Source organism: Falco rusticolus, chromosome 5, assembly GCF_015220075.1.
Source record: "Falco rusticolus isolate bFalRus1 chromosome 5, bFalRus1.pri, whole genome shotgun sequence".
NCBI classification, from domain to species: Eukaryota; Metazoa; Chordata; class Aves; order Falconiformes; family Falconidae; genus Falco; species Falco rusticolus.
In genome coordinates, this window is record NC_051191.1 from 83,523,280 (window position 1) to 83,656,802 (window position 133,523).

At 47.4% G+C, this 133,523-nt stretch overlaps 4 protein-coding genes across 9 annotated transcripts; 1 reads left to right on the forward strand and 3 right to left on the reverse strand.

Annotated features, from left to right (window-relative positions):
- Positions 1-384: 384 nt before the first annotated feature.
- LOC119148369 (alpha-2-macroglobulin-like protein 1) lies at positions 385-30,010 on the reverse strand. The gene is given in 39 exon segments (XM_037388413.1): positions 385-431; positions 1,607-1,709; positions 1,964-2,032; positions 2,261-2,351; positions 3,083-3,204; positions 4,464-4,679; positions 5,086-5,270; positions 7,566-7,719; positions 8,505-8,579; positions 9,989-10,145; positions 10,243-10,324; positions 11,574-11,750; positions 12,348-12,431; positions 12,739-12,790; positions 12,967-13,088; positions 13,229-13,355; positions 13,561-13,786; positions 13,875-13,995; positions 14,549-14,654; positions 16,220-16,393; positions 17,591-17,737; positions 18,274-18,419; positions 18,881-18,944; positions 19,845-20,078; positions 20,882-21,046; positions 21,786-21,895; positions 23,008-23,080; positions 23,083-23,118; positions 24,363-24,479; positions 24,854-24,905; positions 24,907-24,940; positions 25,524-25,683; positions 26,203-26,223; positions 26,533-26,585; positions 27,275-27,310; positions 27,313-27,415; positions 27,760-27,804; positions 29,046-29,229; positions 29,852-30,010. Coding segments are annotated over 39 exon segments (4,338 nt in total). The 5' UTR covers positions 29,920-30,010.
- Positions 30,011-31,922: 1,912 nt separating this feature from the next.
- On the forward strand, positions 31,923-59,603 carry LOC119148363 (alpha-2-macroglobulin-like protein 1). 6 transcript variants are annotated; one of them, XM_037388399.1, is made up of 36 exons: positions 31,924-32,179; positions 34,362-34,548; positions 34,898-35,060; positions 35,814-35,866; positions 36,159-36,179; positions 37,507-37,660; positions 38,092-38,176; positions 38,730-38,850; positions 39,679-39,796; positions 40,875-40,984; positions 41,345-41,515; positions 42,856-43,080; positions 43,211-43,274; positions 43,807-43,952; positions 44,108-44,257; positions 45,133-45,330; positions 46,021-46,108; positions 46,727-46,892; positions 48,732-48,960; positions 49,309-49,432; positions 49,613-49,734; positions 50,084-50,135; positions 50,521-50,604; positions 51,000-51,176; positions 51,498-51,579; positions 52,195-52,351; positions 53,290-53,364; positions 53,564-53,735; positions 54,168-54,382; positions 54,698-54,913; positions 55,285-55,400; positions 56,078-56,168; positions 56,456-56,524; positions 57,769-57,871; positions 58,563-58,604; positions 59,428-59,603. In XM_037388399.1, the coding sequence occupies exons 1-35, from the start codon at positions 32,082-32,084 to the stop codon at positions 58,601-58,603; spliced, it is 4,443 nt and encodes a 1,480-aa protein (XP_037244296.1). In that variant the 5' UTR covers positions 31,924-32,081; the 3' UTR covers position 58,604; positions 59,428-59,603. The 6 variants fall into 6 exon arrangements, 5 of the variants coding, with proteins under 5 accessions (XP_037244300.1, XP_037244296.1, XP_037244298.1 ...); XM_037388401.1 differs by having other exon boundaries at positions 46,730-46,892; XM_037388402.1 differs by lacking the exons at positions 31,924-32,179; positions 34,898-35,060 and having other exon boundaries at positions 34,460-34,548; positions 36,159-36,236.
- A 1,660-nt stretch (positions 59,604-61,263) lies between these two features.
- Positions 61,264-85,348, reverse strand: LOC119148365 (alpha-2-macroglobulin-like protein 1). Its single transcript, XM_037388406.1, has 34 exons — positions 85,290-85,348; positions 84,340-84,523; positions 83,250-83,409; positions 82,673-82,725; positions 80,676-80,696; positions 80,004-80,163; positions 79,464-79,548; positions 78,044-78,155; positions 76,895-77,009; positions 76,368-76,477; positions 75,704-75,871; positions 74,467-74,572; positions 73,983-74,128; positions 73,544-73,693; positions 73,154-73,306; positions 72,091-72,175; positions 71,169-71,283; positions 70,246-70,471; positions 70,004-70,130; positions 69,299-69,420; positions 68,760-68,814; positions 68,096-68,179; positions 66,884-67,060; positions 66,668-66,749; positions 65,721-65,877; positions 65,406-65,480; positions 64,857-65,019; positions 63,656-63,870; positions 63,302-63,517; positions 63,065-63,189; positions 62,658-62,748; positions 61,847-61,915; positions 61,433-61,535; positions 61,264-61,304 (listed from the first exon to the last, which is right to left on the reverse strand). Exons 1-34 carry the CDS (start codon positions 85,346-85,348, stop codon positions 61,264-61,266), a joined length of 4,110 nt encoding a protein of 1,369 aa, XP_037244303.1.
- A 4,087-nt stretch (positions 85,349-89,435) lies between these two features.
- Positions 89,436-120,431, reverse strand: LOC119148984 (alpha-2-macroglobulin-like protein 1). The gene is given in 39 exon segments (XM_037389790.1): positions 89,436-90,348; positions 90,441-90,543; positions 90,749-90,820; positions 91,252-91,342; positions 91,727-91,851; positions 92,355-92,570; positions 92,740-92,957; positions 93,611-93,773; positions 97,141-97,215; positions 97,433-97,589; positions 97,941-98,022; positions 98,190-98,366; positions 98,740-98,823; positions 99,510-99,564; positions 100,046-100,167; positions 100,453-100,579; positions 100,693-100,918; positions 102,189-102,306; positions 102,764-102,911; positions 103,451-103,567; positions 103,941-104,090; positions 105,061-105,206; positions 105,935-105,998; positions 106,397-106,627; positions 107,003-107,170; positions 107,650-107,759; positions 108,139-108,253; positions 108,589-108,703; positions 109,515-109,599; positions 110,199-110,358; positions 110,910-110,927; positions 111,818-111,870; positions 112,218-112,380; positions 113,423-113,606; positions 118,278-118,376; positions 118,438-118,472; positions 119,863-119,989; positions 120,124-120,188; positions 120,348-120,431. Coding segments are annotated over 39 exon segments (4,689 nt in total). The 3' UTR covers positions 89,436-90,307.
- Positions 120,432-133,523: the final 13,092 nt, after the last annotated feature.

The window sequence follows — 133,523 nt, forward strand, 5'->3', positions numbered from 1 at the left end:
ATTTTTAGGAAGCTATCTAAGAGCCAAGAGATCTTAAGGAATGTGTTGTGCAACATCTTTTTGTCATTGACATAGGCATTTCCAGTTGCTTTCAGATTTGGAATGATGTGAGGACTGCACATGTGAGGAGTGTATGGAAATGGAATAAAAATAGATCCTTTTAACCCTCCACGATATGCTCAGGCCTTGGTCTGCTTTGAGATTGTACCTGGACTAGAAACTGTGCCCACAACTTGTACAGTAGATCTCAAGTCAACCTGCAGTCCAAGAAGGCTATACAGCACATGATGGAATTAAATACAAAGCAGAGGTGGGCTGCTTTGCTTGCTAACCACCAGTCCTCTGCTCTGTTTCAGACATTCCCACCTTGGAAGCCTGTTAACACTAACCTGAACTGCAAGGGAAAACATATTCTCTTGCTGTGCGGTCATCTGTAAAAACAAAAGGGAAAGGATGGTGAGCTACAGAACTGCCTGGTAGGGTAATGCCAAGCTTCTTTCTCTTTAACACAACCATCCCACTACCTTAACTTTTTACTCTTCAGACTGTGCATGCAGGAACAGAAAAACGTCTACAGTCTGCCTCCCCAACATGTCTCCCATACAGCTGTAAAAAAAGACTCTGTTATGCATTGTGATACCTTCTAATGCAAGGGCGTTTTTGAAAATAGAGAACCTTTCAGTAGTGTGTCCTGATAGCATTGCTTTTTTACTGATGATTGGTATTTTCATGTCAGACAACAATTTTTAAATTGTATGTACTGAGGACAAAATTTCTTGTACAGGATGGAATAGCAAAGAGAGAGCATATTAGGTGAAAATATTTAGCTCTGTGAAGGCTGGGTTAAGAAGCCTCCTCCTCTTCTTGACATGGTGTAGAAGGGGGAACAAGAATGGAATTCAGTATACAACATGCGGGCCTGTGGTGCTGCTTTCTAAATCTCCAGTGGCAGTTTTTCCATTTTGTTCTTAAAATCTTTTTTAAAAACAATTCTTAATGTTCCATCTGCTATTTTGGCTCATACTGAGCACGGAATAAGCAGAGAGACTCAGAATGACTCCAAGATCTCTCTTCTGCGTGCTGATAGTTCATTTAGAGCTTTACAGTGTAAGAAATTATTTTCCTACTGTTCTCTGAGACATGGCAGCACCCAATGGATGGTAAGATTATTACACTGTACATGAAAAGCATAGAACTGAATTCTGCCTTCTGGTGGATCAGGGTGGCAGTATGTAACACTGATTTTCAGTAAATGCCTAAGTATTTTCAAGAGAGCTAAGGAGCTGGAGAAGACACGCTAAATTGGCAGAGAAGTTTCCTTTCCACAGAGACATGGCTTGAAGCTAGAGGAAGTCAAAAAACTCAGTCATTTTGAACACATACACACAACATAGTCATAGTGCCAGGCAGTCTCATTTCAAGAACAGAAAAGCAAGTGATTCTGCTACTTGGATGTAGAAGTTTTGTTCAGAGGAAACCCAAGCTTGGAGTTGCAGGAGGAAATGCACTGGAATTAGGGAGATAAGGGAGTAAGGGGCACAGTCAGAATTGTGTCTGAGTAGGGGGTTATGGTAGTTACTCTTTGCCTAGGTCAGTGAATTCTCACCTGGCTTGTAGTAGTCATAGACATGCACAGTTGCTGCTTTCAGGTTCTGCACTTCAACATCTTGTTCCACTGAGATGTTAAACTTCAGAGAAGTTGCACCCAGCTAGAGAGAAGAATAGAAGTGAGCAGAAACACACCGGTCATCTCAAAGTCACCTACATACCAACTTTATTCCCTCTGCATCATAGATTTCTTTCTCTGTCTTTCCAGGTTCTTCCACTCTCTTCCTCTTTTGCCACAATGTTAGCCTGCTTGACACCAGCCTAGAGGTTTGTATTTCTGATCTCTGAAAGTCCCAACACAAAGTGCTGCAGCTGCTAATACTTGAATGGGAAGTTCCCTGTGGTCTTCTCTTACCTCTTCCAAATAGATTGTGGTTTTGTCTGGTTTTATCTCTGTCTTTTTCACCAGGGGTATCTCCTCCAGCTGTATAGGAAGACAGGAGATGAGCTTGGTTAGCATCAGCTCATTGGCCTTCCCTGTGATAGGGGAAACAGCCCGCTATAGCTGCACTTGCTTAGTTTAGTTAGCTTGTAGCAGGGTAAGCAGCTACCATTCTCCAGCAGTTCTTAGATGTTTGGATATTTCTGGCTGAGCTACATCTGGAAAATAGATTTTCATACCTTCAGGGAAGGCCAGAAGAGAAAGTCTTACCGCTTTCACAGAGCTCTTCACAGCAGTGAACCCTGACAGATTCTCCACCTCCACCAGGGCCATGTTACTGGTCTCACGGTCTCCTACATAACTGAAAAAAGGCAGGAGAGGAGCACGTTAGGTGTGGAAGGCATCACAGCATTTCTAGGAGATATAATGAACACTTTCAAACTCTGGCCTTCTCTACAATGATGTGATGGGGCAATGGGACAAAAAATCGCCTCCATCTACTTTCTCAATATGGAGACAGATCGTGCAGCAAATGTGTTATGGTTAATGTGCTATGGCTTCATGCTGCCCTCTCCAATGGGTGAAAGTGATCTTTGACATTACAGGTTGAGAACAGCAATGTTGGCATCGTTCTCTTTCAGGACAGTAGAGTATGGAGAATATGGACGAAGACACTCATCCTAGACAGATGTGGGCAAGTGAAATATGGATAGGGACTGGAGTTTCTGCTGTCTGGTTCCTGTAGAGGTTCACACTGCAGGAGAATGCACCTCTGGGGTTGTTCAGCCCAGGCTGCCAAGTGTTCCCCAAGGTGGGAGCTCTGGCTCTTGGGAACACTGCCATCTCAGTTGTGCTCTGTGAGCTGCTCCATGCTGACTGAGATAGTGGCTGTGGCTCTGCAAGCCACTGCCAGTGCATTCCCATGCTTCTCCAGGCCTTAATTCTCAGTTCACAATCTTTTTGAGATCTATGGAGAAGAAAAGTCTTCCCCTGTGTCTTTGTCTCCACAGACAGATTTTTATGGGGTCGTGGTCATACTACTGGGTCTCCCTCTTCTTTCCACTGAAGAAAAAGCCTCAAGGGATCTCATACCTGATGGACACATGGATGTCAAGCTGTTTCCTGACACCATCACATTCTCTTGGTACTGTTTCCACATCCACGACAAACACCTCTTCTCTTTTTGGTGGTGGGATGTTATAGTACAAAGTGGTCTGGTGGGGGAAAAAAAGTCTCTGTGAAGTGCCCTGGAGCTTCCCTGTATGAGCTAAAGGACTATCTGTGCCTCCAGGTTTTAATGAATTGGTAACCAGTGGCTAACACAGTTGGCCTCAGCTGTGCTTGCTGTTCAGACATGCTGTTTAGCACATAGCATCAGATACATCTGCCAAATGCAACCCTTAGCATGGAGGCTCAGCTTTCTGTGATCCAAGGCCTCATTCAGTACAACATTGTCTCAGCCTTACAGAAAAATAATATTGTGAAGGTGTGAGAAAGTACATTAGCTAAAACCCTGCCCACAAGGAGGAAGGACTGTAACTGTTTACAGTTGACATGATAGTAATTAATTAGTAGTTCTAGGTCTCAAGAGGAAAAATACTGACAAAACAAGTCTAAAACCCTTAAGAAAGAAAGAAAGAGCAAAGAATCAGAAGAGGACAACTCAGCAAGAGGGATGATCACACTCCTCCAAAGAGCATCATGGGCCTATCTTCCTCCACCTGCCTGGTGACTGATTGAACGGCAGCAGGTACTGCATCAGATATCTTATACTTACTGACCATATTCAAGTGTAGCCAAGCAGCATGAGTCCTAGTTACCTCCTACATACATTAACAATAAAATAATTGTGTTCTCTTGTCTATACATGGCTTACAGGTTCTCTGTGAACATCATAAGAGATGGATGGACAGAAATGACCCAGCGAGGGAGGTTTTCACAGGGAGTGACTTGCACCCTTTGCTGCATGAATGGCCCATAAGCAGACCACTATCAAAGCTGCCAGAAAAATAAGATGTATTTTCCTAATGGACCAGTTATGTTGGGATAAGAAGACGTTGGTCCTACAGCACTCCTCATCTCTGCACGTGATAACAACCCAAAGAATATTACGTCAGGGAATATACAGTGCTCAGCTCCTGAAGCCATGACATCAGCAGCATATGTTCGATACAGAAGCAGGTGTTGCGCAGTATCTCATCATTCTTGACTTCATATCTACTGATCTCTTAACAATGACGAGGCTCTGTAGTATGGAACAGCAAAGCTGAGATATATTGGAGAAGATGCCATAGATCATTGCAATAAAACTATGTCAACAGAGTATACCTGAGCTCTTTCAAGCTTGACCAAATTCTGCCTAGAAAGCCAAACCCTACCCAGAATTTGAGGCTATAGTGCCTGCTTAAGAGCCAAACCTCACTTGGATAGTCAGTGGCAAAAGCTGAGAGCTCTATTCCTTGTCTATACTCACCTGTACATAAACACAGCCACTGCCAGTCGCCTGCACTGTGTACATCCCTGGGACTGCAAGGAGAGATGCCTGGTGCAGGACCAGCTTGTTGTTCCTGTGCACATGGAATTCCAATGGAGAAGCCTCCTTGCTTTTCACTGTCACCTTTACGTCTCTGATCTCCTGAGGAATCAGGGCTGCATACTGAGCAAGGGCCTGCAGGCTAACAACTGTGTCCTGAAGGCAAAGAGAGAGTCACATTGCTGTGGAGCCATGCAGTGCAAGATCCAGCACACTAGGTCAGGCACTGCAGAGAGAACCATGCTCCTCATGGCCCTGATTCACACTCCAACACAATCAAGGTCTATGCCACTAAGTGCACAGGTAAGGTCAGTGCTACAGGCAGCAGGATGACTTCTGTAACTGGAAAAGGTGGCTTCTGAGCCCTGATTAGCAGTCCTAGGCCCTGGGTTATCCCAACTACACCACAGAAGTTTCCCCATGGCATTCCTCTTCCCAAGCAGTGCTCATACATGTCTGTCTGCAAGGGGTGGATCTAGAGTGACATGCACATGAGAGATGTGCACATCACTCCAGGCACAATATCTCTCTCCTTTCCTCATGACTTTCCCCGACTTGTTACCTGTGTGGAAGCAAATCCACCAAAGGCATTTCTTTGCCCACTGAGCCAGTGCACAAGCTTGCTCACTGAGGCTTCACTGAGTGCCAAGTCTGACTGGGAGACGTGAGCCAGGAGGATGTAGGCTACTGTCTCAATCACAGAGGAAGAAGATTGTTCACTACTGGAATACGATGTCAGGAGCTCTGCTGATGTGGGGAGAAAAATATGGAAGAGAAGAACAGTAGATTCTTATGAATATCAGCTTCTCCTGCCCTGGTACCCTTCAAGGACTGGCAGTTTCCTGTACACCAACAAAAATGCTATGCCTTTCTGGGGCACCTCAGAGACAGAAGGCAATCTCTCCTGTTATTTTTGTACTCTGAAGAGCCAGGTATCTGTGATAGGCTCCACTTCTTCCTTTGAAAGCACAGAGAGATCCAGGCCCCAAATCCTCAACCAGTTCCTCTAGCAAACAGTTCCCCTAGAAACTGATTGACTCTGAACAGAGGCTTTTTGTTTAAAGTACAGTCCTAGTCTTATCCAGCTTTATATATTCAAAGCTATATCCCCAAGCTACAGCATTTTTCCTGTTTCTGCTTTTACTTAGGACAGTCTAACAGGGCTCTCTGTGCTGAAAACCTCTAGGACTCATTCCTTGTCAGTTGTATCTATTGTACAAGAACTGGTCACTCTTTGAGGGAGAATGGCTGGCAGGCTACCGGGGGAGCAAGACTACCCAACTTATTTTGTTGGCATCCTCACTGTGCAGTGCATAAGCTAGGGCAATTTAAGCCGGAGCTGGGATCCCGCCTGTGGTCCAAGCTCATGAGCACTGAATGCACCTGATTGAATGTTTTTCTGTAGTGATGGTAGGGGACTAACCATAATTCAGCTAAGACTTTAGCTTAATTATGCCAGCGCAGACATCTTCTGCAAGGGTACAAATATGAAAACCTGAAATGCTTTTACATACAAAGTCAGTTTTCAGAACAAACCTTCACTTTTGAAATATGAAGTGCAAATTCACTTGTTTGCTTAAAACCAGCATAAAGACCTTAGAATGTAGGTCAGGGACTCTATTAGGTATTACTTCATTATGTTTATCACAATGGAAGGTTTTTGCACGAGGGGTTTGTGATTTGTTATTTCCAAGGTGGCATAAGCAGAACAATTTTTTCATGAAGTGATAGAAAGTGTCTTGGAGATGCAGCTACAGATGACCTTCAAATTAACCCTGATTCTTTAAAAAGCACCAAACTCCTGTTTGAGATCCAACTGTAATCCTGTTAGTGAGGCTAACAGAATCCCAGCCACCAGGCCATGGAAGGTGTCTCTAGCCAGCAGCAGATAGTTATCTGGGGCAGAGATTCTCCAGCAGGCAAACTGGCTGCAGCTGGTGGCTGCAGTGACATCCGCAGATTCAGCAGGCAGAACACCAACATGTGAGACAATACCTTTCCTTCAAAACTCCATTGCTCTTGCCAAGTCATTCCTAATTATTATCAGTGGAAGCAAGAGCCAAAGAAAACTATCACTTGACCCATAGGCAGTTTGTAGTGCTCCATGCATAGGGTCTTAAGGGGACATTTTCTGAAGTGCTTGGTAACTCAGAAGCATCAGACTGACTGGACATCAGTGAGGATGTGCTCCAGTCACATGTTCCATATGTACTATCTCAGAGGCAGCTCTGAACAAATATTGCACTCGGTGTGTGCAATTCTGCTGCTTCCCTTTTGCTCACTACCCACCCTGTGAAGCCAGCTGGGCAGCTTGAGTGGCTATGCAGTGAACTGAACTCTGCATTGGTAGCTGGTCAGGCTGAAAAATCCTCTCCCCCTTTTTTCTTCTGTTATTTTGCAGTCCCCAATGTAGTTTACCATACTGCCAGATGAACTATTGTGGGGAGTAACTTACTTAAGACAAGTTCTGTAATATTTTTACCAGCTGTTTAACTCAGGTTTATAGGCTCAAGTGTTTTGAAACCCTGACCTGGCATTCTCATTCAGGATAGAAGTCCAGTTATTTCCAAGTTAAAGAGACAAAAGGAAGAACCAAGCTCAGCAGTGCAGCAATAAAGATGCATCCACCCAAGGGCCCTGAGCTGAGTAGAGCAGCAATGGGGAAGCGGTCAAAAGGTTTGAATTCTGCAAGTAAATGCCCTGTCCAGCAACTGAGTAGACATGGTGAAGCAAATTTCCTCTGCAAGATTCTTTTGTATGATGTATGAATTGCTGAAGAACGATGGGAGCACCACAGCTGAAGTGAGTGCTCTGACCACAGAAATTAAGCATGGATCAGTTCTTCTGCTTTTGGTTAGAAATTGTTTCCTGGGTCTGAGAAAACTAGAAACTTTCATAGCTTCAGTTGATTTTTTTGACGCAAAAAACAATCTGAGAATAGTTAAATTGCCAAAACTACAATTAAATCCTACAAATTAAATAAGGCCTTAAACACAGTCATTATCTCTAGAACCCAAAATCTTCTAAACAGCAACAACCTACCAGTTTCCTTCTCTAGCATATCCAGGAGCTGCTCTCTCATCTCCATGTCCTTGTTCAGTGTGAAGACATAAGCCATCAAGGCCTTGACATAAAGGCTTGTCTTATCAAGCGTTACATTTTTGAGGCAATGCAAGGCATTATCCAGCATGGTGTCCTAGAAAGGAATCCAAACCCAGTGAATTTCCTCTGACCAAACAAAAAGTTTTTGTGAAAATCTATACCCAACCCTCAAGCATCCCAGTTACATCCTTGATGTATTTCAGTGCTAGCATCTCTCTCAGGGCTGTAGAATATTAAGTAGAGTGGACACAGCATCACTCGCTGTGGGTTGAAAACAAAGACATGACTGGGCATCTCACTGGGATAGGGCATTGCTAATAAATACACTGAAGAATCCAGCTGTAGGAAGTGTCTGGTAACACACTGGCTCAGAACTGTCAGACCTGCATGCTGTGGGTCTCAGCTCCCAAGGAGATAGGGCATTGTTTTTAGAACTGTACCAGTAAGGCTGGAATATCAGCCCATCGTGGCTAGAACAGTTTACACTTGGCTTGAAGGTCACTGCTTTTGTTTCAGGTCTGAAGGAGGGGGGTACTGCATACCTGAAAGGGGGTCTTTTTTTTTCCTCCTTTAGCTATACTGGTGAGTTTAATAAAAACTATTGCCTTTCCCTGCAAGCCCTGAGCCATTTCCAGAGACAGTTGTTTCCCCTGAGATCAGCTGAGAATGGCAGATGCACTGCTTTGCTATAAATCAGGCCATTTATATAAAAACTCCTTACCAAGTTAAACTTTTCCTGTTGAGCTTATTGTGGACAATGGCGGAACGTGACAGAATCTTTCACCAACTCAAGCTGGGTATCCCTGAAACCACAGACCTGGGGAGGAATGACTCCCTTGGCATGCTCCCAAGCCCTGCAAGAGTTCTGGTGTGACTTACATTCTTTTCCAGCTGGAGCTCCACCAGCGCAGCGGTGATATAGGCTGTGAATGAGACGGTATCATCCACACCACCCTGCAAGTCGCACAGACAGACATCAGAAAGGGACAAACCCAACCATTGCTTGCCCGTCTTTGTATGGCCACTGAAACTGCCTATGGATGCTATATCTAAGACAGTATACGGTACCATGTCTCTGGGTGTTCTTGAACATGTGGGGGCTGAAGGAAAGCACTCCAGGCTCACTTACTGAATATCATGAAACTCTAGTGTTGAAGGCAGCCTCAGAGCCATATTGTACATACATCCTAGGTGTGCCTTCTCATAGAAGGGCATGAAGCAAACTGTTAAGCCATTTGTTTTATTAAATATGTTGCAACTGGACACTTGAACAAAGTTTTCGTGATGTAGGTTTTGCATACATAGAAGCAATACACTTTCGCTTACAATTCAGCTGACTCTGAGAAGCTACAAGTTAACATGGGTAAACAGGCTCGCAAGAGCCTCTTTTCCCATCAGAGGAAATTCATTCTTGGGAAGTTCTGCTTGCATCCTCAGATGTGAGATAAGATTACATCTAAAATAAGGGGGGAAATTTGGGCTGAGACGCTGAGAAGCATCATTGACACTGAGCAGCAGAAACTTTGAATGTAAGGTGTGGAGAAGCAAAATCTATTCCAAAAAGTTCTATTCCAATAGAAAGCCCAAGCTGAGAAAATAGTGAAAGTCAAAAATGAACAGTCTACACATACACTCTGGTTTTATTTTGTACTGCATCCAAATTTTAAGAAAAAAAAGGCTAACCCTTTGCTTCAGTAAAATAGCAGCCTGTTTTCCTTCATAAAACTGCCTTGTATTTAATATGGGCAACTTTGCAATCTGACCTGTCTGGATTATTCTTACCTTTACAAAGACAAGGAACCCAAGTATTGCCATACTGCATGCACACCGTTCGTACCTGAGCATGAGGGCATGTTCACCATGTTTAGTGCATTTCCAGCTACACTGCAGGGATCGTTTTGGGGATGCTGGGCTCCAGGAGCAGTCATATTTTTGTGGAACTGACGGGACAACTGTGTCTTCAGATAATCCCATATTAGAGCACATAGGCAGGCCTATCTAGAGAGTATTGTGCATTGTAAGGCACCAGAAGAGGGAGAATCCAACCAGGGTATTCTAGACAAACACTAAAAAATAAAAATACTTCTCCCTGTGCCTCGAAGTGCCTTGGCCCGACTAGCCCTGGTGCCTTTTGGCTACAGTAAAAATAAAGGAAGCCTAGCAGAGATTAAAACCTCACATAGAGGAAATGCCTGCTGTTTTAGGCCATGCTTTTTCATTCTGCTCTGGGAAGCCGCCTTGCCTGTGCTAGGCTATGGGGACATTGCTTTGTGCTACTGTGTACAGTGGAAGAGCCTGGGGAAGCAACCCTGTGCCCCACATTGGGTTCTTCCCGCTCCCACTGCCATGCCCGGCAGCCATACCTTCAAGTCATTGTTGAAGAGCTTCCCAACGCTCTGGAAGCAGCCACTGGGCAGCTGGTGCTTCTGCAGCCAGTGCAGAGCGCTGCGCACATCATCCTCATTGATGTAAATGTGAGAGCTAGCTTGTCCAAAGGACCTGGCTACAAAAGCTGTCAGCCTGTGAGCAGAGCACAAAGGAATCCCATGTCACAGCCAGTAGCTGAACCAGCAAGGACAATAGCTCTGGGATGACTGTAGCAATTCTGGTCACTCACCATGTGTTGCCCTCATCGTCAGCTTTCCCAAAGGCACTGTAGGAGCCATCATCATGTTTGAAGAGCAGCTGACGCTGGTAACCTACGAAGACAGGTGCCAGGACGTGACTCTCAGTTTGAGGGCCTGCAGCATCTCACACTGTATCCTTGCTGTGGGAAGAAGGCTTCACAGCAAGAGACTTCACCAGATCCTACAGGGAGAGACACTGAGGCAAACCTACCACCCCACCATTCCCCGTGCATCCCACAGCATCACCATGACAAGAAGCAGTTGCACAGCATCATTGAAGCGCACCATGCAGCTGCTCTACATTACTAAAGCCGTTACATGCAAGTACTGTGGGTATCTGCCCTGCTGGTTTGCAGAACGGTGACATGCTCGGCCACCTCACGTCTCCCTGTGCCCCAGGGAACCGTCACGGGCACCTTGCTGTGAATAAAACAAGCTGCAGGAATGAGGAGGAAGGCTTTTCCTAGAGGAGACCAATATGAAACCCTGTATGTTTTTCAGCACTTCTGCTTGCCTCTGGAACTCAAGAAAGCACTAATGGCATGTACAGAGTGACAAGGCCATGCCTTTAAGCTCTGAGGGCAGAACACTGTCCGCATCTGTTTGCTCTTCCTCCACCCTCCACATGGCCTCATTCTTTACCCTCCACCTTGCCTCTCTGCTGCTGCTGTTCTCTTGGGTAGGTCCCTTGCTCCCAAATATCTGTCCTAATTTACAGAACAAGAGAGAGAGGCGGAAGGAGAGGGAGTAAAATCCTATCCATGGAAGGCTGCTGAGTTTGCAGCGTAGCATGATAAGGAGACTGGCAGGCTGAAATGCGAGGCGCATTGCAAAATGAGACTCAGGCACTGGCACTGTATTAAATTCAGATTACACTGGACAGAGCTGACATGCCCCCACAATATGTGTCCTAAAACATGGGGAAACAGCAAGCTACCAAACTCCTATCTATCCCCAAAGGCCACTCCTTATTCTAGCTAATAGCAGCTGATGCCCTGTTTCCACAAGGGAGTTCCGTCTGCCTCGGACTGATAAGGGAACAAAACACAGGCATCACATAATGACGGAAATAATTAATTACCAACTCCCTTCTCAGAAAAGCAGCCTTAGTACCTCAGTAACAGGCAGAGACAGAAGTCTTGCTTCTTCAGAAACATGCTCTTCCTTCCATGAGACATTTCCCTCATTTTCTGTGATACTTTCCTTTGTCACAGCTCCGGCAGTGCTCCCACTCCCGCCCTGCTTCCCACCAGACCAGTGCCCACACTTCTGGTTCATAGCACTTTCATTTTGCAGCAGGAGGAAAAAGAACAGTGTTTACCTGTTCTCAGGAATTTCAGTGCTGTATCTTTAATTTCTGGGTCCAGTTGTTTAGTCTTATTCAGGTACTGGAGTATGAAGATGTTTGGTGCAAACTGAACCATGTTCTGTTCACCACAGCCAAAGGGCATCATTAGCAGCTGGTCTAGGTTTTGAAGTGCTGGGCCCATGATGTCCCCTTAAGTTTGAGGTGGAGGGGCAGGAGGAAAAAAAAAGCACAGACATTCAGCAGTATGAAACAAAGGGACTGCTGCCTTATTTAAGCTTTACTGAGATCCTGAAAAATAGCCAGCCCCTCACTGAATGGAGATGATTAAGATTTCTGCTGACCCCTCTTAGGTTAAGCCAGCACAGAAAGGGTTGCACAGTCATGGTTCTGGGAGGAGGGAGGGAATGCAAAGCTTGAGGGGGTCTCAAGAAAGGTGAAGAGGGCTGTCATTCCTGAGTGGGTATCAAGGAGAGAAAAGAATTACAGAGGCAAACTAGGTGGAAGTCTGCAGGGATGGTTTTGGTTTGCTTAGGTGGATGGCAGTGACAGACTTCACAGGAGATACCCCATCTTGCGCTTTCTTGTCCAGCCGCTTGGGGATCACCCAGGATCATTCCTTATGAGTATTGAAGTATTGAAAAAGATTACTTGATCCACATTTCTGAGGCCAGCATCACATGCCTTACAGTTTATCTCATGAGGAACTAGGTTGATGCATCATTAAGGCCAAAGCATTGGGCAAGCTCTTCCCGCTGGAGACCCAAGAGCAGGGAAAGACTTTCTCACCAATCACAGAGAAAGTGGCTCGGCCAGATCCCTCCAGCACTTCTGCAGGCAAAGTCAGGGAGAACTCTTCAGAGACAGTGTTATCTGTGAAGGCAGAACCCAGAAATTTATCCCATGGAAGAAGTAGAACACACAAGTGTAACACCCCAAGGAGACCCAGGTGAGGCTCAGTGTGACATCGAGTCACAGCAGCTGAGGCTTGCAAACAAAAGCCTCAATGAGGAAACTGCCAGGTAGAAGACAGATGTGACCAAACTACTTGGTTGTTCTCCCAGGTGCCACCAGCGCTTGCTCTCTAACAATTTTCCCCCACGTCTGGGCATTTGCAGTAGCCCTGTCCCTTCCCTCCTGCTCTCATAATCAATAGCAGTCAGGGATTTTTGTCCCATACCTGCAGCACAGAGAAAGGCGTTTTGGGTCTTCTCTTGTAGGACACCTCCTGGCTGCAGATGGAGAAAGAGTAGTTCAGATAGGGAAGGTAGGAAAGGAAGTCACCATACCTCAGCAAGCCTGTCTGCTTCCAAGAAGAAGGGGTTAAACTTCCTCTTAGCATCTTGCTAACTGCCTCAGGGGATAACCCACTGTCCCCAGGTGTTCTCCACCCTGAGGTGTGACTAACCTTCACAAGCAAAGGTTTTATCACTGTGTCTCTCTCTCCTTGCGAAGGTGTCACAGCAATCCTGTTACTACACAGATGGTGTGAATCTTCTGCCACGCTGCTCACGGTGACATTCACTTTGCCTGAAGGGAGCACAGGACCACATTGCTGAACACTTGCAGCAGGCAGCTGGATGTGTGAGCATCCAGAGCAGACATGCAGAGGCAGGCAAATTCCACCCGTCCCTCTGCTAGCTGCCACACATCCCTCTGCTCAGCCTCACCCAGTCTGGTGGCTGTCACATTCCACACGAAGGTTTTTGCTTCATTGGCACAGAGGCAGCTGGTGAACTGGCAGCCTGGGCAGGCATCCACCTTCAGTTCTGGGGTCTCTGTGAGGGTGGTGTGTATCTGAGGTGGTGGGGTGTACAAGCACACATTAGCATACAGTTAGTAACAAGCAGTGCACAAAGGAGCAAATATCACGGATCACGAGTGCGAGGCTGTGCTTTGTGGCTCAGATGTCATTATCTAGGGCTCCTGAGAAGCTCATAGCTTGCATTTGGGCTCAAGTTTCCGCTCTGACAGAGGCTGTGTAATTGGGGGGAATTCTTACCTGGATGCAGTCCTTGAGGTAGTTGAAGACAGTGGCTTTTAGGCTGAAAGTCTCTCCTTGGATCACAGAGTACGGCAGTGACAGATCCACAAAAAAGGGCTGGAAGACCCTAAGAGTGGTCAGAGGTGACAACCCAAAGCCAGTATCAGCAACACAGAAGGTGTTGGCATTCCATTCTGTGATGGTGTCAGGTACAGCAACTTGGAGAGACACTTGCCCGTTGTCCCTACAGCAGGAAGAGAGAACTTGCTTAGAAGCAGTCAGAAGTTTCCAGAGGGGCTCTCAGGGGAAGGCAGGTAGAGGCTGTTACCAACCCAACAGAGACCAAATCCCAAAGCCAGGTCTCTGGGAAAAGTGTCCGTGGTTTTGGCTTCTTCTTGTCATCAGAGTGAGATACAGAACCACCATGGCCACGATAGCCATCATGGCTGACTCCTTGGAAAGCAAGTGATACATCAGAAAACAACATATGTAGCTCCAGGTGAAATTAGTTCTTCAGAGGCAATCTATTCCAAACCTTAAATGCTTCATGACACAGAACAAGATCGTACAGACTTGGCATTTCAGTGAGAATCTGACACACGCTGTGTATTTTGGGGGAACACAGCTTTAAGGAGACAGAGTTGGATAGAGTTTAGCCTGAGGCTCAATCTGACAGATCCAGCAAGTTTGGTCTGGATCCAGGGGGAGACAGCATGCTCAAATGGAGTCGCACTCTTTTTAAATGATCTGTGAAAGTGCTTGCGGAGAGCATACTACATTATCTGTGAAAAGCGCGGAACACGGGGACAGCCAATAAAGCACAGACATTTGAGCTTTTAACTGTGATTTATAAATCAGGTCCACTGAACTGAACACAAGCCTTGCTCCTCTCCTACACCAACAAGAAACACGAAAGGATGGAAGTCGGCTGTCCCAGCTGCAGGCTGGCCAGAACTGTGAGACGAAAGCCCCTTCAGTCAAGGAGAGGGACATGTCCATTCCTTACCAGCAACATTGTCTGTTCCAGAGTACATCTTTTTCTCAAAGCCTGGTAGCATACAGGAAACTGGTTTCTTGATTCTAGTATTGGTTAATATTTTCATGCGCAATTTCTGGGAAAACATTGAAGAGTGCAAATCAATGATAAATAAAAGGGAACCAAGGATGTTGAAAATGTCTGAGAGCAGGTACCGTAACGGGGGAGTGGTGTGGTAGCTGGATCACTTTAAGATGCTGCTTGTTTGCACACATATGCATAAACTTACAGGCTCAGACTCTGGGCAGTGCACAAAGACTGGAAACCAGCTTCTGAGGAACGCTGAGGCCAATTATTGCTTCTCATAGAAGTAAATTTCAACTAGATCTGTCCTTCATGTGCCCGACCCTAACAATGACCCAGAGTCAAATGCCATATATTCCATGAAAAAACTTAAGAGAAAAAGTTCTAAACTTTAGGTCTGCATGATTTTGAATGGAAAGATCTGACTGGCTGTTCACAATCAACTGCACTTACACAAGTTAGTACCAGTCTTGGCTTAGAAAACTGATGGGGAACTTGGTCACAACTTAGTATGGATTCTGTTTTTGTCTGAACAAGACTCAAACTCTCAAGGGCTGTGCTTCACAAGGCAGAAACATTGGACTGAATGCACCCTCATGTGCATGGACTGAGAGGAAGACATCATCACACCAAAAAAACGCATGCAATCCTGTGAGCAATCCTTGCTTTGGTTTAGTGGTCTGCAAGTCACTGAGAAGTCTTCTACTTTCTCAAAGAGCCAAAAGCCTTCATGGAGATCATAGGCCGTCACCCTTTCTGAGGAGGCTGTACATGCCCATGGATTTAGTCATATGTTACAGGACAGTCATCCGTTACAAGATCACTATTAATCAAGGTATAGTGGGATCTCCTTTAACTAGCATCCAATGTAATCTAGGAGTAAGCATCTAGAAGACAGCCCAGTACTGTGCCTTTGGGGGGAAGCAGGGTCTGTATTTGTACGGTAGAGTTCTGTCAGCCTGAGAAGCCCGTGCAACTCACAATCCATTTTGGGTTGCTTTCAGTGTGTTGTTACTTTCTTCTGCTATTTTGAGGTCCTTTTACCTGCATGTATTTATTTAAACATTCTGTCAGAAGCAGCACTTCTTGGGTTCCAGTTAGCAGATGTGTTATTAATCTTTTTCTGGCTATTGGGCTTGTTAGCAGATTAGCTTATTTTGTCATTTGTCTTGACAGTTAGCTATGAAACCAAATTGTGAAGGACTTCCTTTTACTAAAAATTCTTTGAGAAGAAGTAAGAAGAGACTCAATGAAACACAGAGTAAACAACTTTACAAATACAATAATAGCCAAGCAACAATCGGTCAAAATATGGAGAGCTGCTTGGGGTCTTGCTGGGATATCCTTGCCGCTCCCCCTTGGTAGATATGGTAGCCTAAACTAGGTTTGTTCATTTTCACACTGTCTTTTTCTGATCAGGTGGTTTGCACTATGCTTGCTTATAAGTTTAATCTTTCCCCATAGTCCCCAAATGAGTGTGACTACACTGAAGAGCAAGGTACATAGGACTTCTAGCAATGAACATTGGGGCAGCTGAAGTTTGCTAAGACTAAACTCTTGCGGGCATTCTGGAAACTGCTGGCTCAGGAAAAGTTTAGTGGAAGTGTAGACACTCACCTTAAACAGATTAAAGACGTCAGCGTCACTTTGATACCATGGTGCTCCCATCCGAGTCTTTTTGTGGAGACTGGGCTGCTGGGGCAGACAAGGGTATGCCTCAAAGTCTTCCAAGTGATAAGGGAACCCTCGTCCTCCAACTGTAAAGCTGTCATCAAAGAGCTCCTTATACAGCTGCAATGGAAGAAGAGAGGTCTTCATAAGGAACTGGCCAACCAGCATGTGTATGGGTCAAATATTTAGGCTGTAGCCCTCTATAATTCTTTGTAAAGCTTTGCAGTCAAGGAAGTTGGCGCTGCCCAGTTTATACTAAAGAACGTGAATCCCAAGGAGTGAATGCAGGCGAGTAGCTTTTAGTCTGCAAGACGTTCACTTGTGACAGTTCAAGCCTTTTAACTCTAGGATGCAAGATTAGGATAAAAATGCATGATTCAGTCTGAGCAACGCATTGGCACATCTGACTCACACATTTAATGATGACCACTTTATGTATCTGTTAGTAGATGATGCAAGTGCTCTGTGCTAGAACAGGATTCCTGTAAAACGGAACACCAAATCACACTGTGGGTCCCTACCTACTGGTGCAGGAATTCCCCCTGATTTGGTGAGGCTTCTTTGTAACAAACAGTCTGGCCTGCTATAACTTCACTTACAACTTTGCATGAGGATATACATGTGTATTATCTCTGGTATACATTGTCGAATTCTGTTAGGATTTTCAATTCTTGCAGTATTTTTGTTCTAAGTCTTAAATTCATTCCCCTGAAATACCCAGCTGCTTTAGGGTAAGTTCCTTCAACTCTTCTAGATTCTCAGAATGCACCTGGATGCCAACAAAATCCTGACCACTTTTTACTGGCCACTGTCTGCACCGTGTGCTGGACCCTATCGACTTCTGAAGAACTGCTCGGGTGCTCAGCCTGATCTGTCATATGGTTATAAATCAGCAATGTTTGGGGCAGAGGAGTAGGAGGACCCTAGTGGGGAAAACTTCCATTGCAAAGGTTTAGCCTCACTGCCTGGTGGAAGATGGAAATGCGGAGAGACAGGTGGATGTGAGGAAAGCTGCTAAGCACTTTCCCTGCAAGTGGAAAGCACCAGCATCTCTTTGAAGCTGTTCTCCCTGCCTATCCCTGAAGCACCATGCAGCATCCACCACTCTCCAGGCAGAGACCCACAGTGCAGAGCTGATGCACGAGGAACATGACCACCACATAACTGCTCAGAAGAGGCTGAGGAGGGGGAACGCCAGGGCAGCCACCGAACACTGCAGCCATGTTCCTGGTACGGACTATGGGCTTCCTCCTACCAGCGCATGGAGACAGAAAGCAGGCAGACACTACGGGGGTGGTCACGGCAGGCTGCACTCACTGTTTTTGCTGTCAGGGTGTCATTTTTCTTCAGGAGGACACTCTTGTCAACAGCTTGGACAGAGCACAAGGACCCTGGAGCAGCCTTGAGGTTCAGACTGACTTTTGATCCCGGGACTTCCTCCTTGTGTGAGAAGTCCAGCGCTACCTGCAAAAGCAGACAGGGTCAGGGGCTTAGTGGTAGAGAGTGGGACCCTGTGACTCTTAGGTGTCTAGGCAGCAGAGGAAAAGACAGATAATAAAGTAGGGAAAGGGGCTGAGGTGCCAGCAGACCCTTCTAGAAATCCCTTGGGCAGGTTACATGGGCTGCAGTGTGTACAGCCCAGCCAGAATTCCCCTACCACTACACATCCACTTAGGGAGCTAAGCAGGTAGGCTTCTCTTCTTGTTAGGGAGAACATCAGGGACAGTGTGTTCCCGAGTCAGTCACAGGGAACGGGGGGAGAAAACGCAGTTCGGGGGGGGTCTGGTTTACTCCTTGGGAAAGGCTTGCCAGTGCTGGGGAGGGTGGGACTAGGAAGTCAGGGAGGAAGGTTATTAATGTTTCCCAGCCAAAAATACTGGGCATCTGGTTTGGATGTGTATCCAGCTTACACCACTTGGCTGAGGATAAAACAGGACCAGGAACCACAGCAGGCCAGAGCACATCAATGATGCTGTCACACTTCTTGTGTTTCTACTCACCTGGTGTCTAAAGCACTCTTCCACTTGAAATTCTTCCACATCAGCCACCACCTCCCCATCCAAGAAGACTGCATACACTAGAAGCTTGATGTCAGGCAGGAAGTCATTGCCAATAGTCAGAGTCAATGAGAAGGAGCCCTGCAGATCTGCACGAGATAGCAGCAAAGGAGAGAGGGAAAATATTCCATTAAATCAGCTCAATGGGGTAGGACACACAGTAAGAATCAAAAGAGGGAATTTAATAACTTCTACCTGCAAATAAGAACATCTTACACAGTCACCATCACAGATTACCAATAAACCCAGGTTTAGATAAACAGGCAAGCTACACAAATTCTATATCTTCTCCAAAGGTACAAGCTAGCAGCAAAGTCATAAGGTTGGATAATAGACCAATTAGACAAGGCAAGAGAAGGACAATCACCTAGAAGGGCACTGAACTGATATGAGAGGAGATAGTGTTGGTCTGATGAGGTGGACCACCACTAAGAACTCAGTTCAATAGCTCCCGCCTGTGGATAACAATAAAACCTGCAGAGATTGACACTGGAGAGTGGTCACAGTTTTCTGGGGTGTGTTATGAGACACTTCATGCATTTCTACTCACTCTCATGCTGGATAATTGGCACACGCTTCTCTCCACTGGAAAGGATCTTGCCTTTTGATATCACCTGAAGAGCAAAGAGAAGAGCCAGTCAAGGGCCTGAATTCTGACAGTATGAGGAGAGTGCAAGAAGAACAAGAGAAGCAAGAAGGACGTCGGACAGTTGTTGTCACAGAAGCTTCTCTGGCAGAACATGACCCAAGAGCTCTGTAGCAGAGATGGTGATAGTATAGGTGGAAGTGGACTTTCAAGTCGAACCACCTAACCAAGAGGTGTTGGTTAGGCAATGAGAATGACCGCTTGCAAAGCTGGAGGTACATCTGAAGCTAAGAACAGCTGCTCTTAAGCCCCGTTGATCTCTGATGTTCACATTACTAGGGTAGGGTACTGTTTGATCGTATGAATGAGCCCAGCTGAGTAACCAAGACACTCGTAACCTCTCAGCTAGGCTGTAGTCACACTCTTGCTTCGGCCTCGCTTGAAAGTGGACTTCATCAAAACATGATTATATACCTCTGGAGCACACTGAGGGCTTGTGCAATTTCAAGCATTTTCCTTAAATATACAGGCCAGAGGAGGTCAGCTGCCCCAGAGATTGCCTCTTAGTTCACAGACAGATTGCCCCAGGTGGAAATCTAGGACATACCTGCTGGGCAGAAACCAGGCTAGCCCTGCACTGCCACCCATGTGAGCACAGAGAAATGTAGGGTGAATGGCAGGTATCTATCACGTGAGCTTAGGTCAAGGCACCCCTGACAAAGCAAAGCAAAACAAAGCAGCTGGGGGCTAGAAGCAGGTCCAGGAACTGGAGAACAGGAGGAGGTTTGGGCAGAACAGAACTCACAAACTGACTGACTGGCCTTGGAGTAGCTTACCTTCTCCCATGAGTATACATGTGCTGTGTGAAAAGGGTAAAATGCCAGTAAGCATAATCTTGCCCTGAGATTCAGCTGTCTTCTGTGCTCACCAAGTAATAGAAATCAATGTGGCCTGCTTCAGAGCTGACTTTATTCCAGTCAAGGATATAATCCACTTGCACTTCCTGCTCTTGATCACAGGGCATCACATCATCCCTGGCTTTGATCTCAAGGAAACTGTTGCTCTCAGAGTAGAAAGGTTTCAGCCAGTGGAAGCTATCCTCAACTCCTGCATGACTTTCAGAAGAATCTTGCTCATTGTCATTTCCAAGGTTGTAGGTAGCCTTCAGAGCACAAAAACGTGAGTTGGAAAACATCAGGTAACGCAAGGGATCTTACGTACCAAGTCCTGCCCAACCAAAATTAGGGAACATCACCCTAAACAGACTGGGGTCTTGGGGAAAAGCATCTGGAACAGTAGTTCCGTTCTCTGAGAAATGGATGGCAATAGGAGATCGCACTGCTTGGGCATGGATCCCACATCAGCTGCAGGAATGTAGGTAGTGGGCAGGTGGGTGTACTGCCAGGCTGGTAACAACGAGCTCCAAGTGTAGGAACAGAAATTGTGAGAAGCCGCCAAGTGCTTCAAGTGTGGTATTGAAAGGGAGGTCAAGACCAGCTATCTGCCAGGCTGAGCCTGGACAAGCTATGTGCTGCTGCAGGGCAAGGGTAGCCGCTAGAAGTGGAGTTAAACAGAGACAGGTGTCAACTGCCAGTTCTGTTGAGCCACCTCTAACATATCCCAGAGTGGAGAAAGGGGGGACTTCCTACGAGGAGGTATTCAGATTAACAGATGTTTTTAGTGGAGTCAAAGAAGGTGAGGGGGGATACAAAAGATTAGGATCATGCTCTAGCTCAGGACAGCAGACCACCCTTGGTGACCTTTTGGCTGAACTGTTGCAGCACAGACTCCAACTTCCCTGAGGAGATGGCACTGGAGAGTAATTAAAGATGCTTGTACAGATATAACCAAGTGAGATCAGGAGCCAGAGGAACTGAACTCCGAAACCTCACATTTGTTCCACTTTTTTTTTCTTTCCTCAGTCTACCTTCACTTTATCCTCCTTTTTCTGTGGCTGATGCTCACCTTCAGAGAAACCAGCGTGTTGTTCCAGCTGGTGGTATCCAGTGAGAAGTGAGCTTCTCCATTCTCATCTGTGATTAATGACAGGCGTGTCTCCTCATCATTGATGTCAACTACTAGGTAGACTGTTTCATTTCTGAGGGGAGACTTGCCACTGTGGCAGAACAACTGCAGAGAAGGCGAGGAAGGAGTTAATACCTGTTGTGCCACACTCCAAGGCACTGCCAGTGCTTGGTGTTTCTATCACTGGGCTTCCTCAGCCCTTCTAGCTTTCAGACACATTGGAAGGATCCAAATAGAAGTGTGATAAATGCACAAAACCAACAATGTGCATCTGTTTAGGACTAGAAATACGGTGGTAGCGCAGCCAAATAAGACACCTATATTGGAAGAAAAAGGCGCTTTCCTCGGATTCTGAGCTTTTTCTTGGACAATGCTGCAGGATCCTTGACGATCAGAAACAGCCTAATCTCCAGAAATTTGAGTGTTTCTAGCCCCAGTGGGACAGCTGTCCTAGCATCGCTCGGGGGACTTGAGACAGGAGTGACTGCCAGTGAACTGATACACAAGGCTTTAGTGATTTCTGCCAAGCTACCATGTGCATTTGTCCAAAGGGAATGTTATTTCCCTGATGACACCACCCCCATCCCATATGCCTTTTATTGCACAGACTATATTCAGCAGCTACTCCTGGGGAAGTCTCCAGAGACTGCAGCTGGCCAGAATTCCTGTCCAGGAATACACTAGGTTAGGGTGGGGAGAAGAAATTGCTTCTACAGGAGGCTTCACCCATAGCTGCTGGGTAACAGCAGAGCGGCACCTACTTCCCTCAGGACTGCTGCTTTCTGCCTACAGAAGATTCTATCTATGATGTATTCTCAGCAGAGAAGGGATCCATGGGTGTTACCTTCCCTGTGTATGGCAGTCCACATTTGTAGAATGCATGGAGGTTGATAAACTTTATAGACTTAATTCTCGTCACAGTAAGAATTTCAGCTGTATCCATAACCTTTGCTCCTGGGTGGAGAGATGAGAAATCCGTTAAACCCTAGCAGTGCTCTTAGGGAAACAGAAGACAAGAAGATGCTTCAACACTACCTACAATACCTACAACCTCTAGATTTAGGGGACAAATTTTTTTTTTTTTTTTTAGGATATTGTAGAGGAATTAGAGGACAGTATGAAAAATTTATTTGTAAAAAGGTTGTGATGATTGTTAAAAACACAAGGTATGAAATATTAAGAAAAAAAAAGGGGGAACTGTAGAGGAATGAAGCTGTGTTAATTAACTTTGATAATGTACAGCTGTGGGTCAGATGGAGGAGGAGCAGTGTGGTTTGACCTCTGGAGGAAGGAGATACAGCACAGACAGTAGAATCTGACCAACGGTAAAGCCTTGTTGCAGCCGGATAGTTTGTTTGTGCTGCAACAGGATATGACTCCCTCAACCTTTCTAGGCCCTCTGCTTCATGACATGATGCATCATACCTTATAAGTAAACATTTCTCTCCACTGAAGAGACAGAGAAATTAGATGACTGTATAGTTATAGACAGCTACACTGTAGGTGTCTAAAAGTGGCCTGAAAGATGCCATCCAGACAGTTCAAACAACAGACACCTCTATTTGCTAGAGCTAGGTGCGTATTAACACTGATACTGAAACCTACCTCCTTATAGCCAATATTGTGTCAGACTAAAAGGAAGCAGAATATCATTCCTCACAGCTGGAATGTGCATAAGCAGCCCTGCCTCAGGCTTAGGAAAAGAGAAGGCAGGAGACTGCGGGTAGGGACTACCTGTCAGGATGGTGTACTACAATTAGCAAGGACTGCAAGGGCTTGTTGCAGACTTTTCCATGGCTAGCCAGGGCTTTGCAACCTGGCTGAGAAACAACTTGGTGTCCAGGCAATCACGAAAAGTTATATGTGTGCTAGTGGAGATGAGGGGGTGGAGAGGATTAAGAAAATTTGGTAATAATAGCTGGAAGAGGTACTAGAATAGACACTGCCATTGTGGCAGAAGGCACTTGGGAACCCTCAAGGTACTTTTTCACAAGGAATTTGACTGCCACAGAAAGGCCAAAGAAGTTGCCTCCAGGGAGGAGAACACTTCACATGTTTTGCAGTACCTGTTCCATCTTCCACTACTTCTCCTATCGCAATTATGTAGCTGTCAGTCTCACTTAATTCCAGAGTCTCTTGTCTTTATGGTTAAAAGTAGTGCAGCCATCCCTGTTTGTCTGCAGAGAGAGAGATGTGAACAGAGAGAAAGCTAAACTGTTCCATAGCTGCTGGGCAATCCTAAGAAGTATTTCCAATATCTGTGGAACAGATGGAATCTCCAAAAGCTGTAACTGCAGGAAACCCATCATAGATCCTTAGCCAGAGAAGGAAATCAACATGCTTGGATTAAACTGTCTCTGAAAAAGTGGCAGAAAAAAAAAAAGTGTTTCAGGTAAATCACTAAGGGTTAATTATGCTACAGACAAACCAGGAGACTGGATTAAGCCCCAGGTAACCTCCTCCCTGAGACTATATGGTCCTGACGAATAAAGCCTGCCAGTGTGGCTTCTCAGTCATGGCATCTCTGTGATGAGGCCGTGTTAACAAGGGCATCCAGCCAGTTACAGACTGCAAGAGCTTTCCCGAGCATTAAGGCAGAGACAGGGTACAGCCAGCCTGCCAGAGAGGGGAGGTGGACCACGTGTTTCTAGTTGTGCCTGTTAAGTCTCCACAGAACCTTGCAGGGTCTCTTACATGCCCTGTGAGAGGGAGCTGGCGTTCAGCTGTGTTTTGCACTGCTAAGACAGTGCCGCATTCCAGCTGGCAGACACTTTGCTACTGGGTGTGTTTTAAAAGATGGAGGAGATCCAGCTGGATTTTTTATATTCTGGCTTTGTTGCTGACTGGTCTGACATTTAGGAATATTTTCTTGTGCTTTCAGGCTGAAAGAGCTGCCTCTGAAAGCCATGGAAAACAAAACAAGTGTGGAACTTAACCACAAATGTATAATGAATGCAAATGTGCAGAAAGTGTAACCAGCATTGGACATGATCTCAGACAGGACACTAGCAAGCTTAAGGCGATCCGTTAACTGCATGGATACAGCAAGAAACAGGGCATTAAGCCACAGACAATTTGATACTCTGATAGCCTGTTTATTGGTGGGAGTTGTCACAGGACTGACTAGACCAGTGATCTGATACAATAGGATACAGATCCTTGGGAAAGGATCTGTAATTAAATTACTTACACCGAGCTTACACCTTCTCCTGAAACCTTGAGTCAGATATGGGCAGCTAGAGCAGTAATTCAAGCAATAGAGTCACAGGAAGAGGAATCAATAGTCTGATGAGGTCTAGCAAGTGGGAAGACAGCAGACTAAACAGGTGAGTGTACATCAGAGGTGCATCAAGGCAGGTTAAGGGGACAGACATGCATTTTCAGCAGGCTATACTTTCTACTCTTCTATTTGTTCACCTACCCAGTTGTTTTGTTTCCTTATCTCCATATAATTTGTTAAATTGCCTTCCAAGATCTGGGATAATGCGATAAAAGTAATACTTGTTTTCCCTTGAATGGGCTTCCCATAGGTATACCTGTGTCAAAAGGGGAGAAGAAACATTCACCTGAAGACTGGCCAACTTTCAACAGAGATACAGATCCAGGCCACCCCACCCCTCACTGCAGGGAAGTGGAGCCTGCAAGAGCTTTTGTACCTGTTTGCTCAGGAACTCCAGCTTGTCTCTTAAGCTCAGTTTGCATCTCTCTCCGCCCACTACACCCAGCATCCTAAGCCATCCTTCAGCCTCACAATAAATGACCAATGTGCGAGAAGAAGCCATTCCAGAGAGTGATCTGTCTCCCCCAGCCACAGGGCAGTGCACGAAACATCATACTGGAAGGTCGCTTCTCAGCTGTGGACCATCTGAAGGTGATTGTGGAGTGAAGGCCAAGATCACAACAGTATAATATACTCACTGCCACAGCCCTCAGCTGAAACTCCTTATCTGCTGTAGCATAATGGAGGGTGCTCAATCTTTTATTTCAATTTTTTCAACACTGCGTAGAAGAGAGAAAGATAAGGATGGAGGGAAAAACACTGAGTATGGAGTCCAGATGGGGGTAAAGACAGTAACGACCCCAGTTATTCATCACCATGCTGCAATGGGGATTACTCCCTTCAGCCACACCTCCCTCTATTTGCTGCTACAATTGCACGTAGGACTGTTCTCTACTTCAGCTCAGTCAAGCATAAACATTTTAAGTGACACAGGGTTTTGTCCTTACCCACGTCACCGCAACTGAATGGGACTAAGACGTGATGCTGCTTCCTCCTACAGCGGCAGACTGGAGCGAATAGTAAACCTAGCTTAGAAGAGGGCGGCAATGCACAGCAGAAAGTGCTTGTCACAGGTCCCAGTCACAACTAGAATGAGTTGTCAGACCGCAGCCTCTCCTTTGTACCCGTGCAGCTGCAGAAACCTCCAGCCCAGCATGAGATGTGCACAAAGACCCACCAATCCCTGTCCCCAGACTGCTGTTGTCCCAGGGCAAAAAGTCTGATGAACGCGGCTCCATTGCCCTGCTCTCTTCTCCAGCTACCCACACTGATTTTCTCCCACCTCTGTTGTCCAAGTCTCACCGTATTCTTCAACGCTGAAGGTTTTCTGAGCCATGTATGGTTGCACTGAGATGGCGTACTCCCCAAGGGGTGCTTCAGAGGCCAGGGGGAAGGACAGATCCACAATGCCATGTCTTGGCTTTACATTCAGCCACTTAGCAATACCGTTATATTCAGGATCCTATTTGAGGAAGGACATGCAGAGCCACCAAGTCACAGTGGGAACATGGGTACCTGGCAGGTCCAGACATACTCAGGCACAAGAAGGCACTACGAGGATGAGTAGTAGTAGAGAGGATGCCAGATCACCAGCACATATTCCTTCTCCTCCCCTCCAGTATGTTTTACTGAACTTTGGAATTGCAAAGGTTGCCAAGAACAGTAAAGCTACTGGGAAGTGGTAACATCATGGGAAGGAGATGCAGCTGTGCCGCATCTGCTGAGCACTTAGCCTTGTGCTCTGTGCAGACAAGGTGTTGGGCAAAGCTTCATTACTGTCCTGCCTCTGTCTCAGCTATGTGCATCACAGAGGTGCTGGTTTGAATGAAAAACCCAGGCTGACCAGGTAGAAAAGACTTCAGCTGAACCTGAGCCAGAACCAGAAGCTTATGAGGTTACATCTGTGGCACAACTCTGTCCAGGAATGAAAAGGCACAGTAGGAGACAGACATCTCCCTTTGGTCAGTTCTTTGTCACTTACCTGCAGCCATATCTGGGAATACTGTAAAAACAAGAGGAAAAAAAGCTCAGTTTTGTACAGAGCAAAACAGCATTCATGTGAACCAGTATTAATAATGCTGCCTGATGTGAGCCCCTGACCAAAAATTTCTGCCCCACCCAGACCGCACGTTAGGTCTCCTCCTCCTTCTGTACTAGCTTACGCTGCAATCAGTGGATGAGTGGGTTTTCCTCTCAAAGATCATTTGTTCTTATGGTTTAACAGGCATGAAGGGAGATGAGGCTCTTTCATGAGCTCAGTGTATATCATGCTGAGGCTCCTACTTCCAGGAATGCCCAGGGTGATACTCACCTCATTTTCCATGACCTTAAGGTCCTCATTGAGGTTCACAATTCGAAATTTCACTGGAGATACAAAGAAAAGGATAGTAAAGCGGTCTGCCTACAACATGTCCTTGCACAAATCTGCTTCTCCTTTTCTGTGCTCCAATATTCATGTCTCTTTTGTTTACCTCAAAGGTATTCAGGTCTCTCCCAAACAGCCCTCCCCAATATCTCCACCCCAGAGGATTTTGTCTGGGAGGTTTATATGCAGCTGTGGGCTTTAGAAACTTGCTGCCTCTACCTGGGAAGATTACAATGATCTGCTAAACAGTGGGGTTGGTCTGTCTGCAGTTTGTTCATGTTGTGAAGACTGTGGAGTACCTCTGTATTTCTACAGCTTGGAATGTCGCTCCAGGCTTTACTCAAATATTAACAACAGTCTCCGAAAAACAAAAAGAGATTGTCCCATGTCCCGGAGAGTCTTGGCTTTCCTTTTAGGTCTCACTAGAGATACTTAACCAAAACAAGACCCAGGAGCAGCAGGCTGGACATTTGGTGCAGCACAACTCAGAGATGTCACATCTTGACTCACACTGTTCCTGGATGACAGACATCTAAACACAGATGTTCCTGGAACATCTCATAACAGATCTGCTTTCTTTCATCTCCAACAAGCTTAACTTTTTGCACTTGGTGAAATCTTCCCCCCAGATGTGGCTCCTACCTTGACCCTTCCCTCCCCATTCCTTTATGCCACCTTCTTGCCTTACCTGTTTCTCCAGGTTTGTATAAGCCCTTGTCTGTACCAGAATTACATTCTTCTGGGGCATGACCAGAACCTTCTTGCGACCCTCAAAGAGCACATTGTCCCCACTGTGGATCAGGACATGCAAAAAAACCACCTCCTCTGGCTGTCAGGTTAAAAAAAAAACCAAAACAAACAAAAACCTGTCTGAAACTACAGGTAGCTCAAAGGAGAAACAGAGGCATCTCCTACCAAAACCTCTGACTTTCCACTTCTCCCTTCCCCTCCTTTGACTTAGCTGTCTCCCTAGTTATAGTCTTCTTTGTGCTCCCCAGTTTCCTCCTTCTCTTTTCTTTGCCTCTCTTCTTGTCATGTTTGCCACTTTCCACATTTTTCTCCCCTTCACTATCTTTCCCATCCTGCATCTCCAACATTAACATGGCTCAGACACAAGAAAGGCTGAATCCCTCTAGTTTGTAAGAGGATAGGTAGCCAAGAGAGGTGTCTTACGTGTGATGTAGAATCATCTCTTTCCCTGGGAATGAACTCTGGCACCTATGTTGATTGATAAAAGAAAATGGAAAACAAATTCATCAGAGACTTACATCTTAACCCAGATACAAGACATCATCTCACTGTTAAAAAAATCCCTGAACTTCAGAGTCCAAATTCCACCATATGACTGTCTCTAACCAGCTTGTCATTATAGGGAAAAGTAGCCACTGCCTGACTTTTGTACATGAACCTAAGAGCGAACCAACCGACACGTCATTCTCCCACTTCACATAAATGTGAGATTTTTAGGAAACCAAGAAAAAAAATAGGGAAGTGAGATCTGGAGCTGACCAAGACTGTAATGGGAGATGAGTTACCAGGCAAACCCAGGACATCTCAGTATCAGAAGGACCAAGATCACCAGCGGAAAGGCTCTTTTTGCCAACAGCAGATTTCCCTGGCTTTCCAAAGCCAGGACTTGTTCTCTCCTGAGGGCCGGCACCAAACAGTTAATAACTGTCTTTTTGATGCAGGAACCAGAAGTGACTTGTGTTGTGCTGAATCTGCAGGACAATGACAACCAGGGCCTAGGCACAGTGACTTTGTATGGTGCTGAGGAAGACAGAGGCAGTTTGTATACCCTCAGCACCAGACACATCTCCATGGGTCTCCAGAAATGTAACTGAAGGTCCTGTAGTCATGCCCCAGCCTCAGTGTGTCTAATTAAGCTAACTAGAGCAGCAAAGTTGCAGTGACAGGAATTCAAGCCGCCCAAGAAGTGTCCAGACTGCCTAGGTGAAATTCAATTCATTGTGGGTCCAGTGCCATCACCATCCAACACAGCTAAATTAAAGCAAGCTCAATGCAATCAAAGTATGCAGGCTGCAGCTACACTTTGCTATATAGATGCAGCTTTAGAACAGCATAGTCCTCTTGGAGCAGAGGGAAAGCCTTCTGAGGAAACGAGGATGAAAAGAATATATTCCCAAGGCATTGACTTGCACTCTCATATACAAGCATTTTTAGGGACTAAACACTGATTAAACTGAAAGTCAATGTTTCCTAACAGGCCTCAAGTAGGATGAAATGAGCTGTTATGGATCAAAAGAACAGGGTTTTATCCACACAGGAAAGATTCCCCACTTTGCTAGGCTCCAGGACACCGCTGGTTTTTGCCTGGCACTGTTTTTTTGCAACCCACAGCAAGGCAAAGGACACTGCACCCAGAAAAGTACCGGACTCCTGTCTGAAGTGAAGGTGAAAGTATCTGCTGTCAAATCAGCAGCCACAGCTACACTCACCTGGAAGGTGATGCACTGAAAAGTGCCTGGCCTCTCCACATCGTGTTCCACCAGTGTGTGATTCTGAGTTGTCATCTGCAAGGTGACAGCCAGGTGGACATCCTCAGTTAGGGAGCTGAGGTGAATGCAGAGCTTCTCCTTTTGGGAATGGGGAATGACAGCAGGGAACACCACAATATAGTGACTAGAAGAGAGCAGGTGTTTGAAAACAATTCAGAGGCTGAGGTGGGCAAGCCAGAATCCATCTCTGCTGCTTTCATGAAGAGGCAGACCAAGGGTCAGAAGTGTCTGCAGTGGAGGAGCTATAGTGCAGCTCCCTTTCCATACCAAAACGCAGCAACATGCCCAGTGTGGAACTAGAGAGCTCCTGATACCTGTCACCACCTCGCCACCAGCCAGGACACAAGTGCCCATTGTGCAATACTCCAACTGCAAGTACACAGAGCAAGGCTGTGTAAGGAATGAAGCAAAAGACTCAGTGGCTGAAGCGTAAGGCTTCAGTCCTCCCACCAGATTTCACACCCATCAGCACAGGATGAACAGAGGCAAATCCTGTGGCTTCTGCAGCTTTGTGGTGCATGCAGTGCAGTGCCTGGACAAGGAGATACCAGGGTCTTCACCTGCAGTGGTGCTGGACACCCAGTGCTACAACAGGACTCAGCAGGAGCTGCTTCTGCTCAGCCTCCTTAAGAACAAGGCCCCCCCACTGTTCAGCTCTGTGATGCTAAACAGTGCAGCACCAGCACCAGCCTTCAACGACAGTCCTTTCCATCAAGCCCCCCAAAAGCAAAAGGAGATAAGCTCACGGTTCCAGGCTTGCTGCAGCTGCAACTGGGAATAGGGTCAGGGCTAAGAGGAGCACTGGTGCTCCCATTGCTTGGGCTGGGACAGGCAGCTCACAAGATCCACACAGGAGTACAGAATTGCCTGTAACGATGGGCTGGAGCAATCCTAAATACCCTCGTCAGATGCTCCTAAGTCCAAAGCAGGGGGGAGTCAATACATGGAGGTAGTATCTCTTCCAGGCTAATGACATCAGCTAATATTTACTTGCTTCCACCAACAGCAGAGTAAAGGCCACACAGCACAGTTGTCCACCCACATCTACATTGAGATGGTATTCCAAGCCATGGGGTGCCAGAGCACTGTGGGGTGGAGATATGGTGTGGGTGACCTCTAACTGAGGCTAAAGGGGACTTGAGAGAAAAACTCATCTCAGCTGTGGCTGGTTTGGGTCCTGACTGTAGCATCCAATGACAGCCAAAGCTGCACACCAGCTACTGTCCTCAGCTTGTAAAAGCAACTTCAGTACTCTCTCTGTGCATAGAATCAAAGAATCATTTAGGTTGGAAAAGACCTTTGAGATCATAAAGTCCAACTGTTAACTTGGGAGTGTCAAGTCCACCACTAAACCATGTCACCAAGCACCGCATCTATGCTTTTTTTTGTACCTCCAGGGATGGCGATTCCACCACCTCCCTGGGCAGCCTGTTCCAGCACTTGACCACCCTTTCAGTGAAGACATCTTTCCTAATATCCAGTCTAAACCTCCCCTGGCCCAGCTTGAGGCTCTTTCCTCTTGTCCTGTCACTTGTTAGGAGACATTAGTGATTAATTAGCATCATTAGTGATCTTCCCCTCATCCAGTATTTAATCAGAGCTTGGAGTAAAAACCTCTCAATTTACCTCCATTCCCAGTATCACTACCTTTGTCCACCCAACCATCCAGCTATGTCTGGTCCTCCTGGATATAGAACCTTCTCCAGAGCTGCTCCTGCCACCTACTGCCAGCTCCCCTGGTAGTTCCACTGTAAGGCCTTTACAAATAAAGCAACACATATTTTAGCAAATCTCTACTTTGCACACCCACCCCAAGCCAGGTGTTTGGTCTTCTGCCAGCTTTCTCCAGCCATAAGGTAGGTCTACACTGACGCCATCACCCATGTCCTCCAGACTCTCCTCAGGCCCTGAAACCTTTTCCTTCCTTTTCCAGGGTGGCAGCAGTGAAGTGAACAGGGCTTGGGCTTATCTGCCCTGTAGTTATGGCCTCTTTTGAAGGTGGATGTCCTCACCCTGCCCTGGCCCCAGCTGTGTTTTTGCAGAGCATAACCAAAGGTACATAATATAGAATGAATTTGCCATCCACCCACTCTTTGCTCCCAGCTGAAGCAATCCCCTGGATTTACTTTGGCACAGTCCCTGCATGTGTGCTTAGCATCCACTCTCTTAGTGCACAGTCTGATGTAAGAGGAACACACTAGCCTTCAACCTGGCGCTGATATTGCAGATAATCTGCAAGTTTAAAGCACTGTATGTCACTGATCTGGGAGCAGATTTGATTCTCTGAAATCAAAAGGGGTTTGAGTTCAAGTTTAAACTAGCGGGACAAAAAACAATCTGAGTTCTGTCTGATTGCAGAAACACTCCCCGTGGCTCTGCATGTCTGAATGGTCATCAGTTTGGCTGCCCCTGAAGTTAAATGGGGTAAAACAGCTGTGTGTGAAGCTCTGGGCTAGTCTGGTTAGAGGCTGCAGGGCAGGAGTGACATTTCAGTAAGTAAATAGTATGTAAAAAGTTCTCCAGAAGAACCCTGAGGTGAAATCCACTCACATCGCAAAGAATGAATTTGTCCCAGGATGTTTCTAAATAAATCCTGATAAAAACACCTTTAAAAAATTGGGCCCTTGTACCAAATACAGTAAGTGAGCACTCCTACTGCCATCAGCTGTGCTGCATAAGGCAGAGCAAGACACCTCATGGAGAAATCAAATCAACAAGCCTTACAAAGCCTCCAAGCAAGTACGTTCAGTGTGTAAGCAATAAACATTGTCTCCACCCCTTCCACCCGCCCACATCCCAGCCCTAGCCATGCTCAGCATGATTTCCACCTTCTTGGTTTGGAAGCCAAGAGAGAGAACGGTCACCCTGTCAGGGCAGGAGCTGCATAGTCCTTCAGCTCTGGATGAGGGGCAGAGGGAAGAAGGAAGACAGCAGAAGCAGGGGTGAAGCAGGGACAGAAGAGAAGCTAAGCTCTCCATGGAGGGATTCAGCCTGCAATCAGCTATGTGGAACATCGCTTTCCTGTGGGGCAGCTTCCTTCTCCTGCCTAGCACAGCTGGAACACCTGCAACGCTGTAAGAACCTCAGCTACTTTACATACATGCTCTGGTCTGTGGGGAATCCTGGGGGGTGGCGGTGTATGAGAAACAGGACAGGAGTCATAAGACCAGGAATGTTTTTCCAGAACGGTGTAATTTCTCATATTCCTAAGGTTTCATCTGGTTCCCATGCACCCTCCTGACCACGCTACCCCTACTACTTGGCTCTCCCTTTAGTGCCTTTGATGTAGACCATGTGTTTCTGCAAGGACGCAGGCAGAGCAACTCTGCGAGCTTTCTGCATGTGATTAATTGTGACCTGCCAACATCTCACATCTCCTGCTGTGCGGCAGAATAAATTCCCTTTTGGGCTGTGCTTTTGTCCCTAGAGTGAGAGGTCACCACTGAAATCTTCAGCGGACAAAGCTGGGTGCCTTTACAAACCCAGCAAACATGAGCCCAAGGTATCTAATAGGGATAGTCTTTGTGAAGTGGTGTGTTTGCTCTGGCTTGGCTGGCTGCCTGCTCCCTCCATGCATTTCTCAGACCACTGGCACGGACAATTCCCAGCGCCACTTCTCTTCATATACTTTATCACGAATGCAGCTCTTGTTCCAGCAGGTACTGCTGTGATATACTGGCTTGTGAACATGCTCTTGCTTTTTGAAGGCCTTTGCTTTTGCAGCCATGGCATAAGTGCAAGCAGAAACATGGCTGCGCTCGAACAGTAGTTGTTACAGTGGGAAGTATGTCGCTAGGCTGTAGCTGGGTTTCCTCCTGCCATGTGTAGTGTGGCATGCACAAGTCTAGTTTAAAACTCTTTTCCAGCAGGGATACAGCCCCTTCCTCTAGGACATGTTCCATAGGCTGTCACAACTCCCGCTCAAATGATGCTTTTCTGCTACCGGCTTCACGCTGTTATTTTCATAACAAAGCTTTGCTTTGTGGAAATTCTGCTTGCTTCAATAGGCTGCCTGCTGTCTGGCCTATATACCAATATTTTTGTAGATTCATGAGAAAGTAATGCAGCTTGGCTCTTGGGATTCTTGAACGATAGCCTCAGAAATGCTGTCTCGTACTTTTATAGCTCAGAAGGCAAGGGTAAAGGATGAATTGTCAAAGGGGTGTAAGGCAATTTCTAGAGTAAAGGATCACTAGGAGGAAGGTAGGTACAGGAGCTTCAAGCAGTGAGTCTTTAGTGCTCAACCCATTCTTTGGCCCTGTGGCAGGGGCAGGCGCCATGAGTCAGCTTAAGCAGGAAAATGTCATTAGCACCTGTCACCAGATCCCCTTACATTAGCAGCAGACAAGCTAGTCAAGGCAGCTTGGCAGCACTTTTGTGAAACCACTCAAGGCTCCTGGCCAGCAGGACCTTGACTCCCTCTTGCCAGCGTGCTGAGCTCCAGCAAAGACCTGCCAGCAGGTCATGTCCCTGCCTCCTGCTGTTCTGATCTTTCCAGGCCCTGCCCTCCTCCTTCTGCTGCTGCCAAATATGCTGCTGGCTGAACCTGCCCAGAAGCAGTAAGCAGGAGTCAGCGATAAGGGTTTTCAGACCTGCTGGCATGTTGGCTTTTCTGTGTCCTAGTTGCTGCAGTGCAGTGTAAGATGAAAAAGAACGAAACAATAGGAATAGCTGCTTGCTGTTATCCATGGGCGCAGCTATGAGAGTAGCCACAGAAGTGTGAGATTTGGCATAAGACAGCACGGAGGACAGGAGTGTTGTGAGCTGAAGAGAAGGTGCTCATGAGACTGTGTCCGGGACACGATGCTGGGACTCTGGGTCCCATAGACATTGCATTTGTTCTGAGCCCAGAGGCAGCTGGTAGGACAGAAAGACACCAAGCAAACTGATGGTGACAGGTAGTGTGGTTCAAGGCTGAAGTCTCAGGAAACCTGCAATGTAGCCAAGCTCTGCTGCTGGTCCCATGCTGGGTGTCATGGGGAGGTCTCTTCACCTTATTTTGACTTCCAGTTTTGGAAGCAGTGACTGTATAATTTTACATGTGCATGCAGTGTGTAGTGCAGAGTCAGTGTTAAGGGCTGCACTAGCTATAGATGAGAAGAACGTTGTGATCTTGCCCCACTGACAACATGAAAGTGAAGAGACCAGAAGTCTTATTAGGAAGTACCGAAATCCTACAGTCAAAACCTGTCCTCTTAGAAAATCCATTTTACCTGACTTTTTTTTTTTTTTTTCCTTTTCTTTCTTTTTTAATAGAAATTATGCTGTGGCGATACCATCTCAGCTCTACTACCCCTTCTCAGAGACAGTGTGCCTTCAGCTCAGCAGAAAGCAAGCAGTCCCAATCCATGTGACAGTAACCTTGCAAAGTAGAGCTGGGAATGAGACTCTGATCACTCAGTCCATCTCTCAGCTCACCTTCTTTCATTGCACAAGCTTCCAGGTGAGGAAAAAAAAAGGGTTTTTTCAGTATTTTTTTTTGAGTAGGGTGGATAGTGCGTGAGTTCTGCTCTTGCTGGGGAGAAGGACAAAGAATTGTGTCTTCCCATGGGGACGTCTTATTAGGGCACTGAATCTTCTGCTTCAGCCTGTATAGATCTGCCAGTGCCCTTCCTGCTGTGTAGCCCCACTGACATTTTACTCTTCTAGAAAACATTCTTAAAACTACTGTGAGGTCTTTCAGGGCAAGAAGAACTGGAGCAATATAAAAACAGTACCATAATCATTATTCCAGAAGCCTGGGATCCATGAATGTGAACCATCCTGAATGATGGTTGCAACTATATCTGCAGGTCCCTCCTCCTGCTGGAAAACCCAGTGAAGTGGCTTTTATTGTTATCACGGTCCTGGAACCCAACTCAGAGTTTCAGAAGAAACAGAAAGTCCTAATCAAGCATACAGACAAGAAGACTTTTATCCAGACAGACAAGCCAGTGTACAAACCTGGACAGATCGGTATGGACAGAATGCCATGTCTTGTGAGAGAAAGAGCAGTTCTCAGGCCACAAAATATGGGGTAGCCTCTGGTACTTGGAGCAGGGCCTTCTCTGCAAGGGAGATGGGTCACAGGCTTCATCTCCCTTCTAGGCTTTGAGGGATTTAGGGATACCTCTCTCCTATGTAGGCATGGCACATGCTTTCTCCAGTACTAGCAGTACTCAGCATGCCAGTGTGAACACAGCTTATGTGTTTTAGCTGATGTGTGAGAAAAGGTTCAGATACCACTGTATTGTATTCGTGATTGCTCCAGCCAAAGCCATAATAGTTGGTCAGTGCCCTAAATCCCTCCGTCTCCCCCAGACTTCCTCAGATGAGGATCATGGTCCCGCAGACCCCATCACTGCCCTAGCACAGCTCAGATCACCAGCTGTTTGCCCTGTGCTTCTCCACCGTTTCCGCTAGCATGACCTTCACTGCAAGCAAGACTGAGTGCCCCGCTGCAGGTCCAATGTCCAGAAAAATGCTGTTTCTCACCAGCACATCCAGCCTTCCCAGAAACTCCACACCGCCTCTCCTACCACTTGTTTTCTAGCAGGAGGCCAGCTCATAGCAAGGCTTTGACCGTAGGCCCAGGGGCGGATGGCTTTGGCTGCTGCCCTCACCCTCTCAGTGAAGCATGTGGGCACATCTTTCTTAGCCACCCATTTTTATTATTATTAACAAACTTGATTTCATTTCAGCCAGTCCTGTTTTTCTTTTGCTCTACAGTCAAGTTGCGAATCGTAACCTTGGATCAGGCCTTTATTGCCAGCAATGAAACGGTGAGTCAAGAGAGAAGAAACCTTAAAAAGCTGAAAATGCTATGGGCTGCCTCCATGCCGTCTGGATCAGTGCTTGGCCCAGCTGGGTGATCCATCTGCAGACAGCCAGTCTCAGCATTGCTGGTGGTGCTTAAAAATAGCGTTGGGCTGCTTGTGGTGTTGGGTCACGGGCAGTCCCTGGGAAATGCTTAGGGAAGACTCATGGATGGTTGGGGGAATAAAAAATTCCAGGGAAGTGGATGATAACGTCCCTGCAATCATCCCACCAGTAACTGTCACTTCCTCCCCACAGCACGGCCTGGTGGAACTGAAGGTAAAGCACCTACTTTCTTGAAAGTGGTGACCTCCACTCATCTTGGGGAAGACACAGGTTTGGAGATTATGGTGGGGAAATATGGATGCAGAAAGCCAGTTACCTCAGAATGAATGGGAACCGTCCTTCACTTCTTGCCCTTTCTTCCTTTGGTACCCACACAAGTTTGGCAGTGCAATGTCATAATACCGATCATACAGGGCCAGTAAAAAACTTCCTAGACTTCTAGTCCCTCTAGCCTGTGAAATGGAGATTTCTGAAAATCCTGAATTTTCTTTAAAGAGACTTTTATATTTAACGTGCAGAAAACAATAATTTGACCAGTTAGTGTTGTGGCTACACAGCTAGAGAAACTTCCTAAAGCAGCTTTCAGGATATTTTTCTCAGAATTTGTTAGGTTAGATTCAATATTGGAGGTAAAATATGGACTGCAATCACCTGAGCTGAGGAAAGATGCCTGAAAGTGGTGCGGAGTCTGTAATAACCCACATAGAGGTCACAGTTCCAACTAGTAAGTGGCAGTACTGCATGCCATACCTACCAAGCAATCGATTGATAAACATACAGTTTCTGAGACACCTATACAATGCTTTATGCCAGTTTATACAAACGTAACACCCTGATCCAGTTTCACTCTTCCAAACAACACTTCCCACTCATTCCATATGTTTATAAAGCACCCATCAACTGATCGCTGAATCCTTGCTGGCTGGGCAGTGTGACCGTAGCCAGACTTGTGCACCTTGCCCTCCCAAGAACCAGCAGTGTGAGAACACTGTCAGTCAGTTCATGACTGACAGTCAACAAAGCCTCTAAATGCCCTTACACCCCAGGTCTTTACATCCTCCTTTCTCTCTGGGCCTCACGGTCCCCTGCATGAAGTCCTGGACTCATTTCCCCAGACTTTCCTGGGGATTCAAGATATCAGGCTCCCCCATAATCACTCCCAGGTAGCTCATGCCTTAGGCAGCATGTGCTGTCAGCATTGACCCTCTCCACTGTGACCTGGGGGCTATGCCAGCTCAGATCACCCCAGGGGTCTCTATGAGGGACCATCTCTATCCCTTAGTGAGGCAGGCAGGCAATAAACCAGATGGTGGTGCCACCAGAGAGCAATAATATGCTAGATTGGCTTTGTCAATGACACAGGGAGAAAAGCCCTGTCCTCTTCACGCTCAGACTTACCTAAGCCCTGTAGCTGTGTCAAGACCAGGGCTCTCAGGACAAAAGGATGATTGCTCAGACCATGCTGTGGTAGCTTGGGCAGCCTGCAAAAGAGTTTCTTTTTGCACTGGCAAATAACTACTCTCTACTACTGCCTCTGCAGGACCCCAGAGGGAACCGAATTGCACAGTGGCTGAACGTTACACCTGTGGGAGGCATTGTGGATCTGTCCTTCCCTCTGGCTGCAGAAGCACCAGTTGGAGAGTACGTCATCAAAATGCCTGACCGCACACATGCCTTCAGGGTAGAGGAGTATGGTAAGAGTCTCAGGGAGCTGAAGGCAGCAGAGAAAGGTGTATTGCCTCCAGCCCCCCTCTCTCACACAGAGTTGAACGGGCCATGCAGCTGTGAACAGCTGTGCTAGTTGTGCTAGCACCTGAGATGTCCAGCTGCCTGCCAGTAGGCGTAATCGCTGACTTTCACTCAGGCCCACTGGCTTTCTCCTCCCCCATGTCCTGAGGCTGGACAGAGGCACTGTCCCACAACTGTGCCCTGGGGAGGAGACTAAGGCTGTCTATTCCCACCACAGTCTCCTGGCTGGGCTCTGGTGCATTACTGCAAGGCCCTGTGCTGGTGGTCAGGGAATGAAAGGAGGGATTTCTTTTCTGTGAAAAAACATTTGGGGAGGATTGGAACAAATGAACTCTCTCTGTTCTCAATGAATTATATTCCTTTTGCTTTCACACAGTGCTGCCCAAGTTCAGTGTCTCCATCCAGATGCCTCAGGTGGTCACTATCTTGGAGGACAACTTCCGTCTCCACGTCTGTGGCATGTGAGCTGACTTATCATGGTGGAAGGTGCATTCTTACTGGTTTGGAAACTGCACTGCTGTCTGTAACTGAACTCAAACTGGTCTCTGCCAACCCTACCCTCACCCCAAATTCTGGTACTCTGGTATCCTTTGCTAAGGAATTCTCCTGGACTCTCACCTTTCTCGATATTCTCTTGCCCTACTTCTTTCTCTGTTTGGAAATGTGGTAGTGAAGCCCCTCAGTGGGGCATGTGCCCTACAGTACGGTACCTCTGCTGCATTGATTAGTGCCAGTGTGGAAGGAATAATGACTCAACTTGTGGTCACCACAATGACCCCTAGCACTGCCTGGTGGGACTAGCGTTGATTCGGACAGAACTGACCCACCACAGCCTTCTGTCTCAATCTGATGAAGTAATTTTAACTTCCTGGTCTCTGCTGAGCTCATGAACAGTGAAGATACTGCAGGCTGCTAGATTGCATAGCTGCAAACCACAGGCTAAAGCTGATATTATTCACACATCAGCCAGTGTTTCTCTATGTGTATGTAAGTCATCTCTGTCGTATTTGCCAGGTACACCTATGGGAAACCAGTCCAAGGTAGTGTGAAGGCTGTGGTGTGCCGTAAACATCTCCACTATAGTCGGAAGTCTTCCAAAGCCAAGCGCAGTATTTGTAAGGATTACACTGGCGAGGTAAGCACATGGGACACCCATTCCTCTTGCAAAAAACAGGAACAGGGGCAAAGAGAGGGAAGAATACTGAAGGAAGAAGTGGGACAGGCATCAGTTATTGAAGCAGCATACTCTTTGCTTGGGGTTGAATGACTGATATGTCCTTAAATCCCCAGTGTAGCAGTCTTAGCCCCTGTCACTGATTTCTCTGACTGCACTTAGATGCACTCAAAGGCAGAAGGATCTGTAGGCAAGTTAGCTATTGCAGATTTGCCTACAAAACAGATATTGCAACATGGCAATAAAAGATACAAACACTGTCCACATTAATTCACTTCCACTGGATGCTTTTTAGCACCGCCTTTTAGTCTGATGTAAACACTTATGTATTGTTTCCCAGAAACAGCTGTTTTGGAGATACAGAAATTGCCTCTAGCATCTAAGCAAGCAATTGTAGTTCAGCACAGACTTTACTTTTTCATCTCTAGGGTTGAATAAATGTATCTCTATTTGTTTATATATTTTTAATATATATATATTTAAGCACATATCTTAAAGGTAAATTCTTACCTAGCAGAAGAAATCATGTTGTTAGGGAGAAATGTCAATTCATGTTTGCTGCTGGTGCATGGGTGAATGTGTAAAGATGAGACACATGTGAAACAGCATCTCCTATTAGGGACTGCTTCACAGAAAGTTAGTACATTTCATGCCAGTATGAGAGTTGCTCCTTTAACTCAAGTGTCTTAGTCACATACTTTTAGACTTCAGGGCCTTGGGTTTGATCTGCACTGCAGAAGAGATTAGTGGGTTCATGATTGGTTAACAGATACAATTTCACATCCCCAGACAAACGAGGATGGCTGCTTTGCCACTGAGGTGAATATTAAGAATTACCACCAGAAGCGTGGTGACAGCTATGATTTCAACCTGGAAGCTGTGGCTTTTCTGAAAGAAAGTGGAACAGGTAGCAAAAACTGATTCTACACTTCATGGAAAATCTTTTATTTTACACATGCTTGTCTTTGGGGTTTTGAGTTTTCATCTGCAAGAATCCTTGTGGATCCTTGTGTCTTCCCATCAAATCACTGGAGCTTTCTGCACTGGCTCCCATGGGGTCAAATGTTCAGAGGGTTGTGTCTTCCCTGGGAGCACAATGACAGCATGGATGTTCTCGCGTACCATATAGGACATGTGAGTTCTCCCAGTTGCAGGACGAGCTTCACTGGTATGCTTGCTCCTCCACAAGCTGTTGCAGCCAGTCAAGTTTGACAGTCACCTTGATTTGGCAAAGATGGGCAACAGCTGTTTTTTCTCATCTTCTAGACACAGTAGAAATGTGCACAGAGGTGAGCCAGGTTCTTCTGTTCTTAAACCATACTTTAGGAAAGTCCATTGGAATGAGGAGACACTCAGAGCAACCAGTGATAACCAAGGTACTGACTGTGTACTGTCAATAGCTCCTCATCAGATTTATCACCACATCCCAGATAGGGAGATGAGGCTACTTGTCCAGGGCTACTGTTAAATATCCCATCCTGTAAGGCTTCCTCTCTTACAGAATTTTACAAACCCTTCCTTACAAGAAAAAGGTTTGCAGCCCTTTGCTGAAAGCAGTGACACACATTCACTTAGTAAAAAACCGCAGTGATTTCAGACGGGCGCATGACAAGACAGCAGACTGTAAACTAATGTGGTGAAGGCAAGGAAGAATGTTGCCTTCTAGTGACTCTGCTGTGAGAATGACAGGAGAATGGAAGTGGACAATTATGAGTAGGACTATCTTAAAGTCGGAAAGAGCATTTGATAACTGTCAGAGACCTCCTGGTAGACTGCTGTCATTCTAGCAGGTCAGAATGTAGGAAGCACTATTGCCATGTGTGTGTTGTGTTAAATGACTCCTGAAATTACATGGAGAACCTGCAATCCCCTATGAATGACAGTCAATGGACTATCAATGAGTTGATGGACCTCAGTGCAGCCAATCTTGCCGCCTTTGCTCAGATGCACGATACTCACCTACGTGCACCTCCTGTCTTTCCTAGGGGTGGAGTTCAACACCACTGAAAACTGCAAGGTCACTTTTGGTATCACAACTCTCCAGTTCTGGGGGACAAGCTACTACTATCAGCAAGGAGCTCCCTACTATGGCAATGTAAGTAAACAGGGCAGAAACATGGAAAGCCCAGCAGCTGGGCCTAAGGGAGTGGTGGGCACAGAAGTACTGAGGGGTCCCCTTGCTATGAGCTGCCCAAGGCTGCTAGCACAGTCCTCTGTCCCAGTCTCTCCTTTGACATCTTTACCAAGAGGTAATCCAAAAGTGTGACCATAGGTTAGGCACATGGCTTTGCCAGATGAGATGGCTACTGCATCAGTTGGGGGTGGGGTGGGGTTGGAGGAGTTAGAGTTTACGCTGAGAGTCCCTTTGCAGGAAGGGGAGCTGGGATTCCTACCAGAAGGTAGATTTTCGATCCTGAGGCCTCTAATTCTCTGACTGTTCTCTGCACCGTTACAGCTGGAACTCAAAAGTGCCAATGGGACACACCTGAAGAACAAGGAGGTGATTCTTACAGTGTCCTATGGCAGCAGGAAGCAGACCAAGAGCTACTTCACGGATGATGCTGGGATGGCCTCTTTCACTTTAGAGACATCAGCATGGGACAACAGCAGCAAAGTTCTACTACAGGTTAAGCCAAATAATGACATTGGATTTGGCTAGAGCCAAGCAATACATCCCTTAGACCTATAGTTTATGTCATTGTCTCAGTATAGCCAGGGAGATGGAGGCACGGACCAGTGAAATGACAGATTTGGGCAAAAGGAACAACCTATAGCACAGTCAGCATTCTGGCCGCTAGTACCATGCAGAGTCCCTGAGCAGTCAGGAGACATGGTGAGAGCTGGGGCAACGGACAGAGGCCCCATGAGCTTGTGACTGAGGTCTGCCTACATAGCACCTCTGTCTGAGGTGGAAATGGCTTTGTGGGGCTGGAGAGGGACAGAGAGTGAAGGAAGAACTCCCACATGGTATGGAACAAGAAGACAGGAAAGAAGCTAGGGAAGAAGCATCTGAAAATACATGTGGAGAAGAAAACAACAGTGACAAAACAAAAGTGACCAGTTTGCATTATGTTTCCTCATAGCATAAGAGTTAGGAGAAACCTGTGATCGAAAAGGCAGAAAACTTAGGATAGAAAGAAGGAAGGCTAGTAAGGAAGCAGTTGCTGCAAGGCAGTCTGGAACAGAGAAGGTAACCAGGATGTAAGAAGCTAAATAAGGACACCACCAACAGGGAATTGGCAGAGAAAAGTTTGTATTGCTTTCCCATGAGGCTCTCTTTTCTGGTTGTAGTGGTAAGTTCTAATACATGTCCTATCTAAATTTCAAAGTCAAGGCACTTTGAGGCAAACCCTGTCTCTTTGTCAGAGTGCATAGAGTATCTTAGATGATGGACCTTGCTGGAAGTCCACAAGAGGGTAATATCATAGTCTGCGTGCAGATAGGTCACAGGTCAAAGATGAGCAAGGCCATTGTGATCTTCAGTTGTCCCCTGCCACCTCTATCCTATGAATGAGGGAAAGTGCTAAAAGAAATACAGTGTGCAGGTAGAACAACACTGCACAGTGAAATACATTGTCGGGGCAGATCCACACTGATACTTTCCCCCATGTACCAGACAGAATCAAAGCGTTCAGTAGTGTGATCCAGCGACTAATAAGCCACTGTACACAGTCTAACAGTCCGGCTTGCTTGCAGGGTAGCAGCAGCATTGCAGAAGTTCGGGCTCCAGCCCAAGCCCTAGTACTATACAGCTTCCTGCCTCCTGTTTAGGTGCTAGTTATCCCAGAGTGCTGGAGTGGGCAATGCCAGGCTCCACAGAAAGGTGCTGGCTGAGCTTGGCTTAACTGGAAATAGACACCTTACCCTGGGAGAGTTCAGAGCCCACTGTCCGGTTGAGTCTTGGTTTTGGTGGGGGGAGAGCTGTAAGAAATCTTCAGACACTGAGCCACCTTTTCTGTGCCACAGGCAAAGACCCAGCCGGAGGACTTAAGAGGTCAAAATGTGAGGGTGTCTTACGGCACTGCATCCCTCGTACTGAGGGCCTTCTACTCTTCCAGCCACAGCTCTGTGAGGATCCAGCCAGGCCAGGCAACATTGCCCTGTGGGGACATGCAGCAGGTCACTGTGCACTATCGCATCCTAGCCACCGAGCTGGGGGATGGGGCTGCCAGAGCAGACTTCTACCACCTGGTGAGTGCAGGGCAGCGCAGGCAACAAGGTCAGCTTTGCCACGGGTCCGTGTCAGCACAGGGCTCTTTGCTGGCCCAGAGACATGGAGCAGAGACACTATCAACCCTTTGCTCTGTTCACTACCCTTTAGGTTTTGGCCAGAGGATCCCTTGTGCATCATGGCCAGACAACAGTACTTCTTGACCCACCATTAGGTAAGAGCATCTAAATACCAGGAACAGATTAAGGACCCAACAGGAAAGCCCTTCCAGCCTAAATGGGGAAGGAGAAAAAAAAGAGATCTGAGACCAAGAGGAAACAACAGAGCTGGCACCAAAAAACAGGAAATGGCACATACGCTCCCTCTCGTCTGTCTTTTAATTTCCCTAATCTAATTTTTTTTCTGGTCAAATTATGAAATTGTCAGACTTTATCTGCCAAGCAGGAATTACCAGAGACATCCAAGAAAACTCACAGAATCCTTTTGCTGGACTCAGGTGGAAAGTAATTTCTCTTCCAATTGCTCACTGTTGCCAGGATCACTCGTGATGTAAGGTCATCGCTACAAAATGGCACTAACCTACATCCTGGTCTAGCTGTGGCCTCCCCAGAAGCAAGATAGAGTAATTTTTATCCAAGTAACTGTACAGAAGTATTATAGAGGATGAACGTGTTGTTGCTGTAAACCTTGGAGACAGACATCCTTGCCTCTTCCTACACCTTTTCTATTTGTCCTTCTTCCTTCAGGTCAATATCGTGGGACTTTCAATGTCGCTCTGCCCATTGACCTCATTTCACCCATGGCTACCCTCTTTGTTTACACTGCCTTCCCTGAGGGACGAGTGGCAGCTGACACCTTCAGTCTCAAAATCTCCAAGTGCTTCAGGAACCATGTAAGTAGTGCACAAAATGTAAGCGGACAGGTAGGCTGGAGGGTAGCTCATTAACTGCAGATTGGCCATAGATATCCAGCAGAATCCAGAAGCCACAGTCTCCCCTTTCCTTCCTCTGTCAATGTCTTCAGTCCTTTTTTCTTCTGTTGTTTCAGGTGAAGCTTGGCTTCTCAGACACAGTGGCTCTCCCAGGATCAGCTGTCCGACTCCACCTGCAAGCTGCACCAGGTTCCCTATGTAGCGTCCGTGCTGTAGACCAGAGCATCCTTCTCCTGAGGCCAGAGGCTGAGCTATCCAGGGACAGTGTGAGTCACTTTAGTGCTGAGCCTTGCTAATATTGGAGCGATGCCTTTTGAGTATTGGGTTGCAGTCACCAGTTAATAAGGCACAGCGGGTATACAAGCAAGTACTTGAATGGGGACAGGATATGGCTTACAAGAAAAAAAATGAAAATGGCTGACATCAAACACCTGCCAAATTATCCAGTCTCTATGGAGGAATCTAATAGAATAACCCACTGGCATCCCTGAGTATACCCCCAAAGTCACATCTTTGCTAAACTTAGAGTGCTTTGCCACAGTGGCAACCAGATGGCAAGAGAATTCCATCTCCCAAACCAATTAATGACAATACACTGAGAAAAAGAGTTATGTTAAAAAAAAAAAAAGACCCAATGTGTGATAGGCTCCGTGTCTTTGTTCCAGCTCACATTAACCAGACAGTCCTTCCATTCACAGACGGGACTGTAAGTGGTGCCTTGGCAGTGGAAGGGTCCCATTTCTCCTCTAGACCTGAGATGCATTGTGTCTAAGGACCCTTGAATTGCCTCTTAGCATTGTCTTGGTGGATCCAGGATGTGCCTTCAGTCAGACAAGAAGCTATCTAATGACTTACTGGGAAGGTGTTCCCACTGTATGCATTGAGCTCACAGGTACAAACTATGAGCTAGAAGTGGCCACAGCTATGCAGCCATACCCCGGAGGGATTCATGTTCCTCTGTGGTGCTGTGAATGTAAAATTTGTGGACGCTTTCCATGTAGCTCAAGAAGCTTTGGGGCTGGGCTTTCGTGGCAGGCAGGATCTGAGCTCTGCGTCTGCAGTCACAGAAAATCTCTGGATAGAAATGAAGAACTTTCTGCCTCTCACACTGACCTGTGCTGGTGTTGTTCTCTGTCTACAGGTGCACAACATGTTCAGCTATTCTCAGGAGCACTCCAGCACCCTCACAGACCCTTACAGTGACTACTGTACTACCTACCAGAGCCCAGGAGTCACCAGTTCCCCTCAGAGCACCCTTCCACCAGGAACAATGTCACCACTTATGTACAACAGATACTCTTATGCGGTGTCCCAACCAGATATTTATGAACTTCTGAAGGTAAATCTAATTTCCAGAAAACCTGAAATGTCAGAGGTGGGCCCTTTTGTACCCCAGGTCCACGCTGGGTAGCTTCACAGATTGTCTTTCCTGTAAACACTGTCAACTTCAGGTTCTGAATCCATCAGGCTTCTGAACTAAGAGGTCTCTGGCCCTCCATGCTCCCAGCTTGGTAAATTCCCATTGATTGGGCAGATCCCTAGAAGTCAGCTCCCCATTTATGCCAAGCTTGAGACCCTCAGACTTTCTATGAGTTGGAAGGAAAGGGGAGCATCAACCTGAGTCACAGAAAGTTGGAGGTTGAAAAAGCAAAGCACTTGAGAGAGAAGGGGGACTGGGGAAAGGAGGGAAAGAATAGTAGAAAGAAATAGCAGGTGAAAGAGGAGAACAAGTCTTTTAGGGTGGGCAGCAAACTGTGATGTCAAAACGATGACTTTGTGGGCATGCACATGTGAGTGGTCACCCCCGCAATGCTGCCTGGAGAGAGCTTCCTTTGGTGTGAGGATCCATTAGCAGGATTTGGGAGCAGGGCAGATCTGCATTCTCTCCCTGTATAAATTTGCAGGTCAGGCTGTGGTGCAACAGAACAGGGTGGCTGATACGCTGGGAGGCAAGGGCAGAGACAGACCCTCAGACACACCACCGCCTCCACTGAAATCTACCTTCTTTTCTTCCCCTTCTTTCCTCCAGAATTCAGGTCTAACATTTTTAACCAACCTTCAAATCAAGTCCCCAATTGAGTGCCGCACCCAGACCACTTTCTACTACGACTACATGTGTACATCTCGATTTATCCTGTTTCTTTGGAAATTACGGGTAACATACAGGTTGCACAAGGGCAGCTGAACGTGCAGTGTGCTGAGGAACTGGGGATGGCTTCCAGAGATGAGTGGGAGGTTGCACAGGAGATGTACACCACAGGAAAAGGGGAAGGGTCCTGAAATACATGTGTGTCCAGTACACTGGAGGGGCAGAGGGGTGGCTGCATAGGAAGAACCTGCTTGGAAGCTTCTGCTGGCAGGCAGGAAGATAACATGGTCAAGGGGGGAAAGGAAGCAGCTGTCCCAGGAGGGAACATCTGTTTGTAAGACTAGGAAAGGTCTTGCTGGAAACCAGAGAATGAGGCAAGACTGGCACTGGGCAGAATCTAGGTCCTTCTTCAGGGGCTGAGGGCAAAAGTGTGAGCAGGTAGAGCTCCTCAAGGGGGAGCACACGTAATGAAGTCCAGATGGTCTCCTGGGCTGTCTTATGGAAGACAAGTAGGTTGAGAGCATCTTGGAGAGGACAAGGAGGATTGATGTGGAAGTGGGAGGGATGGAGAGCTGAACTTTTCCTAGCTAAACTCTACCCCGATTTCACAGTTGCTCTGCTTTTGAATGAATGTTTGTATTCCTAGTAGCTTACGGCGAGCTGGCAGACTTGGATAACTTGGACAACTTAGACCCAGAACCAGATGGTGCTGTTGTGCGTGCTGAGTCAGAGCACGTTGAGTTGGGTAGCGAGGCACGGGCAGTCCGTACCTGGTTTCCAGAGACATTCATCTGGACTCTGGTTCCCATCAAGTGAGTAATTATGGGCTGTGGCCCCATATGGATCCAGACCTCCTACGCAGAGAGGGAATAGGCAGGAACAGAGCCAGGGCATTAATGGCTTCTGCGCCAACAAAGAAAAGAGAGGTGTGAAGAAGTGTATAAGGACAACAGAGGTTTGGTTCAGTTCCTGGCTCTGCTTGAGATTTTCCAAATGATCCTGGGGAACATAAAATCACAGACTCTATAGGATGGAAAAGACCTCCAAAGGTCTGTAGCTCAACATCCTGCACAAGTCAGCTCCAGTTAGATCAGGTTGTAGTCAAGTTCTCTGTACCTCCAAGGACGGAAATTCCACAGATTATCTGGGCACCTGTTCCAGTGTTTGACCATCTTCATGGTACTTTTTTTTTATCCCAAGTCAGAATTTCTCATGCTCCAACTTGCATCTGTTACCTTTCATCCTATCAATATGCACCTCAGAAGAGACTGGTTTCATTGTCTCTACACCCTCCCAATAGTTAGTTTTAGAAAGCTGAAAGATCTCTTCCTATCTTTTCCCTCTCGTGTGAGAATCCTAGTTCTTTCAGCCATCCCTTGTATATCAAATGCCCCAGCCCTCTGACCATCTTGGTAGCCCTCCAATGGATGCATTCAAGTATGTCAGTGTCTTTCTTATACTGAAAAGCAAAAATGGGACACAGTACTCCAGATGTGGTCCCAATTCAGGGGGCAAAAAAACTTTTCTCAACCCAGTGACTGCAGTTGCCTTAATACAGTCCAGAAGTCGATGGCCTTCATTGCTGTAAGGGCACATAAGATGTCTCATGCTCAGTTTTTTATCTACTAGGAACCCCACCTCTTTTTCTGCCAAAGTTGCTTACTAGCCAGTCGCTGCCTAGCCTGTACTGTTGCATGGTATTATTCCATCCCAGATACAGAATTCACCCATGTCAAGCCCATTTTTTCAGCTTGTCATGGCTCCTCTCAATAGCAGCCTTTCCCTCCGGCATATCAGGAACCCCTCCCCAGTAGGATATAGTCTGCTAATACATGGCAAGATTCATCTGCTAATCTTGCTGAAGATGTCCCCTCTCTTATTATCCAGGTTGTTAATAAAGCCATTAAGCAGAATTAATATCATTAAGTATCAGTGGCTGAGGGATGCCACAGGTAAACAGACACCAGTTGGACCTTGTGTCACCAACAATCATCCTTTGCCTGCAATGGTCCAGCAAATTTTCTGTTCACCTTATCATCTATTTGTCCAGTCCACACTAATGTGGCTACAAGGATACTATGGAAGACTGTGTCAAAGGCCTCGCTAAAGTCAGGTTATGCAGTATCTACTGTTCTCCCCTTATTCATACATCTCAGCTTTCTTAATTCTCCCATGTGTCAATGTTCTTAATCCGTAAAATAGGATCTCTGCCTCGCCATCTCATATGGCTGGATTAGGCCCATTTCAGGGCAGGTACCATATTCCATTTTGTGTATGCAGATCTGTAAGTGACACTTTTAACGATGACTGCCAAGCTGTGGTTGGGATTTTGGGTGATAGTGTGGTGAAGTGTCACGTGGTACTCCCTGGCACAGGCTGGGTGTATAATATGGACCTCTGGGAGCCCTGTGTGCCCACACAAAACAAGAATTTGAGGTGGAGCACTGTCTAGAAGCAAATTTTTGTTTGTATTTGCCTTTCTGTCCTTCCTTGCCTACCTATTTGCTATCTTTCCCATACCTCTGTGTTACTTCCTTGAAATACTCACACCTTCACATGCACTTCCAGTTCATAGTACTTCTCCATTTGTCTTCGCAAGAGAAATCTTTACAGGGATAGGGGCAACCCCTTCCACCCTGTTTTCTCCTCAGTGATTCAGGGGCTGCTGAGCTAGCTGTCACAGTACCCGACAGTATCACAGACTGGAGAGCCATGACCTTCTGCACTTCAGAGAGCCATGGGTTGGGAATCTCAGACACCACAAGCCTGCAGAGCTTCAAGCCCTTCTTTGTGGAGCCTACCTTGCCCTACTCTGTCTTCAGGGGAGAGTCATTTCCCCTGAAAGTCAAAGTCTTCAGCTACCTGAAGCAGTGCATGGTGGTGAGTGGCTCCCTCCAGGATGTTTTTTGGGCAGGGGGATGTGTGGTAACGGTACTTCACTGATAGAGACCCGGACAAGGGGTTGCCTCCTCAGGCACTGGGCAAAAGACTTCAGGAAGCTCCTCACAAACCCCATGCAGAGCCATCTCTGTCAAGCTTAACCCCCAACCCCTGATAAGTTCAGCCCTGCAGGACTGCAATGTCCGTGGGCTGTTGGTGTCCCATAGATATTGCGACAGGGCTATCACCATACTCAAACTGGGCTTGACTGATATTTGGATTAAGGAGCTAAAAGGGAAAACACAGCAGCAACTCTGTAACCCAAACTCTCTTTTGTTTCACCTCTAGCTCCAGCTTAGCCTAATGGACTCCAGGGATTATGAATTTGTGCATGCAAATGTCAGGTTCACTACGTGTCTGTGTCCCGATTCAGCAAAAACATTTTTCTGGGACGTGAAGGCTACAAAATTAGGTAAGAGGACAAGGGAGGGGCAGGAGTGGGAGGCACTGGCAGAGCTGCTTGAGGAAACCAGGGTTGGACTGGAAGGGAGAGTGGCCTATTATGTGAAGCATGAGTGAGCAGCCTTAGGCTGAGCAAATTAAAACATAGGTATGGATGTGCCAAACAGCCTCTCGATGTTTTGTTCTTTAGGGAAGGTGAATTTCACTGTCACTGCTGAGGCGATGGATCAGGAAGATGTTTGCACTGAGAGTACAGCTGTTGTGCCAGAGTCTGGAGGGAAGGACACAGTGGTTAAACACCTGCTGGTGAAGGTCAGAGTATGCTTCAGGGTCCTGGGAAGGTTGGAAACAGCTCAGGGTCGAAACAGCCCAGTGGGTGTCTCTGGCAAGGGAGAACCAGCAGGGCCGACAGGCGTGTTTCCCGGGGAGGTTGGTCAAGGAGTGATTCTAAGAGTAGGCTGCACTGGGGGCATGTAGTAGCTCAGAAACCTGCTTCCCAGTGAAAATTCTCTGTCAGCACACATATCCCCGCCCTCTCTGTGCGGTGCTTTGCATGGCCCATGAGGATGCAAAAGGTGGTTGCAGGAAGGTGGGGTGCTGCGCAACTGCTGTCTCGTTTTACTGCTCTCCCTTCCGAGCTGACCAGCCTTTTCCCCACCAGGCAGAGGGGCTGCTGGAGGAAAAGACCCACACCTCAGTCCTGTGCCCTAAAGGTAGGTGCAGGTACCCCAGAGACAGGGACTGTCTTACCACTGGGACTGTACATGCACACAGGGCAAGGAGACCAAGCAGAAGCAGTGTGGTGTGTGAACAACTCTAGGACTATCTGGAGGTGAGGGGCATGTCAGGGATTTTGGAGCTTTTATGGGAAGGCAAAGCCATTCAGCTCTACCCAGTACTACCAGTTCCTGGCAGCACCAAACCACTGCCTCACTCATCAGTGAGTGGCCTGATCTCCGGGTCAGGCTCTCTTTTGAATGCTGATTTCACCAACTGATGAGGTGATCCCAGCCTGATTTACACCATCTCCTGGGAATGCCTGTGGCTCTGCCATCTCCCTCCTGCCTGTTGTTGTTCTGATGCTTCTGCCATTTGCAGGAACTTCCACTTCAGAGACAATCACTTTCGCTATGCCAGAGAATGTGGTCCTTGGGTCGGAGAGAGCCCACATCTCTTTCTTAGGTGAGATTTAAGGGGCTCTTGGAAAGTAAGATTTTTTTCCCTGCAGGAGTCTTTCCTTCTGATGCCACCATGTCTGCTTTAGCAAACGGAGTAACAAAAGGGAATGTGTACAGGGAAGTGTGCTACTGGGCCTTTACATCTTCCAGAGAAACATCCCATCTCTCTTACACAAGTGACACTGGGCCAGGTGGATGTATAATTTCACCCAACCAGGGGAAAGATGGGCAAGTACCATATCACTGTTCCTACAGGGCTCTGCAGATATTAGTCACCCTAGTGTGAGCAGAGGTGAACTGAGGCCAGTCTTAGCAGGTTATCTGGAGAATCAGTGAGACCAGAAATTTTTTGCATGCAAGAATACGTAAAGCTTCCAAAGCTGTTGTTCTGTACTACAGGTGACATTCTGGGGACAGCACTGGACAATATAGATGAGCTCCTCCAGATGTCCAGTGGCTGTGGTGAGCAGAACATGGTTCATTTTGCCCCCAATGTCTTTATCACACGATACCTTGAAGAAACAGGACAACTGACTCCAGAAATCAAACAGAAGGCAATTGGTTATCTGGAAAGCGGTGAGTGGATTTCTGCTCATGTTAGATTTTCAAGCTGGTGATGTCCACTACAGTAGTTGTACAGTGGTGATCTCATCAGAGGCTTGGTGCTGAACAGGATTTGTGCAGCATCACTTGCCTGACACCATGGGAATTACAGCAGTGTACATCAGGCTGCTGTGTCTCAGCTGAACAAGAGCTACACAGCACCCCTCTGAAAGGCCTTTGCTAAACTCCTTAGAGGCAATGTTCTAATGACCAGCAGGAGTGGCAGGGCAGGTTGACACCTTGAGAACAGGACAGACACAGAGCATTTTCACTACCCCCAGCCTCTTCCCACAGGATATCAGCGTCAGCTCCTGTACAAGCACGCAGATGGCTCATACAGTGCCTTTGGGGAAGGAAGTGAGCCAGGGAACACATGGTAAGCAGCGATGTCCAGACACAGTTGAGGAACAACAGCTTGACCTGGTCAGGCACAAGCTGGCTTGGATTTTGGTCTGGGGAAACTGAGGGAGGCTGGAGGTGTGGTGTTTTGAACAGAAACTGCTCCTGAGACTTTCTGGAAGAGAACCATGCCAATAAGCTGACTTGAGGTACCCCTGTTTGATTGTTTGTGCTTGGGAACCCCAAGTGAGACTGACTCTGAAAACTTAGCTGCAAAGACACCTTCTTCCCAGGTTTTCCAGAGTGCTTTGTGCCCAAACAGGATTGGGAAAGGAGCTGAGTGAGCTCACTAAATATCAGCCCTCTTGGCTTTAAATTGCTCAGGTGCACTGTGTTGGAATTGACAGAGATCTGGGGGAAGCAAAGAACCGTCAGTGAATTTTTTCTCTCTTGATGCAAATAGATCTGAGCTTGAGCTTCAAGACCATCCTCACGTGCATGGCTTCCAATTCTCCATGTATACCGAGGCTCTGGCCTACTGGTATTTCCCCAGGGATGACATAATGGAAGACACAGAGATTTCTGTGCCCTACTGGAGATGGGCATCTGTGACTGGTTCAATTAAATTTTCTTCTCCCTTCCTTGGCTCTAGGCTTACTGCCCTTGTCCTCAAGACCTTCAGCCAAGCCCAGGACTTCATCCACATAGATGAGCAGAATTTAAAGGATGCTGCCAGTGCTCTGATTAACAGTCAGACTCCATCTGGCTGCTTCAAGAGTGTGGGGAAGCTCTTCAACAATGGGCTGATGGTATGACATGTGCTGGCTGTTCATTAGGTACCTCATTTACCCCACTACATAATGCTCCTTCATATTCTGGGTGCCAAGAACAAATCCTACTGCAGGCGGAAGGCTCTGATGTACTCAGGGTCACCCTTGGGTGACACTCGGGTTTGTGCTTAGTCATGGTGGCACTTTTTCAAGTTATGAATGATGGAGGTTTGCATTTGATTAGTAAGCTCATGGGAACTGTGCCCTGCCCTAGCACCCTCTCAAAAGCTAACACATGCTTAAAAAAAACCAAAAAAACAACAACTCTGTGCTATTGTCTTGATAAATTGAGCTGCCGTTTCTTCCTTCAGTCTGGGTTTCCCCCTGTACAGAGAAAGTCAGAAATGGAGTGAATGGAGATTGATGGCAGCCACTCATGGGAGATTCACCTTGCCAGGGATGTGCCCTGTACACTCAGAAGCACAGCACTTGTGCATGTATGGACACGCAGAGAATACTAGCAAAGTGGAGCCAGCAGCAGTTTGGTAGACAGGACAGATAATCCTCTAAGAGAATGGTACCTTTCACTTCCCCTTGCAAAAGATTCCTTTTCTTTTGCTCCTCCATACCCTTGCCACTGTCCTGGCCCTCCATTGAGGTGCCAGCTTGCAGAGGGGTTGTGGGAACAGCACTTTCCCCGGCACTGAAATCTGCTGCTGAAAATCTTTTGCAGGGTAGGGGAAAGGGGGATGTGTTCAGCAGAGGGAGGGAATCAGCTGCCCAGAGGGGCTTGGGGCGCCATGGCTGAGAAGGATCCGCAAGAGTAGATACCAGTCCTGGCGCTTCCTTAGCAGAAAGAATAGGACCAGCAGTTTTGCCTGCGCTGGCTTCTGCTCAGGGAGCAGAAGGCACTGGAAAACTTCTCCCTCTCCTTTCTCACAGCAGCCCTCCTCTTCTCTGTTTTGTGGTGGCTACAGGGTGCAGTGGAGGAAGGACTGGGGCTGAGCTCTGCAATCATCACAGCTCTCATACACTCCGGGATGCCACGCTCCGTGAGTATCGGCAGCAGGGATGGGCTGTGTGTGCAGCCCCTCAGCAGGCAGTGCACTGGTGCTCTGCCTTTCTCCATATGTTACCAGTTTGCTCCCATGTATCCTGTCCCTGTTTCCACCCCACTCTGCACACACCAAGGCTGCATTCCCCACCCTATCCACCCTGCCAGCAACCGGTGTGCTTTTAATTGTATCCTAGGACCCAGTTGTGTGGAAAGCTCTGAAATGTATAAAGGACCTGGTCAATGCTGATACTGACAGTTCCAACCTCTATGGTCTGGCACTAGCTGCAAACGCCTTTGCAGTAGCAGGTGACAAGGCCCTCGTGCAGAAAATCCTCAAAAGATTGGATAAGGCAGCCACAGTATCAGGTACCAAAGACTGTGGGGCAGAATTGTGTGGACAACTCAGGGCTGCACAACCAAAGGAATGCAGGGAGGGAGAGGGGGGCACTGGCAGCGCTCTGTGGGGACCCCAAGGCTTGGATAGCCTCTGCTCACCGAGCTGTCATGGGCTATATCTATACTGTGAGACCGACATTTTCTGTGGATGATCTCATAGTCCTGGCTCACCCAGTCATCCAAACCAGGGCAGCTTCACGGATATTGTAGAGCTCCTTCCCAACTTGCAAGGCTAGGCTTTTACTGGGAATAGCAAGGTGTGGGGGGCAAATAGGGAGATATGCACCTATATCTTGACCCAATGTACATGTTCACTCAGTATCTAGGCGCAGGGGCTGAGTGGGGCTCCAAGGTCATTAGTTACAGCTACACGCTCCAGAATTGTTCCCACTCCATCTCTAGATGACCAAATATTCTGGAGTCAACGGTCCAAACAGGAAGAAGACTCCCTGTACTGGTATCGAGCTCCATCTGTTGATGTGGAATTGACATCTAGTATCCTCATGGCTCACCTTTCAAAATCAAGTTTGTCTTCAGATGACATCAGAAAGGCATCCCAGATTGTGTCTTGGCTCATCAAGCAGCAAAACCCTTACGGAGGCTTTGCTTCGACCCAGGTAATCCCCTTGAGCCATCATCAGCAAAGAACCTGCCATCAGCTATCATTTGTGAAAGTAATGGGCTCTAACACAGCCCACAGTTTTTTTAAAAAAGAAAAAAAAATAAAAAAGGAAAAAAGAAAGAAAAAAAGATGTAGGGATTTACAGCTCCTGGAAGTTGGGATCAGGTGAATATTTGTATTCCTCTGAGCTAATCCCATGCCAAAAGCTCAACCCTTATTGAGCTGTAGCTGCAGTATGAGGGAGGCTAAGGACTGGGCATGCACAGGACACAGGTATCCTGTTTTGCCCAATGTGTGTCTCTTCCCTCAGGACACGGTGGTTGCTCTGGAAGCCTTAGCCCTCTATGCAACCAAGACCTTCAGCAAGGATGGCCCTGATCTTCAGGCTTCTCTCTCCTCTGAGGATTTCAACCAAAACATCCGAGTAGACAACACCAATCGCCTCCTGCTGCAAACAGTGCAGCTGCCAGCCATTCCCCGAGATTACACCGTGCGTGTGCAGGGCCATGGGTGCCTCTTCCTGCAGGTAAGGGCAGCCAGGGAGGAAAGGTCTGTCTGGGGAAAAGCCTTGAAAGCCAGGGGAACCTCTCACCTTGCTATTAAGCCAACACTGAAAACAGACTGCTGCAGTGACTTGGTAGGAGTAGCTGGGATCCACAGGAAGGGAATAGCAATTCCCCAAATTAAATCTGGATTATCTCCATCCCATCAGAGCTGCATCTCTGCTCCAAGAAGTCCAGTGAACACCACCAGGAACAGTGCACCAGCAGAACCTCCACTTCTGCCACATAGTTTTCTCTTACACCAAACAGCAGCCAACACTAGACAAGAAAACTCTCCAGAAAAAAAAAATAAAAATGAAATTCTCTGTCAACTAGTTTCTTTCTGTTCTGGCAGGCCATTCTGCGGTACAACCTCCCTCCCCCAAGAAGCGATGTCGCCTTTGCTGTATCTGTGCAGACAGAGTGCACCGCACCCAGCGCCACCCAGTTCCCTGTCACCATTCATGCTCGGTAGGAGACACTCAGCTGCCCCTTGCCTCCCCTCTGCTCAGAGGCTTCTGGCACCACACAAGTCTCTTGATGGCCAGGATTCCCCTTCACTCATGGGGTCCAAAGTGCTAAGATGTCCCCATTCATTTAACTGTGCTCTCCTCAGCTGGGTGAAATGTACAATACCCCAAAGAGATGGCTCAGGCTCTAGTCCTATCTTGTTATCATGCCAGTCACCCAAACTTCTCCCAAGGTCTGTGGGTCTCACCCCCTTCTAGGATTAGGCCTCAAAACACTAGTGATGTGAAGGTTCTGTGGGACTGACTGCTGACACTTCCTAAGTCTTCCCTCCTCTGCTCCTGGTTGACTGTCACACCAGCCTCCTCTGCTATACCCCTACCTGACTTGGGACAGAACTGCCAAGAGAGCAGACAGAGGATGTGATATTCCTTGCCATGCTTAGAGAAGGTAACTCCAGAAGCCTTCCAAGGAATTTATTCTCCCTGGCTCATCACAATTAAAAGAGAGATCAGGGGAAGCACAAAGATTTATTACAGTACAGGAACAGGTATGCTTACAGGGAAAACAGTGGAAGGAAAGGCAGATTCCTCCACCTGAGTACCAAAGCTGGGCTGGAGTATCTGCAAATCATGGCTCAGAAAGTAACATTAGTGCTGTCCCCTGGGTTCCTGCTGCAGCTACACAGGGAACCGTGTGTCCACCAACATGGTCCTGATCCAAGTGGAGCTGCTGTCTGGATACAGCCCCGTGGCAGGTTCACTGGAAGAGGTGAGACCATGAGTTTGTGTCCAGCTGGGATGGGAATAGTGATGGATGTCCACCATGCAGGGCTGTATGCAGAACTGTGATCATTCCTGTGGGCAGAGAAACACAGTTCTTTTCTTGCTGAGAAATCTTTATACCCAAAGTCTCTTCTAGACCGCACCTTGCCTTCCCCTACCCCAAGGGCTTTTGGCTATGCAAACATTTCGCCCATGCTCTCACAAGGACAAATATCCCTGAATGTTTCTGCTTTCTGTTAGAGTCTTCCTGACATTTTTTCGCCCTATTTTCAGCTAAAGAAAATGCCTTTAGTGAAGAAAGTTGAAAGTGAAGCTGACCGAGTCATTCTCTACCTGGAGGAAGTGAGTACAATTTAGGCTATTTAGTCATTAAAAGGACTATGGACAGGCAGATAGCTTTTAGCTTACTCTGGCATCTTGGTTCCATTAGTATTTTAAGTATCCAGAGCTGCTGTTCCTGCATACCAGCCACATTTGCTGACCTGGAGAAGCGTTGTGTCAGCCTGCAGTAGTTCAGCTGTAGAGCCTGTATACAGGGCCCCTTAATGTGAGTAAAATGAGGCTGACTGATGTTAAGCCTACAGCTGCTGGCACTGCTCAGAGAGTGTTGAAAGTCCATGTACAGTGTCTGATCAGGACTGGGGAGTAGTAGTAGGATCCATCTAGTAAAATTCAAGCAAGCCTGAATTCTTAGAAAGTCCTTAAGCAGCCTGAATGTAGTAGGGAGCATCTAAGAGTTCTCATAGAGTTTGCCAAGATCACTCAAAATTAAACCAGGTGGTTGCGTGAGCATCAGTGCTCACTCCACAGCCTCATTAACCAACAGATTAACAACCACTCCGGCCTTTCGCTAGCTACATGTATACCTAAACAGCACCAGAAACAAGACCTGACAAGAATTTTAAAACTGCAGAATTTCCATGGAGCACTTTACACGTCTGTGATTCTTCATCCCCAGTTGCCAATAAGCTGAGCTAAGCTTGCCTCACAGTAAGCAGGTTCGTGTCATGTGGATGCATTAGACTTGCAGAGATGCTGCTTTCGTTACATCTACAGCACAGAGCAGAAAGGCAGCACAGAAAAAAATTTCAGCTCAGGCTGCCAGGTAGCACAAAGTGGAACTAAATCAACAGCAGGTCGTGCAACTGCTACCATTGAGCAGATGTTCATCCACACCTTGCATTTGTCTGCTTAATGATGAGGGTTGTATGAGCCTGGAGAATAAAAGCTGACGTAATGGGACTGCATATAAGAAAGCCACTGAGGCAAGATTCATGAAGGCACTCAGAGCAGAGCTAGACGGGAACGTGGGATCAGTTGGGAATACTAGTGCTACATTTAGATATCTGATGCACATTGACTCTGTAGGTTTGATGTCTCTCATAAGCTGAGTAAAATTCAGTGACCAGAAATGGATGATGACCACCACAGAATGTGAATTAAAAGGTATTTCTGAGATGTACTGGAAAGCAGAACAGACCTGTTATGGTGATGAGGTCTCTATGGAGCCTGAGTGAGAGCAGGAGGAAGGGATTGTCTTACAGGACTTCAGTTCTGGCTTTAATCCTTGCATCTCTTGGTCTTAGCTGACTAGACAACCTCACACCTACACTTTGCTGGTGCAGCAGGACATGCAAGTGAAGGATCGTAAGCCAGCTAATATCAAGGTCTACGATTACTACATGCCAGGTGAGTTCAGATGCTGTACTGCAGAAACCACCCAAATGTACCACTGGAAATAAATTTTCTGAACTTGTCAAGTCTAAGACCACACCATCCCTGACATGTTTATCTAACTGTCCCTTAGAAGTTCTCTAGTGATAGACCTACCATCCTGGGTTTCAAAATGGTAGATCCTTCTTTCTCTGGTCCCAAACTTGCAAGCTTGAAGTAGGCATGCAGATCCACTTAGGGTTTAACTCTCCCAGCCAAGAGGGGAGCAAGGAGCTCGGAGCTGTGCTTTTGTACACACATTTTGTGGGAGGCAGAAAAGGCAGAGGGACCATAGTGAGGGAATGGCTTAGAAGAATGACACTAAAACCAGCTTGTCCTCTATTCTCTGGGGTCTCTAGTGGGAGGAAAAGCCAGAAAGGTGTCAGGGATTGCTATAGCTTTAGAAAGTGAGCAATCCATAATTGTAATGGAGCTGTTTGGGACTTACAGCTTCAAAAGATGGCAGGCCCCATGACTTGGGTGAATCTGGACTAGCTGCACACAGAGGGTTTGACGCAGAACAGTGATTTCGTGTGTCTTAGCAGAGGGGAGTCATGGCTTGTAAGCTGAGGGAATGCCTGTCCTAGAAACAGAGGCACAATGTTGGATTGCTTTAGTGAGTTTTTGGCAAGTGTATCTTACCAACACTTTTTTTCTTGTCTTCCAGAAGAAACTACCGTGATGAGCTACAGTGCTCCATGCGAGTGAGGTGAGGGCCCAACACCTCTTTTGTCATCACAGGCATGGTCCTGAAGAATATGGAGAGGGTGGAAGATGCAGGCAAGGGCCCTTGGTCAAGAAACTTGCCAGACTGCAGGTTCAGGTTAGGAAGTAATTAGCAATGCTAAGTAACAGTGAGTTCTCATAGGCCACTAGTTAAATTGAGGGAAAGGGATAACTGAAGCGGAAAGTTTGAGGTGCCTAGCTCATGACAGTCAGAGTTATGTTACAGAAAATGAGGGCTGCCTGTCCTGAGTCCTACCACCAGTCCTGGCACTTTGCATCAAATACACTTTCCTCAAGTCAACTAGCACTTTCCCTGCAGTTCCACAGCCCTCCAGCCCCGTACACACAACATGCCATGTTCACCTTTACTGCAGGCCTGACTGCGTTTCAGTACCAAGCGCCATTCCCAGCCTCAGCCTGGCTTCTGATCCATACTAGGGAACGGGCACCTACCCGTCCTCTTCCCAGGCTGGGCAAAGGCAAATCTTGAGGCTGACCAGTGCCTGCTCCTGTTCCAAACTTTGCTTGCATCTGGATGCTTCCTTGCCCACAGCCACAAGATGAAGAAAACACCTGCTTCACAAATCGCCTGTGGGAGGCACACAGCCCTGCCCTGGGATGCCTGCCACAAGCCCCACACTCTTAGTGGAGATTCTGCCATAGGCTTTGTATGGGTAGAGTCAGCAAGAGCCCCATCCTTGATGGCCTGGCAGTCCCAGGAGGTGCAAAATCCACCCTGATTCCCAGTGGTTAGTTTTAATACTTCAGGAACATGGGGATTTTTTTGTCCTTTGGTGTCTTCGCAGGAACAGGGACAGATCCATCTTCTGCAGTCTCTGTCCTTCAGTCCTTTGTCAACCCCGCCAACAGACACGTGGAGATGAGAAGCAAAGAGAAAATACTTGAAATTCCCTGCTGAGCAGTTAGTTTCTGAAAGGCTCAGACTGTGCCTGGCATCTTATTAAAAGTCAGGAGACTAGAACTGTCTGATTGAGTCATTTTTCAGGTTTACTGTTTTTCTCCCAAACCAGGAAATTTGCATTTGAGAGCACCTGGAAGAAATAACTTCTTCACCTCTGCTCTGTGTGTGTGTGTACATGTACATGTGCAAAATTCTGCCCCTCCAGTAGCAGGCTGGCACAGGAGGAGATAGAGCATGCAGCAAGGTAGAGCTGGTACCTGTGGGAGCTGGTACCATCACACAAGCTGGAGCTGAAGGCAAGGGAGGGCTGGGATATGTTCAACAGTTCTTTCGGCCAACAGTTACATTTAGAGACCTTTATCAAGAGCAATGGTAAGGCTGTACTGGTGAGGGGACGTGAGGGGCTGGAGTCTCAATGCGCTGCGTTACTATCTGGAGATGGCTTCAAAGAAGAGCTGATGGCACAGGAGCTTGCAGGAAGGGTACAGGAGGTACAGCTGTCACAGCATGTCCAGTTGCATCTTGTCCTCCAAAGCTGCCTGAATCATACTGCAGGAAGTATTAGGAGAAATCATGGAAAGCATGAGGAGAGAGCAATAGAGGAGCTAGAATATACATTAGCAATGGCAGAAATGGTATCTTCATGGGCTAAGCCTATAGCTCAACAACTGGCACAGTGGCAGCAAGGTCAGGAGTCATGCTTACTTTAATTCTTCTTCCTAGGTGTGTACCAGATATGTTACACCCACCCACACCATCCCGACCCAGGCCCTCACAGTGCAGGCACAATTGCTGGACTGTTGTGATCCCTCAGTCCATCTGTTGGGGTGCAGGACCACATGCGGTCAACTTTAATGTGGGCTGTGTCCCAGCTGGGGACATCCTTCCATTCAGTGCCCAACCTGAAATATTGGGCAAAGGCAGAAGCCATGGTGTGACAGTTCCTCTCCTTTCCTTTATCACATATTTGGGAGCTCCTCTACCCCTTTCTGAGGAACGATGTGTGATTGTGGGAACAGAAGGTAAGACAAACAAGGAGGACATGACCCAGCCCATCTACGGCTATCATCAGACCATGGAAGGTGCCTTGTCTTGGCTAGTAGTGGGGGTGGCTCTCCAGGCAGGTGCCTAGGCAGTACTCTTTCTGTGGGATGGTCTCAGGATGCGTCATGTACCATGTCAAGATTGTGTTTTATCCTTCCAGAAGGGACTTCTCCACACCTGTCACAGCTTCAGGCTACCACTAACAAGCCATACCCCTTCTGGCAGCTGGGTATGTCACCCCACAAGACAAAATGTTATAACTTTCCGGTTTCAACTTGATCCTTCAGCTCCCTGAATCCCCTTCTTACCCTGCAATGAATATAGGGGGAGGGTGGAGGGAATGGAGCCACGGCTGTGCCTGAGGGCCCTTGTTAGCTGCTATAGCTCTGCATTCTCACTCCACACTATGCTCAGCCCTTCCTTTCTCACTCTGATTTTGAAAGACGCTGTCTCTATGTCTGCCTTCCACCAGAGCCTTCCAGCTGCCTCCCTGGCTGCAAAAAAAGCCCCCATCCTAGCTCCACACGCGTAACCACAGGCAACTAGCTGTATACATGCTCCCCACTGATTACCGTTCTCCTTCCTGTCTTTGATTGCTTCCATTCCCTCTCTCCCACCCAAGACCCATAATCTCCTGGTGCTACTGTTTGTGTCACACAGGGGCTTGCTGCCTACCTCAGCTACAGACAGCACTGTAGTCAGCCAGGGCTCGCTCCTCTGCAAAAAGAAATGAGGAAGCTGATTACACACACATGCATGCACACAGGGTGCACAACGACTTTTCCAAGCCAGAAAACTCGGAACCCAGCTCCCAACCCCAGAGTAGGAGGGAATCTGCAACCCACCTGGCTGGTAGTAATCGTAGACTTTGATGCTGGCTGGTTTCAGGTTCTTCGTCTGAATTACTTGTTCCAGTTGCAGAATGAAAGTCTGAGATTCATCACTGAGCTTGGGGGGGTGGAAAGAAATTAGCAAGGAGGGGAAGAAAGAAGTCATCGCATCTTCATCTTCCCTAGCTTGAATGTTTTCCTGCACTAAATCTCTAATCCACTAGAGGTTCTGGATTTTAGAAATGGAGTATGTGTGAGGAATAGCAAATGCTGACCAATGACAATGGAATTGGGCAAACTTTCTCTTCTCACAGTTTTTCTGCCAGTGCTCTTTTCCCCATGCCAATCCCAGGCTTGGGCTTCTCACACCATTTCTTGTCCTCTGGCCTCTTGCTCTCACTGTGCCAAACCACGTTTGTTCTCACTTACCTTCTCCAGATAAATGTAGACCACATCAGCTTTCACTTCTATTTTCTTAATGATGGTTCTGCGCTCCAGCTGGGATAGGAAACAATAACACAAGGAAATCTGTGAGCACTTTCCTTAGGGCTTCTCGACCTGAGGGACCCACTGTTGTTTTGAAGGGATGGTGTGGAGCTGGTCTGTGTGTGGAACTGTGTCTTTCTCACGCATAAGAGTTTTAGTGGTTATATCTTTGGTAGTCCCTCCTGGACGTGCCTTGTGAGCATCTCTGGGATGCTGTCTCTGTCATTTAGAGGAATCTCCCACTAGAGACAAAAGACCTTGTGGACAGCACATAGGACTGATGTGGTGTTGTTCAGCAAACAGGTGCAGGCACCAGTAAAGATTCTTGCTACCTCATCTCACTGACTGCTAGACTGCTCTGAAAGACCTGCTGGAGGGTGTACAAACAATTCATCTTTTAGTTTTATGGCTCCATTGGAAAAAAATAACCTTTTTGGCTAGAACTAGAGTCTGAGAAACCTCGCCTTGAAATTTCTGGCAAAAAAATCCTGGTGTTTGGCACATGCAGCAGCACATTTTGTTCCTGGCTGAAGACAGATTAGCATCAGCAGGAGAAACTGAACCACCTCTGATCTCCTGTAGCCAACCCTTGTGAGGCCTGCATGGAAATGAAGAGGTTTTGGTTCAATTACAACAGAAAAGGGCCCCTGCTAATTTAGTTGCCTCATGGCCTGAAATGAACAGCACCCAGCAGGAACAAGCAGGTGGGACCTATTCACTGCAGCCGCTTATTTTTTTATTCCAAAGTCCTTACCAACATCCTGGACCTGGGAGCCAGGACAAATCCAGACAGCAGGGAGACCTCCAGGATCACCATGTTGGAAGTGACTCTGCTCCCAATGTAGCTGGAGAAGAAACAGTCGAAGGATCTGACTCTGTGGGAATAGTGCCCTCCCAGCTCCCATTCCCTCCACCACCATACCCTGTGTGCAGGACCCTGAGCCAGGTAGCCCAGCTGGGACTGGAGACATGGCAGCCGCTGCTCCCTTTCACAGGAGGTAGCCAGCACCTTCCTTTCCCACCCCTTTCACCCACCAAATTCACTCTCTGTCCTGTCCGCCCCAAGCGCCGGGCTCCTCCATTGCAGCCCTGAGGCTGTCCCAGCTGCTGTTCCCAAGCACAGTGGGTCTTGCTGGAGAAGAAAACAACCCTTGGGGTCACCTGGCAAGGACACGGACGGTGAGGACGCGCGCGTTGGCCTGGCTGCAGTTGGTCAGCTCCGTGTTGACACGCAGAGTGAAGGTGACAGCAGCCCACGGGGGAGGCTCGTGGTACCTCAGCACTGTCTGCAGGGCAAGGGCCAGGAGGTGAGAAGACAGACCAGGCACGATCTCACACAGCGAGATGAGGCAGCGTTCTCTACCTCTCCTCTCTCCCACGCTCATCCCAGCACTTCACCTGAGCCAAGACACAGCCGCTGCCGTGGACTTGCACTAGGAACTGCCCTGGGACCTCTGTCAGTGCTGCCTGCTGCACCAGCAGCCCCTTCTGGCGGTTGACTTGGAAAGTCTTCCCGAAGCCCCTCTGGGACTTCACCCTCACAAGTGCCTGGCCTGATGCACTGAACGTCCTTGCTGCATATTTTGCTAAGGCTTGCAAGGCAACAACCGTGTCCTGGAGAGGGAGACACAGTCACACTTCTGAAAGCATCAGCTCTAGTGAAGCTGACTTGGAGCAGGAAGACCTCAAGAGGACTCGCCCTGCCAACCTCGGGTGCAAAAGAATATCAGTCCACAGGGAGTTACTTGTTACCTGGGTGGAGGCAAAGCCCCCATAGGCGTTTTGCTGCCGGGTCAGCCATGCCACAATACCAGCTGCAGTTGCCATGTCACTTGCATGTACCCGTGGCTTGGAGAGGTATGCCAGGAGCACGTAGGCTGTCAACTCTATGTCCACTGCCTGAGAACCAGGCCAGAAGCCCATGGAAGCTGGAGAGCTTGGCTTAGGGGTCCAGTGGATTTGTCCTCCTGCAGAAAGAAAAGGAGCATGCAGGCTATCTGAAGAGGACATTGGGGGTTCACAGTAAATAAAGCCCAGTGTGCTTTCAGGGCTCCTTCAGCTCATTCCCTGCTCAGGCCAGGATTGCTTTCTTCAGTGTATGCCCCAGGACTTTATCTGGTCTTCGCTCACAGATTCCTACCTCCTCTCTCAAAAGGATCTTGAAATCCTCCAGGCTGAGGAAACTCTTTCTGGTAAGTCACTGTCATGGTTTAACCCTAGCTGGTAACTAAGTACCACGGAGCTGCTCTCTCTCTCCCGCCTCACACAGAGGGATGGGGAGGAGAATCAGAAAGGAATGTAAAACTCAAGGATCAAGATAAGAACAATTTACTAATTGAAATAAAATAAGACCAAAAGAACAATAGTAATGATAACAATAACAGTTATAATGAAAAGGAGGAAGAATGGGAGAGGAATGCAATCCAAAGGGAAGGGAGACAAGGAAACCAGTGATGCACAATGCAATTGCTCACCACCTGCTGACCGATGCCCAGCCAGCCTCTGCACAATGATCAGCAGCCCCAGCCACCGCCCTCCTCCCTTTATATACCAAGCATGATGTCCCATGGTATGGAATACCCCTTTGGCCAGTTCGGGTCAGGTGTCCTGGCCATGTCCCCTCCCGGTTTCCTGTGCCCCTCCAGCCCTCCTGCCAGCAAGGCCTGAGAAACCAAAAAGTCCCCGGCCGCACTGTTCCCACACCAAATCCAAAACACAGCACTGCCCTAGCTACCAAAAAGAAAATTAACTCTATCCCAGGCAAAACCAGGACAGTCACCCTCACAGCTTGTGAAATAACTTATTATATTTTCAGTCACACAGTGCAGTTACTGCACAGATACAAGGAATATGTACAAATACGTAAGTCATCTTTAACCACGCTAACTGGGCATACATTACTCCAGATCCCAGCAGGTGAATGGGAACCATTACCCCAACCAGCAGTCAGCACCTGATTTGATGGCCTGTTCCTCCAGCTTGTACAGCAGCTCCTGGGTTATCTTATAGTCCCCAGCCAGGGCGAAGGCATAGGCCAGCACGGCTTCTGTGTAGGTGTTGGTGATGTTGTGAACTGCTTGCTGCAGGCAGCGAAGCGTAGTCTGCATCAGCTTGCCCTGCGATGGGAGAAGAGACCCATGCCAAACCCTGAGAGGGGCAAAACAGGGGGCAGGGAAGCTCATTCCAGGGAGCTGGACTATGTCTTCCTGATGCAGCTCCAGAGAAGCCCATAAATCACACACTCTCTTGAGAAAACAGGCAGTGCAGCCCCGGTGCGCACTGAGTGCCATATTCACCAAACACTACCGCATCATGCCGGTTTTACAGCACTGTCTCTTTTGAGGAATGACTTCACAGGCTGGCCAAACATTGGGTCCCTCCCAGCAGCTCCCTACTTGTTCCTGGCCTGGAGAATGCCAGAATTACAAACTGATGTATCCCCATAGCAGTGACCAGGCGTGGAAGCATACAGGAGAGCAGGAGGGAGTGGGAGCATGCTCACCTTCAGTGGCTGACCCAGCTCCAGCAGTGCTGCAGCAACGTATGCCCCCAGGGAGATCTCATCATCCACGCTGCCCTGTGAAGGAATGCACCTTTCACCCTCTAAGTGGTATCTGGATGGTGCAGGCAGTGACTCCCCAGAAGGAAAAGCATTACTTTCCCCATGCTCCCCACTCCATACCCTGCTCTCTTTAAGGCTGCTTGCATGGTTGCAGGAGTGGCTTTCCAGGATCCTCTGGGATCCCACAATCTTTTGCTGTCACAACATCTGTCCAGCCATTCCCCAGCTGTGCTACCTGGCTTGGTCCTCATTTACCTTTAGGGGGGAGTGAAAGATGCTCCCTTTGGTGGCAAAGCAGCCACTGGGCAGCTGGTTTTGCTCTAGCCAGCGTAGGGCATCCTGGACATTCTTGTCATCTACGTAGATGTATTTTCTAGCTTGGCCAAAACTCTTGACTACAAAAGCTGTCAGCCTAGGAAGAGGATGAGTTGTGAGGAAAATAGAAGCACAAAAAAGGCAAAAGAAGGTCAAAGTCCTCCTGGTGCTTGTCCCTAAAGTTTACGCTGACATAGTGGGGTCCAAAAAAAGTGTCATTTTCATACAGAAAAGGAAGCTAAAAGTGGAAAAGGTCCACAGGACCCAAGTGGCTCCTCTCCCTCAGGCCTGGCTCCACAAAGGCACTATTCATGTACTACTGCTTTACTCAGTAGTTTCACAGGTTAAAAACCTCTTACCCTCTCTACTTTTACCCATTGGACTTCACCTCCCCCAAATACCTAGAGACAATCTTGAACTACCCATTTTCTTCCTCCCTTCCTTTCCCCATTTCTCCCAGCCCAGACACCACTGGGTCAAGCTGGACCAATGCAGCTTTCTCCCAAGGAAGGGCCTCCCTGGGGAGACTGTTTTTTTATTGCTCTTCCCTGATCCACCTCCAGTCAGTATGTACTCCTCTTGGCTGCTGGGACACACCAGCAGTAGCTGGTGTTGTCTGTGGGGCGACAGCAGGGCTATAGAGACAAAAAGGGATCTCCTGCCCCCCGGGAGCACATCTTTGATGTTCCACTTTCCCAGAAAATCTGCTCCCCTGCCTCACTGTTTTTTCAAGTGCCTCAAGTCCCTCAATCTGTCCTCCTGCCAAAGAGACCCTGAGGTCTCCATCCAAAAGAAGGAAGACACCTGCTATCAGCTTTCCCAGGCACATTAGCTACTCTGGCCCAGACAGGAAAAAATCAAGAGCCAGGGGTATTTGCAGTGCTTACCAGGTGTTCCCTTCTCCATCCTGCTGCCCAAAGACACTGTAGGACCCATCTCGGTGCCTATAAAGAAGCTGCATCTGGTACCCTGGGGAGGTGGGAACAGTAATTCATACAACACAGTAACACAAAGGGTGCAACATCAACTGAGTGACCAGAAGGGCAAGAGCTATTGGTAGGTAGGACACAGGGGAAGGCAGAGGAGCAAGGTGTTGTACTTGCCATTGCGCAGGAACCCTGTCGCCCTCTCCTTGATCTCAGGGGACAGCTGCTTCGTCTTCTCCAGGTACTGCAGCACATAGACAATGGGGGCAAACAGCACCATGTTCTGCTCCCCACAGCCGTGGGGCACCGGCACCAGACGGTCCAGGTTCTGCAGTGCCGTCCCCATGAGGTCACCTACACAAGGGTGTAAGAAAGGGAGCGTGATCTCAGGTGCTTCTCAGCCAGGCAGTGTTTTCTCAGCACAAGAGAAAAACACTGGAGAGAGGAGGAAAGAGGAGTAAACAAGAGTGCAATGTGGACAGTGGTGGCTTTTGTCTCTTCTCAGTCTGGCATGATGATGCAGGCTGACCACACTATGGAGTCCCTGAGGAACTTTCCTTATCAGCTTTTGCAGTCTGAAGGACTCCAACCACAACAAGTACTATTTGTAAAAGGCTATGAGCAGAGCTGCAGTTGCTCAGTGTTGTGTCATACAGACAGACAAATATAAAACCACTTAGGGAAAGGTTGAGATGTTTCTGCTCTTTAGGCCTGTTCTACCTGACCATATGTCAGGCATCAAAATGTCAGTAAGCCAGCAGAGGTGCTAGTCAGACGGTGTGAAGGTGTCTGTATGTCCTCCAGCCAGAAAAGCCTTGTATTTGGTTTCCTCCTTTGGGGCTCTGTCGCATGATATCCATGGCTGCTTACGCCAGGCCTGGCTTCATACCAGTTCTGGCATGGGGACAAATGAGCCGAGTGTGAAGAAGTGTACTGAATGGTAAGTATGTCTGGTCCTAGGAGCCTCTCCAAAGTGTTCTTTTGCAACTTAGTAATGCTGAGAAGGATTTCTTCTCTCCAGGAGCTTCTGTTGTTGAAGTGAAACTTAAGAGGGAGTCAAGAGTGTTATGAGTTTTCCTGATTGTGTATACAAAGAACTAGCCAAGGTCCCAAAGTCCCAGTAAAAATAAGGGGCCACAGTCTCTGCTCCAACATCCTAGCTAGAAAAATAAGGATTATTTTCCTCTGCAGAATTTTTTCCACATGAAAGCCTAAGTGCTAATCCAAAAATCTGAAAGCCTGGTGTTGGCAAACCTTGCAGAGAATAGAAACACAGCATCCGCTCTTTTGAGCGGTTTCACATCAAACAGATCCCCTGACACCATCACCAAGTTAAGCCTCACTCATCTGTATACAGCAGGTAGCAAGCCCACAGCAGAAATCACTTACCTGAGACAGAAATGGAAGCCCTGGCAGATCCCTTCACTACATTGTCAGGTAGGCGAAGGGACACAGCTTCTTCAGCAATGTTTCCTGATAATGACAGGATAAAGGTGTAGCATGAAAAATCAGGCCAAATGCACCTAACCAGAGGGACAAGTGTAGCACAGGTAAATGGAACGCTGCCTACATCCTGCTCTCACAGACTGCTCACCACAGTCCGTCCCAGTCATCACACCAAGCTCCATTGCCTGGAAACTTTCCAGATGGTAAGACATGAGAGCTGCTGGCCAGGCTGAGGGCTCACCAAGCTTCACAACTCAATTTGTTACACTTCACAAGAGTCACCGTTGGTCATCGCTCGGGAGGGGGACATCCTGGAGAGTGCTGGAGCAGCCCTCACTGGTGACTACCAAGCCCCAAGAACACCTGAGAGCTGCCATGTGGGAAGGAGACTACAGAGTAGGATTTTGCCACCTACACTTAGTGGCAAATTCATTAGGACAGCACATGTGGAAGTAATATTTCTTGCTCTTTCCTGTCTAATAGGAAACGAAATTTCCTACGTGAAAAATCACTGGAAAACATGCTTTCATCAGACCTCCCACAGTTTAGCTCTACTCTCAGGTCCAGTTATTTCAGGTTGCAGAACCCGTTCAGGCTGTCCACATACCTCCTCTCGGGCACAAAAGGGAGATGTAAGACTTCTCCACCAACACACCTTCTGGCTGCCAGGGCAGGAACATGAACATGGGACAGGAGAGACAAGAATATACACAAAATTCCCAAACAGCAGCAAAATTTCAGAGCAAGTTCAGGTCTGACTTCAGTGGTTAGTCCCCAGGGCTGTCAGGGACTCCATCCTCATTACCTTTGGCAGTCTTCACTGAAGCTGCCTGCTTCACTGCTCAAAAGAGCAAGAGCAAGCCTGAGGAACAGGGCTTTCTGGTCAGTAGGTATGTACCAAAGCTCATGTGCAATGGGTGATGGAGCAGGGAAAGGTACAGGGAGAAACATAGACATGGTGTATGAATGCAGCTCAAGAAAGAGTACCACAAGAAGGGAATAGGCTGAGCTAGGTCCTGGGGGAACAAAGCAAACTGAGCCACAGCATTGGTATGCTAATACTGGCCCGAAAATGAGGAGAGAAAACCATTTAGCCCCAGGAGCAAGGATACTTGGGGAGAGAAGCGAGCCTGCTCTCGTACTGACCCGGACCAACAATTGTTTGACCACTGTATGCCTCCGCCTCACAGTAGATGGCAAGGTTTTCCTGCTCCCACACCGTGATGTAGTGTCCAGTACCTCTATCCTCACTGTGATATTCACAGTCCCTAGGAATAAATTGAATAGAGCTTGGTTTGTATACCTGTGGCCAAATGGAGTCAACTTGCTTTAACTGACAGTGATATGAGATGCTTCAGGTGGCTGGTCTTCATAACCTCACTGGTTTGGCCGGTAAAGATGAGCCAGCCAGTACTGATGGCTTCTTCAGATACTCTAAGCATGAGGGAACTAGGTAATGCCTCACCAACCATGACTTCATTGCACTACATACGACTGTAATAGAATAAGTTCCAGCAGCCCTTCGGACCACGGTGTACCCTTCCCATTGCATATGAAGCACAGCAGCAGCCATACAAGGTTCCCACACACGCATCCATGCAGCCCTTTCCACCCCAGCTGGTCCCACAGCCCTTTCAAGAGTTTTCCACGCCACCCATTCAGTTTCTGCCCTCCCTGATGACCCTAAGAAGAGAGAAAGAAAGCAGACACGATGGATCGCATGCTTGAACCACTAAGAACAGACTCCGAGATCCATAAGAGGCAAAGCTCTGCCAGCTTCCCTGGACATCCTATTCCCTCTTGTTTCAGTTTTAGGGTTCCCCATCACTGCTTTCATTTTTGCTGCCATACCTAGCTGGACCACTGTCACATTCCACGTGAAAGTCTTGGACTCCTCTACACAAAGACAATCCCTGTCCCTGCAGGTCCGGCATGGCTCCACCTGGAAGTCTGGGGATTTAGCCAGGGCCACATGGATCTGAGGGTATGACAGATGCAGGCAAATGGTGACATGGGTTGGCACAACATATTCTAAAATGAGAGGGTATGGTAGGTCTGTCCCATACAGCGCTACCTGTGGCACAGGCACACACCTGTACACACTGCTGCAGGTAGTTGAAGACAGTAGCTTTCAGCAGGAAGGTCTCTCCTCGGATGACAGAATAAGGCAGTGTCACATCCACAAAGAAGGGCTGCACTGTTCGGAGGCTCGTGGCTGGAGCAAGGCCAAATCCCCTCCCAGCCAAGCAGAACGTCTTGACTTTCCATTCTGCAGCAGCAGCAGGCACTGTGACCAAGACGCTCCTGCTGCCGTTGGAGCTAAGAGGAAGAGAGCATTTGCATGAAGAAATTTATCCAAGTCTGCTCCAATGGGGAGGGCTCATGGCTCTGGGTGAGGGATGTTACGCAGGTCCTCATGCTCAGATTAACTTCTGCTACATTACCAATGACTTCTGCTCCAGTGGCTCACAGCAAGGCAGCTTTCAGCAATTTGCTCCTTAAAGCCATAAACCATGCTTAAATGCCATCAGTAATGGCTTTATACCCTTCTCCTGAGCAAGACACTGCTCAAGCATTCCAGTTCTGTACATTCAATCAAGAGCATGATGTCAGTCAACAAACAGCATGATGTTCTGGAAAGCAGCAGCATTGTAGCCTCCCGAGTGCTGATTCATCAGACTTAATCTAAGCACTGTGGCAACAAGGGCTACAAATTTGGTGCGTCCACCAAATTGAGAAGTTAGGAGAGTGTACCCCAACGTGTGAAAAGAGGGTACTTGGTGGTATGGTCTTGAAGGGTATCGTTTTTCTCTAAACCTGTGTAGACCAGTTCTGCACCTCAAGGTCTGCTAGTTTTTCAGATTGACGCACTACAAATTCAGGGAAAAGCCAGAAAATTCACATGCAGACCTCTCTTTACACCTATGGCTGGACTTCTGCAGAAATGCAAGTCAGCCAAGACTTAATAACAAAGGAATCATCTTTCTGTCCATTTGTAAAGTCTGGCATCGCTTACCCAACAGAGAACAGATTCCAGATCCAAGTTTCAGGGAAATAGTGGTGAAGTCTTCCATGGGTGGTAAATTGGGTTTGTTCCTTAGTGATTCTTTGGTCTTCTGTAGGAGGCCCCCCTGAAAGAAAGAATGAGTCCCACCAGAGTAGGAGAGATGAACCCTGCCAATGACAGACAGCCTAGCACCGGTGCAGGAGGCAAAGCACCCAGCAAGAGAGACACGGGAAGAGTCTAGCAGAGGAAAACACAAGGAAGTGGGCTGATTTGGTAGGAGAGGGAAAACAGGAAGGGAAAAAAGTGGTAAGAGGAGAACCAGCTTGCAGTGAGCTGGTTGCAAGTTTTCCAAGATTTGATTAGACAAAGCACCTTGCTGACCTGACCCAGAGTTGGTGTTAAAGAGACTAGGGACCCTCAAAGAGCCATTTTAATCAACACTTCCATAATTCTGTGAATAACAATCCTTTTTGCTTGTCTGCAGAAAATTCACAGCCCTCTGCAAGTGATGGTTTAAATACCAGCAGGCATCTGTGCCAGCTCGGTGTGATCATCTAGTGCAAACCGAGACACAGAGGAAGGCAGCCACTGTCCTTGCAGCCACAGGTGGGGGACAGAACCCGGGTCTCAGCACAGCTTGTGGGGTGGTCAACTAGGAAAAATCCTGGCCCACACTTGGGTTTGTCTGTGCCAGGAAAGGGAACGCCATCTTTTAATGTCAGTGAACATCCAGGTAGTGACAGTCTTCAGAGCCCTTTTCATAGGGACTGGGTCATTCCTGCCAAGGCTGGTGGACCGGGCAGCTAGGCTGTGGCAGCAGCACCTGTTACTCCTCAGAGAGCCAATATCCACCACCAGCAAACCCCAGAGATCAGCGGGCTCTTCCATCTGAGTGACCTCATGCCCCCAGTAGGCAGGAGGTGCAGCTCACCTACGGTTGGCTTCCTATCCGCCCGATGAAAGCATTGAGATGGCTTCTTGATTACAAGGTTTGAGAAGATTTTCAGCCCCATGTTCTGTTAGGAAAAAAGGAAGTCAGAGAAGGCAGAAAAGCATCTGCGAGTGGGGAAGAGTGGCCACTGCTCCCCAAAATCACTCTGACAGGACCAGGACAGCCTGGTGCCTGGGCAGCCCAGAGCAGCAGTGGCCCAAGCAGACACAGTGGCACAGCATGGCACAGCCTCCCCAGTCCCTTCTCTCTCAGGAGGTCACTAATCCACCTTCTGGGGGACACTGGGGTGTCTTTCTTCTCTCAGCACATTACCAGTGGCTCAGACAGAAGAGAGGTGCCAGTGTCCTGCCCTGTCCTCTCAAGCACACTGGAAGGAATAGCTGGATGTAGCCTGCCCTCTGAAGCCATACAGAGGTGTGACGGGGGGCGCAGACCCCTGTCAGCCCACGAGGCTGTGACATGGGCCTGTCCACAAACAAAAGAGACTTGTTCCCCTGTGCTGTGAAAGACCATCCTAGGAGGTCTCTACTGCTAAATAAAAGAGGACAGGGTCTGATCCCTGAGTCCAAGGCCAAATGGCACTGCCTGTCTTGTGTCAAGGCTGCTTAAAGCTAGTTCTTTCTAGAGGAGATCTGCCTTAAAGACACCAAGAGGTCTTCCTGAGAACAGCCGAAAACAGTACCAGAGGGCAGGCTAACAACTAAGCCATGTCAACGGTCTGTGTTCTAATGCTTGGGGATCCCTCCCTGTCTCTCTCTTCTCTAATACTGTAGACAAGCAGTACACAGGGCAGGACCTCATTCCCAAGCCCCGAAGGCTGGGTTTTGCTGGTCCAGGACCTCCTCGTCTTGCTTTATGTGTCTGTTTTGGGGAATACAGGTGTTCATACTCGTAGTGGAATTGTACATCTCTTGAGACAGCCCAACGAGGTCAGGACAGGCAGCTGGGGCTCTCTGGAGAACGCAAGGGCCTTCTCAGAGTGCTTGGGGTGACAGATTTATCAGATGCTCTTAATTTCAACATCTCTGGGAAAAGTGATTACCCAGAAGAGGTTAAAGATGTCAGGCTGAAAGGAGTGCTGTGGCTTCCCTCGTAGCAGAGATGACGTGGACTGCGGCTGAACACAGTGATCTGAATACTCTTCTACTTGGGCAGGGTATCCATGTCGGTAGGCAGCAGGGAACAAATCATAGACCTAGGGAAACTCAGAGGCAGGGAAGAATTGGGCAAGGAGCAGATACCTCCAGATGCTTCCCCCCACCCTCCCCTAGCATACATATCTGTTCCCGTCCATCTCCATAGGCAGCCCCTGCTTTCTCCTCCACACAAAGACCTCCCCATCCATTAGCCTCCAGCTCCTCTTGTCATGGCCCCTGCCCCCCCCAGCTCATCCATCACTCCTAGGTTTTTGCCTGGTTGCACAGAAACTCACCGTTTGGCTTGTCAGCTCGCTCTCTGGTCTCATGAAGAACATGTTTCCATCCACCGCCTGTACTGCACACAGGGAGCCAGGGGCTGCCTGCAGCTGGAGCTGCACTGTTGACCCTGGGTGGGCTTCTTTAGCTGGGAATCCTACCTTGACCTTGAGCAACAGGAAAGGAAATATGAAAAAGAGAGAAAAAAGGGTGAAGACGCTGGCAGACAGGCGGCACAGACAGAAAGAGAGAGACCAGCTGGAGTCTTCCCTGCTCAGCCACTGCTATGAACAGAAATCACTGCTGAAGCTTCCCTGGTCCCTGGGCACTGTGCTGCAGACACCCCCTTCCTCTCTTCTTCCTGGTTCTCTCTTTGAAGGATCTGAGGGTGTCCTTCCTTCAGGCCTGCTAACTCCTGTTTGTCAGCTCTCCCCCAACCGCAGGACTGGGTCTCACCTGGTTTACAAAGCACAAGGCAACATCAAAATGGATGCTGTCAGCCGTTATCCCTCCACTGGGGAAGATGGCATACACCACTAAGGAAGGTGATGGGGTGAAGTCAGCAGTGAAAGTCAAAGGGATGGAGAAGGAGCCCTGCAACTCTGAGGAAGGAAAGGCAGAGTGTTTTCTTCACAGCAGCACCAAGATCTTCTGCCCTCCTTCTTGTTTCTGCTTCGTAATCCCACAGTGTCAAATTATTTCCTGCTGCTGGTCTGTCTGCCCTCTCCCTCCATTCTCTGACCCCATGTGCTCCATCTTCCCACAGGTCCTCCCAGTCTCTCTTCCCATCGTTTCCTTCATTCTGTCTTCTTGGCCTCCTACAGCTGACAATTTCTTCCTCAGCCTCCCCGTATCCTATTCACTGACTGCCCAGGACCTATAGATTCAGGGAATTTGGAAGAAACTCTGGCAACTCTCACTGTCCGACCCAGAAACCCACGGGGCACAATTGTTTCCCATTGTCCGACTGCTGCAGACTTACTGTTCAGCTTCCCAACCTGGACATTCCTCTGGCCCCTGACAACAATTCCAGCCTTCCCAGTGACCTGTGGGAGAAGGGACAGGGGATAAGCAGACTGCTGTTTGCCACCAGAGTGTAGCCACACTCACCCATGTGCATCTTGCTCTACTAAGCCTCAGACATAAACTGTGGGTCCAATCCAACCCCACACCTTGGGTCCAAAGGATTTGCAGACATCACAGTGTGGGAGGAGGAGCTTTCACATGTGAGATTCTGGTCTGGTCCGTCCAGTTAGGACAATGGATGGGTAGTGGGTTGACTGGAGATAAGTGAGAGACAGTTAAGGTATTTCCCCTCTAGTAGGCAGGTCTCCAGACTAGACCAAAATCTGTTTCCACTGGGCAGCTGTTTTATAACCAGAGTGAAAAAGTGATCCCCCATCCAGTTTTAAGAGTCTGACAGCAGACTCTGGACAAGACATTTCCCGCTGCAGCCTTGGCAGAGATTAAGGGGGTGATGGGCTGCAAAGGCAGAAGGTTCCTCCCATCCATGGAGGTGACTGGGTGACCAGAGCCCAAATACCAAGATCCCACTGGGGCCAGGCTGAGGTCTACTGGGTGTAGTGTTTACCCAGTTCTCAAAGAACAAGTTTTTTTCCATCAGCTCTCCATGAATGATCTAACCCTCAACATTTCCCTGGGGTCTGGTCCCATCAGTGCAGCCTTTCTCCCCGGGTTCTTTACTACCTTTACTCACATAATACGCAAAACTTATACGGTTGGTGCTTTCTCTCAGGTCATCCCGACTGAGCATGAAGGTCACCTGGATGTCCTGCTTCATCCCACAAGGCAGTGTTTCTTCTGGTGGGTGTATGTCCAGGAAGCTTTTGGTTGTGGCATGGAAGGGCTGCAGGTGATGGTAAGCGTTTGTGTAACTGAAGTCAGTTTTTCGAGGTGTGTGTGTGAGATCCTCCAGCGTGAACCTTCCCTGAGAAAGGACCAGAGACACACAGAAATCAAGAGTTTCATGCTTCAGTGCTTTGTGAGGATGTCATCAGCTTGGTTTGGGAAAGACTGTTGCTTGGTGCCTTCCTGCTGGCTCTGCACAGGCAGAGCAGGGGGTGGGGGGTGGGGTCGGTGGGGCTGCAGGGCAGGGGCAGGGAGCGCTGGCAGAGCTCAAGGATTCTCACGTTCTTGTACGCAGAGGTGGGATTTACCTCCAAAGAGACTGATGAGCTGTTCCAGGCAGTAGTGTCCAGGCTGAAGGATGCTATTCCACTGCTGTCTGTGATGTAAGTTTTGATAAACCGATGCCTCATGAACTTTATCACAAGATAAACTTTTCTGTTTTTCATAACATTTCCATAGTGATCCTGAAGCTTAATCTGGTGACAACAGGGTGAGGCAGAAAAGCCAAAGTCAGATATTTCTTCCAGTGTCATACCCAAAACCTTCCTCCCTCTGGCAAACATAGTCTCCTGTGTCGGTGGCCTTAACTTCACTCTGTCCCCAAGAAGACAGGAGACCTATGAAACTCCCTCATCTCTAAAGCTAAGCTGAGAGTGAATAAAACCTGTCTGCCTCAAAAGGTGTGTGTGGCTAGACCATGAGGAGCTCATCTCCTAGCCAACAGCTAAGGCTTCCTCGCATCCCAGCATCTCTGGTAAGACATCACTCATCACTCTCAGCAGAAGCTGGAGATGTAAAAACATCAGGGAATCTGTAATGCAAAAACTGGAGCCACACTGTCAAGTAATGTAACACACTGAAGGTAAAGTACTCTGTCTAAGGAACAGAAAATGGTTTGGGTCAGCACAATTTACTAGACACTAAATTCTTTGGCAAATGATGGGGAGGGAAGAAGCAAGGGCTAAAAATCACCTTCCCCTTGTAGGGTACTCCAGGGATGTAATATGCATTTGGTGTCTCAAACGCTGCCCTTGCAGCTGTCCTGGAGATGAGGATTTGGCTGGAGGTGTTGATCTGCACCCCTGTTGGAATGCAAAGCACAAGGGAAGCAGGGTCATGTCAGAGGTGACCAGCACACCCTGTTTAATCTCACTTTGTCACTCCCAGCCCTTCTAAGCAGAGTATCTCAAACTTCCTTCTCGACAACAGCACCCTTCAAGGTTTGGAGGCTGTTCCTGTGGCAGCTCCTGCTTTAGTTAAGATATGTCCAAGCTTCTTTGTGGCCTCATGGAAGATGTTCCCAGCCCCACCTCATCAGCCTGCTGCTGTAGAGTAGCTTTCTGTGGGCACAGCGAGTTCTTCAGGCAGGATTGCTCTCTGTGTCCTGTGATGGTCCCAGCACCAGGTGGAGGAGAGGGGGAAGTGTGTCCACGCTGACCCTCACACCCCCAGAATGGTCCCTCTTGCCCTTGCACCTTCCCTGCTGTGCCCCTGGGTACCTGTGCCCATCTCCAGGAGAGAGGCTTCTGCATAGAGCTGGCTGTCCTCCTCGCTGGGAGCCAGGTTGAAGACTGACGTGCTTACAGAAGGGGTGAAGCACCCCTTGCTCGCTGTCTGCAATAGGAAGTGGTAGGTATTATTCAGAGCTGGGGAGAAGGGAAGGAGTAAGAAGTACAAGGTATTAGTCATCTGTCATAACTGCTGACTGCAACAAATCATAATGCAGGCTCATATATAGACAGATATGGTTCACATTTTAACTCCTGTATTTTCTATTTTATATGCATGAATATGTGTAATTCATATTGCAGAAATGTAAAATAAAACAGGCATCACAGTTTTATCAAAGCTACAATGCTGGCATCTTTCCAGCTTTAGTAGAAAACTGAAGACTGCACTAACTGGATCACAGAGCAAATATATGAGTATTTTAATACATGTAGCTAGAAGAACTGCAGAATCAAATGAAAATTCAAAGCAACAAATCATTTCCAGAACTGGAAGATTATAACTACCATCACAATTCATAACGACAAATCATAAAGTATGAAAAGTTTTCAACCATATGCATACAAGGGAGGAGCCCAGCTATAAAATACTTTGTTAGGAATGGAAAGATGTCATAAGGAAAATATAAAAATATGCAATATATAAATGCACAACAAGAGAAAATAAAGTATAAAAGCCACTGTGTGATTTGGCTATGAAATTAACCATGTCTCCACCGTACTTCAATGTCCTTGTGCAGTTCAGGCATAGATTCACCTTAACATGGTGATTTTGCACCTGAGAAATCTCTATTAATTGTTGTTTCTTACACTGCAACAATTTCTGGCAAGGTATAGTTCTTTACAGAAAAGAGCAGAACTCTAAATCTTTCTGTGAAATTTCTCTTTTCTTATATATATCTTTTTTTCTTAACAAGCTAAGCAACAAAGAAGAACTTCTGAGGGTAAAGGCTTCTCAGTTGGTCTGGGCAACAATAATTGCATTAATTGAACAAAAGCCATTACTTATTAGTCTAATATACATTATAGAGGTTGGCAAACATTCCCTTCATAGCAGTTCATCCTGTTGACTCAGCCCTCGATACTTAGTCCTGTGTGGTGCTCCTTCACTACCCATGTATCTTCCAGGATTTTACTCACCAGGCCACTGTATTCCCTACAGACATCCTTGCTGGTGTTTCGGGGACGCCTCCTTGCCTTCTGGCACAAAGTCACCCGCATGGTCCCTTGCACTGCTTTCCCATAGCTGTACCTGCAGGGAACGCACCAGGGGAGCTGCCAAGCAGAGGCACTGTGCGTCTCGCTGAGCACACTGCTCCACACAGGTGGCCTTCCTGATAGAGTCTTAATGCAGCTGATAAGCAGGCAAGCATAAATGAAAACACAGCACATCATGTACTTGAGGAGTGCAACAGCACAGTCCTGCATCCAAGAAAGCTCAGACAGGAAAGGACCCACACTCGGAGGCTCTCCCACTTCGGGGAGCCCACTGCCCCAGAACTGCAGGCACACCTGAGCTGATGTGTCCACGCAGCATGGAGCAGCACCCAGTGGAGATAGTAGCTCAGGTGTAAAAGCAGCAGAAATCTGTGTTGCGGACAGCAAGTGCATGGTATAGCAGGAATAGAGCTACAGAGTGACCTCAGACTTGCCTCACTATGGGCTTATCTCATGATCCAGATTCTTGTCTCCACCATCAGACCTGCTCTGCTGTTTTTTGCAAGGTACAGCGAAGTGTGCCCTTGTCAGGGCAGAGAGTTCACCTGCCTGCCCCACTGCCTTTCCCTGCTTTGACTCCTCTCTGGCTTTCCCTTTGGAGCAATGATCCTGACAGTATCAGTAACAGGAAGACATCCATGGCCCAACCTGAGGATGCAGAGTGCTATATTGTTTTCTACTAGAGAATCATATGGTCTAATTTTAAATGTCCCAATTAATGAGAAATTATGTCAGACCAGCAGCAGAGACACCAAAAGTCTCCAGACAATCGAGCCCCAAATATAAATGAGCTCACCCCCTTTATTTGTCTACAAAGTGCTTTCCAGACCATTCTCCTCCCTCCTTTGGCTTATACTGTCTGAGGTCATGTCTTCCTTCACACCCTCATCTGCTCAGCTTTGCTAATGACTACATAAAATTAGAGAAACCCACCTGCTGCTTCTAAGAAGGTAGTAAGTTCAGCAGCATGTAAGCGAGAAGGAACAAAATAACCTTCTAAAGAAATACCAGTTCCTGCTCCTTTACCTCAGCAGGTCAGTCCCATATCAGATAGCTGCTTTTCCCCCCGTAAGGTCTTTCAAGGCTGGACACACACAGCTTCCAGAGCAGGATATCATATCATTTGCCTGGGACCAGTCTCCCTATAGCTGCATGGTCTCTCCCAAGTGCGGCTCGTACCTCTGCCCCACAGAAGAAACCATCAGTTTGACTCTTGCACTATTTGGGATTCTTCAGAAGGAACAACTGTGTTTGGCCCTTCTTGATGGATTCAAGAGATACATATGGAAGGAAAGACACAGTTTTGATGAGCTCTTTCCTTTCCACTGAACATCTTCCTTACCTGCCACACACACGCAGCGGGAAAGTTTTATCTGAAGCATAAATCCGAGCTGGTCCCTCGAAGAAAACGTCAAACTTTTTCAACACTGGAACAAAACCCACAGAGTTACTCCATGAAAGGCAACAGCCGACTTAGACATGGGAGCACTAAAACGAAGAGTGTGTTCATCTAATGCTGGAGTTCCATGAAGGAACATATTCATGAGTAAAAGCAAGGACTAATTAAAAATAGGGAAGCCAAAGAAATAACCCCCTTTTTTCCCCCCAACATATGAACAGTCCCGCAGAGGTCTTCAGTATATTCTTACTCTGTGCCAGCTTAGTTTTTAGCAGACACCTTCTCCAGGAATCTCCAGCACAATCTCCCTGGTGTCCATTTCTGATATTGCCTACTCTATAGAATTACATTTAATCCTGGGTTTCAGACAGTAAATCTCAGTTTACAATTTTTGGGTATATATTGTTCTATTATATATTGTTCTACAGACAGAAACAAGCTATGTTTTCCATCCCATTCTTTGTTCTCCATACTCCATCTTACCGTGTTCCTCCACCTTAAAGGTACTGGACACTTTTGGGTTCACCACACTGATGGTGTAAGTCCCCAGGGAGATTTTGGCAGCTAACTGGAAGGAGAGATCTGCAATGCCCTGTTTTGGTTTCACATCCAGCCACTGGCCAATGCGGTTTTGGTTTGGGTCCTGCAGTCCAAGGGAAGGAAAGAAGAGGCTGTCGTCAGCAACACCTGCTATTCTCTACCCAGAGCCCACTGGATTCAAAGCTGTTTCAGAGATGTCAGAGGCTTTCCCAGGTTCCTGCTGTTTTTTCCCCAGATGGTGCTGAAGTGGCCTGAGTGCTGGAACACCAACAGAGGCGAACCCAACCCACCCAGGGTTACTTTACTCTGTACTGCCACTGAAAAAGAAGGTATGAAAGGTCCTGACATTTAGACTCTCCAGTCTGACATAAAGATGAACTGTAATTAGAGTTCAGCTAAAGGCTGGCTAGTGTTCCTGAATGTAGAAATGGCTGGAAGCTGAACCACTTGGATCATCAATGCTCGTTAACAAGAAGCGTGTGGAGAGAGTATGTGTGTGCATGTGTATACACAGACCCTAAGAAAAGTAACTTGACTCAGTAAGACAGCAGCCTAGGCATTTATCCATACTGAAGTACCTTTCCTCATAACACCTGAGGTGTCTGAAACACCCACCTGGACTTCCACCATGGAGTACTGCAAAGCAAACAGACAGCAATGTCAAACAAACATACAAACAAATACAAGGAGCCTGATCCTACCAAAACAAGGAGAATGTCTTTGAAACAATAAGGAAAAGCTGTAACATAAAAATCTGTGCTATTCTTCAAATTTGCCTTTTGATCCCTGAATTTTTAAGATGCACTTTGATAGATACTCTGCAACTGTGAAAGCTAGAATTTCTCATAAAAAAAAAAAGGAGGAAAGTAGAAAGACTTACAAATACCATCATCCCAAGTTCTAAAATATTAAAAGGTATCACTTTTGTAATATAAATCCCAAGAATTAGCAAAACTGCATCACTTAAAGGAAGAATACACCCCACATTTTCCTGTAAAATCCCTGCCCTAGGAGGTAAGGCTCGGAGACGTGAATTACTGCTGACTGCAGCTGACAGTAACAAGGAGGGACAAAAAAATGACATGCTTCAGCCCTTCCAGGCCTATTAATTCTCCGTTTGTTCTTATATCACTGCAGCTATCAGCAAGGAGGCAGTAGTGGTGAAGGATGTGACTTGGGAGCACAAGGCAGGAGCAGGGGCTTGGGAGAGTAACTGGTCTGTAAACAGAAGGCCACATGTAATTCACATTATTCATCATCCTAAGCCTCCACGCAAGTTATCATAGGCAGCTCTGTTTACACTGAAACAAAATAAAGCATGCAGGTTTACTATTTTTATAACTTGAATCTAATGTCAATGCTAAACCAAAACAAGTTCGTGAATGGCACCTGTGTTATCTCTAACCCATCTAATTTATAAACAATATACTATAACTTTAATGCTGCAATGCACTCAAGCCTCATAATAGCTTTGGTTAAACATGACCTCTTTGGAATTTTCATCACAGCATTTTTCACAGTTATAATGCTAATTTACTTACACACACATAGATGCCAAAGATTTACGGTCAGATATCTTCATGAACCAATTGTAGGCATGGAAGCAAATTTATTGTTTATTATCTAACTCATATAAAAGACTTCTCTGTTGGGAGGAGAAAAGAGCGTGTGATCCTAGGCCATCACCAATAGCCCAAAAAAGAGGCAATTAAGTCAGCACAATGAAGCCAGAAGGATCTCTCCCTTTATTTCAGTCTAAAGGGATTTGATCCAACTCACATGTGCCCTGCAGTATTTATCTGTCATGGCATAAATTCCTGTTGGCTCTCCTTAAATTGCTTGAGGACAGAAGAATGTGAAATGGCTATAGTTGCTGGCTGCAGGTATAATTGCTTGCCACAGAAAGATGCTAGCCTTGCAATTTCCTGGCTAGCATATATGCAAGTCTCTGGCAGCTTCTCACTCCCTTGACATGGGGAGAATGAGTTACTGCCAGCAGCAAGTCAGTGTAATTTTTTTATACACTTTTCTCTCTTTCTCTTTTTTTATGATCACTTCGTGCATGTCCTTTCCCATATCAATTCATTTTTCTTAAAATTTTGCAGATGTGTCACAGCTGGCTTCAGACCCTACTGCCACCCTTAGGTGCAACACACTCTACAAAGCACGGAGCTTTCCAGAGCTGTGGGAGGGGAGCTTCAAGTCTGGCCGAGTCTGCACACAACTTGTCCGGTAATTGTGCCTGAGGCCAGCAGCCCACAGATGTCCCCAGAAGCCCTGCGTGGTTTTTTGGCAGGGGGCATAGGTGCACACAGCTCCTGGGCTGCCCTGTGCTAACTCAGCTCGCAGGGAACACTGGCACACTCCCCAGATACCATCAGCAGTGCCAACCCTCCCACCATCCAGCAGCCATCCTGCGAGAGTGACAGCATCGCCGCCGGCAAACGGGAGCTGCTGTTCCAGTTTAGTTTAGCAGAGGTTTGCTGTTGGCCGCCCTGGGTGCTGCAGATATTGGGAATGTCTCAGCTTCCATGGCGTGAGGCTGGCAGAGGAGGCAGAACTGATGGAGGGAGCCTGGAGACTTCCTCACCTCCACCTAAGAAGAGCTTTACCTTGCTGTTAACGGGAGCAAAATCTTCAGTCAACGTCACAATACGGAATTTCACTGAAGGGAGAAAATGGAGAAGAGCATATTATAGAGACGGAGCGCTTTCGGGAACGGACTTGCCCTGCACTTGTTGCAGCCTGAAATCACAGCTCCCCACACAGCCCTACCGGCAGCCCCACACCTGCCCTACAGCCCCCCCTTACTCACCACCTCTTCCCCCCAAACGTGTGGCAGTAACAGAGCACCCAGACTCACAATAGGGTCTCTCCCATGGGCTACACCCGGAGTTAACCTTGTGTTTCCTTGTCTGCAGTGTGGGCAGACCAGTCCTACCCCTGGAGGAGAAGACCATGGGCCAGCTCTGCTCCTGGAGTGTGTGAGACTGACCCTTCCAATCCCTTCCCGCCCTGAAAACATAGTTCATGGATGTATCACCCCAGAAGGCAGCAGGCAGCTTCCTCCTCTGTCCCCATGGAGGCCACATGGCACAAAGCAACCGGCATGCCACTCACAGGGAATTGGGAACAAAGTCCAGGAGGTCATGGCAGGGGAACTGTTGGGGTGCTCCATGCAGTGCTCACCTGTCTGTCCTGGGTTATAGATGGGTTTATCCATCTGGATGAAGGTGCCTGTGCCAGCCCTGCGGATCAGGACTTGCTTCTCTTCGTTTGCACTGTAGTGGCCGTTGGAGATATGCAAGCGGACAGTGCCCACCTCCTGGCTGCCTGGAGGTTGGGGTACCTAGGACACAAAAGAAGAGCCACCAGGTCAACAGGCAATAGGAGAGGACAAGATGGCATCAGAGCGGTGCTGCTCTCCTCGCTCCTGCTGCACTGAGAGGCCAGCCTCTTGTCTTACTCTGAAGGCCAGCACAGGGTGTCCCCTTAGTAGCTGAGGGCTGTGTCTATGGAAGCACAGGGGACAATGCCTTTGCACTTGGGACAAGCCTTGGACAAGAGGAGAAGGGAGCCTGTTTGGACACAGAAATTGTGTCTGCCCCTTCACAGAGCCACTGTAGAGCCTGCATGGAGTGAGGGGGAAAAGACTTAACCCAAGGAAATAAAAAGTCCATAATGACCAGAAAACTTCCCTGGAGTGTGTGGGACATGGAGGCACTCTTATTCATTAGTGCAAAGCAAGAAAATAAGGTTCATGAGTCTGGCAGGTCAGAAAGACTTGTGCTGAGCTTGTGTGTACACCCTCCCATGTTTTCCTAGTCCTCCAGCACATTTTCCAGCCCTTAAAGAGAAGCTTGGAGGGAAGCAGACAGTATGGGAGGCTGCAATGAAACGTCAGGCTCTTCCTGCATCATGATTCACAGACAACACCCTGTGACACTGCACCCTTCTCAGAAGAGAGAATGAGACTTAGAAGCCATTTGGGTGCTTCTAAGCACCTCCAACCTACTCAGTGCTTTGGTGTCTGGCCAGGCAGCCTTCCCTCACCGTGCCACCAGAGTGGATTGTGAGGCACCCAGCAGGAACACTATCGTGCAGACAGACAAAGGCAGGGATCAAAGACACCATGCTCCCACTAAACGCTCCCCCTGACTTTGCACCCACTCCTTCCCATGCCCTCTCTCCTATCATTCTCTTTCTCTGGTGAGAGGACTCATGAGCCAAAAGAGCATGCTGAGAGCTGCCAGTTAGAGCCGCCAAGCCTGATCCTGACCTGAAATTTGGAGCACTCGAAGATCCGGTTGTTCCTGACGACTTTGCGATAGAGGCTGAGGTTGCCGGATGGATGCACAAGAGTTAAGGCAACATGACTAGGCTTCTCCACCCCACGGAGGTCCAAGCACACCCTCTGGGAAGAGGGGTAAGTCAGTGCAGCTGGAACAACGATCAGGTACCTCCTGTAGTGGGGAAACAAGACATCACATCCTTAGAATAGTCTCACCCACTCTTGGCACTAATACTCTATTATGGTCTGAAGAAGCAGGAGAGTTTACCACCTCTCTGGGTGCTGGAGTGAGAAGGACAGATGAACAATGACAAATTAACAATGATGGTGTGAACCTCTCACAGGGGTGATGGGAAGTATATAGTTAATTTCAGATAAATACAAGAGAAATGCTTTCAGGTGACCTTAGGTCACATAGGCGTGTACATGGTTTTGGACGATGCTACAGTAGTGCAGAGAAACATATACAACATATCGCTGCCTCTGCAAAGGGAACCATTCTTCAGTGTTCATGGAAAACACAACAGTCCAGCCCCTCACAGAAAAGAATCCACCCATCTTGCTTTGAGATGACTCCTATACTACCTTGGCAGCAGACTGGTTCCTGCTCAATCATCCCCAGCCCTGCAGCCCTCTTCTTTCACTCTTCACTTTATCCTACATCTTTTCCTTCAGCCTGCCTCACACTGCAGTCCCTCACTATTATTATTCCTACCACCAGTCCTCATCTAGTTCTTCTATTGCAGCAATATCCATGAGAGAGGTTCCCACCTTCAGGAAGATCCTCTGTTCATAACAAGGCTTGTGACATGTTGCACACCCCCTCATGTCTATCCCTTCCAGGGATGACTTGCAGTGTCCCACGCTCTCTCCCTGCTATCCTGGCCCCACCCTCAGCATCACAACTATCCATCACCAGATTGTTAAATGGCACTTACGGTTGTGCCACTATCCCCAGGGTGTAGAGCAGGCAGCTCAGGAGGAAGGGAGTCCACATTTTCATGGGAGGCCTTCAGAGAGGTGGTTTCCTCTGGAGGGCTGGTCAGGAGAGGAGGTAGGCCGCAGCTTCTCTCCTTCCAAGGTCTCCAGGCCACAAGCTGTTGTTGCCGTTTCTCCCAGGAAGCAGAGAAGAAGCCCCGAAGTTTCTTTCCTTCTGCTTCATTCCTGTGTTTATAGTGCTGCAGGCACAGGGTTGTACCATTCAGGATGTTCCCCAGCCAATCGAAGTCTTTTTGGACTCTAGCCTCTCCGCTCTCCTACTCCCGTGTGGATGGACCAGCATCATTCAGACAAATTTGCTTTTTATTTTGCTGAGCGACAGCCTGTTTCCCGTTCACTGCGCTGACCCTGCTCCCTGTGCCAGCTGCAGCCCCAGTCCTATTGTTTTGCCTCCAACTGGATTGTCCCACGACCCCTTGGCACGTGCACTCAGCTGCAGCTCACGGTGAACTCCTGTGGTCATACTGTCCCCGAGCTTTCTGAGTCTGTAGCTCCCAAGGCAGGTCTCAGTCTTGAACGGGAGACCAGGCTCTGTACAAAATAAGTATATATGCATAGTGCTCTGCTCCTTTGCAGAGTGCCGCCTTACCCAGGAGGAAAGCACAGAGAGCAGGCAGAGCTGGAGTCGTCGCTTTATCTCTGTCCTACAGGTATTTCAGTTTAAAGAGGGAATCGAACAGCTCCAGTTCGGCCCAGCTATATCACGCAGTCCTCTGTGGTCCAGTCCAGGGCCAACCTCCACACACACTGACTGGTGGAAATGAGGGTTGAATATTGGTCAGGCAGGTCAAAACCTGCACGGCTCGAGTCCTACAGGGTTTTCTCTTGCTACCAAGAGGCTGTGGCTCTAGCCCGAGGTGATGGGAACACATGCTATCTAGTTTGGGAGCTTCTTTACACATGCTAATTTTATACCATGTTAGTCTACTGATTATACTGAACTTTTCCCTGAATATCTTACCATAAGTGAAAAAAACAATCTGGTTCTTGAAACTACTTACTCTTAAAATAAGGACGCTCTCCTGTTTTAGTGTAACAGCCATTTCATACCAAAATGCACACTGATTTATCCTCCAGTACCAAACCGAGCTCTTAAACACATAGGGCCTAGCAATGTTTTCCTTTTCTTTAGAGAAGACTGAGGCACTAACAAGGAAACTAGAGTTTGGGCCTTTTTTATTTTTAAAACCACACACACACATATACATGGGCAGATACAAATACTCTTTTTTTCTGCCTCCCACCCCCCCAGTTTTGTTCAGCTCAGAGCTGCTGATGCCAGCGGCTGAGAAGAAGGTATGAGCGCACCTGGATAAACAAGTGAGCAGGAACCGGAGCAAGAACATGAATCACTCTCTGACACTAAGCTGCCCTTTGTTTCTTTCCATGGGTCTCAAAAAGTACAGGCAGTGCCTGCTGAACAATCCCAGCTGACATTTGTTTGTTGGCAGTAGGTCTGCAGCAGTTCCAGGGGACAGCCAGCTCCCTTGTAACAGCACAGGAGCTCACAATGGCAAAGGTGTTGACAGCCCCGGCTCCTACTGACTCCAGCTGCCATTTTGTGACAGCAGATGCATAAACACCCCTGAATTTCTGGACTTAACGCTGACTGGAAACATACACCCTGAGCCATCAAGCCAGTCCAACTCCCAGACAATGAAGCAGAATGAAATAAATGTTGGAGCAGCAAAAAACAAAGTCGCAGGTTTGGTGTACACGGTTCATCTGACTTAGCCCCATCTCCATCTCCCATTACCGGCACGGTGACCAGCTGCTGGTGGCCGGGAGGCACTCAGGAAGCAGGCACATCTTAACAGGGCTCTGCACCCACTGGAACGTGTGGCAGGGCACATGGTACCTGGCTGCTGTCTTGTGCTGAGATCCCTCCCCAGCGCACAGACCCACTCACCACTTGGGCCAGAGACGGGCAAGGGGCAACCAAGGAGCGAAGGCTGGATTTGTGTCCCTGGAGGCAGGCAGTCCCTGGTGCTCAAGCAGTGGAGCTGATCACAAGATAGCTGGAAGCAAGCACAGCGTCAAGACTCCGGGTGGAATCACCACAAACCCCCAGTTTCATGAAGAATAAACAGATGAGTGTGATGTTTGACACCACCTCCTCCAAGCAGAGAGGGAGAAATTTAGGCCACAGAGAAATCAATGTGTTTTGTACAAGAGTCTCTTTAAATTCTGGAAAGCAGCCACCTCCCTCCAAATGCTTTCTAATAGCCAGCCACCACAGCTGAAGTCCAAGAAAAAACATTTTGAAGGACCCAGAAGAGATATTAAGAAAGCAGGGATATAAATTGCAATGGATATAGAGTCCAAAATATCACTATGTGCAAATTTTTACACAGAGTGTGTGTACACGTGCATACAAGTGAGGGGGTTTTGTGTGTGAACTCCTCCTGCAATAACAGCCTCATGCACGAGCTACTCCTCCTGGGGTCAGTAAGGAGTAGGTAGAATACATAGGGGTGTGTATGACCACTACAGCAGTTGCTTTCCCAGTAAACCCCTATTCCAGGGACATTTATCAGATCTGTTGCTTGTGCTTTGCTAAGCGCTGCCAAACAGATGATAAGAGCATGATAGCATTGGCAGCGATAAGTGAGGTCCCTCCCTCCCTGCAAGAACTCAAGCTCTAGGCAATGGTGCTCTCTAGGTACCACTATCAGCTCTGCTTTTTGGTATCAGCAAGGACAGACATTGCCAGAAGTAAAGGCAAGAGGGAGAGGAGACATCTGCAAAGAAAGCTGCAGTATCTGCAAAGTTGGTTTTAAAAGGTTTCAAAAAAAGTAGTACTCTGGCAAAAATCCTGTTTCGGAGAGTTGGGCTCTGCATTGCTCACGGACTGCTGAGGAAATGGAATAAAGAGAAGGAAAAAGCACCTGTTTAAACAAAGGTGCAGGAGGAGGAAGAAAGTGACACCTGGAATAAAGCCAACCTCAGCGCAGCCACTTCTGGCACTGCACAGGGCACTGGTAACACCCAAATGCTGTGCTGGATTTATGCATTCACTCTGGTCCTGTTAACCTGCACACAAAGCACGGAACAGGCTCTCAGGAGCCTGCCTTGCTGGCAGGTCTCCTCGGTGTTTGCTCTTCACCAAAAGAACTTGCAATGCTTGTGTCTTTGCCTCACAGAGGGGAGTGCTGAGACTTCAGGGTTGCTCTGGAGCTTCAAAGTTGAGATTTAAACACATTTTCCAAATCGCTTCCCTTCAACCACCACAAATCCCAGCCTTGTTGCAGGGCCTGGTTTGTAGAACTCTCAGAGCTGTAGCCAAATCCAGACCCTCAGACCTCACCACCCTCCTAGACCACCTACTCCTAAGCCTGACTTTGTGCTTAGCCATCACACTCTCACAGCCAGCTCTAGCAAGGGCTGGGCAGACCTACCTGTCTATACAGGGACACAGCAGTGCCAAGCTTGAAGATTCCCAGATCACGAGCTGGAGTTCCTTAAATCATGAGGTTTGATATTAAAAAGCAGCAATAGATGTTTAATTTTCACATACACTTTGGTTGTTGAATTGTCCTTGCATCTCCTTGTCATGTAACAAAGAACCTGTTCACTCTACAGTAGCTCCTTAGGGGGGTGGGTTCAACCCTGGGGCACCATTCACGGCTGACAACTCATGTTTGAATTGTCTTGTGCAAGATCCAGCTTCATAGGAAGTGCAGAAATTAAAATTACTCCCCTCCCTCTTTCTATGCTAGGAGGACAGAAGCTAATCTGTGAGATACACAGCAGGGTAGGTTTACTTTACATCCATGTAAAGTGCAGAATCATCCAAGACTTTATTGCTCAGGTACATCTGTGTGCAGTAGGTGATGCTCAGTGGGATCAGTCTCATGCAGGGCTAGGAGTCCTCACCCCATACTGATGGCTGCACAATGCTGCTGGAGGGGAATCCAGTCCTGGAAGTAATGAACGCCAGGTACATGGTTCAGATACACTCTAAGAGCTTGCTTCTGCTCTCCTCCAAGGTAGTCCTCTATCACAGAGTCCAGACACAGACTGCAGTATCCAGCTTTGTGATTTTATTTTCATTCTTTTTACAAACAAGAAAATCCCTGGATTAAGACGATCAGAATCAATCAGACACCCCAAAGAATTCACCAGGAAATGGCTGTCAGGATGAGCAGCACTGTCTTGGGCTGGAGTTAGTCCTGAAATTCAACTTGAGATCTGTCCCAGTGCCCATATTCCAAGCCCACTGAGATATGACTTCCCAGGTGATGCATGCCCCATCATAGCAGAAACAATAATGCAGCAGCCCTGTTGTCCTAGGGCATCTCGCACTAGTGGCACCCCTGGGGGCTGAAACAGTGGACAGTAAGGGAGCAGACCTTGGAGAAATGAAAGCAGAAGAGCAAGTAACCCAGAGAACAAATAATATGACCCAAATTATGAACTCTGGGATGCTAAGTTAGGAAGCCCAGGCTCTCACTAAGGACTCTAAAGGAAAATGTTTCTCTGGTTTGATCTCATGCCTTGTTTTTTACCTCAGTCTCCCCAGAATGAGGGACTCTCCATAGCCAGAGTAAGCTGAAACTAGTACCATGAATTCTGCTTTAAAGTTCTTCTTGAACGGCACAAACCATCTATAAGCACAGCCACTCTGCCAGCAGACAGACCCATGCACTATACCAGCCCAGACAGCCCGGCAGAGAGTCCCAGAAAAGCCACACAACTAGTCCTTCACACCAGAGACACATGTTAATCACTTCATGTTCTCCCTACAGGACAATCCAGCAAAGACTACATTACGAAGTTCAGAAAACAGAGGGCAGAGATTAAAGTTCCTGGAGACCTAGGGAGTCCCAGATAGAGTCCTAGATGAAGGGCACAGAGACACACAGGGCTCCTATGGGACAGAGAGGTGGCTGGGTTGCAGAGGAAACATCACAATACGTCCAGGTCTGTACAGGAGCTGAGGAACATCACACCCAGCTCAGATGCAGAAGATGCTATAATCAGCCAGGGCCTGCTCCTCTGCAACAGGACAGGAGAGATCTAAGTTATCTTTGTACAAAGCCAAGTGCAAACACCCAGACAGCCCTGGCACCCCATGGTTCCACACTGACCTGGATGGTAGTAGTCATAGACCCTGATGTGGCCTGGCTTCAGGTTGGTCACCCCAATCTCCTGCTCCAGATGCAGGACATACGTCTCAGACTTATGGCTCAGCTGGGGAAGAGCGAATGACAGTTCACATGCAAGCTGTTCTTTTTACTCCTCACCTAAATTTGATCCTACTGATAGGCAATAACAACAAAGGCAGGACTTGAAAATGAATCCTGGATATCCTTCTCTGATAGCCCAGTCCTGGATTCTCCACACAACTGTGCCACTGCCCTCCACTCCTGCAGCTTCTCTAGTAGCACACACATACCTTGTCCAAGTAGATGACAACACCTCCTTGTGTTTTCTCAGTTCTTTTCACAGACTGCCAGTGCTGCTGCAGCTAGGACAGGAGAGCAGAGGAAGCAATTTAGCTGGGTCTTTTGAAAAGTAAGTGTGAGACAGCCCAACAAGGTTTATCCTGAGTGGGCAAGTTCTCATTTCACTCACTTCCAAGTTTAATTTGGGCTCTTAGCCCTTCAGGCTGATTTCCCTGCAGGGCCACTCAGCTCCTGCAAAACCCAAGGACAGGAACCCAGGACACTTAGTTGTCGAGGATGTGCCGAGCAAATTGGGCCAGAAGGATCACCATCCTCAAGGCACAAAGAGAGCACCAACAGTATGTGCTCATGCTTGTTGTGTGGCAGACGGGAAGGGATGGTGAAATTGCTCTACAGAGAGACAGACAACACCTCCCTATGCAACCTCCCCCTCTCCTTGGGCATGGGCGCTCCCAGTGACACCACATCACCATCCTGATTCCAGGCTTCTTACAGACATCCCAGATCCTGGAGCCAGGACAAATCCAGACAGCAGGGACACCTCCACGATCACCATGTTGGAAGTGGATCTCTTCCCAGTGTACCTGGGGGAGAAGATCAAAAAGAGAGTCTCTCCCAGTTTTCCCTTCCCTCCAGCACCACACCTTGTGTGCAGGACCCTGAGCCAGGCAGTCCAGCCAGGACCACGGCCAAGGCCATCACTGCTCCCTCACGTCGGCAGAAGATGGCTGCACTGCTCTGAGCATCCCCAGCCTGAGGTAACTACTTGCATTCCTCTCCCTAACAAGAACCAAAGCCCTCGGAAGCATTTCCCCATCCCCAGAGATGCTTTTATCTTTCCTTCTCCATCTTCTATCTGGACCGTCTGCTGAAACTACCTGATGCCTGCATTGCAGCCAAGAAGCACCCCTCAGCTCCCAGCCATGTCTGGCTTTCCTTCCCAAGTAGGGCAATGTCTTTAGACTCACCTGACGTTGACGTAGACAGTGACAGAGTGTGTGTCATCCTCAGTGCAATTGACTGGCTCCGTTTTCACTCGCAAGGCAAAGGATGTGGAGACCTGTGGGGAGGGCGTGTTGTACCTCAGAACCATCTGCAGGGAGAGACAAAAAGACAGAATAAGGCACTGATAATTAGTTCAATATCACCTGTCATACCTTTCTTTCACTGGCTACTCTAATCCTCAAGATAGGGACCCCAAACAGTAACTGGGTAAACCATATGCAGTGAGTGCACTTATCCCAGTGCCCGAAACAAAGGTCAGTCAGATTGGAAACTGTCCGTGATCCTTCCAGCTGGGGCTCCTTCTCCTCACCCTTCCCCTTGAGACTGTGCAAGACAGGCACACAGCACTGGGACCAGGATACAACATTCCACCCTCCAGTACTCTGAGAGCTGTGGAAGCACCACTGTCCTCACATTTGGACACGTTCTGTCTCCCAGTGCCCTCCAGCACGCAGGTTTATTGCATTGGCAGCAGGCTGGGATTAAAGCACAGTCAATGCACATTTCCTTGCACAGAGCTGCAACGGAGAGTTTTGGTTTTGATAAGATAACGAGCACAGGGTTGTCACAGCAGGGTCTGTGGGAACCTACCCGGGTAAAGACACAACAGCTGCCATGGACCTGCACCGAGAACTTGCCCGGGACTTCTGTCAGTGCTGCTTCCTGCACCAACAGCCGGTTCTGGTAGGAGATTTGAAACTTCTTCCTAAAGCCTCTCTGGGATCTCACCCTCACTTCTGCCACCCCTTCCGTGCCGTACGTCAGCGCTGCATACTTAGCCAAGGCCTGCAAGGCAACTACTGTGTCCTGAAAAGCAAGAAACATTCACATTTGCATCTCTGAGACCCAAAGATGCTTGAAATCACTGTCCTGAGGACCTCTATATACAAGGGCTCCTCTCCTCAAAGTGTTTGTGCTTGTATATTGTGCAGAGGTTCTTTCTCAATCAAGATCCCCTTCCCTGGCCATGCGTTACCTGTGTTGAGGCAAACCCTCCATAGGCATTCTGCTGCCTGGTGAGCCAGGCCACAATGCCAGAGGCTGTGACGAGATCAGACCCTGTGACATTTGGCTTGGAGAGCAGGGCCAGGAGGATGTAGGCGGTCAACTCCACATCTACAGACAATGGCTGTGACCAAGGGCTTGTGTTAGGTCTGGACTGGGATGAGGTCTGACTCCAGTGGATCTGTCCATCTGGGAAAGGAAGGGAGTAGATAACATTGAGGGATTTCAGGAAAAAAATCCTGAGGCCTAGGAGGCACAGTGCCTGCAAAGACTATGAGTAAATACCTCTTGGCTTGGTCATCACATCACTGAGTCAACTGCAATACCATGTATTTTGCAATATCCAACGCTCCACATTACACACGAAGGTGAAATACAAAAACTAACACACCAATAACCTGCATACACATTACCTCCCAGACATCCAGTTTCTCCATTGTCCTGCTTGCCAGGTCTACTGACCACCTACTACTAAAACTACTACTAGCTACCTACCCACTAGAGCCAGTCCTGGGGCTCAGGGACTAATATGAAGCAGGGCAGCTCGCCAGCTTGCTTCCCTCTCTGGCGCTTGGCAGTCCTGCATAAGAAATCCCACTTCTCTCAGAGCCCAGCCTCCACTCTGGGTACCAGAAAAGGGAGAAAGATTTGAAGGAAATCAGCACCTACACCACAGCATTGCCAGCACACACCTTGAGTTCATAGGCTGGCTGTCTAACAGCTCTCTTTGGTGAAGGACCTGGAGGGCAAGGCTGTGGTCCTTCCAGGTTGCATGTTAGCAAGGGCTCAGAAAGATCACTCATCCCTTCTCTGATGTTCACCTGGCACTGAGGCTCTCATACCTGCTCTGATTGCCTTTCGATCAAGCATATCAAGTAGCTCTTGTGTGCGTTGAGAGTCCTTAGCCAGGGCGAAGGTGTAGGCCAGCAGGGCCTGGGTGTAAGAGCTGGCAGCTTTGGGAAGGGCAGGTGCGATGCAGCCCAGAGCCTTGCGCACCACTGTGCTCTACAGAGAAGAGTAACACGGGTGTTGGTCACGGACATGCACACGTGAGGCAGGCAAACACTGAGACACAAGCAAGAAAGATGCATTAGCATATGCTGGCACAGAAAGGACCCCATACATTCACCCAGGTGTCTGTGCTCGAGCCTGCACTCTTCTCTTTGTGTCAGTGCAGTGCCAGTAAGCAGGGTCTCCAGCCCTTGGTGCGAGGTGCTTGAGAGGCTCCACGCACCCCGAGCTGGTCACGGGTTCCAGCAGTGCTCTCTCAACAAAATGAACACCCTTACTGCTGGAACATCACCACACATCTTACTTTCCAAGTCCAAGCACAGCAAGAGCAGAAACGCGCAATTGCAAATGCTTTCAGGCAGCCTGCCGACAAAGATTACTCTGTTCAATTCACCTCTACAGTGCCTTAACAAGGTCACTGGGATTTCCAGTTTCCCCTGGAACACCAGCACTGCTGTTGGCAGGAGGCAGCAAACCCAGTGGTCTCAGCAGCACTGTGTTCTAGCATTCAGCTATGCTATTCCAAACACGAGCCAGAGGCTCATCGTGGTTGCCTGTCCCATATGCACACCCCTACAGCACTCTGTGGGTTCCCCTCTTCCAGTGGCCTCTTGGTTAAGTACAGTAAGGATCACACAAGGGCAACATTTAAGATCGATTCTGACATGTGACATGCTCCTCACCTCCTTCCCTTCTAATAAAGAGAAAGGTAATGTCTGTATCATCTTTGTGCTCTCTAGACGGTGGAGTAGTATTGCTGGATGCAGCCACCAGTTCTCAGAAATGCCCATAGTACCTACTCATGGAGTACCCAAAGGTCCCAGGATCCAGTTGCTGCTTTCTTGGTTGCTGTCTCTTGCTAAAACCCAACAGAAGCCCTAAGCTAAGCATCCATCATCAGTAAGTCCTACTTTTCTGTTTGCTGCTCTTAAATGTAATAACTGCAAGCACCACAGTAACCTTTCTATTCTGTAATTGAATAGAGCTAAGTAGGGATTACAGCAAGTTCATGAATCCATTCAAAGGCTCCTTTATTATTCCTTTTCCTTCTTAAGTGTCTCACTCTCCCAGTTAAAATGGAAGTAATAGCAGTAGTGTTTGTACAACGCCCAAACTTAAAGTGAAAACACTTGTGCCACCAGTGAGGTGTTGACTGTTACCATACATCTTAATACCTTGTCTAGGAACAGTCTGACATGTATTACAACCCATTTGGCACCTCCGGTGTCTTCTGGTGAAGCTAACACAAGAACTGAGAGTGCCACTCTACTGGAAGTTTTTTTCACACTCACTGTGCTCATCCTGGTGTTGACAATAGCAGGCCTAAGTGCATACTGTACAGAAACATTGAGCTTCCATGGGAGCAGCTAAGAAACTGCTCCTCTACAACATGCATTTGTTTCTCCAGTCAACATAAACAATCTGTTTTGTTCCAAGAGATCAATTTCCAACACAGAGCGGGGGTAGAGGGCTGTTTGTCTAGATTTTTTGTGATGCAAACCATGCTTTAATATTCATTCATTCAGAACAGTGTAAAATATCTCCAACCTTCTCCCTGCCTTTTACTCCCTAATGACTTTCATGAGCCTTTTAGCAATGCTTCTAAGGGAAACTAGGATCTGTTCCAAATAATCTTGAGTGCACTAGCCCTTGCAGGACATCCTCAAATCCCTTCTCAGAATTTTGACCTCTAGTGAGCATGTATTCTTTGTAGAAGTATTTATAACCCACTCAAGGACACTTTTCCTGGGTGCTATGGCAAGCTCTGTGTTTCCCACTTCACCTACCCACAGACCTACTTACCAAATTCTTTCATTGGGGCCAGGATAACTCACTGAGACTTTTACATTTACCTATTCATCATCATGATCATTTTATCTAAAACCAATAGCTTATGCGTGTATGTGCAATTGAGTAATCTGGTTACATTGACATCAAGTTTCCTGCTACAGCAAAGCATCCCTCACTCCTTGGACAATCTTCTGAGCTAACAATACTGTTGCCATCTTCTCTGGAGCATGAGGAGTTCCATGGGGTCTCCTACCTTGTGGTAGCCTAGATTTTCTATCACCACTGTCAGAGCACTAAGCCACTCTACGTGGCTTCATTCTGGACAGAATGGCTTCCACTAGCTCATCACGCAAATTGCTCTGAGGTACTGTTCGTCTCCCTCTCAGGATTTTACTCATGGATTTGGAGCACAGTCTGGTCTCTTCTCAGTAACTCTTTGCTTTCCTTCCCAAGTGACAAAGCTGGTTCTTAAGACTTACGACAAACTAAATCTTCTACCAGGATGAAGGTCCTTGTCCTTTTGTTTCATTCTGCTGCAGAGCACAGCATGTGTCAGGTATTTGTCATTCAGTTTCATGAAAAGCCTTCTTCACCTAAGTCTACAAAACTCAGACAGTTCACAGAGTTACCAAATGACGGAAGAATTCAGATTCGGAGGGACCTCAGAAGGTCTCTAATCCAACCCCCTGTTCAAAGCAGGGTTAGCTATGAGATCAGACCAGGTTGCTCAGGGATTTTTCTAGTCAGGTCCTGAAAAATTCCAATGATGGAGACAACTAAACCTCTCTAGGCATCCTGTTCCAACACTTAATTGTCCTTATGGTGAAAAAAGGTGACCTGAAGGGCATCTGTTGCCAAAAAAAAGGTAAATTTCCATCTGTCTCCCTTTTTTGTCCCCAAGCCCACTGCTTTCAGTTGCAACAAAAAGCACTGCTCTTTTGCTTATTTCCAGAGAGCTTCGCTTCTCAAAGTCTATAATAATAGCATTTCTTCATCAAGTTGATTACATTTTTTTACTTTCCAGTACCAGAGAGTCTAGTAATTAGTCGTGATCTGTAGCACTTGTAAGGGTTCCCTCTTACTGTTATTACTTAGGTGTGCAATTCCAGCTGCCCTACAGCACTCCTTTCCCAGACCTCCAGTTTTTGTGAAGCTAAAACATACTAAAAACATCATTATGTCTGTTTACTTGACTGTGGGAGCAGCTATCCCCACCTCTCCTCATTAACAATTCACCATTAGCTCACAGCTGTGTAGTGGTAGCAAGGGAACAAGAGGATGAAGGCAGCAGGAATGAGCAGCCAAAGCCTGGGAAATGGGCGCAGTATCTAACCATGGACTCCAATGGCTCCCAGTAAGCTAACCTCACCTTCTCCCCTGCCAGTGATGTCCTCCTCCTGACATAGCTGAGGTTTTTCCCCGAGAAGTGGTAAGTTCCTCCTCCCACACTCTATTATTTTGTCCATGAGCCTCTCCATGGTGCCTTCTGTTGCCTGCCTCAGTGACACCACTAAGCTCTTCAGGATTCAGATCTTAAGGCAAGAGCATGGCAAAGAATCCCATTATTTACCTGTGGTGTCTCTCCTGCCTCCAAGTACGCAGCAGTAATGTAGGCAGCCAAGGGGACTTCCCCATCCACACCTCCCTACAAAAAGCATAAACATCCAAAAAGCTGGAAAAGATAATCCTGGAGAGTAAGAACAGGAATGAATAAAACTTGAAACTTTTCAGCAATGGTCCCACCTATCTGGCTTGCTCCCACACAAGAAAGCAGAACACCACAAAAAAAGTAACTTAATCAAGTACCAGTATACTTGGCAATAACTGCTTTGAGCTGCCCTTCAAGGTGCTTTGGCTCCTACCTTCATGGCTGTGTGGAAAAGTTGGCCCACATTTCTGAAGCAACCATTGGGAAGCTGGTGGAACTCCAGCCAGGTAAGAGCAGCTTGGATAGTCCTGTTGTCCAGGAAAATGTATGGCTTGGCTTGGACAAAGCATTTAACCACAAATGCAGTCAGCCTGGTTGGAAAGAGAACAGAAAAAGAGGCATGACTTTGGGAAGAGAGAAGCAGAAAGAGATGGAGTGAATGAGAGAGAGGGAAGAATGAGTGGAAAGAATCAATCTAAGCAGAAGTAGAGGAAAAAGAAAAAAAGTAGGAGTTTGAAACTGGTAGGTCTCTCCTCACCTGTTGTTGTGCTATTCCTAATTTGCTGGTCCAAGGACAGTTGCATACCCCTGAGGTGCCCTAGCCCACAAAGCATCTGGAACACTTTGGGTCCAATAGCACAGAAAGGATTCAATGCTGGAAGCAGAAAGCTGCCCACCTCCAGGCTGTCAGGCAGCAGGCAGACAGCGAGCCCAAGGCTTACCAAGTATTACCGTACTCATCCTTGGTACCAAATTCACTGTAGGAACCATCGGGGTGCTGGTACTGCAGCTGTATCTGGTACCCTGGGAAGCAGAATAGGACGTTAGTGCTCAGAATGATACCTGCAATAAAATCAGCGTGAAGGGAATGGGATGGTTGAGTGCTCGGGGTGGAAGGGGAGCTGGCACCTAGGACTGTTAGGCTGGACACAGGGGAAAGCAGAGGAGCAAGGTGGGTCTGTTGTACTTGCCATTGCGCAGGAACCCTGTCGCCCTCTCCTTGATCTCAGGGGACAGCTGCTTTGTCTTCTCCAGGTACTGCAGCACATAGACAATGGGGGCAAACAGCACCATGTTCTGCTCCCCACAGCCGTGGGGTATCTGCACCAGACGGTCCAGGTTCTGCAGTGCCGTCCCCATGAGGTCACCTGAAACAGAGCATAGGTGCCCTGACCACCTCCTGGGCAGGAAGCTTGGGGATTCATCTCCTCCCACCCATGACCTGTTCCCAGCAGCGCACCAGGCAAGATAGCCACAGCACAGTGGTTTGGGGGCACCTCTGTCCATACGGACTGTACACATCGCCATCCTGGCAGGGGAAACCCATAAATAGAAACTCTCCCTTGGTGAGTGTTTTAGATTATCAAGGATCAGGAAACGGAGCTACACATATGGGAGGAACAAGTCAGTGGAGCCTTGGAAACCTCAGAAAGGGTGGGGGGGGGTGTCTGGGTTTGGGCTTTCCTAGGGCTAAACTCAGAGATATGGGATTTGCAAAGATATTATAGCTTAATTCCTTACCGGTGACTGAGATGGTGGCTCTGACTGAACCTTCAACCACATTTAGAGGCAACATCAGGGACACAGACTCCTGCACTGGATTCTCTGATAGCAGTGGGGTAAGGTGTGTGGAGAGGACAAAAAGGAAAAAATTCTGATGATAACAGCCTTCAAAATCCCCAGAAACTGTTTCAAGACTGTTCTGTGCTAACATCCCATTTCCCTATCACAGAGATCATCTCAAAAACCCTGTCCCATTCCACCCTCAACTTCCTCCGTCTACCTCATGGTGACTGCACTATCCTAACAGCCTTCCTTCTAAAGAGGTTGAGGATTTTCTCCTGGAAAGCCTCTGTGATCAAAGCCACCTGCTTTTCTCTACATAAGTTACTCCATCCTGTTCCAGATTTCAGTTGCAGGCATGTCTTCTCAATGCACCTCATGCTCTCAAAATCTGCTAATGGCCCTGTCAGACACCATAAAATTCAAGACAGGAACAGCAATCCCAAGTCATGTCCTCCAGCCTCACCATGTTCAGCAGTCTGGTTTTATTACCACAGGTGAAAAACGGCCTCAAGCTGCCACATCAGTGTCAGGGATGTTGATGGTAAAAGACGGGACCCTCCCACACATCGTTACCCAGGGGAAGTTACCCAGGTGGCACCACCATTACAGTATGCTTCTGTAGCTTGGTGGTGACAGAAAATATTTAAACAAGTGGAAAGACCCATGGAAAGGTGGTTAGGCAGGAAGGTAGGGATGAACAGAGTGAAGGGAGAAAATCTTTCTACCTTTTTGGGGACACAGGATGGAGCTGTGAGCCTTTTCCACCAACACTCCCTCTGGCTGTTGGAGCACATAAAATAGCATTATATTGAGCACACAGGAGAGAAACAGGATTACAAGTGGATTAGAAATAGATACAGACAAAATCCTGGTTCAGGCTGGAGAGTCAGCTGGAGTCATATCATTATCACATAAAAATCTAAATTACTGTCAATCATTTTCATTTCAGATAAGAAAACAGCATGCATTTTTCGGAATATCATAACTTCTGGATGTCTGTGAAAGAGAAGCTGTAAGATTCAGCAGAGAGCTTAGGAGCAAGGACATAAAAGACTGTACGTATTTAAAGTTTTCTGTGGCATGAAGGATACCCCTCTACCTCCCCCATCCACCAGCCCTCACACTGGGCCCAGCGCAGGCCCTGAGATTGTAATTACAAACCTTGAGTAGCAAGGGGTAACTCCCAAAATTAACCCACACAAAATCTGGGTATTGCACAAAGCCCACTTTTAGGTCTAGGTAACAGAACAGCTTGTCTGACCCGGACTAGGAGGAGTTTGACAATCGTGTCTTTCTGTCCTTGTTTGGGGATAAATGGTAACTCTTTGCCACAGAGCTCTTCGGAGGCCACAGCCTCTGTGTGGAGGGTGATGTTCATGAGCCCTGAAAATAACACACATTATTAGGTGCATTAAACATCTGGGGGGGCACTTCCCGTCAATATAATAGAAGTCACCTGCTGACAAAAACTTGGATTGGAGCCCTACGAGGTTCTGTATCCCCTAGCACAGACTTGCAAGGAATCATGACCTTAGAATGAATGCAAATGAGTACCCTCTGGTTAACAGGGCAAACAACTTCTCACTCCATGTCTGCTCTTTACAAAACATCCCCATTTTGGTCCCATCCCTCCCCAGTTCCAGCACCCCGCTTCCCTGTTCATCTCACCCAGTTGTTCAGCTGTGACGCTCCACTGAAAGGTCTTTGCTTCACCAGCACATAAGCAGCTGCTGTAGACACAGCCTTTGCATGGCTTCAGCTGTAAGTGTGCAAACTCCTCCAGGGTCACCTGGATCTGAAGGGGCAGCAGGGATGGCAGGGGGTACAAGATAAACATCACAGGCCATAGATCTCAGCCATCTCCTACCCACCTTGCTTTTCTTGCAGAGCCTACCAAAGCTCACCTACCTTCATGCATCGCTGAAGGTAGTTGAAGACGGTGGCCTTCAAGATGAAGGTCTCACCCTGGATCACAGAAGATGGCAATGTAAGCTCCACAAGAAAAGGCTTGAAAACAAGCAGACTGGAGGGTGGAGCAAGTCCAAAGCCATTTCGTCCTGTGCAGAACATCCCTGCTTTCCATTCTGTGATGGTGTCAGGCACAGTGACAGTGACATTCTTGCTCCCACTGGTACTGAGGAGGAGTAGAGAGCAACAGAAGCATTTAACTGAATCTTGCTGTATGCAGCACCAGGTCACCTGGTGCGCACCCCATCCCCTAACCACAGTCTAACCCCTAACCTCTGCTGAATTTGCAGCCCTTGCAGGGTTGCAGGTAGGTCCTGTAGAAGTAGGGACCCCCACCTCAGATGCTTATATCAACAGAACATTTTTGACAATAAGTTACATGGCTGCCAGATGCCATGAATCACACTCAGTGCTTTTCTCAGACAGCGCTTGTCCTTTGCACATCTGAAAATGGTTTACACATATCAACAGTTTCATTTTTCTTGGCCGAGGGATGGAGAACCACATGCTAGAAGAGCAACAGGACTGGCTCAACATCAGTAGAACTTAGCAGAAGAGACAGACCCAGCCATCCACCTTCCTGTGGGACACTGACACCTTAAAGTCTGACATGGAGACAGGGCAGAGTCCTGCCTCGTGCTCACATCACAGCTCCTGAGAGCAGCAGGCTGTTCTGTGGCTGCTACCACAGCAGACATAAAAACAGCCCTAGCTAAAGCTAATGGTATTATTTGACTCCAATAACGGGAGACGTGCACTTTTGCCAGGCACATACAGGAAGGCAACACATACAACATAAAGATCTTTGGTTGCTCAGATCAGGCTGGTGGACAAATCACATAGGAGATTATCTGCTGCTAGGGGGTGAAGAGATGGATGTAGCTGGAGGGATAGCGGAGGTGGGAGAGGGCAGATGTGGGGGCATCTGGCCTGTGCAGACTCCAGTCTCCAGACAAGAAATTCTTAAAATCAGAGATGAAAAATCTCCAAAAGCTCCCTCAGCAGACCCTGTGTACTCACTGAGTCTCTCTCACAGGACACAACTCCCAGTCCTGTGAAGGACTTCCGCGGAGGTCAGGTTCCCCTGCGCACCCTGCGAGCACAGTTTGGGAAATGCCAGCCCACAGGGCTACCACAAGCAAAGTGGGAGCAGTAAGCCAAGCTGGTTTGCTGCACTGCACCTGCTTTCCTATCTTCCCATGCCAGCCGCCTCCCATGGATGGACAATACTTCTGTATGATCATCTAGTAGATGAACATGCATTTGATTCCAGTATCAGCTCCAATAAGAAACAGCCTGACAGGTATGAGCCCTATGACATATATATCCTTAGGTGTCTTCCTCAGCAGCTTATGATCTAAAATCGATTACACCCGCTGCCACTCCCAGTCACACTAAGCCACCCAGGCTAGACCCTCACTGCTCAGTTTACTCACCCCACAGAATACAAATCCCACATCCAGGTTTTGGGGAAATGCTTGTGTATTTTCTCTTCAGCTGAAGAAACAGGTGAAAACATAGTGGGCTGATAGGTAGATGTTGTCAGGTGCTCTGCTGGAAATAACAAAGACCCAGTCATCACAGAGTCCTCAGGCCCTGGTTTAGAGCAGAGGAGCTCCAGCCCAGCTCAGGCTGCAGCTCATCCAGTCAGTTCTTGGGAAGCATGGCACTGGAACAGAAGGTGCTATCCCAAGTTTTAAAATATTTTGCCTTACTTCAAATGACAGAGGTGCTTTGGGCCTTACTTGCATTTGTAGGCCCCATGGGAAGGGCAACCATTCCCTCACCTTAGAGATGAGACCTGGGATCCAGAGAGCCCACTAACATCTCGGAGCAAGAAGCTGTGAGCCCCAGGCAGTCTCACACTAGCACAACAGGTTTAGGGCCAGAAACAACTCTCTTCTCCATTTGCAATTACAGCAAGTACCCTCTTTGCTCAAACCCAGGACTGCTTTCACATGAAAAACCAAGCATCCCGTGTACAAAGAAGAAACAGCTGGCAAATGCTTACTGTTATATGCTCTGTGGGGCTGGGCAAACATCAACATGGGCCTGGAAATAAACATTCCTGTTTCCTGCAGCATAGTTGTTGATGGAGTGGTTGGACACACTCTAGGTTTCCTGATATTGGTGTTGGACATAATTTTCAACCCCATTTCCTGTAGGAAAAAGAAAGAACTGATGCACCAGAAGCTTGTCATGTCCTCTCTGCCCTGAGCTTTTTGTCCCCTCATGCAGTGGGGACTTGGCTATCCTCTTGCCTGGCAACGTATTCTCTTGCTTCATTTTAAGAGACAATTATTCAGATCCTCAGCAATGGGCAAACAAGGTCTTCTGAGCTAATTCATCTGGTCCGAGTCAGTCAAATTTATTCTATTTCAAACACATGGTCATTTAGGCACTATGCCTTCTCAGCCTGCAGAATGCAATTGCTCATGCTATGGAGATTAAACAAACTATTTGAAATCCAATTAAAGTAGCCAATAATCCCTGGCACCCTGTGTCACACAACCAAAGTGCAGTAACCACACAACAATTTCTTCTCGGTCAACATTTCTAGTCACGTTAGAAGGGCCTAAACTGGACCTGTTCCCTTGTATTGTGTGTAACAGCATCCCTAAGATAAAGGTAAGTCAGGTAAAGTCAGGGGTTCCCTCAGTTCATGAATTATCCCAACCCACCAAACCAACATTTTTACCCTGAATGCTGTAAACACATCAGGCTCATCAGAATTTGGGAGCCCGCATGAATGATCATCTTCAGACACTTGGCGAGAATACCTGGAGTCATAAACAGATGGGAACAGCCCATAGATCTGAGAAAGCAAGGGGAAAAAAAAAAAATCAGCACAAATAAAACCTGGCATTCCCTTCCTGTCATACAGCCAAATCCAAGGCCTGTTTGAATTGCTGCTGGCTACCGTGCACGAACGCATGCCAGAAAGCCCAGGCTCATGTCACTCTTCCCTGGCTCTCCTCGGATAGAGCCAGCACACCCTGCTGAACTGAACACCAGACAGAAATACAGAAGCCGATTTACCCCTGGTGCACTGAGTGACGTTCAACCTCCTTCTTAATGCACATCCCCAGTGCTTTGAGCTCCTTGGGAGATAAGCTTTGCACAGATGCAGTGGCATCCCTGCCTCCCTCTTCATGTCAGCACCAGGGAAGGGAAGAAGGCTCACTCACCAAGGAGCTGCTGAGCTCTTTTCCTGGCTTCGGCAAGGGGACGCTGGGATCCACAGCCCAGACGGCACACATGGACCCAGGAGCTGCCAGCAGGCGTACACCAACCTCTGACCCGGGAAGAGTCTCGGGCGTTGAAAAGCTCAGCTCCACCTGGATGGGCAGAATGCAGGCAACATCTGGGTGGCACTGCTGCTGCTGGCCACCCTACCGCTCCCTCAGCAGGGAAGGGACCTACGTGAAGAGAGTTTCCAAGGACTGGGCTTGGATGGAAACCAGAGGAATCTTCCCCAGGACACACACAGACACCCCGCCCCAGAAAGTATTTAAAAAATCATCACTTTTAGGTTCTAACAGGAAAGATGGCAGAGGGGGGACCATCAGTGTGCGCAGCTCACAGTACTGCCGACACTCCTGTGTCAGAACCCAGCACACCAGCCAGCTGTCACACACCTCACACTGCTGTCTTTCTGCTCCTTTTGGAGCCCCAGATAAAAAATAAGCCTAGTCCTTATCTCCGGGCTCTTTGTGCGGTTGATCTGAAGCACCTCCTGTTCGTGCTTGAATCTGACTGTCTGTGGCAGGTAAACAGCTGTAGAGCAGGGATAATGCCAGTCCTCAGAAGTTTACCTTTGGAGTGCACACCAAGAAAGCACATTCCCACGGATGTCACAAGGACCACAAGCACACAGCCCTTTCTGGATGGCCCATAAAATCCGTTTCTTCTATTGGCCACTTTCAGCTGTCTTCCCAACACCACATACTAACAAATCCATCTGCTAATGCAGCAGAGCAGCCTTGAGCTATCCTGGGAATTGCACTAATAACCTCTGCTGGGCTGTCATCCTACTGGGTTGCAGTTGCTATACAAGCCTATGGAGACGGACACAGCAATTCTCTGCCTTTCCCAAGCAGCGCAGCAGCCCCCACCACCTCAGCACACCCTCGCTCCACACACCACAGCACACTTCACCATTCACATACTGCCGTTCACGTAACAGCATCCCACACAGTATCAGCCGTGCACAGCTACACATGCTGCATATTCCTCAGCCTCTTCTGTCACTGCAGCAGACACACAGGCTGTCACACATTTAGCCACGGCCTCGGACACACATCTCACCTTATTTCTGAAACACATGGAGACGCTGAAGGTGGCAGAATCAGCGATGATTTTTCCATTAGGGAAGATAACATAAACAACAATTCTTGGAGCTGGGGCATAGATGGAGCTGAAGGTAAGAGGGATGGAGAAGAAGTCTTTCAGCACTACATGGAGAAGAGAGGGAGGAAGAGAAAGTAGATCCAGTAGTGAATATGGATTCTGATCAGCTTTTGCCATTCTGCATGTGCCTGTTTAATTCTTTTCCTCAAGTCTCTCAGAACCAAGGAGATTTCTGGAGACCACTGAAATAACCAGCATATCTCTGGATCTGGTACTCAAGACCAGCAAAAGACATTTTCTGTTTTTGTTCATTCCCTCAAGGAGATAAAACAGCTCTTTGGAGTTCAAGCTTAGCTCCGCAAAGAACAAGAGCCTCGGCTATTTTTCAAAGCCTCCCAACACCAACAAAGGTTTTTAAATAAAGAGCTGGAGAAATCAACAACAGTGAGTCAACACCCATCAAAATTATAAGTGGTGGCATCCCAACTGCTCAGGTTATTTGTAGACACGATTGCAAATTAAAATAGGAGAGTTTTGATAGAGGGTAAGGCTATAGTTTCATGCCACTTGCAGAGGGACCAAAAGGAGACTTTGAAAATGAAGACAACAGAGGATGAGCCTATGGGCTGGGAAATACTGAGTATTGTTCTCTCAGTACAAAGCAGGAGGTAAAAGGAAACATGAAAGCTGGAAAGGAACATTGCTCTGATGCAACAGAAAAGTGGTGAGCCAGCTCTGAATTGCAAAGAGGCTTATGCCAGATATCCAAATAAGAAGGGATGCCAGAGACCACTGAGTGCTTGCTGGACATGAAACAGGGGAGTGCACTTACATTTTGGCAGCCCAACCCAAACAGTCTTCTGACCTGCATGGACTAGCCCTCTTTTCCCTGTGACCTAGGGAAGAATACAGAAAGGAAAGGGAATGCCATTCACATAGTCTTTGAGATCACTGCGCAGATCAAAGTAACCCTGAAAATGGAGATTAAATGGGGTCAGGCAGGGGGAGTAACACGAGTTTCACTCACTCTCAGGCAGCCAGCAGAGCTCAGGGGATCAAGAGGCTTGGGGGAGGACAGGCAAAGCCAATACCTGCCCTGCATCCGTGCGGAGCCCAGAAGAAAGGTTCTGCCTTTCTTGCTATTACTGCAGCTCCAGGATCCAGCCCCATGATAGCTGGATAAGCTACCTGTCCTGGGATGAGCCAAATCTATTCTATATCAGGCTTGAATCTGCAGGAGATGCTGGTCTTGTGCCCTGAGCTATCACCCACTAGCACTTCCCTAGAAACTCACAAAGTAGGAGAAAATGACACGCTTGGGCCCATGTTCCAGGTCCTCCTGATAAATTCTGAAGTCCACCTGGACAGCTTGCTTTTTCCCGCAGGGCATTGTTTCTGCCACACGGACAATAGAGAGAAAACTCCTGCTGGTGCTGTAGAATGGACGTATGAAATGAGAGGCTTGCTTGTAACTCAAATCAGCTGTCCTAGTCTCTATATCCAAATCTTGATGCAGGACACTTGCCTGGTGAGACAAAAAAAAAACAAAACAAAAAAACCACCAAACAAAACAAAACACAGAAACCAGTTAATTTCTGTAGTTTAATTTCTCTGGTTAAGCGAGTCAGCTGCAAATCACCATAGCCGCAGCTTGGTAAGAAGCTCAGATAAGGTCTGAACAACACCATAGCACAGGTCTCTGTATGGAGAGCTCATGAGAAAAACAACCAGGATTTGGGGAATAAGCTCTCAGAGGGAGCTGAGATTCAGAACATGCTGAGGTGCTTTGCGTTTGAATTACTGTCCTTCAGGAAGAAACTAGGGAGATGTCTGTGGGGCAGTAAATAGCTCTGAAACGCATGCATACCCCGGCCAACACAACAGACCCTTCCTCACTTACCTCCAGGGAGGCTGAGGTGCTGTTCCAAGCAGTCGTGTTCAGGCTAAATGAAGCTGTCCCAGCGTCCCCAGTGGTGTACTTCTGCTTAAATTGCTGCTCACCACACCTTACTACAAGGAGGACTGTTTTGTGCTTCAGTGCCTTGCCTTGGTAGTCAATGACTTTAATCTAAGAACATGGTGGTGAGCGAGAGAAATGCAGAAGAGTAATCAACAGACAGAATCTCCTGCTTCTCCAAGTCTGGAGCAGCATTTCCAAAGACAGCAAGGTCACCCTTTCAGTCACTAACAATATTATCAACACTGCTACTGGTCATCTCCTATTGTCACTTGCACTACCACGTTCATTTACCCCCACGCTCTCTACCCCTTCACTGCTGGCAGCCTCCCAGCTGCTGAAATTCCAGACGTTTGCATTTGCGCCCCGCATATGGATGCCCATAACTGCTGCTACTCAAGGCTTATTTGGCTAATGGCAGTCTTGGGTGCTATTCTCACTTTTGACAATTCAAGAGTTTCATCTCTGGGAGTCAGTCATGCCCTCCCCAGCCCTTGGCTGGAGGTGAGGTTGGAAAAGACGCTAGGTAACAGTTGCTGTGAAGGCATTGCTCACACTCTCCCCTCCAAAGGACCGTAACTGGGAATTACCTTCCCCCTGTACATCTCTCCAGCGTGGTAGTAAGAATTCACATCATCAAACAAAGCCATCCCGCCAGTCTTGGAGATGAGTACTTTGTGGGAAGCACTGGCGTGTGTCTCTGAATGAAAGCAGCAAGACAGAAACATAAGGGAGGGAGCAAGGAAGCCAAGCACCCCTCAGCCATTTCCCTGCAGAGTGACCCACCGGTAACACTGATGCACATGTTCAGCTGCACACACACTTCATTCCAAGGAGATGATCTGCCCAGGGCTCTGGGCATCTAGACTTCCTCCCACTTACTTCTAGCCCTCAGAGAAGCCCCTAAGCTTTACCACCCTAGACTGCAGGCACTCAGAGTGTGTGTGTCCGTGAGGTTAGACGCCAGGACCCAATGGGCTCAGAAAGCTCAGAATGCTAGCCTGAATGTCTCTAGTGTTCTTGGCAAAATTAGTGTCTTCACATGCCTTTTCCCAGCCACCAGAGATGTTTCCAGTTACCTGTGCCATCCTCCCTCAGCAAGGCATCTGCAACTATGCTGTCCTGATAGTACCGAAAGTCTCGACTGAAGGACGAAAGACTCACATTTGTGAAGAAGCAACCAGTCTCATCTGTCTGAAAGTACAGAGAAAGGAAACAAGGTCTGAGCAAGGCACTTAAGTTAGAGGTTACCCAAATGGTGCAGAAAGAGCAGCCCAAAATCCCTGCTCTCAGGGAGCTTGCCTTTTGACATAGCGGTCCATGTTGTGGAGCGGGCACATGATGCACACGCAGCCATAGTCACCAGGCACAGCTACTAAGAAGCAGCACCAGTAGACCACTGGCCAAGCAGCCAGATCCACAGAGTAACATCATCATTATTTCAGCTAAAGCCTCCAGCAGCGTTCCCTTACTGCAGGGCTGAGCACAAATGTCCCCGAATAGGGCTCAGCTCCTGCTGAGCATCTTACCTGCTTATTGAATTCCTGACAGAGATCAGGTTTGGAAGCACTGGGCAGGAACAGAGCTACCTTCTGACAGAGGCTCACATGGACCATCCCCTGGACACCTTTCCCATAGGTGTATCTGTTTGGGGGACCAGGGAAAGGAAAAGACAGTCACACACAGCAAAAGAGCACAGGGCTTGCTTCGCGTAACTCCAGAGGCCACTTACTCATGGATATTCACAACGCAGCACAACAAGAGTGGCAGCCATACAGCAGGCCCAGGAGCCCCGACCCAGTAACAGGGTCAGACTGGGGCACTGCAGCAATGGAGATCAAGGGCTCTGTGATACAATTAGTGCCAAACTAATCTATTCTGGGAAACCACAGTGTTGTAGGTGCTGACTGAGCACACAGCTCTGCACTTTATCCATAACCCCAGGATATGCTGAAGGCATGCATTATCTTATAAGCAGAAGCATGGGCCATTAATAAAACACCTTTACAGGAGGCTGTTAACCCTAGTGTCGTCCTTGGACTGTACCTGAGGCAATTCCTTTTTGCCTCTCTAGTTTCTGCTACAGCATTATCGGGAAAAGTTTCCCTTCATTTCCCATGAGTTTGTGCTGCAGGGAGATGAACACCAAACAGCTGCCAAGTTCTGCCCCACAAATAGCTTCTTGTCAAAAGATAAGTTGTTCCCCCAGGTTTTGCATGTAGACTTGTGGAGTGTTCTTAGAAAGGGGGCATTAGAGTACCAGAAGGACAGATATAGGAATGTTTTGTGTTGCATCGGGGTGCAAACAGCTGCCATGGAAGATTCTGGACTCCTATAACTGAAGGAGTAACTGAAAACTGTAAATTTCCCCTGAGCTCCTCATGGTTACCTAGCCATCTTGTACTCATCTGGCCAGAAATTAACACAGGGCCATCCCTCAAAGCAGAATCCTCACCTGCCACATACCCGGAGTGGGAAGGTTTTATCTAGCACATAAATCTGATTTGGTGCCTCAAAGTTCACTTCAAATTTTGGCAGCACTGAAAGGAAAAAACAGAGAACTACAGGAAATGCCAGGGACAACCTTCCAGAGAATCAACATGAAGATAAACTATAGTGAAATAAGAGCCAGGAAATTGAGAGGGAAGGTGGTGAGAAGGGGAAAGGGAAGCTTTTCCTTCTTTAACACATTTGTGTGTATACCCTGGCTGATTGCTCCTTTTAGAACGAAGACCCAAACATGCCCATGATCCTGCACTTCTGACAGCTACTTGCACTGAGAGAAGGCTAGCCTCCCAACATGGTTAATTTGGGGATGGAAAGAGAAGTGGGATGGCACTGGACATCATACTCCCTGGAAAAGCCCATCCTAAATGACCTTGTTTTGTCTGACACTGAGATCTGCAGGAATCAGTTGTGGCAAAGGTCTGAGGCCATGCACAACATTCCTCCCACACACTGACCCAAGGTCCCACCATGGTCCCTCTCTCCTGAGCCTCAGCTCACTCTTTTCTGTGACAGATGCTATTTCTTTTCTCATTTGCTCCTTGGGTGGTTATAATGGAATAAACACACAGCTTCCTGGCTCAAGAGTGCAAGTCCCTTCTGCAGCTCAGACACGTCTCCCACAAGCTCATACCATACTCCTCAACGGAGAAGGTGCCATACGCTTTTGCATTGGTTATATTGATGACGTATGTCCCCAGCAGAGGCTCATCGCTCAACTTGAAAGACAGATCTACAATGCCATCTTGGGGGCCCACATTCAGCCACTGCTCTATCCGGTTGTTCTTCGGGTCCTACACCCACAAGGAAGGAAGAAACAGTTGTTCAGCAGCTCAGTGATCCACACCCCATAGGAACCGAGCTTCGGGATTTCACTGCTGCAGACTACCTGCTTCTATAGCTAAGGAATGAGGTTTGGTATATGCTGGTCAAGAATTCTGAAGACAATGTAACGCTCAGATTCTGCTCCCAGCATCTGAGTCTCCTTCTAACACTTATCTAAATTCCAATCTCAAGGAAAGATCCTTCACAGTTCTAAATTCTGTTGTAAAGCTCTAAGCTGACGTGTCTATACTCTCTCTATATATACATTATATATATATAATACAATATAATCTATACTGCAAGTCTAAAACAACTCAAATTTCTACTGAAGTAACTGGAAGCATAAACTCAAGTAAGTACATAAATGAGAAACTGTAAGGAGTATGTTAGTTTAAGAAACCTTGAAGTTTTACAAATTCCACTCAGAGGTCTGTAAAATCTACCAGGAACTGCATATGAATAGCCCAGTGAAATGGCTGCCACCAACATCTCTGCAACCCTAGATTTCAGCATCACTCACCTGAAGAAACAGGGAAATCTGGGGGAAGAAAAGGCAAAAACCATTAGAAGACACGAACACATGCCAGCAGCACACACAAGGTACTTTGGATGCACACGCCCTCTCTGAAGGATGTGCAACTCGGGATTTTGAAATTCAGAGCACTGACAACAATATAAAGTAAAACAAATGTCATCAAAAAGAAGAAATATTAGGTGAGTCCTTTACAGTAAGGTCTGGCGCAAGGGAAAGGAAAAGAGCTGGAGGTCACCCAGCACTTGCTACTGACCTCCTGGCAGAGTCCTTCATCAGGAAAACTCACTGTCCAAGCAAACCTAGGCTCTGGCTCAGCTGCAGTTTTAAGGGTGTCACAGAGGTATAGGATCACATAGTTTGGAAGGAACCTCTGGAGGTCACCTAGTCCAACACCCCACTGAAGCATGTCTTAGAGCAGATTGCTCATAGCCTTCTCCAGTTGAGTTTTTAACATCTCCAAGGATGAAAATGCCTTCTCTGGGCACCTGTTTCAACATCTGATTACCATCACAATGAAAAAGTTTGTCCTAATACCTAATCAGAATTTCCCATGTTCCAACTCGCAGGAGCCAGATGTAGAACACCCCTCCCTACCACACATCTGGATTGCAAACTATTCACTCCCTACATAACACCACCACATCAGCAATCGGTACGTCCCATACTTGTTCTTGCGTGAGCATTTTACCCAAATGACCAAGAGACATGTACGCCACCTTCCTGAGTTACCAGCCTTTACTTGAGTTACTGTTCTCCTCTGGACACCCATCAAGCCCGGTCCAGGGACAAATGTGGAAAAGTTGGAGCTTCGGCAGATGAGCAGGGCAGAAAGAAAGCAGGATCCACGCATGGAACAAGGCAGCTTTTCCACAGCCCCCCCAGGGCTGGCTTACCGAATCGTTGAGTGCAGCGAATTCCTCATCCAGAGTCACGATGCGAAATTTCACTGAAGGTGAGGAAATCAGGGAACACATTTATCAGATCTCAGTTCTTCCCTACAGACCCCTACTCTACCTGTTTCCCCAGCTCCTGTCTCCATTCTATACACATTTGTGATAACTGATACGGACATTCCCACATGAAACAAACCACGGACAATGACCTACTGCCTCCTGCAACTTCACAGTCACCACAACCTGGACATAACAGCCACCTCAAAACATCACTCAACAAGAGACATTTTCTCAGAGCCTTCTGCCTTTCCTGACCGTGAATTTCAGGCAATTGCAGGCTTTCCATATGGTGTTCCCAGCAGAAAGCCTAGCCATGGCTGATCCCATTTGCAGTTCTCACCTGTCTGCCCTGGTTGATAGACAGGCTTGTCTGTTTGGATGAAGGTACCACTGCTGGCTTTGAAGATCAGGACCTTTTTCTTCTCCTCAATACTGACCCCTTTGCCTGTGATGGTCAGTTTGACAGTGGCAATCTCCTCTGTGCCATCAGCTGGAGGTGCAACCTACACAAACAGGAAAGGAGAGCACGCAGCCCCCGGGTAATCTTCTGGGGGTCCTGAGCAGGAATTCAGAATAAAGTGGAAGAACTAACCGGTTTCAGTTCCCCTCCACCTGTACCAGGACATGCCCTCCAATATCAGGATCCGGATCACATCCGGATCTCACTCAGTTCCACATGACAGCAGGAAGCCCTGCATGTCACGGAATCTGTCCTTTCCACCCCTGGTTAAGGAACTTTGCCTCCGGTAACAAGCAGATGCCTGACACCTGCGAGTGTTCAGGCTTGGTCAGGAAGATGGGCAGATGCCAGAAAGGTGGGAGATGGTAGCAGGGAATCAAAGGAGAGAGATCGAGCTGTAGCACAGCCTTAAATGCCAGGCCTTCAGAGTTACCCAGCATGTACAAGTAAGAAAGCCAGATTAGAAGAGAAAACCAGAGGGTCTTCCTGATTCCAGCAACCAAAGACCCCAGCAGCCTCAGACAGAATATACTGTATAATAGAAGTGATACTGTTAGGCACATCTACCTTATCCTAGATCTTGTCTAAAATCTCACTAACAATGAATAAGCTCTGAGATGATATTTAAAAATAACAAGCACATCCATTTCCATCTTCAGCAGCTCCTAAGAGCTGAGCTGCTGCCCGACTTCGGGTCCTACAAACTGCAGTACGTCATGCAAACCACCATTTCCCCAAGCTTTAGCTTTGGAGCTGTACAAGGCCTTCAGAGAAGAGCTAAAGCTGCTTCATCTGGTCTGGGATGGAAGAGGTGGAAGCAGGTGGGTTCTTCTTAAGTATCCAGAAGCATGGTAGATTTTAACGAATGTAACTTCAATTTAAAAGTTAGATTCAGAAGGGGAATTCGGTGCTGACAAACAGACACTGTGCTGGGCTATACATCCCTAGTCACCAACCATTCCCCTTCCTAGCAGTCTCACTTCAAGGCAAAATACACCCTGTCCACATTATCCCTGGTTAGGGAGTAACACAAGGGGAGTTCCTGAAGGGAAAATCAGTGATGGCATTTGCCTAGGGCAGCTCACCCAGAACTTAGCGCACTTGAAAGTCTTCTCCTTCTGGATGGTTTCTTGCATTAAGAGCTCATATCCTGCAGAACGCTCCAGGACCAGGTTCACTTGAACCTTTGCTTCATAACAGGTGATATGCAGGCAGGCAACTTGGGTGGATGGGTAGCGGAGATCTGCAGGGATCACCACCAGGTAATGTCTGGGGCAGGGGAAAGAAGACATCAGAGGTGGCATCATGTTGAAGACTCAGAGATGCAAAAGAGCTTCCCTGCAGTGGCCCACTACTGCAGAATTCCTCAGCAACGTGCCATGGCTGCAGTCAATATTCAAAAGCAACAGTGAACCCAAGAAAGTGATTGCTTTACTGGTAACTTGAGAAATAGTTCCTGGTTGATTAGCTTAGGTATAGCCCTATAATCTTTTTCAAACCCCTTAACTCCAGCCATCCCTTGAACTCCCCCAAATCCCTTCAGGTCTTCAGAAGAATTGGCCTCAGTCTTGCAATCTAGACACCAGTGATTTGATCTGGTGTGGCAACTGGAGAAGCTAATGCATGGGAAGCAAGGTGCATGGCACAGCTACCCTTTGGGGTGATCTGATAGAGCAGGAAGCACAAGAGCTGACAGCATGGAATGTGGTCCATCTACTTAAGACTGATGCCTTCACAAAACAGACCGAAACAGAAGTTCAGCATCACTCACAGTTGGTGAAAAGCAGCTGCAGTGTGGAACAGAAGGCTCAGGAGGATGGCTGTCCTCATCCTGGGGGATCTTGCTGCCCAGTCTCCAATAGCCCTCTTCCTCTGAAATCACCGAGGCTGTTTTTAGGGGGGAATTTCTTTCTAGCACAGCCTAAACAAAGAGGTGGGATGGGGGGACAAGCCGGTCTCTCCCCACCGCTTCCTCTCTCCTGAGGTTATATGCAGGCAGCAGTGGGAAGGGTGCGCTGCACCAAGTGCCCCTCAGCCAATAGCAGCCGCTTTGGCCGCCATCCACCAGTTCAGGACATCCCCTCCTGCAAGGCTGCCATGGAGACATCTAACCAAATGGACTTCTCACGGTAAAAAAAAACCAAAAAAACAGAGAGAACTTTGCTGATCAGTGACCCAGGCCAGGTCCTGATCACTTGTCACTTGCGTCCCTTTGTTTCAGCCAGAGATGGATTGCGGCTGTGCAGCCGGCAGCAAGAGCTCACCCCAGCACACGGCAGGCAGCGTTGTCGTTTGGGACAGAGGCTCAGTAGCTCTGGATCAGACTATGGGGCTGTGGACCTCCTTAGGCTGTTTGGCTTGAGAATGGGACCAAATCCTTGCACATGCATAAGGAAGCACTGCAGCAACACTCCCACCAGCCAGCAACCGCTAATGAACCAACAACGTGGCCTTTTCCTTCCCTGCATACAATGAGGGAAATGGAAATATATATTGGACAACAGAGGTCTCCACCAGCTCCCTGCAACACCCATTAGCAGTGGCACTAACCTGCAAGGAGCGGGGCTCAGGAACTGGTTCCAGTTCCTCATTGTTCATGTCTGTGTCTGAAAGGTCTAGGGAACAGGGATACAGCAGTTTGGTTCAGGTTTTGAACCTGAGCATCAGGTTAACACATGGGACATCTGCTAGCACTGATGACAACCTGCACAGAAGGGTAGACAATTATGCCGTTTAACCAGCCAGGCCTCCAGACAAGCGTGGTCACCATGTAAATTGCCCGTTGTGAGTGGTACACAGATTGCATTAACCACACCTGAGATGTGTGTGAGACAGCATAAGCTAGCCCAGGCTGAAATGTACCGGGGACTGTCCTAAGAATACAGACAGCTACAGCTCTGTGCCTGGAAATATTTCCCAGTGCTGTTTAATACAGCTGATGCAGCCTAAGCATTCCATAGCTGGGTCCCAACGTGACGTTACTCAAGCAGCTGGTTGGGATCTCTTCGTCTGGCAAAACCAGCTTCCAGGACACCCAGAAATTTCCAGCTAATTTGGGATCCCTGTTCCCAAGGCTCTTCACACTCTTTTTCCAGATGGGGTTGGGAAGACTGATCTCCATTTTACGTCTATCACTGGGCCACTCTAGAACAAGCATGCATCCTGGGGGCTATACATTACGCACAGGAGCTGTTACTGCTAGCAATGCCTGTGTCTCAAGTAAATATTTTACTGTTCAACTGATTGAGATCACCGGCCAGACACCAGATATCCCAACTGATTTCAGAAATCAGCTTTGAGGTGGTCTAAATGTCAGGCTCTAGGCAAGGAGGACTGGACACTTTTTATTTTGATGGACACATTATCCCCATTCTTGTCTCTTTGCGAAGGAAGGTCATATTACCGAGAATGGCAGGCAAACGTATACACTTTTAACTAAAACCTGAGATTTCCCTACAGAAAGCACGAGCCGGATCTGTCATAAATCAATGAACCATAGCCAGAGAGGTCCAGCTGCCAGCAGGCTTCTGACCAGGGCCAGCACCAGGGAGATCTCTCTGACCGTGTCCCCACCGTGGTGCTCCTCCTGCTGTGTTTGCCCAGGTGCGTTCTCTATTCCTTGCTTGGCTTCAGCAAACCTGGCTCTTGGTCACAGGAACATACATTTGAAGGATCTGCATCAAAGGCAGTGACTGACAGCCGCACAGGTGTCATAGACCCGAACAAAGGCTCTGAAATGGAGACAGCACAGCAAGGCTGTGCACAGTTTCTAGTTCTGTAGCTTCTCTCCCTAAATGAGGCGGCCTTTTGTGATAGAAGCGCTGAGCCAAAAGGCCCATGGGGAGTAAAGGATCTGCCCCCGCTGAAAACACGCTGTTCAGCTGGAGCAAAGAACATAGTCCATACTGACAACGCCAATTCTCCACAGATAACTTGAGTCAAAAATGAAAAGGAAGAAGAGGAGACTTAGTAAAGGTCACACCTATGATCATGGAAGACATCTTCCATGATTCAGAATGAGGATCAGGAGTAATGGCACCTTAGAAATCATTCCAATGTTTTAATATCTTTGAAGAAACAAAAAAGGCAATAGTATCAATGAGAAGAGTACTGGGGAAGCAGTGAAGTCTGCAGAGCACTGACAGCACGCTGTGCGGAGAGGAGGAAGTAATCGGTTTCTTTGAAGAATCACATCTGTTAGAGAGCCTGTAGTGCAGAATAATTCATCTAAGCAACTGAATCATTCTTCATTCTCCTCTAGACACTCATCACCAGCTTCATACAGGCCTAGGGCCTCCTCCATTGTTGCCTTCTTTCCTTTGCATCCAACTTCATGCTCCCCATCACTGACATTTCCAGCTCGCCTCTCACAGGCACATATGCACAACTCTGTAACTACTCTGTAGCACCTTCAAAGACAATGAGATTTGATATCCTTGTGTTCTGATAGTGAAGGATGCTTCTGCATTAAGGATACTTCACAGTCCATGCAGGGTTCACGAACATCTGTGAAGCCATAATATTTCTGCAACCTGGCCACCATCCATAACATAACGAAATCCCTCAAAAGAATCTCTCTGTAATGCCACGGCAGACTGCTGCACCCACTTTCTGCTGCCTTGACAGCTGAATTTTTCCACTGCACCAAAGCCAAGCAAGGAATTGAGAACACACCTGGACAAACACAGCAGAAGGAGCAGGAACTAACTGGGTCAGAAAGCTTGAAGGCAACATAGTGTAAACTGTCCTATGCCTCTCTCAATGCTTGGCTTCTACACCAAGATCATTCAAAGAACTGCAGGTCTTTTGAAATTTTTGCCCAGAAATCTAGTGCAAGCCATTAGACTGAAGGCTTTAAATGTGTTAAATTTTTATTTAATTTAAATGTGGAATTGAGCTTTGGAGAATTATAAAACTATGCCCAAGGGAGTTTGGAAACCTTCACAAGAAAGCTCTCAAACCATGGGTGTGCCACGGATCTCTCTCCAAAGAACAGGTGTGAACCTGAAACCTGCAGCTTTGCTTACTTTTCACTAAAGGGCACAATAACTAGTGCCACCAATTTCTAGCTACCACTCCCAAAATCCACACAACCCATTGAAAGAGCCTATTATCTTCTGAGCCTCCTTCGCCTAATACCAAAGTTCTGCTTCTTGCTTCATCTCTCCTATTGACCCCGCTGAACTCAGAAAGTCTCACCACCACTCCAGACTTCTCCGAATCACAATGTCCTGACTTGTAAATTCAAATCAAGTAGATCAGCACTCATGGAAGTCGAAAACTTTTACAAGTTGGTAAACTGGCTCAACCAAAACCACAAAGACCTCCAGATCTGAATGCTGTGGCTTAGAAATTATCTCTAGTGTTAACAAAGAATCAAAACTTAAACCAGAAGGTAAAGTTTGGGGTCTAGATAAAGCAAGTTCCAGCAGAATAATTGTGGGGAAGCCTCTAGTATATGTAATATATTTGTGGACATATTTGTCAGGCATTACACGAGATTCTAAATTTTGGTAAAGCCACTTACTTTCTTAGTTAAGTGGCAACTTTGATTACACCCAAGGAGCCCCTTCTTGGTGGGAGGGCCAACCAAAAATCATTTTGTATAGAAACAGTCACAGTAAACTGACCTGAGACTTTGCAATAGCTTGGAAGAGCTGATCTTTGAACACTGCCAGACACTGGGCAGAAGGCTACACTCAAAGTCAGGATATTTCCTGAAATTCTTGTGACTGTGCCTTTTCTATTTAACGTAGGACTGAGCATACAACTGGAGATGAACCACACAGCAAGTGATAGAGACTTGCCCACAATTACTGAACACAGGCTCGGAAGTTTAAAATTAAAAGGTGTGTGGAAGACGCATCAACATAAAACAGATAGCCAGTGTTAAGATGCAATTCATAATGCTGCTCTACCTGCACCAGCTATTTTGATGACACACAAGCATATGCCAGGTTCAGAGGTGTGCCATCATTCTGGAGGCTGCATCAAGAAAGGAACAGGGAAGATTTCTTCCTTTTGAGGAAAAGTATCAAGAGATTATTCTTTTTCCTCTGGCAATCCCATCAGTCCCTTCTCTTGCTTCCCTCCTTTTCCTCTGCTTTCTTCTTTGGGTAGCCTTCCTTTGCTGAGCTGTAAAGGATAGGACACGGTAAGCAGCTGGCCAGCTCACAGATGACCAGAGCCATAGTCCCCAGGCACTTGGAGGGAAAGGACCTGCCACACAGGGGGGCTTTCTGCCCACTGGTGTGCTCAGTCAGGGGAGATAGTCTCTATTTAACAAAGCTCTTTTCTCTCTGAGCTTATTCTTCTCCCACCCTGCAGTTCTGTTGGGATTTTGTCCTCATTTTACTGCACATTGGGAAGGTGACAAAAGTTGCTCCCTATGGCAGACACCAGCTATTGCATCCAGCACCCAGACCCAAGCAGTTTCCCTCAAGCTCTGCACAGTTTGAAGGTGTGATAGCCATCAAGGGGCCTAGCTGCTAAATACCAGGAAGACTTCAGGGACACTATAGATAGGTAGCTAAATTTTCTGTCTCTGCACACTCTAAGACATGTTACACCACAGAGCATTACAGGGCTGGGCTAGGTGGAGTACTCGCCTAACTATTTAAATAGCTGTGGGGCACCCTACAGCAATTAAGCATATTTGTTTTCCATAGGAAGGACTGAGATGATTTACACCGTAAGTTGTACTGGCTATATGTGCAGAAAGTTGGGCAATGTCTGGATCTCATGCTGCAGTTTCACCAGCCAAGAATCCACAGGGTCACATGTCAGTATCGCAGATGAGTGAGGGATCTCCAGGTTCCTGTGTTTGCAGGCATTCCAGCCAGCAGCTGCTTGGACCATGTTGGTTCCAAACCACTTTTCTTCTAGAACAGTCAGAAGAAGGAGGGAGAGGTGGGAGAGATAAAGTACGAAAGGGTTCATCATCCCTTATGTTGAGCTTCCCCTTCGCTGTTAAGCCATGGCTCAACAACAGTTCCCATCCACAGCACAGGTGTGCCAGGGGAGGTTTAGATTGAAGATTAGGAAAAATTTCTTCACCAAAAGGGTTGTCCAGCATTGGAACAGGCTGCCCAGGGAAGTGGTTGAGTCACCATCCCTGGAGGTATTTAAAAGATGTGTAGATGTGGCGCTTAAGGACGTGGTTTAGTGGTGGACTTGGCACCGTTACTAGATTTATGGTTGGACTTAATGATCTCAAGGGCTTCTTCCAAGCTAAACAATCGTATAGGTCTTTCTTCTAAAGCGTTCCTGAACTTGCTTCTGTAGAGAAGCAGATACAGTCACTTCTCATACCCTGCTTGTCACACGGAACAGCAAGATTAGGGTGTTCAGAGAAATACCCATCAAGAGGTACCCCACATTGCTATTTATTATTCCCTCTCTTAGTATGTAAACGTAAGCAAACACAGCCCCTTGCCAAAATTTACACCTGCTATGGAGTGAGACTAGTGAGCAAGGGCCAGCCTCCTGGCTGCACGTCGGTGGCCACGGGAAAGAGCTGCCATACGTGTGCACAGAAGCCACCACCCTGCTGCTTCCCAGCCACCTGCTTCAGAGCCACTTGGGTGATCTTGTCACCTATGAAGACGTACTGCATGGCTCTCAGGAAGCATTTGGTCAGGGAGGCTGTCAGCCTAGAAGAGAGACCCTGAGACGGGAGCACAGGCTACCAACAGCTGGGTCTCCATAAGGAACGGCAGAAAGTTTAGGAAGACTTGTTCTTTACCGTACTGAGAAAGGCATTTGTTTACCAGAAGTTGCCTTTCACATGACTGCCTCAAAATCCAGTGGAGGATCCATTGCTATCTTTGAAGAGAAGCTCCCTCTGGCAGCCTGTGTGGGAGAGAAATAAAAGTGAAATTTTTTCCAGAAGCAACAACTCATATTGTATTCCTTAAGAAGGAACCACCTGATAATGCAACAAGGTCACTCAGTACTGGAGGTAAAGAAATGGTGTAACAGATCTGACGAACCTGTCTGCAAGAATCTCACAGCTTTAATCTCTAGCTCTTCTCTCAGCTGTCCTGCCTTCTCCAGGAACTGCAGCACACAGATGATGGGGGCAAACACAACCATGTTCTGCACCCCACAGCCAACCAGGCATCTGTCTGGGGTGCAGAACCAGACAGTGCAGGTTCTCCAGTGATGTCACCTGGGCATCAAAGATAGAGGACAAAGCAAGGGCAAAGCTCTCATATTCAGGCAAATGGGGTTTGCTTCCTTAACACCACTACTTACCCCATATCTCTGCCTGCTTTATACCACAAATCCTCTCAACATTTGTCCAACTACTTGTTACACCATCCAGCACCTTCTGCAAGCCTCCACTCCGCTTCATCCATTTCTATGCATGTCATTCTTCCCCTTCAGCATCTTCTCATACACGCAAAATGCGGCCATGTCAGTACATCTTGGTTTAGCAACTCAAAGAGTTGGTGTAGGAGGGAATTATTGTTCATCCCAGTCTTCAGCAAATAATTTCTACTTGTTCAATTTCAAAACAGGGATTTTAGTAAAAAATGTCACTTTTTACTCAAAACAACATTTATTGTCTCCATTTGGGACACTTTCAAGTGAAGCAACACAGTTGAAAAGGAGGACTATGGTGGGTATCTCTCATTAAAAGAACCGAAATAATGGGCAAGTCACTATCTTCAGCTGGTAGTTAACCTCATCCTTGAACACCACCAGCGTTCATTGAACCCTGACTTGCAAGCTACACCAGACTGACCAAACCTACCTGTTCAGAAAGCAAACAAAAATAATTTTTCAAATAATAAACACAAAAGGCACATACAATACACACATGCATTCCTAGCAAGTTTATATAAATCATGTTCCCATTAGGGAAAGACAACTCTTCCTCACGTACTAAAGGTTTTTCAGCACCATCACCTGTTCACTGTAGATTTTCACTCCCCAGGCCCAAAATTCTGTCGTGACTGAGACCCTCCCTGTCTGTTCGGCTCACACCTACCCTTCCAGGCAGCAGGGGAATGGTAAGACTTCTCCACCAACATGGCTTACAGCTTGTGGAAAACACAAGGGAAACACATTAAGGGCAGTATAGCAACAAAAACTGTTCACATCTGCAAGACTTGCGGCCTTTGCTTGAACAAAGACTTTGTATCACAGATTAGGGACCAGCATTGCTCTTCCACCCACTCTAAAGGAACCAGGGGAAGTTGGGAATGTCTTGGCACCTCCATAATGACATTCCCTAATGGTGGCCCGTGTATTGTGTCTTCCTCTCATGCAGCCTCACACCACAAATGGGCTCAGCCCAATTACAGAAATCTTGGGAAAAAGCAGGAAGAACTATGCAGAGTTCAGAGGACTGGTGACTTCCATGGAGGACGACCTGGTAGTTTCAGGAGAATGTTGGTGTTCTGAAGTGATCTTTGTATTCTCCCGGCACACACAGCTTGACATCATTACCCAATACAGAAAAATAGAGTTAAAGCCTTGTTATGTTCTGGAATACTTAGTTATTGAAATGGAGTGCCAAACCTCAGAATTCCCACAGGATTAGAGACACCAATCATCCATCCAGCACAGCAGAAGCAAACTGGACAAGCCAGACTCCTGGCCTAGGTCAAAGAGCAAAGCAGAATCCTGGATTAGTCTGAGCCACAGCCTGAAGAGCGTTCACAGATGGCTTCTTCTTATCCGTCTCCCCTGTCTTCTCGCCCAAACGATGGCTGTAACATCTCAGGAAAAAGCCTTGGTCGTCTCAGCACATGGGCAGGCAATGTGGTCGCAGCTCATGCATGACTCCACCTGGTACTCCTTGGTCTTGGCCAGCATAAGCTGGATCTGTCCCAGATATATAGGAGTTAGCAGCCACTGACAAGACAAGTGGAGGTTTAACAGCAGACATCACTATGGGCCAAGGGAGAAAGTAGGTAACGTTTTAATACACTATTTATTCAATAGGGAATTTAGCAGACGCGGGAACAGCAGCAAGCTCTACATCCCATTCAGACCTGTTATGGATCTAACCAGAGTCTTGATACATGGAAAGGGAAATAAAGCTTGTGCTGGCTGTTATGGACTTCTGTCCCAGCCTATGGAAAACAGGCAGGGCTAAAGTTTCATTGGATATCTTTTTTTAAACCAGTTCCAAATTTACCATGTGTCTGGGGAGTGATTTATAAAAAGAAAATCTGAGCCGAGTATGAGAGACCTTACCCAAACGTACTTTTTCAAGCAATTGAACACCGTAGCTTTCAGCACAGATGACACCATATTCCATGATTTAGGGAGCAAGGCCAGACCCACAAAGAAAGGTTTGAAGCCCATCAGTCCTACTGTAGGAGAAATCCTAAAGCCATCACTGCCTGAGGCACAAAACATGTTGGCTTTCCGTTCTGTTACAGTACTAGGGGTGGTGATTTGAACTTTCTTCTCCCCTGAGCTCCGGAAAAGAAACCACATCCCAGCATAAGAAAGAGGATACCCGTTTAAAAAAATAAATTTTAAAAATCTCTGAGGATAAATGCTAATAGTAAGTCCACCCGTAGCACTTCCATCTGTGCTTTTTCAAGCTTTGTAATGCTGAAGAACAGAGAGACCGGCTACATCACCCTCTAAGAAACTGAGGCATAGAAAGGCTAGGGACTTGCTCAGGGATGCAGTGACTCAGAACCAGGTCCAAGGAGACATCGCCAGTGCCCAAGGCCAAGCAGACATTTCCTCTAGAAATATTAACCTCTCACGAATGGGGGCGCTGGGTCCAAAGAAGCAGCCCCCCCCTCCCCCCCCCAAACCACACCCAACAGTTTAAGCTGGACTCAGCAAGTGCGGAACAGGTCCTAGATCCAGGTTTTGAGGGGAAAACTGATGGGCATGTGACTCACTTTATCTGTGGATTCTCTGGGGAGAGGGGAAGCCATGGGTATTCCTGGAAACTAACGTAAGGAATGTCCAGCGACGGGATTCACAAAGGCACCTCAGCACTTGGAACAAATGCACAGAGGTGGAAAGGAGAGGACAGGGCAGACCAGCCCCTTCGTCAGAGGCAAACAGCAGAAAGAGACTCTACAGACAGAACAGCCTTTCCTCCCAAGGAAAATAAGGAGCTCCTCATGATTAAATACACAGAGCTTTCCTGAGGCCTTTACGTACAACTTGAGGAAACCAGAGTGTAACAGCTCCACAACATGGCCAATTGTCCCACATGCTGCTGGCACTGACTGTGACAGAGGGGCCAAGAACCGGCCTGACTGACTGGTTCAGGCACCTTGCATTAGCAGCATGGAGCAAGCCATAAGACAACTGGCAATAGTCCGATGCTAAAGTAAGAGCTGAACTTTTAAAGGTGTAGTTGAATCCTTGTTAGTATTAGCTGTCGTTTGTTTTTAAGTTGGAAAAAAACCCCAATTCCTAGATCTTTTTGCAACTGCAGGACTTAAACAAAACAAAACAAAAATCAGCATGCAAACCTACAGGCTCAAATTCAAACCTTAGGACCATTCTGCTGTGTTCACTTGCATTACTCTCTGTTCTGCTCTCATGAGACCCCACCTGGGCTACTGTATCCAGCTCCAGGGCTCCCATTGCAAGACAGACATGGACCTGTTGGAGTGGAACCAGAGGAGGGCCACAAAAATGGTCAGAGGGCTGGAGCACCTCTCCTATGAAGACAGGCTGAGAGAGTTGGGGTTGTTCATCCTGGAGCAGAGAAGGCTCTGGGGACACCTTACAGCAGCCTGCCAGTACCTAACGGGGGCTTATAAAAAAGACAGAGAGATGTATTTACCAGGGCCTGTAGTGATAGGACAAGGGACAAAAGTTTATACTGAAAGAGGGTAGATTTATATTGGATATAAGGAATATATTCTTTATGATCAGGGTGGTGAGACACTGGAATAAGCTGTGGATCCCCCATCACTGGAAGTGTTCGAGGTCATGTCAGACAGGCCTTTAAGCAATCTGATCTAGTGAAAGATATCTCTTCCCATGGCAGAGGGGTTGGAATTAGATGATCTTTAAAGGTCCCTTCCAACCCAAACTATTCAGTGATTCTATGAAGACTTTGTAGGAACCTACCTTTAGAAAGCTGAAGAAGTCAGCTAGTTGAGTAAACCAGAAGAAAGATGTTCCAGAGACAGAGGATCAATGACGCGTACTGGAAATGACCTTACTCCTGGTACAGAGCAGTCAATGTTCTCATTGACTTCACAGGGATAACCTCTATTTTGTGACAAAAACATAAAATTCACCTGCATAATCACACAAAAAGACTAAGAAACTAAAAAAAAAAAAAAAAAGACTCATGCTGCAGACAAAACATGATAGATTGCTACCCAGCCATCACCCCACAGATTTTGCTTCCCTTTCTTAACCTTTTTAAATATCAGCAACCCACCAGGTACTGCAACCCTCTAAAATCCAAACAGGTCATGCTGTCCAGATCATTCCTTTTGAAAAGGTAGCATTTTAGTGTCATCTAATGATAGTTCAGCACACTTGCCAAAGGTTTCAAAGTCTGTGGAAAGCTAGAGCGTTTGCTCCTTTTCCCTGAAAACAATTTTTTAAACAATTAAATAACAAGAAACCAGATTTCCTATCTCCCACTGCAGAGAAGCATGCTGCTTAAGGCCAGCAGTGACCTGTGCTGCACAGTGGGTGTATGGCAGCCGTCAGTAGATGGGTACCAGTTAGTCAGAGAGCAAACAAAGAGTTCCCACACACCGCCTCCTGCCCTAGCCAAAAGTGCAGAAACACAGGAAAATGGGGTTAGGAAGCTGGGAATACATAAACAGTGGAGGGTACAATGAAGGAGAAAGGCGTAGACAAATAGGACACACATTCCTAAGAAGTCAAGCTTTCCTAAATTTTGCTGTTCATTGAACAGCCTGGACTAAAAGTAAGCCTTTCCAAAAGTCAGTTTGATGTCATAACAGACATATGCTGAGTTCTGAATATCCTTTTAGAATACAGTCAAGTAATTAAAATAAAAAATTAATAAAGCCTTACATCTTTCCTACAGTGTTTTAAAGGTAGACTACTGAGCAAGTGTAAGTCATTAGTGAATGTCCAGAAAACAGTTTACAAAGGTGTCCAGCCAGTTTTTGACAAGAGCAGTCTGTTCATGTCTCCACATAATATTTCCTCTTTTTCTGTTTATTCACCTGGTTCCAAGTAATGACTAGCTTATTCAAACTGAAAGAGCCTTCGGGGACTGCAAAAGCATGAAAATTGCTTTTACCCTCCATATCTGCAAAAACGAACTAGTTGTGAGGAGCTAAGCTCTATGATTTCTGAAACACTGAGGAACGCAGTGACCAGAAAAAGAATTTAAAAAAAAAAAAAAAAAAAAAATCAATCAATTATTTTTTGAGAGATACATCTTGCTTTGTTTAAATTGAATCCATGTAAATGTCAAGTACATTTAGCCAAGCTTACTTTCCATGAATCCAAAACATCTAAGGTAGCTTGATTTAATAACAAATTTTAAGTGCTGAGGGATTTGTGCATTAATTGAATTCCAGCTTCCATGAAGCTACACTGGAATGAACTGAGAAACAAAACTTGATACTTATCTCGTTATATTCTCATCATGAAAAAGCTGATAAAAGTGAAGACACTAAAACTTTAACCTGGCAGGGCTGATTAAACATGCACAGCCATAGCACACATTTCTGGACAGCAAAACAAGGTTTAAAAGGCAACGTAGACAGTATTTGCTCAGTGTATACCGATTACCAGCTCCAAAGAAGATGAAATAGTTTCAATAAAGGCTTCTTATTTGTTCATTTAAAGGTATTTAAGTAAATAATTTATAGTACTTCCATTTGCATCAGTTGATCTCAGAAACATTGCAGTTCTGCCCCCAGCTCTTTTCCCAGTGCAGGGACCTGCTGTCCGTCCATCAGCTCAGTTCCTTCTACAACTCAGCACAGTTTTTCTGTCTTTCCCCCCTAGCCTGCTGCCTCACTGCCTGCCCAGCAAGCCACTCCAGCTCATCCCTGGCCTCGGGAGCAGCAGGCTCTGGTCCACCAGCTGGGAGCTGCCCTCAGGTGGAGGCTCACTGTTGCACCTGGCAGATCTTGCATTGCGAAACCGCATGGTGACCTACTGCAGCAGGCTCCAGCGGGGAGAAAGTGGCCTGGGAGCAAACAAGGGAGAAAAAAAAAAAAAAAAAAAAAGGCATTGGAAAGAGAAGCCAGCCAGAGGACACAGGTAGTGGCCTGGCTGTAGTTCTCCCGCTGCTTCAGCAGAGCTCTCTGCAACAGAAGCCAGATAATGCCTGTCTTGTTCTTTCCTACCCTTTCTGCACCTCTCTTACTGCCCAACTCTGCTTCAGTGTAAGCCTCACCTGATTACTGAAGGACAGAGGAAATCTGAATTCTGCTGTCAGCAACAAGTCTCTACCAGGGAACGTGGTGTGAGCCACCAGCGAGGGGCTGGGAGCAGAGCAGAAGGGACAGGAGAGAGGGATGGAGAGAGAGACCTTCAGACCTAAGGAAAAAAAAGAGGACAAAGTGAGAGTCTAATCAACCGGATCTAACACTACTCCCCCCCTAGGGACAGAGTACCTCCCCAGCCCCACAAGACATGCCGTCCTCAGTTACTCCCTGTAATTCTGAGGTGTCCCTCTCTTGTAGGAGGAGTGGGCATAGCACTTGAAGGGGCATACTGCTCTACTCACTGCTAAACAAGTTGCTCCACAGCTGACATGGATTGTGGGATTTCTGCGGATTTATGCTCATATCCATAGTACAAGGACACAGGAAGCATTAAGAAGCAGATAACAGTAGAGCCCAGACCCGTACCCAACGTTGGCATGGGCTGAATAATATTTATTAGCAAAGTGAGAAGCCTTGTTTGGAACCCCGGAAAGCCAGAGCAACTAGAAGCCAGTGGATCTGACCATTTTCTGGACAGAATGCCAGTCCCCAGATGCTTCCTTTCACATCAAAACTATGAAACGCTTGACTTCACAGATTCTTTCTTTTTGACAATGCTGGGAACCAGGCGGTCCAAGGGGGAAGAGGAATAGACAAACATAAACATAAGGAATTCTTAAGCATTCATAATTGACACAAGAAATACGCTGCTGCCTTTAACCCTGTCGGCAAATGCCACAGTCCCTGACATGTCAGGGTGTGTTACTGATTGGGAGATCAGAGGATGAACAAGCGGGAGATACGAGATCGGCCTCTTTCACCAGTGAGTGGCACAGCACAGAGCTGTGTTCCGAACTTCTCCCAAGCACTGCTGTTACCCAGCCTTATTTTGACAGGTGCTTTGCAATCATACTTAGTTTCTTTTAATACATAGGTACTTACTTTCCCCCACTGTAGTCTACTACTTCTCATTGTCTAGAACTTCATTAACAAATTCTTTGTGGGACAGAAGGAAGGGTCCATCGGCATATAGTTGAGCCTATGCGCAGAAGGGAACTTTGGCTGCCACCTCAGAAAAAGGTCTTAAGAGAGTGCCTCACTAGCCCTGATATGAATTAAGATGGACAAGACCATTATTATTATTAAACAGCTATATTGCTGAGTATAACTCTTAATAACGTATTAATCCTTAGTAGGAACAACCATGCAATAGACCGATCTCGAACCACACGAGTGCATGAGCATGTACATACATGCTGCCATTACCAAAACAAGTATGCCATAGCTCCAAGTCACATCTTTCTAGAAAGGACATCAGATCCCATAGTTTTGCTCATTACAACGCTGATAAGGCTTTACACAGGACTGCAAACAGGATTCCGATACTGCTTGTAATTGCTCTGGAGAACTGCTGCTTTACACAGGCGATAGGGCAGCCTGCTAGCATGCACATTTGAAGAGTCACTTTCGTACAGGAACTCAGAGCTGGCACTAAAGCATCTCTACACTCACCTGCAGGGAACCTGGCACAAGTACTCTTGTACTGGCAGCCCATTTGGTCAAGGAACATGTGCTGCTCTGCAACACTTTAAGAACCTCCCCATGGAGCAAAGCCCCAGTTGTTAACACCCTGGTACTGAAAACTGGTGGTTGCCTTCACTGCTGAAGTAGCTCCAGCCTCAGCTTCGAGATAACCACTGGGAAGGTGAAGCACTGGAACAGTCTTCTGATGGCCACCGAGCAGCATGCAGTTCTTGCCCTCAAGTCTCCACCGTGGGGGTAAGCAGCAGGGCTCTTCCACAGTGGCAGAAAGCCCATGGGGACCTTCTCTGTAGCTTGGTCATGGGGGCAGAACCACCCCACAGGTCCTGGCAAGATAAGTGAAAACTGGGACAGAGAGGTTTACAAGCATTAACACTTTAAAAAGAGAAGCATCTCTGCTTTAAAAAGGAGAAGGAAATTCAGAAGTGAACAGAGTTTTTCACCAAGTGGTGGCCCAGCATCAACATGGCTGCAGCAGCTTGTCAGGGTCTAGAGGACACCCACAGCTCTGACTGTCCCTGCCCAGCGCCCCCAGGGCTCCCCCTACCTGACCACAGTCACGACCCCATATCAGCCCCCCCAGGTCCATCAGCCCGCACCCCAGTGATGCAGCAGCGGGGCCAGCCTCCAGCTCCCACAGCCCTGCCCAGGCACTGTCGGCCCCATCCCACAAGCTGGCTTCACACCCACACCTTGGACCTGCCCCATCGTTTCTCAGGTGCCAAAGGGTCCCAGCAAGGTTTGTGGACTCCAGCATTGGCATTTGCGAATACAAAGTGGCCCAAGAAACTGCACGGACTGAGGCAACAAGTGCTTGGGGACCTGCCCTACAGGAGCACGGCCAGGACCTGCCCTGCAGAGGAACACCCAGCACGGGGTAAGAGGAACAGCCACCAAGTACCCCATCTCTCAGAGGGAAAGGGGCCCTGCTGTTACCTCTGAATTTCAATCAGAAGAGGCCCTTAGCTGCCCCCTGTGACATCAGGGTTGTTTCCCTGTCACCCAGTAACAATGTCACGGAAACAAAGTCTTCATAGAGGTACCACAGGTGTGTCATCTTTCTGCCTGTGCCACCATCCTTCATCAACACCATGCCTCTGAGCAGTGAAGACTGGAAAGCGGCAGAGGCACTGGGAGCCAGGTGGGAGGACAAGAAGCATCCCCAAAGGGCATCTATCTGGGACCAAACACGCCCTGTGGTCCTTGGCCTTAAGTGACTCTATGACAATGACTAGATACCCCTTGAAAGGAAAAACACACTGGCAAGTGGGATGAGAGAAGGCTTTCACTATCTTTCTCCTTTATTTCTACCTTACAAAGAACAGGAAAGGGAGAGCAAAACTGCAGACGGAAAACACTACTCAAGTAGTTTCATTAAAAGCATCTCAGCACAACACTGCTACTGGCTTTTCAAAACCTCTGCTACACACCCTACTGAAGTCACACTAAATCACGAAAACGCCCAGCCTCTCCCTCCCTTGGTCCCTTTGGTTCCACTATTCATGGGGAAGACCTCACAGCTGGTTTTTCCGGTGCCCTTATCACGTTACAACCACCTCCCTGTACCCACCGGTCCCCTATCCCGTGTCCAACCTCCTCACTGAAGGACTGATTTAAAGAATCCGTCACCAGTATCCGAGCGAGCAGAGGGTATCTTTATTCGGCAGCGCTGGGTGCACGGGGGATTGCTCCATCAAAGTCATGCACACCGAGGGGACCTTTTAGCCCCCTCTTTATACAAGTCACTCATGTCTATTCATTAACTTTCCAGGAACTCATTAACATATCTCACACCTTGACAACTAGCACACTCCCATTCAAGGACCTAGTATATCTTCAAGTTAACAACATTAACATATCTCGTGCCTGGACAACTAGCACACTCCCATTCAAGGATTTAGTATATCTCCCAGTTAACAATATTAAAATAACTTGTGCCTGGACAATTAGCACACTCCCATTCAAGGACCTAGTATATCTTCAAGTTAACAACATTAACATATCTCGTGCTTGGACAACTAGCGCACTCCCTGTTTCACTCATGCAAGGATTTAGTGCATCCTCAAGTCAACAATAAGGGTCTCCCTCAAATAAACATGAGCACACAGTTCTTTCAATAAATCATATATGGCCCATTATTCAGGACAACACATCATCACTCAAACCAGGCTGCTAGCCTCCTTCCCAGCCTCCTTCACGCGCTATTTCCTATGCCTTTGCTACTCTTCTGTCAGCAGACCCTTGGTCCAATATCCATCCAAAGCTGTAAAGCAGTTAAGGTAGGAAAAATTCCCTGAATCTTAACATTCACAGCAGACCAAGCTCTGCCTAAAACTCCCCATCCCAAAGTCGGTAAAACAGCTTCTGTGCTGCCACCACTCTTCCCAGGGAGCAGAGGATCACAGCCAGCGGGTTTGCTGGTTCATTTATGCAAGATTTAAGAGAGAGCTCAAAGGCACTGCATGCCTCACCAAGGAAATACACAGCACAATGTCCTGGGATCTTTCCCAGGTACTTTGATCTGAGGGAAATCAGATTGTCACGGGAAGTCGATTTGAACTGAACTTAGAGCTGCAACTTTTCAAGTATATCAGCTTGATCCTGGTGACAGTTTGCATTTTTATTAGTAACTGGTATGTTCTGCATGGTACATGTGAGACAGAGTGAAGCCTTCTCTGATGCTAATCACTTCAGCAAAGACAGCAAGATAACAGAGGAGGACACAGTAAGCAGTAAGTAGTTCAGCAGCTGGACGAACATCTCTTTTAGCCAGAGGAAAGCAGTTACTGGAATGAGGCAGTTCCAAGGGGAGATGGTAAAACAATTTGCAGGGAGTTGAGAGACAACAATAGAAACAAATCTCCGCTGATCTGAATGACCTTTTCCTGAAGATTATCTACAGATTTAAACTTTGAAGGATCTACTGCTTGCTGAGATTAAGACAGTAAAAGTCAAATTCCATTTTATTGATGCATGCAGGTGAGGTTAATTCCTATTTATCTGCAGCGTGGGAGGTGTTACAGTAGCCTGGAAGCTCCAGGTTTCCAAGTTTGTGTCCCTTGCTTTGCATGCTGAACGCAAAAGGGATGAGCACCTTATACCTAGACCTATGATTTCCTTTGAATTACTTTTTTTTAAAGTCTTCTTGCACGTTTCCACAGCACTGTAACCATAAACTGCCACTTCTGCAGTTTTCCACCCACAAACTTTTGGATATTGAGGTTTTGTTGGAGTTAATAACCAGGAAGCTCCTCTTTCAACACACTCTACCCACCACTATGAACCAAGGAACATAATTTTCAGAAAAAAGCTCTATTTCTGTGTTTTGATCAGCCCATACCAGCATGTTCTGCTTTTTCCTGCCCTTATGTATAGGGAGGGTGATTTCTGGGAAGTGTCCCAAGTATCATGGGAAGAGTTCAAGACAGCTGAGCCCCACTGCAAGGCTAACAGAAACCTGGAAGTCCCCACCAGCTGTTGTATGGACACACTCACTTAAGGGAAGTAACACATGATCATGTGCATACTTTCATTTTGAAAGAATCATTTTTTCCTCCCCAAGGTGTTTGAAATCATATGCTGACCTGCCATCATCTGCCTTTGTTCCTGTAGACAAGCCTATATGGAAAAAATGCTTCAGCTCGCTCATTAATTTATGACATAACACACCGTCCAGTCTGCAGATCCCACCCCAGGTGAAGAAGCAAGCGTTGCCTGCAGTTCACACGGCAGCCCCGGCGGCTGAAGAGCTCTACAGCACAACAGGTCAGGTCTGCCAGCCTTACTCCTCTGGGCAATAAATGACCATTTTCCTGCACAGGCTGCCAAAACCATGGAAAAAGTGGTTGCCCTGCTGTGTTTTGTCTCTACATCAGTTACAGATCTTGCTGCAAGGCTCTTAGCACATTTCTGAAGGGCCATAGTAATTCTTGTGAGAGTCCAGCATCCAGCTTAGCATGTTCCACACCCTCTCCCTCCTCCCATCCTTTCCCATAGCATACCCAGAAATTTCTCCTCCCTCTCCTCTTTAGATCTAGAATTCCAAGGTTTCCCTTGCTGAGATGTTTAGTTTCACTGTCGAGAAAAGGTTAGCTAAAACCACAGTTCCATAGATAACCAGTATCAGCTTGGGGCACTGCCAGATCACTTGTAATCATGCACGTGATCCAGATAAAGTGGGACAAATAGTTAAAATTCTAATGAACATACTTAGGTGTTTCCCTGACCTATGGGACTGCAGATGATGTTTGATCGGGCACAAAGCCTGCTAGGAAAGTTTTCTCTATCAAACAGAAAACAAGAGCATCTTGAACCTGCAGGACAACTTTGTATGTGTCCTTCTCTGTGCCACATTGTCGCAGTTTATAATCTAATTATCCAGTACACAGGATGTACTGTCACATGGAATCAACCTGGTACCCAAGTGAAGCTTGGAAACCACTTCTAAACCAGCATCCCAAAATGGAAGAATCACTTTTCCATGCTCAAGACAAGTGAATTTGGTCCTCTCCTTCTGGGCCTTAGAAGTCTGTGCATTCTGGTGTGGGGATTACTAAATGTCACTAAAACACAGGCCTGCTGGTAGTGCGTACATACTTTTACAATATAAAATTCTGCATTCTTGCTAGAAAACCTGCAGGAAGACATCATATCCTTTTTAAAAAAAAAAAAAAAGCTTGCAACAGCTATGAGACCTCTTCACTTACCAACTACTCCTACGTGAACCTATCAGCCAAGCACAAACTGATGCTCTGAAAATGGTTGTGGTCCGTCTTCACTGGCACATTGCTCCATACTACTTCCCCGGTGTGTATCCCAACACCCTTAGCTCTGCTGTAAATTACCTGGAATAGTCTGTCCAGCTTAAATGATCTCCTTTGCTTCAACTTGTGCACATGGACATGGCATTCAGAGTCCCAAGACATCAGAGCTGCTAGGAAGCCACATTCCACACTTATTTATTTTAACAGTGCAGCCTGCTCTGGCAGATCTGCTTGAGGATTCCCAGTATAAGGTGAGGCAGTACCGTGAGGAACACAAATAAAAGAAAGTCAGAAAGGCCAGTGAGGGGAAGATAAAGATTATGCCTATTTACAAGACACCTGGCTTTTATTTGCCTTGACGTGATTTTTACCTTCACAAAAAGAGCATGAATTTAAAGAACGAGAAGCAGAATCACAACCTAGAAATTATATGAAAGTTGTTAAGATCAAGGCAGCAGAAAAATGTTTAGAGTGAAGCTGGACAGGTAGAGTAGGCAAAGCTGAGGGGT

Bases quoted from the DNA above. Each gene is read 5' to 3' on its own strand.
- LOC119148363 (XM_037388399.1), top strand. From the start codon at position 32,082: ATGGAGGGATTCAGCCTGCAATCAGCTATGTGGAACATCGCTTTCCTG. The intron at 35,867-36,158 runs GTGAGTCAAGAG...TCCTCCCCACAG, and splicing joins TTATTGCCAGCAATGAAACG to CACGGCCTGGTGGAACTGAA. The intron at 45,331-46,020 runs GTAAATCTAATT...TCTTTCCTCCAG, and splicing joins ATATTTATGAACTTCTGAAG to AATTCAGGTCTAACATTTTT.
- LOC119148365 (XM_037388406.1), bottom strand. From the start codon at position 85,348: ATGTGGACTCCCTTCCTCCTGAGCTGCCTGCTCTACACCCTGGGGATA. The intron at 72,176-73,153 runs GTAATCACTTTT...TTTTCCTAACAG, and splicing joins ACATCTTTAACCTCTTCTGG to AACATGGGGCTGAAAATCTT. The intron at 68,815-69,298 runs GTCAGTACGAGA...CTGCCCTGGCAG, and splicing joins TCAAACAATTGTTGGTCCGG to CCAGAAGGTGTGTTGGTGGA.